This window comes from Camelus bactrianus, chromosome 4, assembly GCF_048773025.1.
Source record: "Camelus bactrianus isolate YW-2024 breed Bactrian camel chromosome 4, ASM4877302v1, whole genome shotgun sequence".
NCBI classification, from domain to species: domain Eukaryota; kingdom Metazoa; phylum Chordata; class Mammalia; order Artiodactyla; family Camelidae; genus Camelus; species Camelus bactrianus.
This window is the reverse complement of record NC_133542.1, coordinates 46,407,114-46,551,292: the sequence shown is the minus strand read 5'-3', so window position 1 is coordinate 46,551,292 and position 144,179 is coordinate 46,407,114. Positions and strand designations below refer to the sequence as shown.

Here is a 144,179-nt window from a genome sequence, read left to right as displayed (position 1 = left end):
ACTTGTTAACTGAATGAATTGATTGATTAAATAAGCATTTACTGAGCATTCCAGGGTTGTGGTGAAGAGCAAGTGAGATCGTACTATACAAATATGAACGGTGATCATCATCAGTATCATCGCTATTTCCACCCGAGATCAACTTGCAGACGACAGCACAGGCCAACCACCATCCAGTCTTGCCAGGCTGGCTATTTCCAGCACAATCTGAACAATAGCAACCATTGAAAAGGTCAAGGTTTCGCCACACTTCGCACAAGGATCATTTACAGTCCAATCATTTGAATTAATCCCTTGACTTAGGTTTGATCTGTTTTTGTCAAGCAAGCAAATATATATTGATATTTGCAAAGAGCTTCCTGCATGTGGTGCCCACTAAAATATGGCTGCATTTTCCATAGTAATTGTCTCTAGAAGCTCATTCCCAGCTGCGCTGGCTCATTTAACTAATCTGCAGTAAGTATGGTATTGATCCGAGCAGCAAGGGAGGAGCACATTAGCCTGGCCCACAGAAGGGTGATTACTTTGGCTGCATGGTCACTTCACAGGCTTGGCTGAAGTCTAAAAGCTACACTGAAATGGTCTGGCAGTCAGCCTTCTGTCCTCATCTCGCCCCTGACCACCTCCACACACATTCACACAGTCAGTGGGATCTGAGTTGGCCATGAGGACAGTGGTGATGTGATGACAGCATCTCAAGGAGACCTTATCATATCACTCCCCTGAAAGGTCTCTTATCATTCATCACTCATTCATAATTGACAACATCTTACAAAAATGATAATATGCAATGCTTGCTAAGATGCATTAAAATTGATATTTTATATGCTGCCTATGGAAATGTAAATGAGCATAATCATTTGAAAAGCCAATTTGGCAGACTACATCAAAGTGTTCATATTCTTTCTAAAAAGAAAATATGTATGTATGTAAATGTGTAACTGAATCACTTTGCTATACATCTGAAACTAATATTGTAAATCAACCATACTTCAATAAAAAATTTTTTTAAAAAACCAGAATGTTCATATTCTTTGAACTTCCAATTCCACTTCTCTGAATTTATTCTTAGTAAATAGTCATGGATGCGCACTACTGCTTCAAATAATTATAAACGACCAAAATTAAGGGATTGGTTAATTGAATAAGCTATGGTATATCTTTTCAAAGAATACTTACTCTTCAGCCATGGAAAAGTATTTGTGACTTATTAAGTAGGGCACTGGGGGTGAGCAGCTTTCAAACAGTATAGACAATTTGTACACCATCATCTCAAAGAATTCAAAACTCAATTTGTATACACACAGAGAAAAACTACTGGATTAATAAAAGAAGGGGTGGATGCCCAGGGGACGGTGCATTATTCTCTAGGCTGGCTGTGTTTGAAACATTTCACAATAAAAAATAATAATAAAAGAAAAAAATTCAAAAGATATACACCAAAATATTAATAGGAGAGAGAGGATTTTAGGCTCTTTTTTAGTTTCTTCTGAGAGATTGTCTATATTTTCCAAGGCTTTTTTTTAATTGGGGAAGGGGTTTTTTTGTTCCTTTTGGGAGGGGTTGGGGGGAGAGATAATTAGGTTTATTTATTTTATTTATATGAAGGTACTGGGGATTGAACCCACGACCTTGTGCATGCTAAGCATACCACTGAGCTATACCCTCCCCCGTATGTTTTCCAAGTTTTCTTAAGTGAACTTGAATTCCTTTTAGAATACAAAAAGGAAAAGAAGAAAACTTCCTTAACAAAGTAACTTTCACACACAGCGCCAATCGGTGCGTACCTGCCACTCATGGAGCCTGGGCTGTGATGAAGAGAGAGCCAGATGGGAAGGGAGGACAGGCATTCCAAGCAGGGAGAGAAGCTTGGACAAAGGCTTGGAGGTGGGGAAACACGTATGGAAAAGGTGGTGAATCCTTCTGTTTGGCTGATGAGGACTCATAAAAGGTATGGTGGGAGATCAGAGTAGAAGGATCAAGAGAAAACAGATTCAGACTCTCAGAAGACTGAACTTAGGACCCCTCTTAGGAGCCATAAGAAAGGGCTGGGGAGGGACATACAGGGAGTGGTGTGCAGGAAAGCCTCTGCATTGGAATGGTCCCTGCAGGCTGAGTGGAGGGTGGGTAGAAGGACCATACCACAGGCATGGCATCAGTGGAGAGGCTGGAATGTGGCCAGTGAGAGATAAGTGGGCCCAGCCCAGGGCAGTAGCTGTGGGGCCACAAGGAAACATCCACCAAGGCCCAGCACAGGCTGCCTGGGGTGGTGGTTAAGAGCTCCAGCTGAGGCGCCAGGTTGCCTGGGTCTGATCCTGGCTTCACCACTCACTAGCTGTGTGGCTACTGGCCAGTTACATAACCTCTCTGTGCCTCAGTATTTGCATCTGGATAGTGGGGATAACAATAATACCGTGTCATAGAGCTGTTGGGAGGATGTCTGGAGGTGAAGCACTTGGCCTAGGGCCTTGTACAGAATAACAGTTCAGATTAGTAGGCATTACTTATTCCGACCTAAAATCCACCGACAGTGCCCTGACTAGGGCATGTTGCCTACAGGACCCCCTGTATCAGCAAGGGGCACAATCCCAGGCAGAGGGTGGGCTCTGTCTCTCCAATCCTTCCTCAAAAAGTTGTCAGAGTTAAAGTAAGTCAAGATAAAGGAGAGATTAGAAGAATGTTGTAGGAAATGTCAGTGACCCAGCCTCTGGTCTCAGCTTTGGCATTAATGCCAGACTGGAAATCGGGGTGAAAGTCATTGTCCTGGGAAAATTCCTAGGTGCCCAGCTGATGACAGAGCACATGGGCATGGCCTCCTCTCCTGGGCCCAGGACCCATGTGTTCTGACACCACCTCTGGCCTGTGGCCAGGAGGTTAATAGGTGCAGCTTATTTCATCTAAATTGACCTTTAACAGCACCTGTCCTGGGGCCATGGTGCAACCACTCATGAGGAAATAAAGAAAAACTCCAGTTACCCACCACACACACCTTGCACCCACCTGTCCCCAGTATAAATTGTAAGTAGCTTCTTTACAAATCCAGAGTTGCTTTTGGTCTGAGTGGGCCAGAGAGGTTGGTGAGAGGAGCCCTGTTTCCAGCATCCCCACCTCCTCTCCTACCTCCAGAACCACAGAAGTGATAAACAGGCTCATTGCAAGGCCAAGGAAATGCACAATCAATCCATGCCTTTCAGGCTGGGCTACAATTTAAGGAGAGGAGAAAAGAAGATAAATAAAAAGGCCTATTTTCTAGATAGCCATTTAAGCCCAGAGAGAGGCTGTAATAATGTGTGCACCAGCTCTGCTTAAATTCGTGCCCGGCTCTCTCAAAATTGCCCTTAGATAATCAAAAGGAAGTGAAGAGGAACAACACAGACTCCAGTTCAGAAGAGGACGTGGTAATTAGCACCCGAAGCCTGGCCCCGCTGTCAGGCAGCATGGCTGGTCACCAGGGGGCCTCCTGCTGTCTTCCAGCAGCAGAGGAAGACACTTCGGCTCTTCCTGACTCACCTCCAAGCTGGAAAGCACAAAACTGACACGTCCATGACTGTACTTCTAAAATCATCTCTCAAAGAGATAAATGACTTCCTCCAGCCAGTGTTGTCTGACCCAGGTCTGGGAATAGATAAATTTATTTACTCGTGAGCTAAATCTCCATTTTTCTCCTGGCACCATCTATAATCCCATCTCTTTCAACGTTGGAGACCCTCGGTGTGATGGATGTGCCCCAGTCGCGGGGCCAGAGGTGAAACCCTCCCTGGGAGGATCAAGCAGCCAATCTTCAGGCCGAGCCCATGTGACAACCTGCTCTAGAGGCACCTGGGTTCAAGACGCCACCACACAGGTTTGGTCTCTGGAAGGAGCTATACTCATTTCCCAGTAGAAATGCTTTCTTCTCCACACCAGGCCTGTCTGCCTGGGCCCAGACAAGCTGCAGGCTGCCTCCCAGAATGGCAGGGCCCTTCCAGGTCCTTGCAAGAGGAGAAAAGGGCTGACTGGGATCTGAGGAAGGTAAGACAGCAGCCTGTCTCCCACCAGACAGTCCAATCCCTCAGCTCCTGCAAGAGCCAAACAGATCTAGACAAAATTCGCTATTGCTGGTAATTTCTTCTGGGGACTTTAACAAAGTAAGACCACAAGGTTACCCTCTTCTGTCTCCTCACTGCCCTTTCAGGAACATGGGTCAGGGTCAAACCCACAAGCTTCAGTTTCCTCATCCATACAAAGGGGATCTTAATTCCTATCCTGTAAGGATTCTGAGAAGCCAAGTATAGACACTGGTGAGATGTAAAGGCCATTATTACTCCATCCTAACCAATCAGATCACAGCAAGCCATCATCACTTGGTCCAGTGTCTTAGCCCCTACTACATGTTAGCATCACTGGGCAGCCATAAAATAAATACTAGATAAATCATGATGCCTGACCCCTATCATGGACCAATTGCGTCCCATCTCTGCCAGTGGAGCTGGCGTCAGTATTTCTCAACATGCAGTGAAAGGCTGAGAAGCTCTGGCCCGGTTTGCTCACTCACCCATCACTTTCCTCAGACCCCAGGGTCACTCCTAGGCAGGCTTTAAATGGTGAACACATGGTTGGTTCCGTGGGCTTGGGGGCAGCCCTGTCCTGAGCCTTTCCTAGGAAAGGCAAAGGGAAGAAGACACACTGGTTGCAACACATCAGAAGGTATACAGGCTTGAAGCACGTGAACAAGGATGACAGAGAGGCAGACGTTCTTTGGGTCCGTACTGAGTGCCGGGTGCTGTGCTGTGTGCTTGGCATGGATTGTGAATCTCTTAATCCTCATCACAACCCCTGAGTTGGCACTGTTAGGAAGACGACTTTACTGACAAGGGCACTGAGGCTTAGAGGGGTCAGAGCCATCCAGGGTCACATGTGGCAGAAAAGGACTGCTTCTGGACCTTCAACTGGGGCACAGTCCTCACCTTGCCTCTCTGTGTGTCAGTTCCTCATCTGTGGGTCAGGAGGGGGCCCAAGGAGCCCCAGCCTCAAACATGGTAAACGTTTGGTGAAGTGGCTCTGGTGCAGTGTGAAGAGCGCATGCCTAGCGGACAGCCAGGTGTGCATTTACACCTGTGCTTTTAACCATGCCCGGGCCGTGGCTTTCAGTCAGCGATGACAAGAGTGAGGCAGGCTCACAGAATGGTAACCCAGATGGCAAGGGGCCTGACCCCAGAGACTAAGATCTCAGGCTGAGGTTGGGCTATGGAGGTTCTTCCATATCAGTCCTGCACGCATGCCCACTGAAAGGTTCATGTGAGTGGGTACCCGGGTGTATGTGGGTGAGCTGTCCAAGGGCACTGCCAGTTACTGATAAAGCTCGGGATCTCAGGATGCTGGACTCTAAGTACAGTGCTCATTTTCTTAAAACAGAAGTATTGAGGGGAATGTACATCTCAGTGGTAAAGTACATGCTTAGCATGCATGAGGTCCTGGGTTCAATCCCCTGCTCTGGCACTGACTCTGGGGAAGGCTTGGCACTTCACTGAGTCTCACCCTGCTCATCAGTAAAATGAGGATAATAACCTCACTTTGGATCCCCCCTGTGGTTTTTGGAGAGACAAATGTGATGAGGGGTATAGAAGTCCCTGGTCACCCATAGGACCCAGCTGTCTGGGGTCTTCACTTGAGGGATGCACTGGCGGGGGGGGGACCTCTTTCACATACACACCCGAGGTGGGCAATTTTTTCTCTTGCTTCTTGTTTCCTGTCTCTGATTGGTCCTCCCTTTCCCCTCTGCAGGCCTATGTGGCATCTCCCTGACATCTCCCCCCCATCTTTGTCTTTGTCCTGGGCCAGGGAGAGGGTCAGCCAGACACAGTTGAAGAAGGGCCCCCAGCATCGAATCTCATTCTTGCTCCCCTGGCAGCATCAGAGCCTGAACTCCCTGCGAGCTAGGTTTGGCTGTGACCCTGGGTAGCTGAGGGGCTCACCCTTCTGTTTTGGGCATCTTAACACTGTGCAGCCGCTGCTGCCATCCCACCGCCAGCCCTGTGAGGATTTCCATCCCATTAACTCCTCCATGTCACCATGGCAACACAGGCTCCCAACTCTCCCAAAGATAGGAGATAGGAGTGCCGCCACCGAGGCAGCCCTGCACCGCCCCCCCCCACCCCCTACCCAGATATGCAGGAGGCCAGAGACCTCAACTCATTCCCTGTCAGGACAGCCACACCGCCTGAGCTCCTACTAGTGCCCGATGCCAGCCTCCAGAAACACTCCCCACCTAAGACTGAGCCACCCCCCGACCCAGCCACTGAGGATGTTGCCAGATGGCTTTCAGCTTATTTTAGGTTAATTTTCTTCATGAGTGTGTACCTGCCTTTTCTCCCCCACAGCCATGGAATCCAATCATAGCAGAGCTGGTGCTGGCACAGGAACAGTACGGAGCAGTCGTACACCCCACTTCTCACTGATCCCCCACCAGGGTAAACTCTGAAGTGTACATGATGGCTCCTCCCATTTTATAGAAGAAATTGAAGCTCAGAGAGGTTAAGTAACGTGAGCAAGGTCACACCGCCATTAAGTGGGAGACGATATTTAAATTCAAGGATGTTTTTCACTTAGCATATGGTGAGTACACTTACGTGGTACTTACCACATGCCAGGCACTATCTGGTGCTTTATGCACATTAACTCTTTTAATCCTCGTAACGACCCTATGGGTAGGTACTAACAATAGCTCCACCTTACAGATGAGGATATCAAGGCAAAGAGAGGTTAGGTAACTTGCCCAGAATCACACAGAAAGAGATGGAGCCTGGGTTTGAGGCCAGGCAGTCTGGCTCCTGAGTTTGTGTTCATAATCACTCTATAAACAGTCCCCAACTTACGAAGGTTTGAATTAACAGGTTTTTGATTTTACAATGATGCAAAAGCTATACCTATTCAGCAGAAACTGTCCTGCAAATTTTGATTTCTTTTCCCCACCCTGGCTAGTGATATGTGTGGTACAATAGTCTCTCATGGTGCAACAGCTCCCAGTCGGCCACTCTCACGCGAGGCCATACACTTACAGCCATTCTGTACCCAAACAACCATTGTTTTTCACTCTCAGTGCAGTAGTCAATACATTACATGAGATAGTCAACAATCTATAATGAAATAGACTTTGTGTTAGATGATTTTACCCAACTGTAGGCTAATGTAAGTGTTCTGAGCATGTTTAAGCTAGGCTAGGTATATTAAATGCATTTTTGACCTAGTGATATATTCAACCTACAATGAGTTTGTCAGATCATAACCCCATCATGGATCGAGGAAGATCTGTAGTATGTTTGATTATAATTCTAGGGCTCCTCTCTCCCAAGCTGCACCCCACCCCACCCTGAAGTCAAGAAATTGAGCACCTGACCACCCCCGGTAGCTATGCCTGGCTTCTCTCGTTGAACTGGCCTCTCAAATCGAGCAACTGGCTAGTTTGAGGATTTTATCTCCCCAACCTTCCTGCAGCCCTTCTTTTCCAATTTCCCTCACTCTCCAGGTAATCTCATGTTTCCACTCATTGCTCTGGGCTTTAAAAGGCTCCCATTTGGAACAACAGCCGGGAATTGTCTTCCTTTAGAGAGAAGAGCCTTCCAGGGTAAGTCCCCCTGTCCTCCCACACTCAGGCTGTCTCCAAAGACCATTAATGCAATCACTTAACAAGAGGCCAGCTCTAATAGAATGGAAGAAAAAGGAGGAGTGTTGTTAGCAGTTTGAAAGGGAGAAGAAATCATAAAATCCATCAAACCTGTATTTGTCTCATTAAAAGTGTTTCTAATTTATAATGTCCTGGAATGCAGATGTCGCCCAGCTGTGCGGGCCTGGTCGTGCTGCCTGGTGCACCCCCCAGCCCCCCACTCCTGGGCCCCCTCTCCCACCTCGCTGGGACTGCCATCAATTTCTGCTCATCAGCGGCACTTACAGTAAATGGATTCATTTGTGGCAATGGGAGCTGAGAGACAAAGGTGACAATATAATTAAGGTTTTTAATTCTATGCCTGAACAGTTAAGTCCAGAACTCATGATAATTAGCTGGCTGTAATGAAAGATCTTTAATCGTTATTTTCCCTTTGTTTCCTATAATTGTTCATTTTGGTCAACTACATTTGTCCTTTCATTTGAATCTGGCTGCACAGTTTTATGTCACTTCCATTATTCCTATAAACTCCAAAGAAAATACATCGTGGAGCTGGTCATTTACAAAGTCACGGCGAGGTGGCACAGGGAACTAGTCTGCGCACAACCGCTGACGGGGGGCTGGGGCTACTTTCTGGAGAAGAGGAAACCTGGGCTCAGGAAATCCACAGGCCTGGGGATCTGGCTACATAAAACAACACAAAAACAAGCACTGGCAGGAGAAAGAAAAACGATGGGCCCTTCACAGCTGAACTGGCCACAAGTTGGTTTGCAAACTGGTTCATGGAAGAATGACTGTGGTCATACGAGTTCTTGATTCTCAAATGCATGTATTGTTTTTTTTTTTTCCGTATTTTAGCATTCCTGTTATCAGGATGCATCTTACAATGGATGGGCATAATTAATGTCACATCTACCTTTTGTATTTCCCTAAAAGTTTTAAGTAAATTGACAGTGTTTCTCACAGTTGACGGTACCTCAGAGTTGAGAAAACCTGGTAAAAGCATCTTCCATTCACCACGTATTTCCTGAGGACCTGCTACACTCCAGGCAGGGTGCTGAGAACGCAGTGAGGAGTAGAAACTAACCAGTCCCTGCTGTTGTGATCTCCACAACTTGGAAGACCATGACCAACTTAGCCTCCTGTCCAACCACAGCCGGCCAGCTGGACAGGATATTTTTCACTTGCTGTGGACTGTTTGGCCCCTGTTTCAACCATGGGTCCAGGTAGCCAGATTTCTGGTAGGCAAATGCCCCTCAGAAACCAGAGCATCAAAGCAGGAGGCTAGGGGCTTACAGCAAGGGAATGGAGAAACACAGGAATTTGAATTCTGTCCCACAGCTGCTCAGGATTGGCAAAGTACCTAGCTGGGGGAATGGAGTGGAAGGATTGTAATAGGAAAGGAATACCAGCCTCAAACAAGATAGATGGAATGCATTGGGATGTAGGGGGACCAAGGCAGAAGGCCTGTGGACTGGTGATACATTCCATGTCCTTTCTCTCCTCCCTACACTACTGACCAGAGTCTCGAAAGTTGCTTCTCCAAGGCCACAGGTGAGCTTGTTTGTTTCTGGAGAGGATGGGGATACTCTGAGCCTCGTCAGATGCAACTGCCCTTCAGCTCGAGGTTCTCAATGTTGCCTTATCTCAAACTCCCTGTAGTTATCAGTTACCATGAAGAATATTAGGCCACCCAAGTGAAAATCTTCTGGCTTGTCCCCCGATCCATTCGACATGCAAAGTCAGAGTGATCGTTTTGAAAACACGTGGCCCTTCCTTTCCTGTAACTCTTCAGTGGCTTCCCAGTGTCATTTGGAAACAATCTAAACCCCTGAGAAGAGCCAAAGGAGTCCTGCATTGCCTGCCCTCCTCTGCGCTCATCTTGGGCCTTCTCCTGCAGCCTGCTGCTCGGCCCTGGATGCAGCAAGCTCATTTCAGCTCCCGGGCCTTTTCCCATACTGTTCGCACCGCCTCGGGGACATCTCCAACCTCCACCGCCCTTTGCGTGTAGAATGGCTTTCTCTAGAAGTCACTGTGGACTGCCTCGGGCACAAAGTACCAAGAAGCCCAAGAGAAGGGCTGCCTATCTCACCAGGCAGAAGGATCTGAAAGGCAAGCGTTGGCTACAGGTCTCAAATGCACCCTGTCAGCTTCCTCGACAGAGCTCACGACAGAAATACTTAGAAATACTTTAGGCTCACAGAATGCGCCTAAAGCTGGCACAGGTAGGGGCTGGGGAGGGACAAACATGTTTATAAGTCAAGTGAGGCCCCAGTCGACCCCCTACTGTCCCTCAACACAGCCACTGCCCGGATTCCCACTGCCACCCTCTCTCTCCTTGCTGGCCTCCCGATCGCCTCTCTCTAGACCCGGCTCCCTAAAACCTCACTGGATCAGGACCTTTAATTAGAGAAAATCTAGGATCCTGCACTGGCACTCGAGGCCCTAACCCTCTCCCACCCATCCCCTGCCACCCCCTGCCCTGAACTTTCTCCCCTAGCAACTTCAACTCATGTGGCTCCCACTCACCCCGTTGTTTCCTGCCTGCAGGCCTTTGCTGACGCTGTTCCCTCCACATGCCTGTCCCCTCTCCACTGTCATCTTGACACTGCCCTGCCCCAGCCTGGGTCAGACGGCCCTCTCCAGGCACCCCCGTGCTCCCATCCCTTTACCCTCCACCCTGCTTCATCTCAAACTGCCCATCACGCTCCCCTGACCTCCACAGAAACAGACTGGCTCATCCACCACCGCATCCCCAGTGCTAGGACGGGCCCCCACCCGGATCAGGAAACACCACGAAAGGAACAAATGAATGGAGATAGTGAGAAGCTGGCCAGTCCAAAGGCAGCAGGACCCCACCAGGCTGGGCTTTCCTGCCTTTCAACAAACGGTGAACCCCTTCTCCGTGCCAGGCCCTGGGCTCGGCGCTGAAACACTGAGTCAAGTAAGAGAACAACCCAGCCTCAAGTTGCTCACAGGATTCCAATGAGCTCACAGGTACAATGGTCAAAAACACAGGTTCAAATCCCATCCCTACCACTTACCAGCTGTGTGACCTTGCATCAGTTTCCTTCCCTTTCTGTGCCTCAGTTTCTTTATCTACAAAATGAGGACAATAACAGCAGCTACCTCAGAGAGTGATTTGAAGAATACAAGGAAGTAATGTGAGAAATTGGTTAGAATAGTGCCTGGCCCATTACAAAGGCAAAAACCCTGTTACTTCTCCCAGCTTGTTCCTGGTCTCTGCCCTTGGAGCAGCCTCCCTCCAGTGGACACCCACACTCTCGTGCTCCTTGTCCCTCAGGGAGCCAGTGAGGCAGAGCCAAGGCAGCCCAGACTAAGGAGTCACCCGGATGGGAACGCAAGACCTGGCTCCCCCACCTAGCTGTGCAATTTTGAGAGAGATACATGTGAAATGGACCATTTCCCCTAGAACCCAGCCAAGCATCCGTTTTCCCTTAGGACAAGTAGAGAGGGGAGGAATAATGGCTCTGCCTGCTTCACAGAGCCTTGTGAGGATAGACCAAGAGAATGAGTGTAAAAGTCCTTTGTGGGCTGCAGAGAGATTATCCTAATCAGAGCACTGCATCCAGGGGGTCAGCTGGGCGGGCTGGACAAGACTCTTGTGTGCATGAGAGCATACACACTACACCGGAATCCTCAGACAGGAAGCCCCTGGCAGAAGGAAGGATGAGCAGGGGGTGATGGACTCCTAACACCTTTACAAGCAGGGCCTCAGGAGCTCTGGGGGCGCATGCACCCTGGGGTGGCCCCATCCTCTGATTCCTGATGTTAACTTCTGGGGCCCTTCCCTCATGGGCCTGCCAAGCTCACCACGACAGTAAGTGCCACTCCTGAGGACTCACCCTGGCCGCCAGGCTGTTCCTGTGCCCTTGAATCTATTAAATGGAGCAAAGTGATTAATTATTTTACTGTCTTTATGGCATCAACTTTAACTTGCTTCACATCCAGATTTCCAATTACATAAGCCCGAGTCTTAAACTCAGGAGGACATGTATTATTGAACTATTTATAATCAGAGTTTTTCAGAGCAGAAAAAGGTCTGCCAGGCAAGAGCTACACAACCAAAATTAATGATTCAGAGACCAGAGGACAATCTTTCCATAATCAGAGGGGTGGGGGATGCAGGCAGAAAGAGAACAGAGCGGTTGACTCTGAATCAAAGATGGCAAACCATTTTCCAATGAAGGGCACAGACACCCAAGGGGAAGACAAATCAAACAGGGGGTGGGAGTCACAGGGACACGCCCATGCAAAATGCAGTCAAATTTAATTGAGGGAGTTAGTCTTTTTTTTTGTTTAAAATACTTACGAATTTTTAAATTGAGATATAATTGACATAAAACATTGTATTAGTTTCAGGTATACAACAATGATTTGATAATTGTATACTTTGTGAAATGATCACATTAAGTCTAGTTCACATCCATCAAATTTTTTTCTTGTGATGAGAACTTTTAAGATCTACTCTCCTGGCAACCTACAAATATACCATATACAGTGTTATCAACTACACTTACTGCACTGTACATTACATCCCAGGACTTATTTATTTCACAACTGGAAGTTTATACCTTTTGAACCCTTCTTTCACCCATTTCATTCACACCCACCTATGGCAACCACAAATCTGTTCTCTGTATCTGCAAGTTCATTTTCTGTTCTGTTTTGTTTTGAGATTCCACATATAAGTGAGATCATACACTACTTGTCTTTCTCTGCCTGATTTATTTCCCTAAGCATAATACCCTCAAGATCCATGTTGTCACAAATACCAAGATTTCCTTTTTTTTAGTTGAATAATATTCCATTGTGTACATATATATATACCACATTTTCAGGGTATTTTTAAAAATTTTATCCTTTTAAAATAAATTTTTTGTTGGGGGGAGGTATTGGGTATATTTATTTACTTATTATTACTTTTTTAATGGAGGTACTGGGGATTGATCCCAGGACCTTGTACATGCTAGGCATGCACTCTACCACTGAGCTATACCCTCTCTCCACTGGAGGGTATTTTGAAGAGAAATGACGTAACCTGGGTTACCTCAGTCTCACCAACTCTGGGTTTAAAAGCGAGGTGATATCACTACCAATTAACCATTGTGCCCATTCCACCTGATAACTCCAAATATCTAGCTGCTTCTAGCACTTTCTTAATTAGTTCTGGAAAACATGTATTTTTACCAGAAAGTCCTATCCACTACCGCTACATCTCCTCCTTCAGCTCCTGCCAAGTCATGGGACAACACCCACCACAGTCTCAGGGCCACCTTTAAGCCACCTTCCACTGGGGAGCGCCATCTCCACCATGGATGTGCCGGAACATCCTAGGTGGTCCACAACCTGTCCGTGTCCCCGTGGGGACTGCTTCTCCCCTACTTTAGTGTTGCAAGGAGGCTTGTGTTTCAACAATTTGCAGAGGTTTTATTAGAACAGACCTTTCCATGTTTACCCACTGCAACTCCCTCCTCACAGGCCCCAGACATGAGTCCATGGTGGACTCAGACCAGGAGAAAGTTTCTCTGACAGATATTCCTCCTTGCTGATGACTCTAGGCCTGTTGCCATGCTGAGTTTGTCAGCTCGGCTTCCTCAGTACACAGGCAGATTCCTGGCAGACCCTTCAATCAATCACCCAGACAGGCTCAGCTTAGGATCAAGCCAGATCCCTGCTTCAGGAACATAGAGGGACAGGAGTAGGGAGGTCACTCCTGTTTGCTGAGCTCCAGTTCCATGCCAAGCGTCGGACCAGGCTGTGTCCTCACAGAAACCCACTAGGCTAATGCCTTCAGCCCCATTTCACAGGTAATGAAACTGCAGCTCAAAGAGGTTAAGTAACTTTCTCAAGATTCCACAGCTAGTAGGTGGTACCAGGTTCTACCAGGACCCATTCCAGGTCTTGGATGCCAAGATTCAGTTATCACTCTCCCTCCTACTGCTTGTTTAAAAACATATAACTTGACAATCCATTACCAGGACTTTGTCTAGAAAAAACTGTTCCAACACAGAAGACATAAATGTTGTGTTTGTTTTCCGCAAGGGGCGCAAAGGAAAAGACTATCATCAACAAACCCAGGCGCGAGTTTGTTCCCTCCCGGCAACAAGCAGCCTGTTTGCTGAAGTAAAGCTGCAGTCTTAACCAGATGACCCTAGAAAAGGCACCACGTCGTTTTCTAAAGTCTTTTTTTTTTTCTTAATACTAGAGACTGGCCAGCTGTTCATGAAACCTCTTTCCATGAAGAGCATGAAGCTGGACTACATTTCCCAGTCTTCCTTGCGGTTGTGTGTGGCCACATCCATGGTTCTAGCCAATGGAATGAGAGCAGAGCCCTGTTCTCTAGTTACAGCTCTGGTCCATGAGAACCTCCCCACATGACTCTCCATGCTCTTTCCCTTCTCATCAGTTTGATGAGAATAAGTGTCAAGACCTTGGAAACCTCACATTGAGGGTGGTGAAGGCTGAGTCCCTGAACTAGCTTGGAAGGAGACGACAACTTACCTATCTAGAATTGCCAGAATTAGCAAAAACAAAACCGAGAACACCCAGTTAAATGTGAATTTCAAATAAACAATGAATAATGTTTAGTATAATATGTTGGGGACAAACTGAGGAGAGAGGCAACCCCAGTCATCTTTCTGTATCAGCTCTGAGCCCTTAGGATCACTGGGTAGAGAGTTATCATTTGGGACCCATTTAGACTAAAAATTATTCGTTGTTTATCTGAAACTCAAATTTAACTAACTGTCTTATATTTTATCTGGTAACCCTACACTTGTCAAAACACCTGTCTGGCATGGAGTGAGACACAAATGTCTGTTGTGTTTGAGCCATTACATATTTGGGCTAGGCTGGGAATGCAATCACTACTTCCAGCCTTGTTGCTCCAGACCTGAGACTCACTCCTTCAGAAAAGACCCCCTTGGGAACCTCACACTCCAGGGATGGCAGGTGAGGCCTGAGCTCAGCGCTCAGATGCTCATTTCCAGCATGCCCATCACTCACCTGCTCCTGGAAATGCTCCTGTTAGGCTCCTCTGGAGCCATTACCGTTCGTCATGTTTATCTGTGTTTAGGTGCGGTGGGGATTCACATACCTCGATCTGTCTTTGCTCATGAAGCAATGGCCCAAAAAATGGTAATGACGCCTCTGACGCTGCTGCGTTACTGCATTCTTTACATGTAAGGTTGCTAGATTTGGCAAGTAAAAGAACAGGAAGCACAGCTAAGTCTGAATTACAGAGAAACAACAAATAATTGTTAAAGTGGGGGCTTATTATTTGGGACATGCCTATACTAAAAAAAAGTTTTTCATTTTTATCTGAAATTTAAGTTTAACAGGGCTTCCTGTATTTTAACTCACAACTCCTGGTGCATTGGGTCACACCCAGCTAGAGACTTTTCACAGATAGGCAGGAACTGGGGGTTGGGAGCCTCTCTCTCCTTAGCCAGATTCCAACCTCTCTTTCTCTGACTTCTGCACCCACATTCCCTTCCACAAAGCTCCTTGCTTTTCCCTAAACACACACTTTCCCATCTCCAGGCCTTTGGCTGCAGCGTTTCCTCTGCCTGGATTATCTGTTCCTCTGTCTACCTTCCCGTTCCTTCAAAGCCATGGCCACCTTCTCCAAAACATGCCATGCTTCCCAGCCAATGGATTCCTCCCCTCCATCCTTCAACAGCCCATGTCTGCCACTCTCTTAGGACCATGAACACTTCCACTGGAGCAGATGCTGGGTGCCAAGCTCTGCGTGGGGCACAGTCTCGGGACCGCGTGTGGCTCTGCACATGTGTGACTATGCGTGTACCTGTGGAAATGTGCACATGAGCTTGGGTGGGGATGAAGTGGGAATATTCTTCAATGTTTCTATTAAAATCAGCCTCCTCATGTACTCTGAGGAAATAGCGATCTGCACAAGATTATGTACAAGGAAACTCATCCTGGCATTTTTTTATGAGAGTGGAAAAAAAAAAAAGAAAGAAAGAAAACAACCTGAACATCCAACAATAGGGAAATGGTTCCATTAGGAAACTCATATACAATGAAATGTGGTGCGGTCATTAAAAATGATGAAGGAATATATACTGACAGTGGTAAATATGCATGATGTCTAAAAGAAGTTAATAAAACAGATATGCTAGTGCTCTAAATTTAATAGCCCTGGGAATTTGAAATATTAATTGGTTTGTTCTTATTGTCCCTCCTGAACCCCTGTTACCCCATGACCTTCACCCCACAGAGAGAGCATGTCATGCCCCAGCCCACTTCCATCATTACCCCAGAGGATAGTTGTCAGAATAGGAAAAAATAATAGAAGTCCCAGGTTCTCAGGTTTTAAGTTCAGGAGCCATGACCCAGGTGTAGGTTAGACAAGTTAAGAGGAGGGCCTGCTCTGCCAGGTACCCCCTGCCCACTCAGACTAGAGAAAAGGCACTCAGGCCTGGGGCGGGGAGAGGGAGTTTGCAGGTAAGGCTAGGGATCAGGTGCTAGTGTTGGGAGAGCCCTGAGCCCTGCCACCTACCCGCTTTGGGCCAAATCTCACAGGAGGGGAGGAGATGCGGGGAGCCCCAGATTAAGTGTGGAGACCCCAGAGCAGAGAACCTCAGTGCCTACACAGAGTTGTCGAGGAGGCGGCTGCTGAAGATCACATGGAGATGTGGTGCATTGCGACAGGAGAGGCCAGTACTGCCCCCAACTGACATGTGATTTTCTGCAGCCCCAAACTGCCTAGTAGGGCATTCAGAAAATTCTCTCGGCTCCCAAGTGGGGCACTCAGGTTGACTGGAAGGGTGTGGGTCAGCCAGAGTGTCATGGCCAGGATGGACCTCAGGGGTGAGTGCACCACATTCAGTGGGTTTCAGCCCAACAGGGCTCACCCAGCCAGGCTGGAAGGAGCAAGGGGCATCTGGAGCAGGGAGATCAAGGCAGAGTAACTGTGGCTTCCCCACCTTTTAGAATCAACCCAGAAGGTTAGAAAGAAAACCCTAATGGGGAAGCAATCCTGAGCTCTAAAATCTGAAGTCACTGAGAAATCCCTGAGTAATAATGACTTCAGGGAGAAATCATTAAACTGACTTTTCTGCATCAGGCAGAACAAGGGCACAAGAAAAAAGAAAAGCCCACTTACAGGACAAATAAAGGTACATCTGGGAGCATCTACCTTGAGCTATGAAATTCCTTCCCACAGAGCGCACACACACTCTCGTCAGGCTAGAAGACCCAGCCTCAAATGGTAACGTCACTTAACAACACCCAGGGATGGCGTGATCCCTAACTGTCTTGAGGTTCTTCTGTGGGCTTTTTCTGAATTACTAGGACCCCCTCAGTAGTGTCCCTGGAATTCTTCTGGTATGACATCAGGACAGACCACCCTGACTGTCCAATCCCAGCCCCCAGGAGCAGGTGTGGTCACCCCTGAGGCCAATTCCCAGGAGTGAGTTTTCCAGAAGAGTTGTCTCTCTGAACATCTCATCTTTCCCACTCATCACCCTAACAACCTACATCCTCCTAATAAGCAATGGGAGGTATTAGCAAGAGAAGCTGGAGGAATAAATCTAAAAATGTGACCTTCATCCCCAATTCAGAAAAGTTTGCTTTCCAGGATCTTGGCCACTGACCTTGTGTGACCACATATCACCTCATTCCATCATGGTCAGAGGGCTTCAGAGCCATCAGGATCATTCCTAAAGCCTAGTCTTAGGAGAGAAGTCAAATACCAACATTGTGTAGAATTATGCACGTGGGGAAGGTGACAAATCTCAGCTCAGACCATTTCATTCTCCCTCAGTCTCAAAAAAAGGACACAAAGTGTCCTGAAATGAAGAGAATGCACGATAATAAGAGTAAAACTCTTCTATTGAAACAGGGACTCTCAGCTCTGGCTAGTTACTCCATGCATTTTATCATTTCATCCCTACAATGACCCATGAATGGGTACTCTTCTTACCACTAAGTGCCTGTCCATCCTGGTCTTCCAGAACAGTCCTGGTTTATGCCTGTTGTCCCCACGTCATGTCCCAGTCTGAATGACCAAAATAGCCACTCTAATTATTATGCCCCTTTTATAGATGAGGCCATGGAGGCTCAGAGAAGTGAAGAAACTTCCTCCAGGTCACACAGCTAGAATGTGGGGTGGAGGGTTTAGAGCTGGGACGGGTCTGTCTGACTCGTGAGGGTGCAGGTTGTTGATGAGCAACAGAGAAGTACACGGTCAGGAGAAACAGGTAGACAGGGGAAACACGAGAAATCACCCTCCTTTCAGCTTCATTTTCCCAATATTTCAAATGTTTATTCATTTTACACATCTCCCCATAAAAATAAAAAACAATACGGCTTTGATGGAGAAGCTCCTGCAGACAAGGAAAGTGCTTATTAGAGGGGCAGTGCCTCCCTCATTCTGCTCAGGGAGTGTCTGGTCAGGTGCCTCAGAGCCCTGGGCATCTGGGCAGCCCCTTCTGCACTTGCTGTTGGTGGGGTGGGCAGAGATGCAGCCAAAAGGGCTTCTGTTACCTCCACGCTCCCTCTCTGAGCCACATCTCCTCATCTGTGAAATGAGCATGATAATCCAGGTCCTACCTGCCTCCCAGAGTTTCACCAAGGGAACCTGAGGGGACAAGCTAGATTCAGTGATATTTTCTAGAAGCTCAGGGCACGGAGGCCAACCAAGCTGTCAGCATCCCACTACCCAATGGACATTGCTCAACTCCTGTGAGGTGGTCATGGGGCCCCATGCCCAGAGCAGGCCCAGCTCACAGCTGTGGGCTTTGGTTGCTATAGATGTCCCTACTCCATCCTCTATTTTTCATCCCCTCATAGGACCATCAAGTAAATTAAAATGTCATCATTGCCTGAGAGAAAAAGAAAACTATAGTGCTCAGCTCAGGGTGTATTGATCACGTTCCAGGCCAGAGACCCCAGACCCAGTGGGGAAAGTGGAAATGGAGCTGAAAGGAAGCACTGACAAGGGACCCTGTGGTGCAGGAATGGAGGTGTTTCCACCTGCAGACCCTCCACGGACCCTGGCCCAGCCAAGCTGAGGCAGTGCCTGCACCAGCACCCAAGTCTCCTCGGGAAGACAGAACCTTTCTCAAGGGGTGCCTTCTCCCCTTCTTTTTGTCCCTAAAGAAGAAGATTGAAAACCTCCTGAGGATTCCTTGTTCTGAAATGATGGATGAACAGAGGGAGCCTGTGGGCCTCTGCAGGAGGAGGACCCCCATGAGACTGTTTGTCCCATAACTTCTATAAACGGCAGGCCAGGCTGAGCTGAGCAGTGGATGGAGCACTGGCTTATCCAGAGATCCAGCTCTGGAACATAGAATCTGCATGACCTCTGAGCCTCAGTTTCCTCATCCATGAAATGGGAATGTTAAAAACAAGCTTTGCCTACATCGCAGAATGACAAAGCCTCTCGAGTCCACTAACAGGTAGGGAAACCAAGGCCCAGAGGAAGGAGTTGAGTGACTCACCTACTCACTAGCCCAGCGCCTTCTCCTTTTTCTCTTCTCCTGTTCTCATACTCTTAAAAGAGATACTGTTACCCTATCCCCAGAACACTGTTCCTGTCATATCTGGCACTTGATTCAAATTAATTCACACAGAAAGTCTTTGGAGCCATTTTTGTCCACCAAAGAGGGGTGCCCAGTTTCTGCTCTCTCCACTCACAGATCCCTCACAGATCCCTCACAGACATTCAAACACCAGTTCACCCTGATCTCCCTTTCTCATCTGTGGGTGACCTGAGGTCAGACTTTGCAGATTCCAGGGCCACTGCAAGGGGGTGGCTCAGAAGCAGCCCAGTGCTCTTCCTAACCCAGCTTCTCAAAGGTGCATCTCTCTCCCCCTAAAGAAGCCAGGAGAACAAGGGGACGCCATTTACAGACAACCCTTACCAGCGACAAGAGCAGGGAAATGACCTTCACAGGAATCCCTGGTAGTAACATTTCAGCCCTGGCCTGCGACAGGCTCCACTGACTCCTGGACATAAATTACTTGTTCATTATCAGGCCCCGACATGAGGAAGGATGTCGGCAGCTTGATTGTGCCTGTGTCCTGTAGCAGGCGGCCACAGGCTGGGCTGCCACTGTCCATGGTGCTGTTTTACACGGGCTGGGGCTGCTGCCTTCGTTGCCAGGCCGGCTCAGGCCTCATTCCATCCACCAGCTTTGTGCCTCATGCAGGCAACCTTAGATTTTGGGTTGAGTGGCAGGAAGATGCACAAGTCCTCATGACAAGGTGGCCAGAGCTAAATGGAGATGGAAATTCAGCACCGATGTCAAGCCGCACAGAGCCTGACTTGAGTTAATTCTGAGAGCTACTACTTATTAAGCCCCTGCTATAAGCCATGTAGTGTGCTGTGCTAAATATATTTATATGAGTTGGAATCCTTTGGTTACAAGTGGCAGAAACCCAGCTCCAACCAGCTTAATCCAAAAGGGAAATGTTATGAGCATTCACTCAAATAGCAAAACCACAAGAAAGACAGGGATGGCACTGGACTAAGAGATTATTGGAGCCAGGGATTCAAGCATAATCAGGGCTCTCTCTCTCCACTTCTCTGCTTCTCTCCAAGCTGGTTTTTTCTGATGAGTCAGCTGTCTCCCCAAGGCCAGAACCATGCCTGCAGGCAACTTCAAGCTTACATCTATGTCTTTACAACAGAGAGGAAAGAGGCCTTCTTTCCCAGGTAGAGTACAAAATCCCAATGACAGGCTCTGATTAGCTTCACTTGGTCACATGCTCTGGCCAGAGAGGTGCAGACCTGTGACCTGCAGCCCTGAAAACAAGAAGGAGCACTTCTCGAGAAAGGAGGATGCTCACCTGAGCAGAAACACTATAAAGGTTCATCAGACATTACCTACATTATCTCATTATTCCTCACAAGCACCTGGGAAACAGGCATTATTATAATCCCCACTTTGCAGCTGAGGAAACTGAGGCCAGAAAGATCAAATGATTTGCCCAGTGTCACCCAGCTAGAAAGTGGCAGAGCCAGGGATCGAATCCAGGGCAGCTGGACCCCAAAGCCCCTGCTCTTCACCTCCACCCATGAAACATGACCCTAGCAAAGTGAAAGAGATGCCATAAAACCTTCTCAGAAGGATTTGAAGTGGTTTGACTCATGGCCTAGGAGACATGGTGGGGATGGGATGGACATGGCGGCAGGAGAGTGTACCAGAGCCCTTTCAGTCCGCAGGCCTGTTCTGCAGCATCTGGACTGGATCTGTTCGTTTGCCCTGGAGGGACTGTTGGGGTGGGAAGAGGCTGATGAGATTCAGGTCCTGCCCTCCAGGCCTGCAAACTGGCAGAGTGAGGGTGCAGCACCAGGCACTGAATACCACACATGAGCTAATAAGGAGGCTCAGCGAGGCTCTGGGTTAACTGAGGAGGGCCCACTCCAGCAGGGAGATCAGTGAAGGCTTCGGAGAAGGGCTTGTTCTCTAGATTAAGAGGGATGCTCCCAGAGAAAGCTGAGGAGGTGCCGCACTCAAGTAGGCAAAGCCCCCTGGACAAGCCCCCTCTCCTGGGCCTCAGTGTCCCAGTGACAGGGCTGCCTCAGGGGACATGAAGGCCCTCCTGGACCAGACACTGGCAGATTCAGGTCGTCACTTTCCCCTTAGAGTCAACACCCAGGGCAGCAGGCTATATCCTCCTCAGTAACTGCAGCTCTTACTTGGGACCTCCCCCGACCCTGGGACGTAAGCCACAGTTCTTCCCTCTTGCTTTATAAGATGCTCAGCACTATTGTGCCCACCCAGAGATTGGATAAAGACTTTCATGTGTTTTAATAACTTATTGTCATTTTGACTGGCCCAGAGATTTTCATGATGATAATGAGAATATTAAAATCACTCACTAGCTGTGTGTCTTTGGGAAAGTCACACCCTCTCAGGGCCTTAATTTGCTCCTCAGTAAAATAGGGGTGTCAGCCCTGTCTGGCCCCCACACTGGAACTGTGTAAAGTGCTAAGTCCAGGGGGCAGCTGACAGAGGAGGACACCTGGCACAGGAGTGGCGGTGGGGAGAGATGAAACTAGTGGCCAGAGTGCCAGACAGGATCTGGTCTGCTCTTTCGGCTTCTTGCTGGCTGGAGACAGCTGTGATAGTCTGGAACACCTTGTGAGTGGTGGTGGGGAGAGGGGTTACAACATTTCCCTCCCTGGTCCATGTGGTCAGATACAGACAGGGCTGGTTTCCATCTCAGCCCACCACGCAGGAGGCCCTCTTATTCCATGCGTGAAGCCTTTAGCAGGCAAAGGGAGCCCCACAGGGAGAGGTACTGCTCATCGTAGACCAAGCCCCATTGAGCTCAGAAGAGTCCACAGAATCAAGGCCATATGTTTTTGCCTCCTTTTCTTCTCGTGCCTGACCTCTGTTCTTACTGAATAAGAACTGGAGGAATTGAAGCACCTCTGAGCTGAGCTGCCCACACTGGGGGTTCCCTTCAGCTCTAGGAAGGTGACCCTCTAAAGTGAGGAACCCCTGAATCCTGGCTTCAGAGCAAAGCTGATGCAGAGAAGCCCACTGATGCCTGGGAGGCACGGTGTCCAGGAGCACTGTGGCCAGGGCTGTCTGGGCCATTATTCTGCAAGGTGGACACCTCCACCCAGCAACCACCAAGGGGTGATGAGGCCAGGGGACCGCATGATACAACCACGGATAAAGCTGCAAGCCCCTCATCTCCAGGACCACATCTAATTCCTGGGTCCAAGCCCAGTGTCTGGCACTCAGGAAGTGCTCCACCAGGTTTGCTGAGTGAATAAGGAAATGCACCAAAGGACAACAGAATTGATGAGAGGGAAAAAGCAGCATCACTTGAACACCTGGGACAAGCTGGGTGCTCCTCGTAGGTGACCTCACTTTACTCCCAACCAACAAGCCCAGAACAAGATGATCCAACTGAAGCTCAAAGAAAAGCTTCATAGCCAGTGACAGATGGGGCTGTCTGGTTCCAGGCCTCCCTCTACCCAGATTCCACATGAAGAGTGTCATGAGGCAGGGTGCGAATCTCTAGCCTGGCTCAAGGGAGGTGCACAGCTGGCTTGTGAGGTGTCCCCTGTGGGCTGGAGCCACATTGGTGTCCCCTGGTCAGCAGCTGAGGTAGACTGAAGCAGGCAAGTCCCAGGTGGAGTTCAGGGCCAGGAACCCTCAGAGGCGGAGCCCCTCCCCACAGGCAGCTCCCACCTCCCCACGCTGACTGTCCTAGGAGAGATGCCCACCCTGCGTTGCTGGCAGAGGGCTTCAACAGAGTCCCTGGGCCAAGCAAACCCCGAGGTCCCCAAACTTTCCACTTCCATAAAGTGCTCTGATCTTGTCAAATTGCTACCAGAGGAGTCATAGCTGAGTGAACACTTGCCAGGTTCCTGCGGCTCTCCCGAGAGCTGTCACCGTCCTCATCCATCATAATTGAAGCAGTCCACCTGCTCCGAGCCCATCTTTCAACTGCAATGATGGCTAAGATGCGATAGATGTGTCTTGTCATCACCTTGACTTTTTTTTTGGAGAACGCAAAGGTCAGAGGGGCTCCTAGGGAGGGTGAAGCCTTGATCTTGGGGTGGAGGGCTGACCACCTTTCCCACTGAGCAGCAGTCCTCACCATTGTTATCTGCTATGGCCCTCCAGCTGCCTCCTTCCATCAGGTCCAGAGGAGAGTCAGAGACTCTCATCACCCCAAGACCCCAAGTTCCTGCATCTACCTGCCATCTCTGGTTCTGCAGAGACAGACTTCAGGGGGCCAACAGGATTTGGCACTGACTTCCAAGACCCCCAGACTTAACATGATCCTAAGATACAAACTTTTGCATGTGCCTCCACTCAGTCCATCCCTGTGACCACTGGACTGGCCTTGGATCTGTTTGTCTAGTAAGAGAAATGGTTATCACTGGTTATCTGTACTCAAGTCTATTAATGATCAGGGGGTCATAATAGGTGCAGAGAGACAGACAGGTTGTCCTGCCTCCAGGACTCCAGCCCTAGCCCAGCCAGAGTGGACTTTCTGAGCAGAGCTGCCTGTTCACGGCCCCCCTGCTCAGAGGCCACCAGGGCTCCCTCTGCCTGCAGAACAAAGACTATACCCCAAGACTTGGCACTAAAAGCACCAAAGAAGCAGGCAGTTAAGGGCCCCTAAAAGAATCAGTGCCTACTTAGTTTAAGAAAGAATTCATTTTTCACAGTTAGAGATGTTCTAAGATACAAAGGAAGGTCAAGGGAAGAATGAGTTCCCTGCCTCCAGAGGCACTCAAGTGCTGCAGAATATTTCCTGGAAGGCTGCTGCTGGGGCTCTAGAACAGGTTCAGATGGGGAGGGGACTAGAATGATGTGGCTCTTCATGTGCCTCCAACTTGAGTTCTCTCACATCCGCTCTTCAGCCTCATCTCCCCTTGTGATTCCTCCAGGCCCTCATGAAGGTTCTTCCGTGTGGAGCACCGTTCTCCTCTGCTACCTGCGGGACCCCTTCTCAGCTATTCTGTGATTCAACATTTCATTTGCTGTTCTGGGGATACGGGGATTACTGAAATATTGTCCCTGTTTCCAGAACCTCAATCAGCTATCTCCTTCCTCCCATCCGTTAAGAACAACTGGCCCCTGTCCTGCCATCCCTCAGGCCGTGAGCAGCCACAAGGCTTGTGTCTGCCCCTCTTGCCCAGAGCCCCCTGGATGGGGTGAGGAGAGGGAGGGGGAGGCCAGGCAGCAGATCACATGGGCTCTGCACAGGGAACCAAGGAGCCCCCCACAGTCACAGGTTTGTACTGAGCCCCTCCAGACCTCAGAATATTCAAGAGTCAGGTCCCTGGTATCAGTCAATGGTTTAGGGACTCAGGCAAATCCATTTATTCTCCCCAGATCTGGGTCACAGCCCCTTGCCTTATCTGGAGAGGTCAAGCCCTAACAGACAGAAGAATCGGGACCTCGTGCCTCGTAACACCCCATCTCCATTGTGCATGTGACTCTAGCCTTGAAGCCATAATCATCTTGGAAATTTGTGGCATTTCTCCCAACAATGGGATTTCAGAGCAAATGTATTCTCCTCATTGGTGTCACATCCTATCTACCCCAGCCCACCCAAAAAGGGTTCTGGAGTCCCAAGGAGGTGCCCACAGGCTGGGCAGAGGGAGGCTCAGAGTGGGAGAGGCTGGACGAGTGATGCCTCACACAGTGCCTGACTCACAGAGGTACTTAATACATTTTGGTCATTATTACTACCCCATTTGAAAAATAAGGACACTGAACTTATATCCTTTGTCTGGAGCTCCACAGCTGGAAAGTGGAAGAGCCAGAACTTGAGCCAGATAGGACTCCAAGCCCACCCTCTGGGATCTACTGACAAGTCTCAGAGTTCTTTCTGGGGTCAGTCCCTGAGATGGCAGTATCATGGGAGAGGATTGAGACCCTTGTTTTATGAAAAGTCCTCTTTCCAGGTGCACAGGCATTTGTGAATATTCATCTTGGCACCAGAGTAGCACACTTGGCCTCTGAATAGATAGAGAGGCCTCCCTGAAAACAGATGTTAGCTGTTTGGATTACAGTGCAGACCAGGGTTTCCTCACCTTGGTTCCATGGGGTTCTCCCAACCCTCTCTGCCATCCTCACAGCTGCCTCTGCTCCCTCTTCCCTCTGCCTCCGCCCAGGGGGTCAGAAGTAGGTCCCACAGCTCCCAGGTCCTCAGGCCTCACCACCTCTCATCTGGACATTGCAGTAGCTTCTTCCCTGCCTCCTGCCTCCCCTCCAGGCCATGCTCCACACACAGCCTGCCACCTTCCCAAAGTTTCAGAATGCACCCAACCTTGTCACTTCCCTGCTGAGAACCCTTCCGTGTGGGCTGCGTTCATTGGCCACAGGGCCCTGCATATCAGGCTCCCATCTGCTTTCCTGCCTCCTCTTCCCCCATCTCTACCACTCAGCCACCTCCTGTCCATGGGCTGTTCCCTTTGCTATTCCCTCTGGATGTCACCACATTTGTCTCCCGCATCGTCAGCCTGTGAACACACTGAGAGCAGCCTGAGGCTTGGCCATCTCTACTTCCCCAGCACCTGGCACCGAGGGCAGTCAATATTTTAGAAACAATTTCATGATAGTCATTCTGCCTTAATTTTGTGTAGTACTATACTTATAAAAGCATGTTTCTATCAATTACTTCATTTTAGCCTGAAATTTCTCCTCCCATGATGGTAGACCAAATATTATTCCCATTTGATGGATGAGAAACTGAAGTTCAGCAAGGTTAAGCGCCCCTCCCTGCAACAAGAGCACATGACCAATCAGTATCAGGGCCTGACCCTGCCTCAGGGGCTCTGAATCCCATTCCTCTGGCATGTTCCATCACACCAAGATTTTCTAGGTATGGCTAGAAATCTTTGAAAAACACCAAGGCATAGGGATGTTGACTGTGGCCTGAAAAATGCTATTCCGGTTTTTTGAAAGAGAAATAAGAAGGATGGCCCAAACCAGAGAACAGTGACCTGGACATTGACCCAGGCAAGACTGGCGGTTGTGAGCAGCCAGAAAAGGCAGACATCAGTAGGAGGTAGCAGGGCTTGGGTGAGACCTCAGCATCCACATTTACCAAAGTGAATGTTCATAGACAATTATAATCAACCACAAAAATCTGTGATTCCACCAGAAAGCGGAATTTGATGTATTTCCTGGTCAGTTACCTTCGGACTCTACAAGTTCCCTGGGTTCTTACCCTCCCTGTCTCCTAAGTGTTCAGTGATTGTCTTAGCTGACTTCTTTTAGTCCCGTGTGTGTGTGTGTGTGTGTGTGTGTGTGTGTGTGTGTGTGTAAAATCCTCTAAATTACCCAGTACCAGCCGCCCCATCCAGGGACTCAGGTCCTCTTTCTTAATGATGATTGATGGCTCTGAAGATGCAGCAGATCAATAAGGTCTGAATTCCTAAACTCTTGACAAGAGCTGGAGAGAACACACATCTCAATGCCTGCCACACAAAGCAGAAGGGGGCCCTGTCCCTCACCCTCCACTTCCTTCTATGGTCAGATCAACCAGAAACGGGGCCTCGAGGGGTCACTGAGAGATGGCACATCATACGTGGTCTGCAGTGTGGCAACAATTCCTTCATTCACTCAATAAATATTTAGCCCTATTATCTGTAAAAGATTGTACTGAGCTCTGCTATGTGCCAGGAATTATACTCAGCTCTTGAATGCATCCTCTCATTCAGTCCTCACGCAACCCAATGAGGAACCATTATTATCATCCCTGTTTGACATATGGAAAGGGGAAGCCCAGGTGGGGTCTTTTGGCCAAGGTCACAGAGCTAGGAAGTGTTGGAGGCAGGATCTGGGGCAAGAGTCCTCACCCTGTCACAGATAAAACTTCACAGGAAGGAGAGATGACCTGGCCGTGGAGAGAGAAGGGATGTAATTAGGGAAGATGAGGCTGGTGAGCCAGATTGCCAAGGACAAATTGAATTGGGGTGGGGGGGACAAGTATTCTTGCCAGATCCCATAACCGGAGCAAGGGCAGGAAAGACAGGCTGGAACCCAGTTTCAGGAAATGGGGAGAGTAGGTGGGTTCTCAGAGAGCACAGGTCCCAAGGAGAGGGACCATAGCCGGATGATGTTGGGAAAGTAGTTCAGGGCCAAGTGAGGCAAGACCTAGGAGCAGTGTTTTCCCGAGTGGGGAATAGGGAGCCACAGAAGGCAAGGTCCCCACACAAGAGAGGGTCACTGCCAGGGCTCTGAATCCATAAGAGCAACCTAGAGGTGGCCTCAACAGCAAGACAGAATGAGAGAGATAGAGCCAGAGATGGGGAGAATGGCACGTTTGTCGCCTGGCCCCAGCCGCGGGGCCTGGGCTGTACTGGGTGGGTTGTGCCAGGCTGCAGCGCCCGGCCGGCTCTGGGGCGGGCAGGTAGCCAGGGCCCCGCGGGCGGCTGGGGAGGCCGCTGCGGGGCGGCAGGCGGGAGGCTCCCCCTCGACAGGTAAGTGATTGGATTAAGAGGCCTGTCTGACAGGATGTCCGTTCAGCCGGGGAGGCTAATCAACTTCCCCATCCTGTCTGCTAATAAATCCTGCTCCGGGGACCACTCTGCCTGATGATCTCTCCTCAGGGACCGCCGCAGACTTCTCCCGGAGAACACTCCCGCAGTCTATTAAGGAGCCGCCTCGCGCCTGTCAGGCCCGCCGTCCTGGGGAGTCTCGGGAGGTGCCCATCACCCAGGTGCGCCCGCTCCGAGGCAGCCCGCTGGGGCCGCGGGGCTCACGACGACACGAGCCATTGTTCTGCTGCCGCGGGGCTGACAGCGCGCCCAGGTCCCCGCTCCGCCAGGGGCTGCGCCCGGCGCGGGGGCCTCTGCTTCCTCCTCCGGGCAGCGGCCCAGCCCGCGCTCGGCCTCCTGGAGGGCTCCGCGTGCATAAATTAGGAGGCGGCAATTGTTGGACCTATAATATCTACAGAGAAGATGTATAAATAAATTAAAGCTTTAATTATTTTCTTGGATTCGTTGCAGCTCAAGAGAGCTGGCGGAAAGCTGTCGGGGAAGGCCTGACTCTCCAGAAGCTGCTCTAGTTTGCTTAGTTGCAGTAATTTCTTTTTTCCTTTCTTTCCCCCACCAGCCAAAAGGCACCAGGGGGGCTGAGAAACAATCTCCTTTGTTGCTCAAGATAAAAAGTCCAAGCCTTTTGACTTGTAGACCCAGCTGCTTCCAAAATAGGATGCATCCCCACCCCCAACACACACACACACACACACACACACCCACACACACACCCCTCTACCACCAGCTTTCTTTTTTGTGAACAGTGTCTATGGGCAGAGTTCAATCCCACATTTTCATCAGATCAGGAAGAACCTCCAAGGGCATTATTAAATATGTGAAATATGCCAGAAATATTCAAGCAACCCCCATCTGGCCCTGAGAGGAAAGAAAAAAGGACTGGGAAAGTAATAAAGTGTGTTTATTTTTTAATCTAGATGACATGTTTTACATCATTAAAAAGGACAATTACTTTTAAAATTCAGCCTGCATGCTTCAGTGGTTCGGGAGTTCTGCCACCATGGAATCCATCAGAACCTCCCTCCACAGCCAGGCCTGGGTCCATCCTCAGGGCCAAGTCACATTCTTAAACATTCAAAACCACAGGAGCAATTGTGAGTCATCTCTGAGTCACCTATCCCAGGAGAAAGGGATTTCTGATCTCACAACTCAAAGGACCCTAAGCTCAGGCAAATGAATTTCAATGGGTGATGGAGGTTAGACAGGGTTCACAATGCCCAAACCTTGGCCAAATCACCAATATCTTTGAAACAAAGCACCAGTTGTCCCATTATGAAAACCCTGCTGATGGCTCTCCAAAGTAAATCTCACCTCTGTTGTCACTGGTCCAGGCTCACATTCTAGTGAGGGAAGAAGCTGGGACTTCCACCTCATCATCTGAGACCAAACCCAGGCTTCTCTCCAGGACACCCAAGAGCCAGCTCCTGAAACTATTCCTCTCCCCCATCCCTTGGCTTCTTGGTCTGCTCTGAACACAGGCCAGAAGCTGGTATAGTTAAGTGTAGATCTGCTTAAAAGCACGCATCCATTTTGACTCAGCAAATGGATTTCTAGGAATGCCTAGAAATACAAGCAAGTCACCGAAAAAATTATGTGAATATCAGCCTTAGTGATGTTCACCATGGCATTATTTATGTTAGGTTAAACCACATGAAACTGCCATTTCTTAGGTCAGGAATAGCCCAATGTCAGAAATTTCATATGGCTGAGTTTAATAATATAAAAGAATTAGAAATACCTAAACACCCATTAATTGGGATAGTTGGCTGGATTTCAGTGACTGCTGGAAGACTACTTAGCTGCTGGAAATGATGTCACAGAAGTATACTTAGTAGGATGTAAAGATTTCTGAATTATTTTCAATAAAAAAATAATGTATACCACCTGATCCCTCTTCTGTAAAAATGAAAAATAAATACACAGAGTTAAGGATAGACCCAGAATGTTAGGAGGGTTTTCCCTTGATATTTGGATTCTATATGATTTTTATTTTCTTCTTTTTGTTTATCTGTATTTTCTGACTTTTATAACAAATGTGCATTGTTTTATAATAATAAAAGTAAGCAGTATAGTGTTTCACACACACGCACACACACAATAATAAAGTGTGTGTCCCAGAGCTCAATCTGAGGTGCTGACCAAAGCTGAAGAGAGGAGACTGCCCAGCCTGAACCCAGACCTGAACACACGCTTCACCTCTACTCCGTTGCCTGCTGGAGGCAGGCAGAGGAGGTGGGACAGGAACTCGGAGAAGGGGCAGTGGCCTAGGGTGGTGCTGAATAGCCCTCTTGGGTCAAGTGATCTGGGCACCTGTCAGCACCGTGGGAGCTCCCTGGCTGCCTCGGTCAGGGCTGGCCTTAGGGCAGAAGCAAGAGGAGTAAGAAGCACACATACAAAGGTGGGCTCCCCTGGAAGAGAAGCTGGATTTCTAGCACCTGAGTGTGACTCCAAGAAAGGCAGAGTGGATGAAGCAAGGTCAGTCACAGACCCACCCTGGACTCACCAAGTGCTCTGTCTCAATGTGGCCAGATAACATTCCAGCTATTCACTGGGATGCTTGCTTCCACATTTCCTTATAACTTTTGCTCTTGCCTGACTCACACTGCACAATAGGCGATAAGGTTATTTCAGCAGAAGCAGAGAGCAATTAAAGAGAACCAGGGGAAAAGGTTTAAGACAAAAGGATTGTCTTTTGTCAGAGTCATTTTTTTTTCTACCCCAAAGGACATTAAAAATTCCCTGAGCTGTGAGAGAGAAGAGGGTCAGAGGTTAGATGCTGCCTTCTCCCTGCTGAACCTGGGATTACAGGGCTAACAGAAATCTCAGGTGGGTTTGAAGACATCTGAAAGTCGACAAGACCTGGGCCTCTTCCCCGGGGGAGGCCAGGGAGGCACAAGGCTGGGAGATTCCCCATGTGTGAGTGTGGGCAGGAGGGACAGAGTAGCGATGGCTGTGGGTGGTGTGCCTGAGCAGAGAAGGCCTTGGGGAGACTTGAGCTTCCCGCCACAGGAGCGAGCAGCTGGATTTTCCGTGTCTCTTAGGGGCCTCTAATGTAGCTGAGATTACACATCTAGAGAAGTCTGTCTTGGGTGGGAGGGATGGTGGAGGGCACCATCCCTGAGAACTGTGTATCTCACGGGCTGACAGCCAGGGTGGGGGTCTCCTGGAACACAGACAGCAAGCCCCCAGCTCATTTTGCAGAGGCCGTAAGTGAGCTCCCACCCAAAATTGAGACACAGTCTGACTGATGAAGACTAGGGAGAGAAACTCCAAAGTAATGAGATCACTCCCAATTCACTGAGACTAGACATGCAGCTGAACGACAGCACAAAAGAGAAAGAAAGCCCCATGGGGAAAGATAAAGTCTTCTTTCTTATAACCTGAGTGTGTGGCCTGAGATTGGATGAAAGGACGATAAGGTCCCACTGAGCACCATGTTCTGTGAGTCTGCACCTTCTCGGGCATTCAGGCAGCCAAGAGGCAGAAAAGGCCAGGCATGGACAGGGATGAATAGATGGAGAGGGCAGGCCAACCTAGACTCAGAAGAGCCCTTGGAGGTGATTTGGTCTGACACCTTGGCTGGACAAGTGGCAGAGAGAACAAGGAGATGCTTAGGGTACCAGATAAGCTCATGGCAGAGCCAGGTTTGGAACCCATCTCTTTCTAACCCCAGGTTTTGCAAGTGGCCACAAGACCAACAGAGTGGGGTGGATGGATGGGCACTGCAGAGCCATCCCTGAGGTGTGTGGCTGGATAGGTGGACAGTTCCCCAGTCCAGGCAGCTCTCAGAGTGCAGCCTTGACTTGGGGTCTCCGGGAGCTCATATGCATGCTGAGCCAGCTGTCTCCAGCCATGGTGTCCTGCTAATAACCGCGCTAACCGTCCCCACACATGTCAGCACTAATATCCCACACAGCCTTCCAGGACCTGATTTATCAGAATGGAGGGCACGCTCTTAAAGGGTCACAGCCCACCGCGGATCTCCACTCCTTTAGCGGTAAGTGGCGGAACATATTTTCTCTGCTAACACTACTGTATGTTACAGGATAGATTATTTTAAGAATCAAGTCTAAATTGAAACAAGGCAGGCTTGATTTTTTTTTCCCCTAGAACCATAGGAGAGGGTCATCTATCAGCGTGACGCAGTGGGCACAGTACTAGAGAGTGACTGCAAAGCCCAGGGCGAAGTTCTCATTTCCAGCACTGATTTGCCCAAGTGACCTTGGGCAAGTCACTTACCCCCCTTGAACCTCAGCCTCCTCATCATTAAAGTGGGGCCACTATCTCCTGTCTTGGTACACCAGATGGTCTTACAAATATATCAGGGAAACACAGACTGAACATTTTACCATGAAGGACACGCACACGAACACACCACTGGTAAACAGAAAAAAAATGTTCAAAATCTCTAATCATTTTAGAAATACAGATTAAACCAGCTAGAGGACATTTTCTCAGTTATCAAACTGACAAAGATTGAAAGGTGAGAAAAGCCAGCATTGGTGACTGTGGAGAGATGCAGGCACTTTCAAACACTGTGGCTGAGAATATAAATCAGAACGACCTTTGTGGGGGGCAGACTTGACTGTTAAAATGAGCTTACTCTCTGATACTGCAAATCCAAACCCAGGAATTTGTCCCAAGAAAATAATTAACTGCGTGAAAAAGATATAAGAACTTTAGGAATTTTATTCCAGAATTAGCTTATAATGGGGGAGCAGAGAGGAATAATCCAAATATTTGATCATTAGGGATTGGTTAAAGGTTGTTACAATCATCTGATGGCATATTATGGCAATTTAGCTGCCAAAACCATTAGTGACACAATATTATTCCTTGTTAAGTTTTTAAAGAAGCAGGCTACAAGACAGTATCCAGAGTGAAATCTACTGGGAAAAAAATACTAGAACAAAATACACTAAAATATGGACAATGGGGAGTCATTGGGCAATGGCTCATAAGTGACTTTTATTTTCCTCTTCTTGTTTATTTGCATCTTCTACAGTTCTACAGTTTTAAAACAATAAAAGTTATTTATGGTACTAAAAACTATCCTCACTCTTTCTCCTCATGGTGGGAATGAGGATCAAACTGGAGACACTAAGGAAACTGGACCACATAGAGGACTGTGGTTCCACTGTCCTCCCCGAGGCCTCTGCCCTTGGTCAGAGTTGATCACTCCCTATTCAGTGCCTCCATTAACCTGTTTGTGTTGTTCTCCTGGTACTGACCATACGCTGCCTTCTCTTAGGTTATTTACATACCCATCTCTCCTTGTGGCCTGAGACTTTACTGGTGCAGAAAACCACCATGTCTTGCCATCATCACCTGGTCAGGGCTTATCCTAGAATCACTTTCCAGTGAATTCCTGATGAATTAAACTAAATGGCCGTCAGCTAGAGCTAGATCACCTTGGAGCCTCACTACTCAAATCCAATGCTCTAACCCTGTACGCAGGGTAGCAGAAACCCAGACCCAAATGGATACTCTGAAGTCTTCACACAGTGACAGATTTCGATTCCAGGACTACCCTTCCCTAGCTGTGTAGCCTTGGACAAAGCCCTTCCCCTCTCAGAGCCTCAGTTTTCTCATCTGTAAAGTGTTCCTAATAATCTCTGTCTCAGAAGGCTGTTGAGGGGATTACATCAGAGGGGGAAGCTCCTCGCACAGGATCTAGCTCAGTGTATCATCTTGCTGGTCAGATTAAGGGCTGCCTCCAGACATGGCTGCCGGGTGGGCCTTCTGCTGGGCTTCTCATGAGAATGGCCTTACTGTCCGTGTGCCCTGAGATCAACAGGTGCTGCCTAGGAGGCTGATGGCAGACAATGCCTCCTTCTCCACGTTCTGTCAGTCTCCTCCTCTCTTAGTCTCATTGCACCCCTCCACCTCTGCCCCGTAAAGAAGCTATAGAAGGAATTTTGTCTGAAGACACCAAGTTTGTGGTTAATTTGTTACAGTGATCACAAGAAATGAATACAGTTAGCCTCTCTGAGCCCATAGGAAAGTTCTGTGATCCCGTGCTTGTAAACCCTCAGGCCAAACAAAGCTTCCAGTTGAATAATGAAGAAAGTGACTCACTTCTGGGTTGTGGCCCTCAATCATTTGATGTCAAATATCACCCTTTTCAATGCTAGAGGCCAGTGCAGGATTGAACAGAACCTTATGCTCTAGAGATGAATCAGGAATTCTCAGAAGTGCTCTATCCAGCCGTAAGAGTCTGAGACCAGCACAGCTTATCTGTATTCTTTTATATAAAGGACAGTATGGTTACTTTGAGAAAAAGAGTTCTGCTTATAAGGAAAATGTTCATGATTTAAAAACTAGGGAAATAATACCTATAGTATGTTCCTAATATTGCAAAATTATATAGATGTATAGACAGAGAGAGAGAGAGAGATAAATCTCCTTACACCTGGGCAAAGGTGGTCCCTAGTCTTGGGTCACAATTTAGGGCATTCTACATTTCATGAACACACCACACATAGTTATTACAGAAGACATGGGCACTTCCGTGACTTGGGATCTGGTGCTTGGTGCTGCATAGCAGAACCTTAAACATCAACTTTCAACTAATATCATTTAAGCCCCAACAACTATGTCTCCATCTCTTGCCGCCCGTCTTTGAAATAAAGGGGGCCTGAATCCGAGCGCCACAACACTGTGTGGGCTGTGATGCTGCTGACATCAGAGATGGACACTGCTTCAGAGTGCAGGCAAGATGTGAGCAGTGGACGTGCTTAAGTAAGAGAAAAGACAAATTAATTTGTCAAACACTTCCTCTCAGATAGCATGAAATGAAATCTTTTCTTGCATAACAAAATATCACCTCCCAGAAGTGCCAAGTATCCATTTCCTTGCTTTTCTTCGTGTTCTAATTCGTGGTTCCAGAGGTACACACTAATTAGCACGATATTTGTAACAGCTGCACATAACAGCTGAGGAATATTTTGCAATAGCAAATAATTCATTTTACTCTTAAATTTGTATGCATGTAGGTCTAGACATAATATTCATAAAGCACGATGCCAATTCTTTACATTGACAACTAGATGGATCTTGGCCATTAAAGTAGCATAGACTTTTACTATTTTGAATATTTAGTTTAATCTATTCAAACATTTGAAAATTAAATTAAAATTTTCAGCTTTATTAGAATAATTTTAATCTAAATTTTTAATATTTACTAATTATAATTTGAAGTTTGCCTTCTCAATAATTTTGAATGTTTTAGAAGAAAAACAACTTTTTTTAGGAAAATGATTTAAACATGTGGAATATGGAACTCCAATAGTACTCTTGCCCTGGACCCCTCAAATGTACAGGTTAGTCCTGCGTTTAGAAAAAGATCCTGAGAAAAAATACATTAGAATTTTAAAGAAGGTTGAATCTAGATCACAAGGTTGCCATGATTTTTATCTTATTTTATTCTTTTATTTTTATTTGTATTTTTCAAGATTTTCTACAATAAAAAGATATTACTTATCTAGCCAGAAACAAACACAGTAAGCATATTTTCAAGTGATGTATATTTACCAGGTCAGCTCTCCAACCCCACCTCAACATGGAACTTTCTAACCTCAACCAGGATCCTCTTAGCTCCCACAACGACCCCAGACTTCCAGCAGGAGGGACCCGGAGGGTGGCTCCTCCCACAGCCCACAGTGAGCATTTCCCCCCCGTAGCTGACATCAGTGTCAGGTAATGAGATACATAAAGGAGCCCCCAAGTGCCCCATGGGCCACACCCCTGGCAAACAGCATTCTCAGCCCGGGGTTTTTCCCAAGCATTTAACTCAGTCCTACTTCTGGGCACTAGAAACCAGCGCCCTCCCTGGAGTTTGCACTGAACAAATCTTTCCCACTACAGGGCTAAACCGCCCCACCACCTGACCTTCCTCCTCAGATAATCAAGCACACTGGGGATGAAGGGAAGATGCTGTCATGGTTCTATGCTCAGTTCGCTGGCAGATGGAATTTCCCCATATAGGGAACTGACAGTAACGAGGAAAATGCATATTTTTTCAGAGAAAACAACAGTGGGAACAGGGAGGTGGAGAAGGTACGATATTCTTACTGGTTCCCACCCAATCCCAGTCTGACACCTGCAGCTTCCCCTGATCCCACCCCAAGCACCTTCACCACCAGCCCCTCCACCACCAGCCCCTCCACTGACCCCATCAGGCAGTGAGTGAGGCTGTTCTGAGAATTTGGAGCAGAAGACTTTGCCACCTTGTAACCTACAGGGTCCCCGAGGAGCAAAGCCAGGAAGGCCTCAGAGATAAATCATGTGTAAATCTTTTTACACATGAGTCTCAGAGCTCCACCAACCACTGGCCCTAGGTCACAAAGCAATCATGTCCCAGTGGGAACCCAAGAAGTTTCTCTTCTGGCACACTGCAAACCCTGAAACTTTCCCTCACATCGTGACATTTAAAATTGAACACAGGATATCTGCCACATTATTCAGGACACATGCTTACACTTCAGGGTTTGGGGGTTTTGTTTTTTGTTTTTATTTTGTTTTTTTAGAGGGAAAAAAAGCATCCACCAAGATGCTTGCCCTGAGCTGCAAACTGAGCAAAGGCAGAGACTGCAACACCAAACTCCCTACTGTAGCCTCAGCGGTTCCCAGCATGCTGCCTGGTTCTCTGATTCTAAGGTGGGCATTTTCCCATATTTTCACGTCTCTGAAAGTGGGCTACAACTTGCAATCAACCACAGATCAAAGTTTAGTTGGCAGCATTTTTTTTCCCTTAATAGATCAATCATTGTGCATTATACAATTGATGCATCTTAGAGTCAATGAAATGTGGTGAAATACGGCAATAGTGACCAAATCTTATCTGCAACTGAAATAAACTCCTCCGCTGGTTCTTCCCAAAGTTATGAACCACAGCTGAAGACAGTTTCAGAAAATCTTGTGGCCCCTGCCTCATGTCACCTCACCCCAGACCCTCCTGCAGCTGGGGCCCCATGCAAGTGGGTCCAGACTCAGTGTCCCAACCATGGGGACCCTTGACCCTAGCCCCTTCCTTCTGAGCCTGTCACTGTGGTCCCACTGTTGAACAGGAGGCATTAAACAGCTCTGTTCCCCGCCAGGGGGTGAGAGCTGCAGGCCCTGGGAAGCCTGCAGTCACAGTTCAAGTACTGTTGGGAGCAGTTACCCAGAGCTGAATGCTACTTTATCATGTGCAGGTGTCTTTGGTGCCCTCTCCTGCCAGCTTCACTGGGAGCTAGACTCCCCATCCTCTCTACCCCAGCCACACTTGCCACTGCCTACTGCACTCTCCCCTCTCCTCCTGCTAGCCACCCAGGGCTCCCCAAAGCACACTGCAGACTCCCTTGTAGTATTGGTAAATTTAACATGAGTAATGAATATATTGATCTACGTCAACCCACCCTAACCACAGCTCCATGAAGACAGGAATAGGGTCTGGGGTTTGCCCTCTACTAGATCCTCAGTTCTCAGTACAGAGCTCGGCACATTGTTGAAACTAATAAATAATTGAATAAATAAACAAATGAATGAATCCCACATGATTCTATGAAGCAAGAACTACTATTATCCCCCACTTTCATAGCTAAGGAACTGAGGCAGAGATGAAGGAATTTACTGACCAGCTACTAACTGAACAGAGTTGGAACCCACTCTTTGGGCCCCAGACCCCCAAGTTCTACCTCCAAACCTGAGAACATTCACAGCAGACAGACCTGGGGCTACTTTGGCAACTGGTATGCTGTCTGTCCTGAGACCAGGCAATGTTTTCATGTGCAAATTTTCTCCCCTCTTCTTGCTCCTAGATTTCCATTTCTGTTTCCCTTTCTTTCTCCCTCTTCTCTCTCTCTTCTCAGACCTCCCCTGTCCACTGTGTCCACAGCCTGAGAGAGTCACAAAGACCCAGCAAGCTCTTAATGGGGAACTTCTCAAAATAAAGGCAGGGTCATGTTGGAGATAGAAAAATCCTAGCATTAGGCTCACGTGATTCATTAGCCCCAGTGAGCTGGGGAAACAGAGGTAAGTAAATATCGAAAAGAATTAGTGCTTTTTTCATTTAAAGTCTGTCTTCAACAGGAAAGAAAAATAGATTTTTTTAAAAGCTCCTGAAGATGAAGAAAAAGAATATTTGGAAAACTTGGAGAAACAGATATAATAATGATAATTGGAAACTGGCTTCCACCCTTTAAAACGAATCCTGATGAGATGCATCCTGAAGTGTAAACAGATTTGAACAATAAACTTATTGAACCATATACAATTATTTCTGGAGAGAAATGGATGAGCAGTTGGTTAGACAAATGGAAGAGGTGTGAATGATTCTTAACACTCTGATCTGGCAAAATGGTCCTTGGAAATTAATGGAACAAAAAATTATACTGAGGAAGAGAAGCATCATCAGGAGAAAGCACTAAACATAGTAACCATGAAATGAAAACGCATTCTTATGAATAAGAGAATTAATGAAATGAATTTAAGAAAAGGTCAAGTTGGGGAGACTACCAGATGGGCTGCAGTTCCACAGAGCCCCTAAATTTACTGTGGCATTTGAAGTACAGAACTTTGGAAGCACAAATTCCCTGAGAATTCATCCATTCCATGCTCTTTTTCTATAGATCAGGAGTCTCATGTCCAGAGAGGGTGAGTGACTTGTTCAAGGCCACACAGCAAGGTATGTACCAGTCCTTATGCTGTGTTAATGCCACATGTGGATCAAGGAGAGTCATGCTTTCATTTACTCTGAGCTGCATTTAGTGACAGAAAGGACACTTTAGAAGGTGCTGACAGGCAGGGGGCAGGCCTAGAGGAGCTGACTCAAGAGTCTCCAGGCAGAGAACATGTTCTCTTAAGTCAGGGAGCCATGGATTCAAATCCTGCCTCTACCACCTCCCAGCTATGACCTTGCAAGTCACTCCACCTTTCTGAGCCTCAGTCTCTTCGTTAGTAAAATGGGGCCAACATTGCCTATTTCTCCAAATGAAATGAAATACCCCTGAAAAAACACCTAGTACATGGTAAGAACTCAGTAAGTGGTGCTGCTGTTATAGGTATGACCAGAATTCATTGTCTGAAAAGTCTCAAGTTCACAAAAAGGAAAAAAAAAAAACTTTAATGGCAATAGAAGGAAAACAAAGCATCATGACAGAATGAGAAGTCTGACAAAGAAATTAGGAATGGAGTGTTCTCCAAAAGCTTGCTAGCTTTCCTCAGAGAAGTCAAATGGCCCAGGATTGCAGAAAAAATATACTCAGAGAGTGGGCGCTGCCTGGGGGAAATGCTAGCCTCTCTTTACAGCTTGGTTCTTGAGATGCTCTTGAGGATTAGGACTGCCCTTCCCCAGCTCATCTCACGAGGGCCCCTCTATGGAATACTGCCCCCATAACTGGTGGTGCCCACTCTGCAGGAGAGCGGGGTTCTTTGTCAGGCCCTCCAACCCCATCGCTGGCTGTGGTTCAAGGAAAAAGGGCAAGAAGAGCCCTGATGAAGAGGCTCCACTTACCACTCCAGGAGGACACCAGGGCTACACTATCCTCCCAGGGCTTCTCAGAAGCAGTCCTGTAGCAGCTGTCTGGCTAGGGCATAGAATTTTGCAGAGGTCAAGTTTGGAAATATCCACAGGGCTCCTGAGGTCTGCAGAGCCCAGAGCTGACTCCACTCAGCAGGGCCCCTGAACAGCCTACTTGTAAGAGAAGTGAGGAGAGTGGCCTGGTTAAGCCCTGACTCCTGTTCTATTCCTATGAAAAACCAAGGTGTATTTAGCTGCAATTATTTTCACAAAAGGATGCTATAATGAGCTTAAATAGCTTACTGCCCAATAAGTTATTATGCTTGAGCCCTGCTCACACATGACCTGGCAACTCCCAATCAGCAGAACAGACAGACTCAGGCACTCCAGGGCTAGGAATGTGGCCATAGCGCACTAGATCCTTCAGATTAAGCTGCTTGCTTTGACTGGATGAACAAAACAGCAGTAATATCCCAGTTCAAATTCTACCAAGTTCATAAAGCCTTCCAGATCCCCCTATCAGAATCGGTTCCTTCCTCTAGATCCTGTGACTCCATGTAAACCACTGTCGTTCTGAAATTTAAGATTAGACTGCATGTCAAGTGACAGCAACTGAGGTCAGGGACCACCTTTTCCTTCATCCTCAATGACTTCAGCACATCTAGCTGGGTCAGGGCTAAGAAGCATTCTTGGAATTAAATTAAATTAACTAATTGTGGAAAATGTAGGGTTAGGCCAAATTTTCCAACAGTGACTTTACTGCTTTTATATCCCTTATTCTTTGTAGGGAAATCCCAGGTAGTTTACACCAAGGGATTTATAGTAAAAGGTAATGGACTCTGTTCAGTCATGGGTTGGCCTTGGCTGGAGAGCCGGCATCCCAGCTCAGCGAGCTGCCCAAGGGAAGAGAAAGAGGCTGTTCTTTGGTATGGTTGGACCCAGGGTCAAACTCTAGCTCTACTGCTTACTAGCTTGGGCTTCATTTTCTTCATCTGTAACAAAAAGATAATAGTATTTAACTTTTAGAATAATAGTGAGATTTATATGTGATCATGTGCAAAGCACCTGGCTCACCATAGGCCCATAAGTATAATAGTTCTATTCTCCTTTCATGTTTTAAAGAGACATCATGGGTTGGAAAAAAGTTCAGGCTTCAGAGTTTTGCTGACCTAGACTAGGTTTGAAAACTCCCTTCTCCACATGCATTTGTGTAACTTTGAGCAACTTATTTAACATATGCAAGCCTCTGCTTTCTTATCTGTAGAATGAGAATAATAGTACCTATTTTATTGGATTTGAGGGAAGACTAAATGAGATGACTAAAATGCTGAGAACAGTGCTTGGAACATATTCAATTCTAAACAGGTGGGCACTATTATGTTCTTCCCTAGGCTGGTAGGAGACCATCTACCAGGCCACAGTCAGGGCTGGGCTTTGAGGAGGGCTCTGTGGATTGGGGGTCCTGGTCGAGAGAGCCTGTAAGACCAAAGAGCAGAGGATCTGGATAATGGCAAAAAGCCTCTGATCTGGTCAGCACCATGAACAGCTCCACAGGCACCTTTGGCTGGAGTGTGGCTTTTGCCCCAGAAGTTCACGGCTCCTGAGGGTATATAGACTTTCCAGGGGATACCCAGTACAGATAACTTTAAGAGAATCAATTTCCTGGTTCTCAACTATGAATTTTTTCCTAAAATTGATCTGTCTGTGGTGGAAACATCATGCCAGTTTTCCAGTCCCATCTTCCTTTCTATAATACCCCTTCTTCTACTGTACAGACTCATCTATCTTTTCACCCTGAATCTTATTATGGCGCATTGCCCTGTTGAGTCAAAACTTCTGGGACTTCAAATAAAGGGAGAACTCAACAAATGGTGTTATCAATGTCACCTTTAATCAAGGTGACCACATTTAATCAATAACCACCACTTCCCAAATCTGGGGCCACCACATTCAGTTATGTAGGTTGTTCACTGCATAATTCCAGGGGTTGCCTTCTACATCCCAGTCAATGGGAATGGCTCTCCCTGGAGATTTGTAGTGCACAGACTGCGTGGCTATATGAGGTGGTCTTCCCTCATCCATATCATTAAGAGAAACATTTCTAATAAAATTTAACTATTTAATTATTATTTGTCAAAATTTGCAGTACATTCATGTTATTTTTATCATGTTTGTATTACTAATAGTTGAAGTAATAAGTCAATCCAGAAGAATTTTTTTTAATTCTTAAAGGCTTATGGTCACAGGAAATAAAAAAATTTCAATTTATATACATCTTTTTGTTGCAGAGAAGTATGATAGAAAAATCAATAAAAGACTTTCAAGCATAAAAATACATTACATTAGAATAAAATTCTGTGGGGGAAGTGGATTGGAAATACAATTTCCTACTGTTAAATAAGAGCTCATTCGTGTATTTTTAAAAGCATGGTGGTGAGTATCAAATTGCTAGGATATTTGTATTTTATTGGACACATTTAAAACAGCAGTGTGAGAGTTTTATAATGTCTATAGTATATCAGATATTACACCCTTTGTAATTATTTTAAATTGTTTATCTAAAATTATTTAAAATTGCTTAAGATATTCTAGATGTCAACTTTTAAATGCTCAAGAAAGGGATATACATTTTTCCAAATTATTTTAGGGAGCATTGAGAAAAAATAGTTAACCCCACTGATGTCAACCCCATTTTAGACACCAGCCTGTCCCAGCAAGTGGATGCATCCCCTCTACAGTAGAACACATATCTCACTATGGGAGTATTAGTTCTTTGCTTTTCTTTAGCCCTAGGTCAGGCTCAGGGGCAGGGATAGTCCTATGTGGAAAGGATGGTCTTTGGCTACCAGACTAGGTGTGCCCGGCTGTCTGCTGTCATTCCTCTCCTTCCTACAGAACTTGGGTTTTCTTCTGTGTGATTTTTGACAAGTGTTCACCTCCCTTTGGGCCCCAGCAATCTGGCTGTCAGGAAGATGAAGGACTCAACAGACCCCACCAGGACTCAAATGGTGGTTTGGGACTCTGGCTTCTCCTCCACCAAGGCTCCCTCACTCTGAGTGCCTGACACCATGCCTGGCACATAGTAGGCCTACAGTTAATATGTCTACCCATGTGACAACCTCAAATATGGAGAGGTCTGCCTTCTCCCAATAGAAAGTTCTAAAACAGAATTTTTGTACAATCTGCATATATAAATTTTTAGGACTATAGATGCCATAGTCAAAGGTCTACTTATAAATAAATTTTAAAATTTAGTTTCACATATATTTAAATTAACTTATATAAAACATATTAATATAGCATTATAGTAATTAAAATCAATATGTTAATTGAAATTAACATATTAATATAAAATCTTATATGAATTACAAATATATTTAGAAATACTGCTTTTTTTTCCACATTCACATTTAATTTGTGAAACAATTATATTCATTCTCTTCACATACATCTTTGACATTGGTATTTTTGTCACCACTAGAGCCGCTTCCCAAGCCATCTAACTCAGCCTTCTAGAGAGCATCATCTTCACTTCCATCTGAGTCATTTAAGATACAGGACATTTTGCATTTTAGGATGATGCTGTCACTGGAAATTATACTCCTAGCCCCAAGTACCCATTCTCTATTCATGAGCTCTGCAAAGTAACCACTTAGTGTATTGTTTTTTAAAGGGATCTTTAAAAGGCTTGTTTACAACATCGAACACTTGCAATTATGAGGAAAAATGACTAAATCTGTGCTTAGTGTTTTTGTCTCCATTTTTGCCTCAGTAAGTGACCTTTATGAGTGTTTGAAGCATAGCCTTGACTGAAGTTATTGGGGGCTAATATGTCATCCCAAAATAGTGCTTTGTGGGTTAAAATTAAGTGTTTCTGACAGTGAGCCCTGCAACATAAGAGACTTAGTAAGGGCTTGAACAGAAGGTAATCTCTCTTTTCTGAAAGATAATGGGTTAGTGGCAGGGTGAACGAACAGTTGGGTATTGCAGTCTTTGGCTAAATTCAACACCCTCCCTCCCAGGTTAGGGCTTCAAGGGGGCTGCCCTGCAGGTCCCAAGAGTCCTTCATTAGAATCTCCCCCAAGACCGACCCACCAGTATGGTTGGTTCCGGTTTGAGCAGACAGAGGCCGATGGCAGGGCTATCATCCCCACCCAGACCCAAGCCAAAGAGAGGAAGCCAAGTTCACCACGTGCTTCCTCTGTACAAACACCCTGGCACCTTCTCCTCTGCTACCTGCTAAGTCTCCCCAAAAGGCTGTGAGATGGCAGTTTAGCTGTGAGAACACTGAAGCTTTAGGCATTTTTCAAGTGCATTTATAGAGACATGAAAACTCGACCAATAATTAATCTCCCAAGTGATTACAAACTTATGCCCATTGGTTCAGAGCTAGCTTTCGGAGTTAGACATCCCAGGTTTAAATCCTGTTTAAACCACTTAGGAGACGTATGACCAGTAGTGAGTCATTTAATCTTTCAAGGCTTTACTTTTCTGACCCATAAAATGGGGGTAATAATGTCTGCCTCATAGGGCTGTCATGAGGATTAAAATAATGGTACCTTCCCTAGAACTCAGTACATCTGTAAGACCAGACCCTGGATGTGCCCAACTCAAGCTCTGAGGGCAGAGAACATAATATAAAAAGAGAACCAGTTGCCCCTTGGGACAACGCAAGTCTTCCCTGGGCAACAAGTGGCCACACTGTTTGTCTTTGCACATATGAAATACAAAAAAGAAGATAGCAAACTGGCCACCCACCCAGAACACAGTGATTCTAGCAGGGGGCTTGGTGTACGACAAGAATCTTAAAAATATGTTTGCAGCTTATTTCTCTTATTACAAAAATGATACAGTTCATTATACAGAGGAGCAAAAAGAAAATTACAATCAACTGTAAATCTCAGGGATAACATCAGTTATTACTTTGGTATACATCCTTCCAATCCTTTTTTTGTTTGTTGGTTATTTTTTGTTTGCTTGTTTTGCTTTTCCTCTGTTGATTGCAAACATAGCATCATACCCTCCATATTATTTTGTAACTTGCTTTTCTCACCCTGTGAACATCTTTCTATACCATTAACTATTATTTCACATCATTTTAATGATTACATAATGCTCCACTGATTGTGCCATGCTTTTTTTAAAAAAACAAATTTCCTTTTTTGGAGACTTTTGAGTTGCTTCTCATTTTTTTCATTACAAACAAGGCCTGTTAGAGTTTTACAGTGTATAAAGCACTTGCTCCCATCACTTTGGATCTTCTCATTAACTTGAAAACAGGACAATGTGATCATCATTTTCCCCACTTGACAGGTGAGAAAACTGAGGCTCACAGAGAAAAAAAAAGTGGCCTGACTGAGGTCACTCAACAGCTGATAGAGCAGCACCCAACCTGGGTCTTTGGGACCTCCAGCCTGACCAACTTCCGGACCCTCCTTGTTTTTCCCCCTCACAGAGTAATGAATCCCCCAAAGGATGTTGTGCCTCTTCTACCTCCTCCCCAGGAGCATCTAGGCTTAGAGGGACCACTCAACCCAAACCCGAAACCCTGACCTCCTAATCCAAAGAAGCTCCTCAAAAACTCCCTACCCTGTCACCCGGTTTTGTTTTGACCATTGTAGTTACCACTACTTACTATTTTCTTGTTTATTTACTTGTCTTTATATAGTTCAGTGATTCTCAGTGGGGCAGAACCAACCCCCAGTGATTGCAAGGCAAGGCGTGCATTGTCTCACACCCTTACAACATCTGAATTTTAACCAGACATCCATGCGGGTCAAACCCATTTATAATTATCTAAATCTAGACTCCAGCTTCATCTTACACACAAAGGATCATATGCTTGGTTTAATTTATACCACCTTTTCCAGGAATGCAACCACCATGGAAAGTGAGAGATTAGTTTCTTCAACTTGGAGTTTTCTTGTTTCAGAAAATGACATCCTCAGTGACAACACCACTCGTGGTATTTGAGTCACTGTTACTACCCTTGTATCAGTCTGCATCTATAGCATCTCATTCAGAACAATTTTATTTACTGGTATCTTTTTTTAGCCCTTATTTCAAATTGCCAAAGATAAAGAGAAAATATCATCAACATTCAGCGAGACATGATCTCTTTTTTCTTAAATTCAAACATTAATTTTAAGTAAGTAAATATGAGAATGCTTCATGATGCTTTCTGGTGTACTTAGGACCAAACCTTTGTATATTGAAATACGTATTATTTTATTAAAATTTCTTTCCCCATTATATTACAGTGAAAATGTTACATTGATTTTAAAATTATGTGACTAAGTAGAATGTGTTATTGTGAATTTAATTTCAGGATAATAAAGGAGCCATTCAAAAGATTTGAGTTACAAAGGGGCCTTTGGGTCTGATTGTGTTGAGGACCCCTGGTGTGGTCTGTCTCCCCCACTAGAAGCTCAGCTCCATGAAGGCAGGATCTGATCTGACGTAGTGCCCACTCTGGCCCCCAGCACCCAGAAGCGTACTCAATTAAAACCAGTTGAATGAAGGAATCATGGAGGCATTCCAAGCATTGTAAAAAGCTGGGTGGGGAAGATATTTACGGGCAGAGTTCAGTCTTTGACAAGTTGATTAGGTAACATTTCTGAAATTCTTTTTCTCCAAGTACCAATGGGGGTAGGAACCCTGATCTGCCTGGATGCTGAGAAGATTCAAGGAGATAACAGATTTGAAGACTCCTGGCACCAGGCCTGGCACAGGGGAAGGTAACTGATTGCTGGTGTTGTTTTTGTTGTTAGATTCCCTAAACAGTAAACCATTAACTCTCCATCTCAGCTACCCGGCCCCCTTCTCTGCTCAAAATCTGGTCTTTGTTACTAATACATTTTCCTAAGAACCTCCTATTCTCACTTATTTCCTCCCTCCTCCCCCATCCCAGACCTGGGCTCTCTTCAATAATCTCACTCTAATCGGAAATTGGGGCTGTCAGGATGACCTTCCTCTCCCCTCCCCAGTTCTCACCTTGGTCCAGTCTCTGACAGATGCAAAGATCCCTACGGCTCCAAGCAGAAGCCACAGACCTGAGGCCAGGAGGGCCAGACTCCCCGTGGGTGCCGCGGCATGGCAGACCCAGGGCTCCAGACTTCAGCTGCCACGCGGGGTGGACCTGGCTCCTCTGCCGATTCTCGGCGATGAAATGCCGCCGCCCCCGGGGAGCCGTCTCCAGCCTTCCACGGTGGCTCGGCGGCAGGTTTATCACACTCGCTGAGAGAAGACATAATCAATTCCCCAGCTGGCACTTTGCGCTGAATACCCACTTTTTCAGCTTGATAGCAGGACTAAATTAGTTATTTAGCAACTAGGCCCTAATTTAGAGCAAGCGAGAGCCTTGACAAGGATCATTGTTCAAGGCCATCCCCCCTTTGCCTTCAGATAGGAGGCCCACAAATCCCCAGAAGGTGATAAATAGACAATTAGAAAATAGATATATTTGGTTAGATCTACAAGGCTCCCCGGCGCTGTCAGGCTCACAGTGAAGGGGGTTGGGGTAAATTGGTGGCCAATGAACGCCAGCTGCACGGCCATCCGTCCTGCAGACACTCAGCCATATGTGGCCATTTACAGGCCGTCCTGAAGAATAGATCGGACCAATAAGACCAGAGGGAATGAAAAATACTTGACAAAGTTGGCTGCTCTTCATTTAACAAGAATAAAATATCTAATGGGGTGTAATGGAGGCCATCAATCACCTGCTGCCAGACCCGGTTGTAATACCATACTTTTAACTATTAATGCAACTTTTTTCTTCTCTAATAAGTGGGACAGGCACATCTGCTTTGTATACAGGGTGGATGTTTGGGGAGTGGAAATGAATGGGAGATGCTGGAGAGCTGTGGCAGAGGATGAATTTCAGCTTAAAAATAGAAAGAATGGTGGGATGGGAAAGTGGGGCAGCCACTGTGGAAAACAGCATGGCGGTTCCTCCAAAAGTTAAACATAGAACCACCACATGATCCAGCAATTCCACTCCTAGGTATAAACCCAAAAGAACTGAAAGCAGGGACTCTAAGATACCTGTACACCGATGCTCACAGTAGCATTACTTATAATAGCCAAAAGGTGGAAGCAACCAAGGGTCCATCAATGATTGAATGGATAAACAAAATGTGATGTATACATACAATGGAATATTATTCAGCCTCTAAAAGGATGGAAATACTAACACATGCTACAACATGTATAACCCTTGAAAATATTATGCTAAGTGAAATAAACCAGACACAAAAGGACAAATATTGTATGATTCCTCTTATATCAAGTACCTAGAATAAGCAAATTCATAGAGACAGAAAGTAGATTGGTAGTTGCCAGGGGCTGGAGAGAAGGGGGATTGTGGGGTTATTATTTAATGTACAGAGTTTCTGTGTGGGATGATGAAAGAGCTCCAGAATTAGCTAGAGGTGATAGCTGTACAACATTGAATGTATAGAATGCCACTGAATTTTATACTTAAAAATGATTAAAATGGTAAATTTTATGTTATGTATATTTTATCACAATTTTTTCTAATTATAAATAGGAAAGGCAGAACAGGCAAAACATTCCAATTTGCCTTAAGAACAGAAAAATCTTGTGAATTCAATTAACCTAGTATTTTTTAAGTCACCGCAGAAGACTGATCTTCTCTTGGCAAGTCGTGTTGGGATATCAGCTTCCTTGTCAACAGATGATAGATAACAACCTTTGACCCCTCTATCTCCCAGAGCTATTGTGAGGACCAAATGAGATGAATGGGACATGAGATGAGCATCCTTTGTAAACTTTTAAGCACACTTGTCTAATGTGTCAGTCCACACCTGCTTCCCGTACAGCTAATAAACACTTCAGGAAACCTACTAAAGTTACTTCATCCATATGGACTGAGACATCAATCTGAAAGATCCCTTGGATGGGAAAGTCAGGCCCCCACAGATGGAGACCAGACCCTGTCCTCAACCCACCACCCACTTCGGGAGGCTCTCCCTTGGCCACTGCTGGTTTCATGCATTATTCAGTCACCAGAGTCACCCTACAAATGGCCCTGATGGTGTCCTTCACACAGTCTGCGAGTGTTTCCAGGTAGGGCAGACAAGGAACAAGAAGCAGAATGACTTTGAACACACCTGCAGAGCGCAGATGAGCCAGGTGCTATGGCAGCGTGGGGCTGAGTGTTCTTCACAGGGAAGGTAGGAGAGGTCTGGGCACTGGAGGGGATGATGACGGCTGCAGAACAATGGCCATCAGGTTTCATGATGATGCCTGTGGTTTGGGCTTTTGTTGTCTTTTTATAACACCCCCCACCCCGCCACCAGAATGCATGTTTTGGGTTTATTAAAAAGACTCCTTCTTTTAAAAGCTGAAATGTTTTTAAAGCACATTTATGCCTTTTAACTCATTTGATCATCAAAACCACCTCATGCATAAATAGACTGAACGTTTCCTTCTCCTGAATCTGGCATGCTCTGCTTGTGTCCTAGTTCACCAAGCCTGAATTCAACTCAGTCCCTGTGCTCACTGTTTAATATACACCCATGAACCCAGATGCCTTTTCTTTTTCCATCTGACGCATGCTCAATAATTAATTCATTTAGCAAATTATACTAGTTAGAATTCACAAGAAGCAGAAAATCAACTCAAAGGAGCTTAAGCAAGAAAGAGGAAGTTAGTGTAAGGATTATAGAGACTCTCATGAAACCCAAGAACAGGAATGTGGCTGGGTCCCAGGGGCAAAACCCAGAAACTCAGTCTTGGTCAGTACACTTTTCATCTCCCTTCTCTGGCTAGGTATATGACTTCTTCTCTCTCAGTCTTCCTCTCTTTCTCCCCGTAACAGTCTTCTCCAATTCTCTGGTTCAAAGAGAAGGAAATATGGTCACCAACAGTTCCAGAGCTTCATCTCTTATGTTTTTAACCACTAGGAAGAAAGAAAGCTAGCCTTTCTTCTATCCGAAATCTAAAAGCACCAGGAGGGGGCTTACTGGCCAGGTACCCATTCCTGGGCCAATCGTCAATGGGAACCATCATATGAATAGAATGGGAGATATGGAGCAATCCTAGAAGAGGTTGGGGGATTAGTGCTGAGAAACAAAACACAAGGTTTCCATTACACAAACACCTCTACAGCGCACCATGTGTGAGGCATTCATTAATTCAAAAATATGAACTAAGCACCTACTATGTGCTAGCTACTGTGGCAGGCACTAGAGACAAAACAGTTAACAAGAAACTAACCCTGCTCTCAGAGACCTTATGGTCTATTTGGCAAGAGAGATCACACATAATTATACTTGATAATTTACTGCAAATGGGGGGTTTAAAGGAGGATAGGATATATTTATACAGGATATATATCAAAAAAAGATAAGGAAATACATATATACACAATATTTTATATATCTATATCTACATATACCTTCCACCCTAGTGTGAATGGATGAGATGCCTTCCCTGAGGAAGTGCGATTGAAGCTATGACTGAAGGATGAGTGGCAGTTACCTGGAAACTACTAGGCACTCTGGGAAATTTAAGGATAAAGACTCTATCTTCAAGAAACTTCAGTCTAACAGGGCAGTGTTTCCTGAAGAGTTCCATAGAACACTGGATGCACTGCATATTAATAAGTTTCTGGTTTATAAAAAAGGTTCTCTAGTCAAATACAGTTCGGAAACGCTGAGTTGGACAGTTAAACTATTGTCTTTACTGTAGAACTTAGAGATTTTTATATGCCAAATTGCCCTGAGAATCTCCAAAGAGATTCTCTTTTCCAATTAAGACAAACCTTTATAAGTTACATCTTCAAATGCAAGCAAAAGTGCTCTACTAAACACCCTATCAATTTATGGAGGGTAAGAGACCTGCCCAAGGACACACAGCTCATTAATGATAGAATCTGGACTCTATTGATCTTCCCGCTGGTCCTGCCTCTCTCCTATCTTCCTTGCATGATAGAGGTTGTAAATGCAAGATAACCACTTCCCCAGCCTCCTTTATAGCTATGAATGGTCATGTAACCCATTTCTGCTAATGAAATGTTAGGAGAATTCTGCTTGAAGGCATGTGAAAAAGATTTTGCTCCTGATGTAAAGGAAGATTTAATAGGATGAGTTCTCTCACTGGCCTCCCTTCCTACTTTTGTACTCTACTGACAGAAGACATGGCGCTCTGGGCTGCTGCAGCCATTTTGTGACCATGAGGGGAGACATCACCAACACTGTGACTGTAGTAAAGTATAAAGCAGGTGAGCATAGCCAGAGCCCTTGATTCCATTACGTCTGTGATCATCCATCTCTGGATATACCCACTGTAATGAGGGAGAGTATTATGTTACTTGCCACCAAAAAAAAAATAAAATCTTATTAAATCAATTCTCAATCCTGTTCATCCAACTTAGACTTTTAAAACACAGAATGTCTCCTGTATAACATTATCCCAGTATTATGACACTTAGAATAGGAATACCCAAATTTCATAGAACATATATGTTTTTCAATATGATATTTAATCAAACATTCATAAAGGAAAAAATTTTAGTTAAAAAATTTATCACAAAACTCATTATGACATTATTAACAAAACAATCCATGAGAAAAGTCTCAAGTTTTTTCCAACTGTAATTGGTAGGTCATCAGAATCTCATACAAAATTTTGAAAGCACACTGGGAGACTGAAAAAGGAGGTGTGTCTCAGATGCAGCTGGCCCTAAACAGAGCCTTGTCACTGTGCACAACTGTTAACAGCCCTATTTATCATATAATGACAGGAAGAGATGTTGTAAGCCTTTTTACATCCTAATATGACCATTTGTAACTTAAATTTAAATGGGCATTTGATTGTGTTTTAGTTATGTTTTAGTAAAATTTGGTTGAAAAGTTTGGGTTGCATGTAATACATTGAATTTTTTGCCCCATTTAAAATATTGGAAAATTGGATCCCAGTTAGTGTTTGTGTGCAAAATGTCTGGTTTTCAGGAATGGATTACTGTAAGTACAGATGTAGTAGGAAAACTGAATTCAAATTGCTTTATAAATGCCTTCACTGAACTACAAATCAATACCCCTCTCGTATTAAGAATCAATATGATAATTGGTTGTACTAAGAGTTTCTGCATCCTCTGCAGAACAGTGATTACTCATTTGTTCTCCATAAGGTTTCTACTCCACTGAGCCACAGGCCTGGCCGTGACTTAAACCTACTTGAGGAGCTTTTAAAAAATATAGATGCACATGTCTCACCCTAGACAGATTAAACAGAATCTCTAGAGGTAGGGTTCATGCATCAGTATTTTTTAAACTCCCCAGACAATTATTAAATACACTCAAGTTTGAGAACCACTGCTCTAGACAACAAATCCCTCCAAGAACTTAGGAACATTGACATTGACAACAAGATTTATGAAACCCACTAGGTTCCTTTTTATCTTGGCTATCAGGAAGCTCAGTCAAACTAAGTTATAATAACTCTCTTATCACTGGTTCTTACCTCAATTAACTCTCTCATGAGATGTTCAGATGCTGATTCTTTTATCTTAATTCACTTGTATTACACTAAAATCACAAATCTTCTGTGTTCTATCACCAGAATCCCATCCACTTTGACTAAGCATTGTAGCAAACATAACCACACATGAACACACACACACACACACATACACACATGCGTGCCAGGGTTTAGCCTACACCAGGAAGCCACACCTCGTGCTTTTGACTTAATCTTCCCCCTCTAGAAGTTTGATTGCCTTAAACATGTTCTACAGTGGTTAAAACCTTGACTAATCCAATTTTCTATGAATCAGGGCTATCAAATATTAATATCAACCTACTTTCTGTGGCTTAAAAAATATTTTACTTTGGGAACAAAATATATGGCCTCATTTATGCCTGAGTTCATCAACCAGTTAAAATTTTTTTGTGTTGTTCTTTTCATCAGCTCTGACAAAGTGATATGGAATTAGACACCCTGTGAACTGTTTCTTTGCTCTAATGTGTGAGCTGCGCTTCACTAGAGGGAATAAAATAATCCACTGTCATTTCTGTTTTTATCCTATTCATTTTTGGCAGAGAATTTATTCACTCTTCACTATATAGTTATTTATGTGCTACAATCTTGCATTTTTGCATTCCCCAGAGAACGCACCATTAAAACTCTTAATGTGACACCTCATATTTTTAGTAGACTAGAAAATAGTTACAATTTTAATTTAAATTGAAATGACTATGTAATAGCTGGACAAATCAGTTTGAGATCCCCAGAGCTCTTAATTGTAATTCTCCATTGTTTTCTATGCATAAATTTCTTTTCCAAAGTGCTCATTCTGAAATACTCACTCATTTTTTTTTCAGCTGTTCCATGTTCATTCCAAACTCACTTATTTAATAATTTTCTATGGTTAACAACTTCATGATTAAACTTTAATGTTAAATATAAATGGTTGAAATAATAAGCTTATTAGAGTGTTTAGAAAAGAAAGAGGATTGGACATTTAAGGAATCATAAATTTAAGTATCAAGTGTAAGAATAGGAAAGATATTCAGTCTAGCCAAGAACAAAGCAGAGACATAGATTTTGATACTTAATATACATGTACTATATATATTATATATAATAGAGAGACATATGGTAGTATGAATGTCTGAGTCTGCTCCAAGCAATGGACAGAGGAGACTTAAACATGATGGAATTCAGGGCTAGACGCAGCTATGAGAGTATCTTGCCTAACCTACTCATTTTACAAATGAAGAACACAAAATTCGGAAAAGGGAATGATTTTTTCCCCCAAAATCAAGTGATGTCTTAGCCGAGACCAGGCTAAGAGAAGAATCAGAAGTGAACTGAAAGAAGCGGTAAAGGATTCTACTAAAAGTAGCCAGATAGCCTCCTCCAGAATCACCGCACTCATCAATGCAAGAGTCAAACAGAGCAATAAAGGATACTACAGCTTCCCATTTGCTGTGCTAAGGATGTGTTGCACAGCATCTGATTCTTAGTTTAAAAACAAAAACAAAAACAAAAACCGACACCTGCACTCCAGTCACATCAAATTTTATTTTCACTTGGCCTGGTGATGTTGAAAAGGTGCAAATGTCTCCAATAGAAAAACAGGTGTAATGCCTCTCAGATAAGCCTTGAAGGGTCTGCTCAGCTCCTTTGAACGTTGTTAGAAGCAAGAATATCTATTTTTCCCCCTCCATGCCACACTCCAAACTCCCAGAACACACACACACATACACACACAGATAGGACCTAATGAAAGTTGACTGCTGAGCTGTCCTTCTACATAATAAAGGAGATTTAAACCACCTAGAAAAGAGCCTTAAATAAGTTCTGACAGATCTATGGTCCAATACTGACCCTGACACTAACTGGCCATGTGACTTTGGTCAAGTCCATTGACCACACGGGTCCTAAATTTCCTTATCTACAAAATGAGAAGGCACACCAAAAGTCCTCCCCTTCCAGCTCTAATATTCTGTGGCTCCAATTCTATCCTTTAACTCCATCTTCATGGCCTTTACTTGACATTTACTGAGATGTTCTATAGGCCAGACTCTGTGCTTGGCACTGGGAATATCAGAGTGATTAAGACATTGTCTCTGCTCTCCAGAGTCTCAGTCTACTGCAGTGTGATGAACAATACAGAATGTGGGAGTTAGTCAATAGGGGGTTTAAAAGGATAAGTATGAAGTTTCTGGTGTGTGTATTTAAGTGAGTGGTCATGCCACTGTCCAAAATGGATAAAGGGACCTTATAATGTGTTATACAAACCAGGACATCTTTGAGAGTGAAAAGAGGGATTATTAATAATTATGCTGGGACAACAGTCTTAAACTGAGACTATCCCAGGCCTACCTCACGTCAAACCAAATCCAGCTTCTTATTATATCCGTGCTTTTGGTCTTTTTTATTCCCAATGGGTCCACCCACAAAAGATCAAATCTCTCTTCCACGTATCTTCAGATGTTTGAAGATGCCTGTCACATCTCTTTCTTAGTCTCATATCCATAAAGCCCAGCCACCTCCATTTTTCCTACATTCCTCCTATCACAGCTTCAAATCCCCTCATGACCCTGACCCACCTATCTGAATGTAACCATTTCCCATAGTGAAGTAAGTGTATGTATGTGTGTGTGTCTGTGTAAGTGAACAAAAGGAATTTTTTCTAGTTTTCCTTTAAGTAGTTCATTTTTGCAAACATCAGGGAACAATTTCCGAGAGGCAGCATGACATATGATGACATAGGAACAAGGTTACCCAGAGCCCAGCACATCAGACAGTCTGGAAAACCCTTAAGTGAAGAATGCTTGTCTCCATGAAACCTTGATAATTTAAAAGGGACAATGACTATCTGAAGCAGTCAAGGTCTCCATTAAATCCAGCAAAGCTAGGCAACTGGAAGGGGGGGGGGCTTCTCATGCAAGGGGACCCTTTGGTCTTTAGCGACATCATTATCTGCGGGTTATTATCATTACTACAAATACTAATACACTTTTATTAAGCACTGGCAATGACCCAGGGCAAGTGAGTTTAAGTTCATATTATATCCATTTTCATTATCAAGAGAAAAGAGGAGAGTGAACAAAGGACTATAATGTGAAATTCTAAAGTAGGAAAAATGAAAAAAGGTTAATTAAAAAAAAAAAACCCACAGAGTAAAGAGAAGGGCTCCAACTGTTCGTGGTCAGGAGCCATGATGAATGGTGGATCTTGTCACCCTGGACTTGTCCCTATGATTTCTTTCCATCTCCCTCTCTCTAAAAAAAGATCTTCCTCTCAGCTAAGGACATAGCGGGGACAGGGGCGGGGGTGGGGAGAAGGCAGAAGACTTATCTCAAGGGCCCCTGAAATTCTACAAATCAATATTTCCTAATTCTAATACCTAGACCAAAACCGAATCAAATTTAACATTTAAAATCCATTAAAATATAAAAATAAAATAACAATATTAAATCCTGAGAAAAACCCCCTTCCCCAAAGACTTTTTTTACACCTCTGGCACTAAACTACCAACGTATACTGCTCTCACCTCTGAGTACACACCCTGGCCTTCTGTATGGTTTACATTTCTTAGGACAAATGTAAGAAATTTCCCATTAACCACCAAACTTCTCTGAAAGTCTCCCATGGAATTACATCTTTCTGCTCTATAACTCCATGCTGGTAATTCAAAATATTTTTCTATGCAAATTACTTCTCTCCATCAAGTGAATGCCTGAGGCTTTTTAAGTGTATAAACCCGACCGGGAATTCAGAACACGCAGCAGGTCAGCAGAATGGACATCCAAATATAAAGTGTGTTCTCTAGGCCAGAGTGTCTTTATATTTATGTCACAAGATGAGGTGTTTGTAACTGCTCTGTTGGAGCTACTTATCTTGGCTAAACCTTAATCCATCAATACAGATTACATATCAAACCTCAATATCATATGTGGTGTCAGCTAAGAGGGACCCAGAAAGAGGTTTGTATGCATTTGCACGTATGTGTCATGTATATAGAAATAAACCTGGAGACAGGCAGTGACTTACCCAAGGTCATACAGCAGAATCAGGTCTACTGAGTTCTCCAAGTGCCTGAGTCCCAGCATCCAGTGCTCTTCCTGCTAAAGTGCACAATCTCTCACAGATACTGATACAAAATGCCAGAGCTGGCCTTAAAGAAGTCTTTACAATGCTTCAAAGTAGAAATAAGAGGTCATAGCCAGACCTTTCTCATATGCTATGAGAAATAGGTGCCTCTTGGAACACTGGCTTAGAATGAAGATCAGGTGGAAAGGAAACACCGGAAAACCCCATGTGTGACCTTTTAAGCATCTTGTGTTGCCCAATGTGTTTTCCATTGAGCCCCTTAGCACCCTGATAATACATTTATTCTTTCCCATATCCCACCTAGCACCAAGAATCAAGTTTAAACTCAATAAATGTTGACTGAGTAACTGAACTGAATGAAATTAAAAGTGAGTCAAGAATGAATAAACATTCAGCAAATGGTATGGGGTCAACTGGCTAATCATTTCAGGGCATTAAGTTTGGCAGTGGAAGGACTGGGGATGGGCGTGCAATATCAGATTTGTGTTTTGACAAGACCACTCCACATCCAGTCCAGTGAGGAGGACACTGTGAAGCTTGTCTGCACTTACTTTGGGCAGACACTGTGCTAAGTTGCATGCATGTTCAAACAATTCTTGCAACCACCCTTTGAGGAGGGCATCATTCTTGTTTTGCAGCTGAGACCCTGAAGCTTTCAGAGAATAAGCAACTGCTCAAAGTATTCCTACTAGGACATAACAGGGCTTTAACAGTAACTGCCATTCCAAACATAATAAATGCTTTAACATCTGCCAACAACCCCAACTCTTCCACTTAATGACATACTCCCATCAATGTGGGTGTTACTGTTGTTAGCATTTCCTTACTTTCTGGCACTACTCATCTTGCATATTTCCTGCCCCAGTCCTAGAATCAGCCATTTCTCCATGTAGCCCTGGCTCCTTTTACTAGAGAAGGGTATTAGAAACTAAGATCTGGTCATTAAGTCTGCTCATTGCTACCAGGGTGTCGTTTAGATCTTCTCAGCTAACAGAACAAAGAAATACATATGCAAATATGAACTTGAATACATACACAGAGCTATAAGTATATCTATATGTAACCATCTCTATATTAAGGTAAACACCACATGGATCATTCTGGCTTTCTTCCCTTGTTTATCTGTAAATTTCCATTCCAACAGTGAGAAATCTGGTATCCAACACCCAAAATTCATTTACTTCAGTTCTGGTATATAAGTATCAGGAGTGTTAAATTGACTCCTCTGGGAAACAATTTTATCATCTAGAGTAGAGTGCTTACGTGTGGTTCCTTTTGCATTGAGTCTTACACACTTTGTGAGGTTGTTACATACACTTGTAATACAGTTAGATTTTCTTGTCAGTATACATTTCTTCCTGGGATATCCCAACTTCTGTAATGATTTTTTTTTAAATTCACATTACAGTAATGCTATAGACTGAAGGTTTTTGTCTGTTCCCCCCCCCAATTCATATGTTGAAACCCAATCCTCAGTGTATTGGTATTTGGAGGTGGGTGTTTGGAAGATGATTATGTCATGACTATGGAGCCCTCATGACTAGGATTAGTGCCTTTATAAAAGAGACCCCAGAGGACTCACTTACTCCTTCCATCATGTGAGGTCACAACGAGAAGACAAGCGTCTCCGAACCAGGAAGCAAGCATCTGCCAGTGTCTTGATCTTGGACTTGCCAGCCTTCAGAGCTGTGAGAAATAAATGCTGTTTAAGCCACTTAGTCTATGGTACATTGCTATAGCAGCCTGAACAGATTAAGACAACTAATATTTACTTCCTATGTGGTAAAGTTCTGTAGATTTTGACAAATGCGTATTATGTATACCCCCTGTACGGTATCACACAGAAGAGTTAATGTAATGATTACTGTAATCATACTGTAGATGGTCTCTTCAGACTGATTTCTTTCACTTGGCAATATGCATTTAATGTTTTTCCATGTCTTCTCACAGCTTGATTGCTCAGTTCTTCTTTCTGATGAATAATCTTCCATTGTATGGATGTACCACAGTTTTGTTTACCCAGTCACATACTGAAGGACAATTCTGTGGCTTCCAATTTCTGGCAATTATGAATAAAGCTGTTATAAACATCCACATGCAGGTTTTTGTGTGGACTTAAGTTTTCAGATCAATTGGGTAAAGACTTGGGAGCACAATTACTGGATTATATAGTGAGATTATATTTAGCTTTGCTAGAAACTGTCATTTCCAAAATGGATGTGCCATTTTACATTTCTACCAGCAGTGAATAAGAGTTCCTGTTGCTCCACATCCTTGTTAGTATTTGATATTGTCAGTTTCTTGGATTTTAGTCATTCCAATATACAGTAGTATCTTGTTTTAACTTGAAATTCTCCAATGATAAATGATGTTGAGCACCTTATCATACATTTGTTCGCCATCTGTATATCTTCTTTGATGAAGCATCTATTCAGATTTTTTATTCATTTTTCAGATTGTCTTGTTTTCCTATGGTTGACTTTTAAGAATTTTTTTATATTTTGAATACAAGTCATTTATCAGGTAGGTGTTTAGCAAATATTTTCTGTGGGTTGTGATTTCACTTTTTTGATGGTGTCTTTTGAAGCACAAGTTTTTAATTTTGGTGAAGTTCAAAGTATCTATTTTCCCTCTTGTTGATTGTGATTTTCATATCATATCTAAGTAACCATTGTCTAATCCAAGGTCACATATAATCCCAGATTTTTTTCTAAGAATTTTTATCATTTTAGCTTTTACATTTGGGTCTCTGCCTCATTTTAAGTTATTTTTTTTAATATGGTGTAAGGTAGGAGTGCAACTTCATTTTTGCATGTGGATACCCAGTTATCTAAGCACCATTTGTTGAAAATGCTGTTCTTCCCCATCAAATTGTCCTGGCATCTTTGCCAAAAATCAGTTGATCATTGTAATAGGCAGAAGAATGCCTCCCAAAGACATTGCAACCTAGTTCCTAGAATATATGAATATGACATATAACATGTCAAAGGAGAATTAAGCTTGCAGATGAAATTAAAGTTGCCAAATAGCTGGCCCTAAAACAGGGAAATAATCCTGCATTATCTGGATGGGTCCAATGTAACCATCTTTGTTTGAAGCTGGAGGAAGAGGGCCATGAGCTGAGAAATGCAGGCAGCCTCTAGAAATTGGAAAAAGCAAGGAAGTGGCTCCTACCCTCAAGAAAGGCTTGTAAATATATAATTCTGTAGGCCTGTTATTACCTAATAATCACAGTCATAGAAATAAAGCTCTTTACAATGCATGAAATCACTGTGGAACCCAGAAGCTGACAGTCATTCAATTCTTATTCCCTTAGAAGACTGTATTTTCCTTACTCAGATGAAGACACTTTGAACTTGTTACTTTTGCTAAAACGAATCACATAACATACTCTATTGTAGTCAATTACAACGTAATAAGACCTGAATTAGTGAAGTTTTCCCATATCTTAACAAGTTTGTATAAGATTGCTGCTATAAAAAAGCAATTTTTTAATAAGTATCATATATAATCATGCTTCCCTATATGGTACAATTTCAGGAGAGAGGTATTACCTCTATTTCTAGTACAGGAAAGAACATGGACTTTGGAGCCTGTCATGCCTGGTTCAAAGCCAATGTACTTATAAGTTTTATGACCTAGAGAGTTATTAGTTTGCCTTTCTGAGCCTTAGCCTTCTTCTCTGTAAAACAGGATACCACCTCACTTGCAGATTTAAAACTAAATGAGTTAATGTGTATAATACATACTGTGTTGATTTCAAAACATTTATCTAAATCAGAGGTCAGCAAACTTTTTCTGTAAGTACTTTGTTTTGCAGGTCATACGTTGTCAAAACTACTCAACACTACCACCACAGCATAAAAATAGACAATATGAGCTATTTTATATTGGCTGTGCTCCAATAAAACTTTATCCAAAAAGGCTACAGGGTAGCCCACAACCCATAGTTTGCTGACTTTCGATACAAATCATCCAGTGTAGCATCTGGCATGCAGTAGGTGCTCAAAACCTGATGGCTACTAAGACCATTGCTTTATTTCTCCCTATTACAGCCAACAAACACATCTCCTGCGACTTTCACCATCCTATCATTCCCAATTTCCAAAATATTCAAGACTACCTAAAATGCTGCTGTAAAAGTTTCTGCAGTCATTCTACTCCCAACATTCAAACAACTGATTATCTTCCACAGTGTGACTGGACCTCAGATGCTAAGGTAGACAGGAGCTTCAGGGCTATTGGTTCGGTTCAGTACTTAAATCCCTTCTTTGACCACAAATGGTTGTCAAACAGGTCTGAACACCTCCAATGACAGAAAACCACTGTATTTCTAAGTGTACTTTCTCTTGTCGGGTAGCTTGAAGTTTTTCTGAAAGCTCTTCATTGTGAGCTGAAGTTCAATTATGGCTCAACTTTCTAAGTATATACTGAGTCCCTACTATATTCCAGACACTACTACACACAGGGGACACAAAGACGAACGAGAGAGACTTTATGACAGACCTTCAGGTATCTGAGGAAAATGCCCTAAGTGTTCTCCAGGCTCCAAACTCCCAATTCAACAATTCCTCACAGATTCCTTCATCATTCCTTCATACTGCCTTCCTCTGCACATAAAATTCACACATGCCCTACAAAGAACCCCAGGTATGGCTGGACAGTGGAGAATGCAGCCCATATACCACAATGCAGATTTAGTTTGGTGTCAACAACCCAAACCATATTTGCCTCTTGGAGACTAATCCAATCTCATTTACTTAACTCACACCTCTACCTCTTTTAATTTTCCAAATGGTTCTATAGAATTAGAGCTAAGTGGTAGATTTTGGAAGACATGGCAACCATTAACATTTTATTTTCCTTAAAGTAAAGCAAGATTCAGCCTAAATAGCAGTCAGGGTACCTATTTTTACTTGATCTAGCCTGATGGGCAGTAGAATTAATAACACCATTTCTAGACTGAATTGACCCCAAAAAAGATTTTTTTAATTTTTAAAATTTTAAAGTAAATATACTAAAAACTTCAGTTGAACAATTGCAGTTGTCAGACCAGATGTTTAGAAAAGAAAACAGAATAGAAAATAGTATCACTTACAGTAAGGTTAAGTAGTATTTCATAAATAAGTCAATGCGTTGGAGCCCAAAGTAAAATATGCTTCTTACTATGGTTCATGGTCAAAAGTGTTTGAGAATCACTGCTCCAGGCCATGTCATCTGCCACAGGAATAAAAGAGTAATCTTCTCTTATGTTTTATAAAAACAGATCAAATGGACTTTAGAAAATTTAAAATTTTTGTTCTTCAAAAGACACCATCAAGAAAGTGAAAAGACAACAGACAGAATGAGGGGAAAAAAGAGCAAATCATGTATTTGATAAGGGACTTATAGCTAGAACTACAGAATTCTTACAACTCAACAATAAAAAGACAAACAACCCAATTAAAAATGGGCAAAGGACCTAAATAGATATTTCTCAAAAAAAGATGTGCAAAAGGCCAATAAGCACATGAAAAGATGCTCAACATCATCAGTCGTTAGGGAAAAGTAAATCAAAACCACAATGAGATATCACTTCACACAACTTCACAGGGCTAAAATAAGAGACAGACAATATCAAATGTTAGAAAGTGGGAAAAGTAGAATCCTCACACATTGCTAGTAGGATCATAAAATGGTGAGCAGTTTGTCAGTTTCTCAAAATGTCAGATGACTCAGCAATTCCATTCCTCGACATATACCCAAGAGAACTGAATGCCAGTGTCCACACAAAAATTTGCACACAAATATTCGTAACAGCATAATAGCCAAGAAGTGGGAACAACCCAAATACCCATCAACTGGTAAATGGATAAATAAAATGATATATCCATACAATGGAATATTATTCAGATGCAAAATAGAATGAAGTACTGAAATACGCTGATTGCCAGGGAGGCGGGGGTTAGAGGGTGGAATGGGTACAGGGCGTCTCTTTCAGGTCATGAAAATGTTCTAAAATTAGATTGTGGTGATGGTTGCACAAATGTGAATATACTAAAAACCACTGAATTGTACACTTTAAAGAGGATAATTTTATAGTATGTGAATTATATTTCAGTAAAGCTGTTATAAAACACTTTAAACCCATTGACAGCTCTCCTTTACCAATACAGTTTTGTGGAGCATTCAGGTTCCTTCATGTGCTTTCATCACATATTTCCAGCTAAACTTTCAACCCTCATCTCCTGCTATTTTCCCCTTCACCACTTTCTGCCTCCACCCTAAAGACACAATGCCACTTTATAATTCCATGCCTTCGCACATACTATTCTTGCTGCCAAGAATGTCATACTGTCTTCTCTCTCTATTGAACTCCTATATATCCTTCAAGGTCAAATAATGTTTCTTTCAAGAAATTATCCCTTACTCCTCCAGACAAAGTTATGATGCCCTCTCCGCTATAAATATTGGTTGATGTATCTGCCCTTCTAATAGACTCTGAACTCCTTGAGTTTTCTATACAATATCATCTTCAGCCCTAGGACCTAACACTTACTAAGTGTTTACTGAATAAATGAATGACAAAACATTCCCTTACTATTGACTAGAAATAGTGTTATTTTTTCTCCAACTAGTTTAATTGGTAAAATCCATACAAATATAACTTGAGTGCTTGCCTTTAGAGACCAATAAAATGAAATAAAAATACAAATTTGGGGCCAAAATTGAGACTTAAGGAAAATTATCATAAAGTAACATTTCTTGGGGGTTCATAGTTCAGATACTTATCATTGTTGACCGAACACACTTACTGAAGTCAATACTCTTGTATTCAACATATTAAATGTGTTGTTTAACTCTGGTAACCACAGCTGTGACTTAGTTAACGATCTCAATAAATCCTACTTAAATCAGAGACAGGAAAAAATTATGCAAATGAATCCTTATCTGTTTTTCTGCCCAAGGCATATTTGATAACAGATAAAACATACTCTAAATAGTCTCTACTTAATAGTCAAGAAGCCATTTGAGGTTTTATTTGGATCAAAATCAATTACAAAGAAGAGGAAAAGCCTGCTATATTCACAAATGGTTTTATTTCAGAAAGAAATTACACATTAAAAGGAGACATAGTTAAGAACTTACATTCATGTATGGAAGCGAATCTTAGAAAGTCAACAGTTATTAATATACAAAGCACATGATTAAAAAAGACAGTAAAAGATAATGACAGATGGGCTTGCCTTAGATTCATCCACAAAATAATATCTTTTGTTTAAAAACAAAAAGATATTGATCTTTAAGATAGCTCTTTGGAAACGAGCTGATAGTTCCAGTGGACTTTAAAAATCAAACCAATCACACCAGGCTCCATGTAGGCTGTATCACACCATACTCATCCAGCAGGATGGAAACCACCCATCAATTAAACCTTGCAGCTAGATAGGATGTCTTCCACTAATCTCTTGTAAACCCAGGCATCACCCTTAAGCCGCTGCCTCCTGATACCCACCACATCGGGTTTTTGAAGCTGGCACACTTCTAGTTCAAACTGCATTGTCACTTTGCCAAAATCTGACTGTGTTTGACACTTCAGTGTATAGCTGTGAAAAACAAGATAAGAAGCCGGTTAGTAGAAGAACCATGAATTTTCTGCATAATATGAGAGATTTCTAAGCCTCTAGGAGGCTGGTGGGGAAAATGAACCATTATTTCATATTAAGCAATACAGTACTGCTTACAGTTTCCAAATGACCTAGCTATGCTTTAGTGATAGAGTATGACTGGTGTTTTCCCATAAGCTGAACCAGGATCTTAAAAAAGAATAAAGATGAAAAGGCTTTACCAGAATTCTCCCTTGCTCCAAAGGAAAGCCCTTCTTTCATAGCTATACATGCCATTCATGCTCAAGAAATCTTCTGGCATCCTTTATGCAAGTATTTCAACAGTGTAATCTGTGAACATTAGGTCATTTCCACAATGTTCACAACAAAGGAAAGCACAGGGAAGATAAGAATATTTTATTGTGTGCACTTCATCAGAAACTTCTGTCTTTCATAATAAATAAAGCTGAAGCCACCAACCTGTCAGAAGGACGAGGGTTTTTGAAGTTTTTCTAATAGTAATAAGAGGTTATGATGGTTACAACACTTGAGGGCAGAGCTATAAAAGACAGCCCAACGATATGGTACATTCCCAAGGTTGAAATGTATGGCACATATAATTAGAGCTGCCATGTTAACTACTCTGATGATAGAAAGGCCCAGTCTAAACGAAGCCTTAAACACATCTTAAGAAATAGGTATGTTCCTGCAAAGTTGCATAAATTAAATTCATTTAAATCAACGGTTAACTTGTTTACGTTATATTTTAGTTTTATTTGTCTCACTGATCTTCAATAGACGATAGACACAAACAATAAACAATAGGATTGATTCTAAATTTCAGTTCCCTAAATATTTAGGGGCACTGTTTCACAGAAATGTGGAGAAGTTATTTGTATTTGTTATACATTATGAGGTTTCATAAAATATCATTCTTTTTCTTACTTAGTTATGTCCTTTGGGGCTTGATCTATTAAAAATAAGCAGTCAATATCAGAAATGCTACAAGGTATATACCCTGCAGCTAAGGTTCCTGATGGGAAGATGAAGCATAGAGCAACTGAGTGACAGCAAAGATAAAAAGTGATTCTTCCTCACTGGAGAAAGATGCTAATGGAATATAACTGAGATTAGTGACACCACACCACTGAAACTTGGTTTTTGTTATTCTGTTTGTCACAAAGAAAGAAAAACAGAGATAGTAAAAAGAAAAAAAAGAGGATCAAGGCAGACCTTCCAGTTGATCAGGAAGTTTGAGGAACAAATTATCAGTTTAACAGTCAGTTAGTGACCTGACAGATCATATGTTAAAGGAAAAATAATCAAAAGTGTTCCATTATAGATTTAACTAGAGGTTCGGAAACTGTGGGAAAACACCAAGCATAAAGAACAAGTCAGAGTTAGACGTGTTCTAATGATGCCTAAAGAAGAAAGCAAAGGTTTACGTACTGAGTGGTTGCTAATATTCAGAGTAAGAAGGGAAATTACTTGTGCAAAAGATTGTCCTAAAAATCTTACTCTACACTGACTGTTCTACTTAAATGTTCTTGTTAATCTATTAATGGCTCTTCTTATTAGTGCTTTAATGATGAAACTTTAAAGAAACATAACTAAGTGGAAATGCCTAGAAATACAGACATCTTGGACAACCAGGAGAGGTCTGGCTGTTCAGACCACGAGCTCGTAACCAGGGAGGCTTGATGGCAGTTCACTCAACAGTGGGAAAGAGCTAAGGTGAAATAACTTCTAAAGTACTGAAAACCCACCCTTGTCCCAAAGCACATCATAAAGAGAGTCTATATACATATATACATTCTTGATTTGTTTGAGGTGTCTCATAAATTTAGATTACAATTTAGAAATATTATTGTAAAGCAGAATATTGAAGGAAAAGATGCAAAACAAAACTGGAAGAAGGCCAGATTTTCCTCCTTTGAAAAGTCTAACTTTGAAAGTGGTGACAATGTGGGCACTTAAAAAATTTCTGTAGCTCATATAAAACAAAAGAATAAATTATGAACAGATACTAGCATAAAAGCTTTTTGGAAAATGAAGTGGGAGAAATATATTTTTAAATAAGGGGAGAGGGAGAATCAACCCGCGTTTTCTCAAAGTTCAAGTAATAAATGCAACAGCCTGTAAGTGTGCTTCTTACCCCTTTTGTACAAAGTCAACATGCTTCTTTGGAAGAATAAACATTATTTCATTCAAGAGCTGATCTGGATTCACTAATCTGGTTGTAGTCACATTATAGTGAGGCTAAAAGAGAAAAAGGATGAGAAGTAAATCCTTACATCAGCACAAAGGCCACCCTATCCAAACTCTTCAACATAGTACCATTTCAAATGGAAATATTTCAAGAAAAACACTGTAAGAATTTATAACCAACTCTTGGTAAGTTGGATTAAGACAGCACTGGGAAAGCCTGGAGAAATCATGTTGATTAGTAACTACATCTATATTATCCTTTTCATATTTGTGTCTTCCCCTCCTACCAATTTTTTAAATGAGTAAATAAATGTTAAATAATGTCTATCTGTTTGAGCTCTATTTATTTCTCCCTCTCTACATAAAGACTCTTGAAATGTAAACTGTGAGAAGATGAAACAAATGCCCTAGAAAATTTCACTTGTATATAGTTGGATACATTTCCTTTAATTCTCTCTTGATTATTAGATCCCAGAATCTGACTCTATGACAATTCTATGAAGGAATGAATATAACAAGTGCTCCTTTAAGAAAGTAATATTATTTTTTTCTCATTCACTAACAGTATAATTCTCAGAAACAATTTAATTCCTAATTGGTATCCACCCATCCATTCATTCAACAACTATTTTTTGAGGGCTTACTAGCTGCCAAGCACTGTTTTAACAAGGCCTGGAGACAAAGAAAAATCCCTACCTTTCTAGTAGTTCCTTCACTGTCAAACAAAATTATATTTTCCGTGACTTTCAGATTTCAGTTCTTTTTATAAATAACAAAATGCTGAGGTTGGAAAAGACCCAACCACCTTACTTTTCAGATTAAGACCCTACTACCCAAAGAAGAGATATGTTTCTTAAGACGGGGTTTCCCAAAATGTGGTATAAATTATAACTGAAGTTATACAAGATAAATCTGGGTGCTCATGGATAAATATTTTTATTTTAATATTTATGTATTTGTTCCAATCTGATTTAGAAAAATATAGCAAAAACTAATGATTTATAGCTTTCTTTAAATAAATACAAGTTTTTAAAAAGTTAGTCATCTTGATTGTGGTGATGGTTTCACAGGTACATATATAAATGCCAAAGTATATTAATTATACATTTTTAACATATGCAGATTATTATATGTCAATTATACCTTTATAAATCTATTTTCAAATGAGTCATATAAACAAAATAAGCGTGCAGATGATATGGTGCTATGCCAACATGGAGGTGACTGTGAAATGACTGCAGTTCCCCAACTCCAGCTTCAAAGTTTGAAAGGAGAAAGTAAGTGGCACAGCTATGACAGGACCCTCCGCTCTTGGCTCCCAATTCAGGACTCTTTCACCAAGTTCAAGTGATTCCTTTTGTAAAATAAAGAATTAATCCCACTTTATCTATATAAACTTCAGATTTTTATAGATTGATTCCTAAAAGAGTGCTTGACTACATAGGGTTTGCTATCTTAAAAAACTAAGGTGTTCTTTGTACCATTTTTTTTTAATTTTTCTGTAAGTTTACAACTTTTTAATATAAAAACTAGCTGGAAAAACAAGGCTTATCTCCTAAAGCAAAAAGTCTTTCAGTTCTGCAAAAAACGTAAAGCATTAAAAAGGGTTAAAGATCCAAAGTGAAATAAAGTTCCAGATCTTAGGTGTGTGCTAATGAGGACTGTGGTTCCGCTACTCAACGCTGATAGTAATAATGATACTTGACATTGGAACACCTTATATTAGTAAAGTGTTTTACATGCAATGTGGCATCTCATGCAGTCTTGTTTATATATCCCAGCTCTGTGCAGCTGCCAGAATAGACATCATCTCCAGTTTTTACAAGTAAAGAAATTGAGGAAGTCAGAGACAAAATGACTTATCCAAGCTACACAGTATGAACCCAGGCTTCTCATTCCCAATCTTGTGATTTTTCTCTTACATCCTGGCAATACTGGGGGAATATCTAGAAAGCCAACTAACAACACAGCAGTTCCTATTGGAAAATACATTCAAGTTCCAAACAATTTAGATAGGTGAACATTTTTAGAATATCATCCATTAGTATTTGATAACCACTTAGCTTCTCAACAATGTATATAATTAGACAAGTTTCCTTAATTTTCTTTAATATGTTTCAGAGAAATGGCATTATGGTTTTCTTAATCCCAAAGTCAGGGTTTGGAATACCTCACCTGTCTCCAGAGAGAAATCTCAGAATAATAGGAGAAAATATGCCTAATAAACAGCCATGTGCAACATAAAATTCCTCAGTGCACTAGGTGAATTCAGCAAGGAAACAAACACCCATAGAGAAGTCCTACCTTCTTTCACCCGGAGACAGGACATAAATGGGATCACAGAACACTCTCCCCTAAAGCACCCTTCCGCCCAGCAGCGCAGCATTTCCTTCCTCCAAATCTGCCCAGATTTGCTCAAAATGAGACTCTTGGTGTAGAAACTAAACACAGACCCAGTCCCCAAATCATGGGGAACACTACTGTCTTCTCTTCCCTCTTCTGAGCCCCACATCTCCTGGAACATGTTTTCATTACAACACTGAGCCCAGCGGGTCAGGGCAACAGCCCTGCCTGTTTTCACTGCCACTCGATGAGTTCCTCAAAGCCATGGGCTGTGTCTTATGCATCCCTTACCTCTTACTTCCCCCAGACAAAAATGTCATTCATTAGATGTTTGAGTGAATGCTCAGAGAGAATCCAAGAGAGTAAAAAATACTTTATATCTGCTTGTCACTTCTTTTTCTTTTCCTTTACCCACCAAATATATTGTCCACACCACTGACACATTAGACCTTTGAAAGCATAATAAGTCTATCAAGTAAGGTTCAAACATCTTGGCCAGCCTACCTTCCCAGCCTGTTGTTCACTATTTTCCTCACACAAACCACACTCAAAACTCAAATTAACTTCCCATGTATTCAAATATTTCCTGAGTGCCTACAAAGGTACCCATGTGTCAGGAACTCTTCTATGTGCCAGAGATAGGACAACTGAGCTTAAGTTCCCATCCTTAAGGAATCCTTAAGGCAGTTCCTCATATATGCTCCATGCTTCCCCACCTCTATGTTACCTCTGTGATTAATCCCCCTATCTGAACTTGAACACCTGACTTTTAGTTATTTGCTCCTCCAAAGGAGTAACTGGACCTAATTTATCCCTGCATTCTCAAAGCCCCTTGCACAATAACGTGTATATTTAAGGCACTCAAAATATATGTATTAGCTAAATAAATGAGTAAGTAAATAAAAAGTACTAATAAAAAATGTAATCCAGCTAGCTATCAGCTTCTAAAATCCATATTAAAGAATTCCAGTCCACTTACCTTTAGTCTTCTTGGCCCATCTTTGGCAGAGCCTTTCCTTTTGCTCCTGGTAAGCACAGTGATAACCTTATCCAATCCTCTCTCAAGGCTCCCAAATACTTTGGTTCCTTTTCTTTTTGGAGTATCCTCTACATGTGCTTGGTTGAGATTGAGTTCCACTGAGTGACATCTTTAAAAAAAAACAAAACAAAAACCCATGAGTAAGAGCTGGGCTTCCTGCCTGCTGGGTTCCTCACAGGTGTGCTTTTGTCTGTTAGGTGCGCCTCATTCAGGTATGCCAGGACCAGGCCATCTTCCTCCTCCTCAGGGAGCATGAAAACGGTCACCCACTGAAATGCAGCCATCCCCCTTCCCCCAGCTGACTGCCAAAACTGTTTTTCCCTAAACTTTTTTTAAAATGTCAAATATACAGAAAAAGTAACAAATACATTAAAAATATGTACCTGTTACTGAACCATCTGAAAGAAATGTGTCTCATAGCATCATGACCCTTCACTCTGAAACACTTCAGCATGCATCACCAGTGAATAAGGACATTTTCCTACATAACCACAATATCATTATGATATCAAGAAAATCAGGAATAATGCCATAGTATCATCTAGTTCACATTCGAATTGCCCCAATTGTCCTCAGAACGGAGCCTGCTTAAAAAAATAGCTATGAAAGACAATGAAGGGTCACCTGTGCTGCAGAACTGTTTGTACAAGAGGTACGACTTTCTCTGAAACACCCTTTAGAATCTTTACCATTTGAGTGACTGCTGTCTGTTAATGGATGCCCATACTCTACTGGCAGAAGTGGAGGGAAGGATGGGCTTCAGTGAGGGAACTATGTGGCTAGAGTCAGGGCCACTGTCTTCCCAGCCCTCTGTATTTTAAGCTAAGGTGCCAGTCCTACTAATGAGTTTCACAATTCTACCCCTGAGGAAGGCAGTGGCAACAGCCTCAGTAATGGCCAAAGACCATGTTGATACAGACATTCCTACAGACTCCAACAGAATCTACGTGATAGTTTACCTTAACTGAGTTTATCATATGTGAAAAAGGAAATTTGGTTACATATACTAAGAGTCTAAAAAACTGAACACTTACCGCCTCTCAGGGCTAATGACACCCTTTATTAACTTCTCTGTTTCTGCTGAAGTTACTGGCATTTTAATTGGGGTTTCTTTCAGGCACTGGTTTCTAGCTATTAGAAAAAGAACAAACACAAACCATATGTAGCTGATACGCTATGGTTTCAAACTTTCTATCAGTATGCATACATCACCTCATTCATTGACTGAGAAATACTGTAATTACTTGGCCAGTGATGTTAAGGCTCTAATTCTTTAAATAAATGTTTCTACGTGATTTATAATAAAAACAAAATCATTTTGCTTTACATGTGTGGCTCTTTTTCTTCACTGCAAAACTGAGGCCATGCTTATGATTTTATTATAAATATCATTTGGTAAATCTAATAGATCATATAAATAAGATTTCATGACTACAGATTCTCCTTTCTATAAATAAGTCAATCTGTATTTATACTAGAACCCAATTCATGTCTTTAATTGATATATTATTGAGAGGTGTTAATTCAATTCATAGCCCTTTTCAACTCCTGTTAGGCAAAGAGAACAGTCCCTGTGAAAGCTGACAAAAGTTATTAAAGAGGTGTGAGCTTTGGTTATTTTTATATTCCCTATTCCAGAATTTGGTGTTTTATTCCTAGGGTATTTGTATCCCTAGGACAAACTGGCATTAACAAATATGGTTACTACTGATTAGTTAACTTTTTGTTCATAATCTAAAAGTTGTATACCGTTTAAAGATAACAATATTCATTTTATAAAAATATAAGATACCAAGCTTTTAAAAAGAGATCGGGGGTTTTGTTCTGTTTATGGTTATTCAGCACTACTCTTACTGGTTCCCTAAGAACAAGAAAATAAGATCAATCAACAGTATCATCTTTGTATACTGAGAGTATCTACTACCACACATAGTTACCCTTTGACAAATTGTCACTGACTGGATTGTACAGGATTCAGAAAAATAAAATTAATGCTCATGTCAAAAATGACTCAGAGCAAAAGTAAAATGCAAAGCGCTAATGGAAGCTATCAATCCAGACTTCAGTCACTTGCTCCTGGAGACGGCTCACTTACGTTTAAAGCAAAACGGCCAATAATAGCTTTTGACTAACATAATCTTTCTCACACAGACAAGATATGCAAAGTGATTATATTTTAAGATTATAAATTCTAAACTATCTATATTTCAAAACTTCCAGAATTACATAAAAAGTAAAAAATTTAATTATTAAGACCATATGTATCAAAGTCTTAAAAAAAAAAAAAAAAAAGCCCTGAATGAGTAAAGGTGAGCTAAAGGTCCGTCTTAGGGCCCTACCCAACCCCATGACTCACAAAGGACGTTGTCACTATATTAAGAGAAAGAGATTCCTGCCTCCACCTTGCTGGGAAAAGATGCAATAGCAGGAATTACTGAGGTCCTACTATGTGCAGATATTATCTCACTGAACACTCATAATTAACCACAGGTAGCTACACACGCAAAACACACATCACACCAAATTGGCCTCATTATTTTAGGAAAAGTGTTTGAGTTGATGGACTGGAGAATGCCATCAATAGGACTTCTCAGCAACTATTCTGACCAAGTATTTCATAATATCTTTATGTACAAGAAGTAGGCTCCAGGACTAGCCTTCAGCCCCATCAGCACACTGGAAGCACAATGGCAGGATGGGGGTCAGCAGCAGTTCACAAGGCAATGTTTCACAGTGTGGTTCATTAGGATCTTAACATAACAAGAGAAGGTCACAACTGCTGGAAAGGAAACTAATAAAGTCAACGCATCATTTTTTTAAAGTGATACAGTCTACATTACGGTAAATAAAATCCCTTCAGACTCTCTAATTGAATAAATTCCTTCATTCAACAGAATGGCCCCCACTATATACCAGGCACTGGGCACCTACTAGGTCCACAAATATTTGTTTGTTGGGCCCCAACAATGTACTATGCCATGTTGCAGTAAACATGGCAGACACAGCCTCTACTGCCATGACACTTACTGTCTCATCCTGGTGAGACCCGGTACTAGAAAAGTGGGTTCAATTCTAGGTATTATGTTTTAAATAGAGTGACAAAACCGAATGTGCCCAGATGAGGCCAGCAACCAAAATGCTGAGGTGTCACAAAGGGAACAGTTTAAGTAACTGAAAATGATAAAGCTGAAAAGGAAATCAAGGGAAATGAGAAAGCTGTAATATGGACATGGGCTGCAGATATCTGGAAGAGCATCCCAGATTTACCCTGTCTGCTGGAGTATGGGCAGTAATATGACAGGCAGAGCAGGATCAGACACCAGAACTGGAGATCCAGTTGAGTAAGGGCTCATCAGAGATTTCAGTGCAGTCATTCTAAGTGGGGGCAGAGGGGCAAGTAAAGTCTAAACCTGGATATATGACTGTGGGCAAATCAGTACATTCGTCTGAGTCTCAGTTCCTCAGCTATGAAACAGACAGCTGGATTAAGTCAGCTCTAACTTGCCTTTCAACTTTGTTATTCTATGATGCTATGATTCAACTCTATAAATGTGGAAGAGAGAGAAACTCAGTATCATCTGAGAAAAATTAGAAGTTGATTAATGTGGCTTCATTTCAAGTAATACAAATAATATATGCTTAAAAAAGTAGCTTGACTTCTCCTAGCAATTTCTGGGAGCAATGCTTCTCATTTCTGACCTGCTATATGTTTACTTAGCATAGTAAGGAGGAACTTGAAGGTGTTTTACCACTGTTTAATCCACACAGCAAATACCTTTTAAGGGTGTAGCATAATGATTTGGTGTGGTGAGTATTTCTCTTTTATGTTGGTTCTTATTAACTGGAGTCTTTGGCTCAGGAAATACAAAGCACTCTTCATTCTTTACAGCAGACTTAGGAGTATATACATTCTCTTTGTTCTTTAATTTATTGGCAGATGCTCTGCATAATACTGGAGTTAATGATTTAGATTCCAGACCATTTGATTCTGTCCAATGCTTGGCAAACTGGAAAAAAAAAAAGGTACTGGATAAAGCACATGGAAGAAGAGAAGTCAACTTTTTTACAAAACGCCTTAATCATTTGTAAATTAACTTGCACCATTTTTATTAAAATGAAACACTATCAAAAGGATATTTTGGTAATACCAGAAAATTTGAAAATATATACTCAGTTCTCTTTAGTACATGTAGATCACATTAGTCTGTTCTATTGACAGGTAATTTTCAACATTTTTCAGGCAAGTGTTTAATCAAACATACCCACATTTAGGCAATATTGAGGATGGCCACAAATAAATTCCTAAGAATTGCTTCCTATACCTAGATTGCAATGGTTTGTCTCTAATATGTACCAAGCAATAAAAGTTTAGTCAATAACCAGTGTAGAAAAACCATGTTAAAATACTCCTTTTAAATTTATGTTTGAGCTTGCAAAAAAGAAAGGAAAATTCTCAGAGGCCAAACTAAAAGCAAGAGCATGAATCCAGAGATGTAACCAAGGCTGAAACTATCCGTTGACCTAAGGGCATCTACCTACTCTCTCAGATAATCTATAGCATAAATTTTGATAGCCATGGAAGCCCTAGACCTATGCAAAGTTCTATGTTAGAGCCCTAGCTCCCAAGAGGGCGTATAACTAAAATAAAAGGGTGAATTAAATATAAACCTGCCCTGCAAAGCAGTCAGCAAGAAAACCCGTTTGCCCTGGCCATGGCTCTTGAGGAGAAAAGAGTCTCTTTTAATAATTTTTAAGTAGCCACATAGGTTTGGGGCCCAAATTCATACTACCTGTAAGGTCCCAGAAATCTCAAGTCTAGAACTTGATTTAAAGTAGTCCTAAATTGATTGTGTTCCAAGAACGTGACAGAAGCAAACACAATTTCCATCTGAAAGAAAAGCTTCAATCCAACACAACTCAAGCCCTCAACTCTTAATCCAAGCCTCAAAGCATTCCTAGAGAGTTGCAAGAAAAATGAGCCTATAAAAAAAATCCCCAAAGAAGGGGGAGGACATGGTTCAGTGGCAGAGTGCATGCTTAGCATGCACGAGGTCCTGGGTTCAATCCCCAGTACATCCAACAAACAAACAAACAAACAAACATACCTAACAACCTCCCCCAAAAAAATTTTTTTAAAGTTTTTGTAAGAATCCCAAAAAATACAAACACCATGAGCAAAAAGTCAGCAGAAAACAATAAACAAGAGAATCAAACCCATAAAGATGTCAGATACTAAAATTAACAAGTCCAGAACATAAATATGTTCATGTGTTTAAAATAACAAAGGAAACTGAAAACATGAGAAGAGAAAAAGATGACTACCAAAAATGTTAAAGCAGTTTTGAAAAAGGATAAAAATCTCTAGAAATAAAAAACATAGTGATAAAAATGAAAAATTCAATAGACATGTCAAATAGCAGATCAGATAGAAATGAAAAAAATAAATCCATGAATGAGAAATAAATCTGAAGAAATGATCCAGAATGCAGTCCAGAGAGAAAAAGATACAGGATATACGAAAGAGAGTTTAAAATAAATGAAAAATGAAGTGCAATGGTCTAACATATGTCTATTCTAAGTTCCAGAGATAGATAACAGAAACAATGAAAAAGCAGCAATTATTCAGGGAATTTTCCAAAACTGATTATAAGTCGTCAAATATAGGAAACACAATAAATCACGATTAAGATAAATAATAAGAAATCTGTATCTATATTTACCAGGTTGTAAACTCCATGTGACACTACCCATATGGACAGTAGTCCTAATGGTAAGAATGCAGAACACCAAAAACAAAGACAAAATCCTAAAAAGAGCCAGAGAGAAAAGACAAACTAGAAAGAAATCTGACTGACTGATTTCTCAACAGTAACAACAAAAGTAAGAAAGGAGTGGAATACTATCTTCAAAATACAGAACAAGGGGAAGGTATAGCTCTGTGACAGAGCGCATGCTTAGCATGAACAAGGTCCCAGGTACCTATATACATTACAAACCTAACAACTCCTCCAAACAAACAAACAAACAAACAAAATATATATATATATAGAAAAAATACAGAGCATAAAATAACTGATAAACTAAAAATCAATACACAAGGAAACTACATTCCAAATATTGAAAGACAATTTTAAGACAACAGAAAGAGTGTTTGCCATCAATTGTTACTTCCACTAAAGGAATATTTAAAGGATGTACTTCAGGAAGAAGAAAAATAATTTTTGAATGAAGGTTTGAGAGATAAAAAGGATAAGTAGGCCCCCCAAAATGTGAGTTAATCAAAACAAATACTAATATTACATTCTAAAAATAATATGTATTTATGAAATTAAAAACGTATAGAGCTAAAAAAATTGTATCACAGATATGCAAGATGTAACTACCGAGAAATGAATGAAGGGTCCACAGGACCTCCCTTTACTACTTTTGTAACTTTCTCTGAACCCATAAAGATTTCAAAATGAAAAGCTAAAAAAATAGGCAGCTAAATTACTAGACATATCAATATATGTAATATTATATATATTATAAAATAATAGACACATCAATAGTATGTAATCTAGGAGTGGGTGGTCAGAGATTAGTGTTCTAAGGATTTCATATGTAAAGATCCAGATTAACTTTACATTTGGTTAAGTTAAACACCATGTTAAAAGTTTAGAGTAAATATTAAATATTAAAATGAAATAGAAACAAATGGAATAAAGGGGAAAAATGACACAGAAAGATGAAAAATATATGAAAAATACAGAAAAAGTAGGACAAATAGAAAACAAAATAAAGATGGCAGACATACAATAAATACATTAGTAATCAAAATTAATGTTAAGTTTAGTAAGCTTGCAACTTAAAAGACAAAGATTTTCAGTTTGCATACCAAATCTATGTTGTTTTTAAGAGATATACCTAAAATATACGGGCATTAAAGGCTGAAAATAAAAAGACGAAAAAGTATAACAGACAAATAACAATGAAAAAAATCAATATGGCTACCTTAATATCAGAGAAACAAATAGACTTCAAGGAGAAACACAAAATAATAATAAAGAGGATCATTATAAATGATAAAAGGTTGAATTCAGCAGAATAAAAATTCTGAACTTATATGCTAATTGTATAGCTTCATATATATATATCACACACACACACATTTGAAGCAAAAATAGAAATGTAAGAAGAAAATGACAAACTACTATCCCATTAGAAGATTTTTAACAGATCTCATTCTCAAGTAGGCAAATTTATGGATCAAGCAGACAAAAAATTAGCATGGACACAGAAGATTTAAAAATAGAATTTAATAAGCTTGATCTAATAGACAAATAAGAGCAGAAAATAACAAAATAGAAGCAAAAATATAAGAGAGAGAATCAACAAAGCCAGAAGCTGGTTCTTTGAAAAGACTAATAAAATTGACAAAACTGGTAAGACTGATTCAAAAAATGAAAAAGCTGCAAATAAACAAATACACTTCAATCATGAAAAAGGGGACATAACCACAGATATTGCAGATATTAACAAGATCATAATATCCTCCTATTGAGTTTATCCCAAAACATTTTAAAACTTAGATAAAATGGACACTAGAAAAAGAAAATTCACCAAACTGACCAGAAGAAATTGGAATACTGTACAGTCCTATAAACACAAAAGAAATTGAATCAGTAGTTGACTAGTTTCTCAAAAAAACATTCCAGGCTCAGATAGTTACATAGTAAGTTCTAGCATACATTCAAGGAAAATATAATTAATAGCTCTTAAAAACTATTTCAGAAAATAAAAAAGAAAGAATATGTTCCAATTCATTTTAGAAGACAAGTATAATCTTAATACCAATCAGATACAATAAATGTAAGATGGGATGGGATGGAAGAATGGGGAAGAAAGCCTTTCACTCTTTATTCAACATAGTTCCATACTGTTTGAATTTTTCACAAGATAAACGTATCTATGTAATACTTCTGTAATAATAAAATTCAAATTTTCAAAAGAAAAAAAGTCATCTAAGAAAAAATAGGCAAATCTCATTTAAGACCATAAAAGGAAAAAAATCTAAACAAAATATTAGCAAACTAAACCTAGCAACATATAAAAAAAGACAGTAATACATCATGACCAAACTTGGCTTATGTAAATAATGCAAGATTGGTTTAACATCAAATCTATTAATATAACATGTACTATATAACAAATGGAAAGAAAAAACAGATGATTATCTTAATAGATGAATTCAATATCATCTTTTTTCTGCAATAGAGATTCATAATTTTTAAACAAATCATAGCAAACCAAGACTAGATGAAAAAAGTCTTAATCTGAAAAATATGGAATCAGGTGCACAGGAAGGAGAAAGGGAGAATGACAGGAAGGAGAGGAAGGAGGGGGAGAAGGGAGGGGAGGAAGGGAGGGGAAAGAGAAAGGGGAGGAAAAATGAAAAAACATCATTTTTAATGAGAAAATATTAGAAGCATCTTTCTACAATTGGGAAGAACACAAAAATGTCTACTATTATATTAGGACTACTAAGTATCATAATAAAAGAAAAAGATAATAAAGGCTTAAGAACTGGAAAGGAAGAAACTCTCATCCACAGAAGATATAATTTTCTACATAGAACACTCAAAAGAATATACAAACCATAAGAATTTAAAGAGGGAGGGAGGATATAGCTCAGTGGTAGACTACATGCTTAGCATGCATGAAGTCGTGGGTTCAATTCCTAGTACCTCCATTAAAAAAAAAAAATAGATAGATAGATAAACCTAATTACCTCCCTCTCCACAAAAAAGAATTTAAAAGAGTTTAGGAAAATTGTTGAATACAAGATCAATACACAAAAATCAATTACACATCTATATACCAGTATCAGACAGTTAGAAAATGTGACTTTAAAAAAACCTACCATTCCCAATAGCAATAAATTATAAAAGTACCCAAGAATAAATCTAGTAAAAGATATGTAAGGTCTTTTGGGAGAAATTTTTAAAATTTTATTGAAAGCAATTAACTAAAACCTAATAAATGGAGATGTATACTGTATTTACAGATACGGAGACTTGAGGTCTACACCCTCAGATTGAATCTTAGAGTCAATGTAATTTCAATTTTTGGGTGCATATAAAATTTATCAAAATGATTCTAAAATATATGTGGAAATCCAAAGGAGCAAGAACAGCCAAGACATTCCTATAGAAGAATAAGATGGGAGGAAATTGAATATAAGAAATATTATAAAATTACGGATGGAGGGTATAGCTCAAGTGGTAGAGCGCATGCTTAGCATGCGCAAGGTCCTAAGTTCAGTCCCCAGTACTGCCATTAAAAAATCAATCAATCAATATAATTTACCCCCCCAAAAAGAACAACAAAAAAATTAAAGAAATTAAGATACATGGTATTGGTACAAATAAAACAATAAAATTTAAAAAGAGCCCAGAAGCAGACACATGACAACTTGATTTATGATAGAAATGCCACTGTAGATCAGTGTGGAAAGAATGGACTTTTCAATGGCACTAGCACAACCAATTATATGATGGAAAAACTGGTTCCCTACTTCATACCACACAATTAATATAAGAAATTAATTCCTGATAGATTAAAGACTTAAATGTGAAAGGAAAAGTTCTAAAAGTTTTGGAAGCAATATATGTGAATGCATTTATGTCTTCTAGAAAACGAAGAATTTCATTTAAGACAAAAATTATAAACCATAAAGGAAAATACTGACAAATTCTAATTCATTAAAATTAATGACTTCTGCCATCAAAGTAAAAAGACAAGAGAAAAACTCATACAATATACTTGGAACACATAACTAACAAAGGATTAGAATTAAAATTAAATTAAGAACTCCCTTAATATCACAAGAAAAAAGAAACAATCCAATAGAAAAATAGGCAAAGGACACAAAATAACTATTTCATAAAACAGGAAGAACCACTGGTTGATTAACATATGAAAAGATATGTAAATAATCAGAAAAGTACAAATTAAAACCACAGTGAGATATCGCTTTACACTCACCAGATTAAAAAACATTAAATAACTAAAAATATCAAGCAGTAATAAGCATGTAGAGCAAGAGGGACATTTTTATACTGTTGACTGAAGTGTAATCAATATAACCACTCTGGGGAAAAAACTGGCCTTATCTGGTAAGGCTGAAGATACTTATTCCACTCCTAAGTATATAACCTGAACTCTTGCATCAGGGGACCTGCTATGCACAACTTTCCTAAAAAGTTTCCAATGCTAAGGAATATGAAAATGAATATATGTATGTATATGCATGACTGGGACATTTTGCTGCATACAGAAATTGACACACTGTAACTGACTATACTTCAATTAAAAAAACATTTCCAGTGCTAATAAGTGTGTTTGTATGGCTGGGGCACTGACCCCTGCTGCACCAGGTTGTACAGACTGCATAGTGTGGTTTATGGTGGACACCCATTCCATTCTGGAAGTCTAAAATTTTTATAATTATGACAGATACCACAGGCAAAGAGTCCCTTTGTAACCAGTCCCCAATAAAAACTATGGAGTCTGAGTCTCTAGTGAGCTTCCCCAAGCAGAAACATGCACAGCTGCTGCTGTGTTTCAGTGCTGGAGGAGGGAGTGCAGTCTGTATGGTCCCTTGGCGAGAGTGGGAGAAAAACATTACCTACACATCCAGAAGTTAAACAAATCCAAGTATGATAATATTATCAAAAGGACAGGAAAAACAAAGGGGATGGAGGAGAGAAGAGAGAAAAGGGATAGGAGGAGGAGGGGTGGGAAGGGAAGGGAAGGGAAGGGAAGGGAAGGGAAGAGAAAAAAAAGAGCAGTAAAGCACTCCAAAATGGAATCTTGGCTTTCTTCAACTTCAAAATAACTGGCTTCCCTTTCATTCATATTCCAACAATTTCCCATTAATATTTTCAGTGGCTTAGAAATTCATTAAATTTGCAGGTACAAATTAGATCTCACGTTAAAGCCTAGATATTTTTACAATTGAGACAAAATGTTCTGCTTTAAATAGTAATAAAAATAACCAACCTGTGGTGTTTGTGGAGTAGCCACACCTGTTGATGTAATGTCTTCACACCATTCATAGTCTATTAATCCAGCCACATAACCGTCATCATTGGTGGTCACATCTTCTAGACTCAGATTCTTTGACTATTCAAAAATAGAAGAACTCAGAAACAACACCACCATGATTCAATTTTAAAAGGGTACATAACAGGCACAGGGCAAGGCCCTGGAAACAGAGGCAAATGAGAGTATACTGAAGGAGCTCACCATCCAATACAGAAAACAGGAAGTCAAATTTTTTTTTTGGTGCTTCTGTGCCCCAAGGGCTGTTTTATTGCTGCAAAAAAAAGAGCTTGTAATCACTTTTCCATGAGGTTCTTATAATTTAATATGAAATAAGCTTTTTAAAAGACTACAGTGAGAGGGGGAGGGTACAGTGAGAGGGGGAGGGTACAGCTCAAGTGGTAGAGCGTATGCTTAGCAAGCATGAGGTCCTGGGTTCAATCCCCAGTACCTCCTCCAAAAATAAACAAACCTAATAATCTCCACCCACACCAAAATAAATTAATTAAATAATACAATAATAAATAAACTATTTTTTAAAAAAGACTACAGTGAGAAACAAACCTAAATAGTTTAAATAAATAAACAAGGAAAAAACAGACAAAAAAAAAAAAAAAAACCCAAAACCTAAATAGTCACTCCTCTGCCTTGCCTCAGATGCTTCTAAGGACTCTCATTTTGCTTCATGGCAAGGCCCCTCCATATGGCTCTCCAAACATCTGTCCAGTTCTACAGCTGCATCTCTAAACTTGGGTTCCCTAAGCCCCACTGAACTGGGTGAGTTATTGCCACACTGCTGAGCATATCCCCAAACTTCTTCATTTGGTCAAAAGACCAACTAGAGAGAGAAGGAAGACAAGTTATGTCTGGCAGGGACATAAGACCCACTATACCTGCAGCACATGATTGACAAGTGCCAAAAAGAGGGCTCTAAATGTGTAGTTAAAGGAACTGGGAATGGGGTATGGGGATTCAACAAAAGATCATGAAAGAGATGGCATTTTAACATTTTTTGACAGAGTTTTGAGATCTAAAGAAAAAAAATCACCTCAGCCACATAATCATTTGGGTTATACTGGATTCCATGAAAAGGGCCAACTACTTCTCTCTGAGAACAGCAGAAGTGCAGTTTCCTAGTGCTAAAACCATGCAACCTGAATCAATGGAGGGAAGATTATATTTCGAAGTTTCACATCCATCCAGCAAAGTGTTTGGAAGGCAGAATTTTAAACCATGGAGATACAAAGAATCACACAAAACAGAGGCTAATACCAGCGCTTAGGAATGACAGGGTGCCTCCAAATATGTAAAGCTTCTCTACCATTCTGAATGTTCATGACCAAATTATCCACAAACTTCTTCATTGAAAGGAAAGGAAAATGAGACAAAAACAACAGAAGAGAAAAAAATAATTTGGTTACAACTCATACAAGGAACCTGAGTGGCATGAGCTATAGCTACTGCTGAAAACAACCAACCTAAACTCTTAACATAAATGAGTATCAAAATATTTGCTGAAATACTTCATGTTATATAAAGTATAATATGTTCTATATTCAAAGGTCTTACTGTCAACAATTTGAATGTTATCTAAAATTCAATAATACTGTATCCTTTAAAAGCACTTACATGTACATTAATTATATAAATAAACATACTGAAAAAAAAAGACTGGAAAGACACAGCAAAATATAAATTATATTATCTATAGGTAATAGGTTTATAGGTAAATTCTATTTTCCTTTAGCTTATCTGTGGCTTAAAATCATTCTATGACAATCAGAAATTGCTTTTGTGAAAAAAAGTGGAAAGTAGAATTTTTTTTAATGCCATGTTAACATTAAAAATTAAACAGTTCAGAATTTCCTACTTTCCTCATCAAAAATATTTAAATCATAAAATGTCTTTCCTCTGGCTCCTTGACACTAGCAAAGTTAACCTTCCTAGTCTATGTGCACTCACGAAGAGGGCTGGCACATGGCAAAAGCAGTAGGTGCCCACAAAGTTTCTAACATTCACCTTGATGTCTGTGACCGGAGCAGTGCTGGCTTGTCCACATGAAGAAAGAAGCCTTAAACGAACAGGTTTTCCCCGAGCCTTCTTGGCGCGGAGCAGAAGATAAGTAGCTGTGAGGTGATCATACTGCCACTGGAGAAAAAGAAAATCAAGTTTAGAAGACTAAAGTTGTTTTTTGAAATAATGTTCTATTTAAAATTTTTCTCAATGTAATAGATATTCAGAATTTTTAGGAAAATGTTTAGCTTTATACGGCATATAATGAAAAACAACAATCCCCTATACTACACCCCTCTACACACAATTTCCACTCCCCAGAAGGCACCACTTTGAAATACTTTTAGCTATTTTTTCCATATTTCTAAATTAATTACTTATCTTACTATAGAAAATAAGAACTCAGCTCTACTCCTTCCTTCCCTACACACGTCTCTTCCCTGCATCTTCCTACTATAATTTTATCAGTTTAGTTAAATCAATATTTAATAATTATGATTATATAAATAGTATTCACAACTACGTAAAGGTAATGTTCAATAAATTTAATTAGTACTCTGACACCAACCAATCAGAACAGAGGCCAAGAGCTGAAGAGGGTCCTAGAGGACCCCTGCCACGCCATTATTAACCTTTTAATTGTTGGATATGGGGCAGGACTGGAGGGAGGTAGCAGAGGCCCATGGGAGATAACAGGGCAACAGGGAAGGCACTTGGAGTAGTAGTTATTTACCAATCAGTATATAAATATTCTAATCTTAATAATCTGTATGGCCATACTGACTGGACATCAGCCCTGCAACTAAGCCACACAGGGTGCTATCCTTGCATTTCCTTCTTTTATAGCTTTTTCCTGAAGTTAAAAAAACATTAAAAAGAAGCAGTTAGTCTAACTCCACACTCTCTAACACTCTTCATCTCCTCTCAATATGTACACAGACATCAGCTAATCTGTCTCCTCCTCTGTCTCCCTCTGGTCCTCCTCCTCATCCTCCACTCTGGTCTGGCTTCTTTCTCAGTCTGCAACTCAACAGTCAGTCTAGGGATAGATAGTCCAGTCGCCTCTATCCTACAATGTATCACCAGTTTCCTAGATTCTGAGTATTCCTTTTTCTTGGTTTACTTCCTTGTTTTGGTGGAACATATCCCCCAGTAACTTCCTGAGGGTGGATGGATGGAAGGTAAATTTTCTGAGATCTTTCATGTCTGATAAATTACTGTATTCTATCCACACACTTTATCCTGGTTTGGCTGAGTACAGAATTCTAGGTTGACAATAATCTTCACAGTTTTGAAGACATTGTTCCATGGTCTTCTCAATTCTAGTACAGTTATTGATCTGAAGTCTTTCTGATTCCCAAGCCTTTCTGTATGATCTTTTGTTTTTTGTCTCTAGAAACTTTTTGGATCTCCTCTTTTTTCCCAGTTTTCTGAAATTTCACTAAAACAGGCCTTTGTATGGATCTATTTTCATCCATTTTTCCAAGCCCTAGCTAAGTCCCTTCATTCTTAGAAACTCGTATCTTTCATCTTTCAGTTCTGGAATATTTCTTCTTATACTCTTTCTCTGATGGTTTCTTCCCCTCTTTCTTCTCTGTTTTATTTTCCTGCAACTTCTGTTATGTGTATGTTGGAACTTTCTCACCCCTTCTCTCCTCGCCATGCATCTCTGTCTTTAGGTTCTACTTTTGTAAGATTTAACATTATTTCATTTTTCAAACATTTCTACTGAGCTTTTCATTTCTGTGATCACAGTTTAAATATTCAAGCTATCTATTGAAATGTTCCTTTTTAGTCATCTTATTCCTATTTCAAAAAAGAAATAGCTTCTTTTTAATTAAAAAATTGGGGGGTAATTAGATTTATTATTATTTTTACTTTTATTTAACAGAAGTACTGGGGATTGAACCCATGACCTCGAGCATGCTAAGCATGCACTCTACCACTGAGCTATACCCTCCCCCCTAAGAAATAGCTTCTCTTATCTCTGAGAATATTAATCATCATTTCTTAGCCATTTCTTCCACTTACTACATTATCTGTTTTTTCTGAGTGTCTTTACTTTTTCTTCCCCTTCTCCTCTCACACCATTTATTTTGATCTCTGACTTTCATGTTAGAGGCTATCCTCAAAGTTCTGGTGATTGTTGGCTGTCTGTCTCTATTTGAAAGCAAAGATCATACTACCTAGCTAAATAAGGCTCTGTGTGTAGTTTGGGGCTGCTCATCACCTTGGGGGCTTCTCTCTAAGGTGAACAGACAGGAACATGAACTCAAACCATGGGTACAGTAGGTCTTTTCTCTTGGCTTTTCCCTAAAATGAGTCTCCCAATATTTTCCCCACCCCCCACTGCAATTAGGATAAAATCCTGGTTCCAGTATTCTCTGAGTTGAAGAGGTAAGGGAGCTAGAGGCAGTGGCTCACTGTCCAATAAGAGGCTTGTGTGTGTCCATGCATCTATTTCAGAATGGTTCATCACCCCCACCTAAGCTGTGTCTGGTACAAGAATGCCTCTTGTTCAATGTCTCCAGTCTTCTGCTAGAGTGGGGGAGAGGTGGCTGTCATGCATCACAAGGTAGAGAAAGGGACCTAGCAGTCTAAATGCTCCTAAGATAGACTTTCAACCAGTCTCCTTGGTTTCCACCCTGCTCACTTTCCTGACCTCAGAGTAACTGTGGTTACCTTCCTAGTAACTCTGATTCCTGAGCTTTTCTGGAGCTCTAGGGCTCTAATCAACTTCCTTACTGCTTTTTCCCACTGCAGGTACTTTGCTTTCAGCTTTTTTCCAAAATGTTAGGTCAGCTGTCACTCAGCTATTTTACTCTCTTCATTGTGAATTATTTGCCTTTTAATTCCTTTGTTGTTATTTTAGTGAGGTTTTAGGAGTGTTGGATGTATACATATCTGTTCAATCCACCATATATAACTGAAAGTTTCTAAATAATGTTGCTAAAAGTTTCCAAATAAGACTATGAGACTCTCTGCCCTGCAAAAGTGTTAAATTTTAATACTGAATAATATTTTATGCTATGTATCTCTCACAAAGTACATGATCCAAAGACGTCTACTACCATCTCTGATTTTACTAGTAAGTTTTATCAGTTAACGTTTTAGGTGGCCACAGTCATAGTATATGCTTTGAAATTTACATAATGGATCTATCAATCTAGGGGAGAAGTATAACACTGTGATAAGTTATCATAGAATGTTGCCTTTAATCCAGGTAAGGTTGGGGGGAGGAAGGACAGAAAAGGTTTCATGGAAAAGGTACTTGGGAATTGGGTGAAAACTACATAGTTACAATTACTCTCTACTTTCCAAAAGCTACATTACTGGTTTTTTCTGCACCTCCCACATCTATGGTCTCATGTGTGATAGCTTCCTTTCAGAAAGAGATGCCATAAAATGATTAGAAGCAGTGGCTCAGAAACAGCTGCCACTTGCTTGTCAAACATGGCATAACCTGGGCACTGTAAGCAATACCTGGACAGTGCTAAGAGTTTTAGGTGGAGTCTTCTAAGCATGCCTGGGAGTTTTATAATCATCCTGGAAACTCTCTTTTTCCCTAGGCAAAAAAGCATCCTTTTTATAACTTTTTTTGCAATAGCCACTGCATACTACTTATTATGATAAGATGCACAGGGGAGTTCTGTGTTTTTTCATAAAAGATAAATCAACACATTAGTTATGCTTTTCAGATGATGTCAATCTACAAGTCTAACACAACCAATGTCTTCCTTATCTTTTAGGCAGCTCCTTCTTTTGAAAGTCAAAGGCCTGAAAGTAAAGCAGTAGGTTTACCTGTTACAAAGAACGTTCAATTTCTAGAAAATGAAAAACATTTTAAAATCCCTAGTTATTGTTCAGGCAGGCCAAATGTTTAAAAAGCTGCCCAGGCACCTGGGCTGAGGAGAAGCAACTACTGGAACAGAGGGTTTGAGATATTGAGGAGTGGCCCCCTATCCTTCCCCTGACCTTGCTCCCGAGGCCCTCAATCTTTACATCTCCATCACTGGAATACATGGGTATTTGCACTGCAGGGGTGAGGGTAAAGGACCTGTCTTGGTCTGCAGGCTCGTGTGCACATGTGACCCTCAGTGAAGTTCCCCCACTAGAGGACTGGCTGCTTCACAATCCAGAGCCACTCACAGCTAGCAGAAAGGGGAAAGTAAGGAAAGCAATGGGGTAGAAGCTCTAGCACCACTGCAGGAAATTTCAAGAGGGCCACAATGAGACAGCGGAAAATCATGAGACACGTGAAACTCTCACTTCGGCCCACAAAACACAGTTTAAGAACGTCCATGTATACAATATAAAAGTGGTAGTTCCATGAGTTCAATGTTTGGGAATAATATTGTTTCTTTCTCTTTACAGAGAGATCAGCAGCACCATACCCAGCACGGATCGCATTAAACTGATCTCTCTCTGTCCTGTCTAGCCAGCCCAAAAAGTAAAGGCAGAGCTCCCAAGATACTAGAAAAAAATATGACAGACCATAGTTAACCTCAAACCTGGTTTTCCTGAGGCTCTTTAAACTGGAAAGTACCTAGGACCAATGTGAATTCTCTGAGGCTATCCAGACCAGGATTTTTCTACTTCAGTGCTATGGAGAGTTGACCTGGATACTTCTTTGTGGCCAGGGGCTATTCTGTGCACTGTGGGATATTTAGCAGCATCTCTGGCCTCTACTCACAATGTGTTGATGCCATTAGCATATACACACATCCCAGCTGTGACAACCAAAAATGTCCCCTGAGGGGCAAAATCACTCCCAGTTGAGAACTACTGACTTAGACCAACGCTTCTCAAGCTTTAATGTACGTATGAATCACTCAGAGTACATTAGGACGCAGATTCTGTTTTAGCGGGTCTGAGGTGGGATCAGAGATTGTGTATTTTTAACAAGCATGAAGTGATGCTGTTACTGCTGGTCCTAGATCTCACTTCGAATAGTGAGAATCTAGAGTAGTACTTCTCTACTCCTGGCTACACACTGCAATTGTCGGGGAAGTTATGAAAAAATTCTTACACTTAGGCTATACCCCAGACCGATGAATTTATCACCTCTGGGGTGGGATTTAGGCATTAGGATTAAAGTTCCTAGGAGATTCCAATGTTCAGCTAAGTTGAAAAGATGTACTCTATTCATCTAGAGGACTGGAAGTTAAGTATAAACAGCCATTTAAGAATGAGAGAAGAGTACAAAAGAAGAAAAACTGTAACTTCCCTCACGCATTCTTGATGTTGGTCGTGTCTAGCTTGCAGAATAACTGAGATCTTCAGAAAACAACAAGCTTCATTATTTTGTTTTCTGTATCAGAAGTAAAGAAAACAATTCCTATTCCTATTTCCATTTCACTTTTAAGTTTGAAAACTACACACAGATGACATAAAGGATAACTATTTTAGACTTTTTTTTTAATGATTCTTGAAATTCTGAGCATGTTACTTTTAAGATTCAAATTTTAAAAGTTTGTGGTTCTCATGCCAAATTTTTTCTGGATAAAATGACATGATATATGAGAGTGCTTTGAAATACCCTTGCCTAAAAGGGCAGATGGAGGATGATGTTGGGATATAGATAAAATTGCCAAAATCTTAATATAATTATCGAAACTGGATAATGAGTAATGGAAAAATCAGTTACTCTAATCTCTCAATTTTCATAGATGTTTGAAAATTTCTATAATAAAAATTTTTAAGAAGTTTTTTGAATCTGAAATATAGTTTTTTATTAAAGATTATCCCAAAGAAAAAGTCATGCAATTTTTTCTAACTTGTTTAAGTAGAAACTTCAAATTTTCACTGTAAAAGACTTAAGGACCTGACACATCTTGCAGCAATTCCCAATTCTTGCCATTCCTTTTCATTTCATGAAAAAGTAAATTATCACTCCATTTTCCAGACATATTCCATTTGTCTGGAATTGTCATTCAAAAGACTCATGTCATTCTAAAGAATTCCTTTATATCTCCTCCTCACTGAAAAAAAGTTGTGGCTTAGCAAAGCTTTGGTTAGTTACAACAAAAAACAACAACAAAAAAAAACTGCTTACAGCCTTTACCTTTTAAGTTAGAAAAGAGACAGAAACAAATACAATTCATAGGTGAAGAAAGACCTAGTACTGAGCCAGGAGCAAAGCTGGGTGCGATCCCTGCCCATCACGTTAGATTGTACTCAGAGACAGCTGTGAGTGTCTCTATCTCTAGAAAAAACCGCATGTGTGATCTAGAGATTAAGCAGCTGAAAGAGCTAAAATGATCCAACACCAGAAATCATGATAATAATTTCATGGTATTTGGTTCATAAGCTTGGGGGTGATGTGATGCTAACAGGATGGCTTTTAGGTAAGAAGAAAGCTGCTTTGTGTTTGTTTACCTCATTTCTACAGCAGAATCACAGTTCCATGTTAGAAAATTTAAAGTAGTTAAAACTGGAGCTCTGTCAATTTTCTGGACTCATTTGTTCTGTTTCTTAATATTTTTCCATTATAATTCTCTTTGATCAATCTCATTTTTAAAGAGGCTATCCAGCAGACATCAGAAATGAGTTGAGTGGAAATCATACATAAATATAAAATAAGTACAATATTTTACACCCATGATAAAAATCATAGGTCTGACAAATGCTATACTATTTTTAATATACTAGTAAAATAAAGAACAATGAGGAAACAAAAGATTCTGCTCTCAAATTAATGCTGTATTTCTTACCAATGAAATTAAATCCTCCATTGTTTGCTTGTTGTTTCTGTGATGTACAGAGAGTTCCGTTACACAATCTTCATCTAGGAGAATAAGCTACAAAAAAAATTTTTATCAATTTTATTAACAAAAAAACTACAAAATAGTTATGGCTTTGAAATTTTTAAATTATCATAATTACCTTGTAAAATCAAACACCAACATGTAAGAACAACATGCGTTTGTCAAACTCTTGGGTAAGAATAAAGATTCTCCACAATTTTAAAAGATATAAGCAGGTGACAATAAGCAGTTCAAGAAGACAATGAGCTCTCTTTCCCAGCCCTTCCCAGCCCCTTCCTCATCTGATCCATTGTTACAATTCTGTTGTGCAGCCAAGAGACTATATTCTCCTTCCCTATTGCAAGACCTGGACTGGCATCTGCATCAAAGAACAATCACCTAGGCACCTAAAATCAGTGGCTGAACAACAGACTGGGTAAAAGAGTGGCTCAGACTTGTAGCATATTGTCCCCCAGGTTATATTTGGGTTTAGCCCAATCCAGGGAGCCCTCATGATGGTGCCATAGATGCTGGCACAGTCATCACTATACCAACATTATTAGCAAAGCACAATTTTAAAAAAGAAGAAGTGAGACAGCCTTTACACAAACTTTATTTTGCTTAAGGACACAAATTATTCAAGTATCCTGATCCCTCCGTGATGAGACCTCATCATAGATGGGGCCAGAAATGGGTTCTTAGAACCAAAAAAGGTTCCCCAAGAATGAGAAGGCAGGAAGGGTCTGGCCTGGACCTGGAACAGGAGTTCAGAAAATCACATGGGAAGAGAATCATAAGAAATGTAATTTTAAAGTCATCTTTCCAATGTAAAAATGCACTTTACAACAGCCCCAATAAGTGATGTTTCACTTTCTGCTTAGTCTTCCTCTTCAGAATAGCTGGGATGGTTAGCTTCTTCCTCCTGTCCCCTAAGGTCTGTCTTCCTGTGATCCCTACCCACTATGAATCAGTACAATCTGACAGCTGACAGGCTTTGGAATTAGACCTTGTTTTTCATCATTACATCACAAAATAACCATATTATTTTGACCTTGAGCATGTTACTATACCTCTCTGAGCCTCAGTTTCATCATCTGTAAAACAGAGATGGCACCGGCCTTCCAATGTATGTAACATATGTCGTGTGCCTAGCACATCATCTAAATAGAGTAGGCCCTCAAAAAATGTTAACTATTTTTACCAACAGTCACAATTCTATTTCCTCTTTGGTATAAGAGCCTTCCAGAAATTTGAATAATTCCTATTATCAACAATTTTTGTTCTCCAAGTTTTCTCTTTTCCAGTTGCCTCTACCATTCTGGCCCTTTCTTTAGATGACATAATTCAAGTTGTCACTGACCCTCAAGGTGAGGTGTTCAAAACCAAATGCAAAATGCCAAGAGAGGCTTGCCCAGCACAAACTACAGCAATATCATGACCTTCCCTTATTCTGGACACCACACTTGTAACAGTGGACTCAAGAGGAAGTCAGGCAGCCATCATGAAAATAGAGGAATGGTACAGACAATGACCTGCATGATTGGCTGGTACAAGCTCAACCTCACAGTCTATGGAGAATGTGGAGACACAAAGGTTCATACGAATGGTTCTATGAATGTCCAAAATGCTACTAGTAGGTTTTCATTGTGTTGCTTTGACCTTGGCAGCTCCCAAAACTATAGATTCCCACTTTAGGAAGGGCTCAATCTCAAAAGTCCAGACAGTTTACCACCCAGTTGGGCATCTTCTTGTTGGTATCGCTGCTCAAGCAAGAAGGAAATGATTTCCAGGGTTCCCACATGACCTTAAGTTATTCTCTTAAAAATAAAAACCTTCTTTTCCTCATGGCCTCTTGTTCTGTACCTTTACCACAAGGTGCATGGGGGAAAGGAAGGAAGGGTAGGAAGGAGACACTATCTTCTTTGCTGGGCTCCTGAACTGGAAAGAATGGAAAGAGTGGGACAAGACACCAAAGTCTGAAAAATATGGTTTATCTCAGGTTGAGTTTTCCAAAGAGGCTCAATCCTTTAAGTACCTCTAAATTCTCAGCCATACATGCTGTAGTCAAATTAAGTACAAAAATGCATGCCAAAAGCTAGCCAATTATTTTGGATTATCCGTGCCTACTACATTTCCTGTTCAGTAGGGCAGAAAATAGAACTGAATGTAGCTTTCATTTGATGCAATACTTGGGTACTAGAGCTCTGTGTGTGAAAATGATAGAAGATCATGCACAGAGTTACAGAATAGCATCTATACCTTAAATATCCAAGTAAATCTGAATTATTTTTCGTAGTTCACTCTTGATGAAACACAATACTGAGGCAAAAAAGCAAGTACTTCGAAAAGCAATAAGCCCTTACAGCTGTCCTGTATATAACTCATTCGATCCCAGCAACAGCTCCGTAAGGCAGGCATGACAGATGAATGAAGTAACATTTAAAGGCACTCTATAAGTGGCAAAACATAATCCAAACATACAGAAGAGACTGACATTAGAATACCCATATTAGAGGTGCGAAAATGAAGACTCAGAAAAATGTACGCGATCTGCCCGAGACGGACATCGTTAATCCCAAGCCCAGGGTTTTCCTCCCACACCACAATGCCTCCTCTCCACAATCTGCTCCAGGAGCTATTCCAGCAGAGGCCAGACAAGCAATGCCCATCACAAAGGCTACAGCCACACCAAATACAGGCCCTGAGTCTGAATTAGCTGACTTGTCAGATCCATTATTTTCTGGAGCCTTTCTGCCTGGGTTAAAATCCTGGTTCTATACTTACTAGTTGTTTGACCTTGGGCAAGTAATTTCATGACTCTGTGTCCAGTTGCTTTGTCTGCAAATGAGGACAATAATAGTATCTATTTCAGGGGGGTGGTATGAGGATTAAATGAGTTAAAAGAGTTAAAAACATAAAGTCCCTAACGGTACTATCCTAAGGGCTCTGTCTATATTATACTATAGTACTATAATAGCACACTTCCCTATTATAGTCAGTATTCGATAATTATTAGCAATTAATATACTAAAATGTAAAGAAAACCGTATTTTTTGGAACACTCAAAACTAAGTATCTTACTTTATACTATGCCCCAATTTAAAATAATCTTTGTGTTGTTGAAATCAGAGACTTTCTTCATCTTGCCATCTGTTCTGCAAACAGGAGCATATCATATCCTATTAAGGATCATGGCTGAGAAGACATGCAAGGCCCTCCCACACATGGAGAAATGATGACCCCCAATGGTTAAACAGGCATCTGCAGCACCTGCGTTCACCTCACAAGGGGCCGTCACAGCTGCAGGGGCACTCTTGCTGCACTGCTCGGACCCCCACCTACTCTGCCGTCCCTAGGCTCTCAGTGTTCAAAGTTGTTAGAATTAAGTTGTAGCTCTAATTGTATTTGATCAACTTCAGAGACTGAAGACGTCACGGAGGGTCAAAGGATATGTGGAGAAAAGAAATTTTAGGGGTTGACAGTCACAGGAGAATCAGGAGGAATTTCAGATCAAGCTACATGGTCATAACAGTGGGCAGACTAGGGAGAAGGGGTTAAAAACATGATAGCTTATTTTCCCAAGTATTCATATTTATTGGTGTGATTCTTCCAGAAAGCAAGTATCTCACAGCTGTACCAAGTCTACATTGTGGCATGTCTCCAAGCTATTCTGTTGATCCATGCATATACCCTACTCCGTTGTAGAAGTTTTAGTAGATTGTAAGAAAACATCCCCAACTATCTGAAAAGGCTATTAAAATACTTCTCCATTAAAGCATTAAAATGCTCTTCTGAGTACATATCTGTGTATGGCTACATTTTCTTCACATGCTATAATCAAAACGACATATCAAAATAGACTGAATGCAGAAGCAGATGAGTACCCAAGTGTCTCCTACTAAGCTAGACTTCAAAGAAATTTGCAAAGATGTAAAGCAATGCCACTCTTCTCATTTTATTTCTTGAATCGTTATTTTTAATTTCTTGATGTCCTTATTTATGAAAAGGGGATAAGAACTGTATGAAGTTTGATGGGTAAACCTTCCATACTGGCTCTGGGCTTTGCCACGTGGCTTGCTTTGGCCAGACGTAAGTAAGCACAATGCAAGCAGAGGCTTGAAAACTGCTTGAGTATTAGGGCTTGCCCATCTTCTTGCTTTTTCTGGAGTCCAGCAGCCGTATGAAGAATCCTAGACTAGCCTGCTGGACACAATGTGGCCAACAAACAGGCAGCACAAACTAGTCTTTGAGTGAGGCTTAGTCCATCTGGCCACAGTCGAGTCACCAATTGACTGCAGCCACATGAGCGACCCCAGGTAAGACTCACACAAGAACTGCCCCACTGAGCCAGCCCAAATTGCTGATCCACAGAATTGTAAATATTACTGCTTTAAGTAGCTAAATTCTACCGTGGTTTTTTAAGCACAACAGTTCACTAATATACAAAGTATACATACCCCTTACATAAAATAGATAAGCTACAAGAATTTACTGTGTAACACAGGGAACTATATTCAATATCTTATAATAACCGATAATAGAAAATAATCTGAAAAAATGTATATATACAACTGAATCACTTTGCTGCACACCTAAAACTAACACAATATTGTAATTCAGCTATACTTCAATTTAAAAAAATTATACATACCAGCTAGTAATGCTCACATTTTTTTACCAAGTTCAAACTGCCACTTGTTAAAATTTTTTTTAAAACATTAATGAAAGAATATTTATTAGTATAATCGCTTAAATTTGTATAGCACTTGTGTTATTTAAAGTTCTTTCATATATATATATTAGACTAGTTCCCCAGGTGTGGTCTGCAGACCCCTGAGGATCTCCAAGGTCAAAACTACTTTCATAATAATACTGCTTTTCATTTTTTACGGTGTTAACATTTGCACTGACTGTACAAAAGCAATGATGAATAAAACTACTGATCAGTACAAGTCAATGCAGTGGCACCAAACTGTACTGACATTGTGTTCTTTGCCATGCACTGACACTTCAAACTAAAAAAAAAAAAAAAAAGCCAGTTTCAATTAAGAATATTGTTAATGAACCAGTAAAAAGTATTAAAGATTTTATTAAATCTTGGCCATTGAGTACACCTGCTTTTAATACTCTGTGACAAAATGGGAAGTATGCATAAAGCCCTTCTGCATGCCAAAGTATGATGCTGTCTGGAGGAAAAGCACCTGTGTGACTGAATTGTGAGCCGAATTAGCCAATTTCTTCATGGAACACCACTTTTACTTAGCGAACACTGACAAACTATGGTTACTTAGACTTGGATATCTGGCACACATTTTCTCAAAAATGAACAAAGTGAACTTATCACTTCAAGGAAAACAACTGACTATATTTGTTGCCAATAATGTCATTTGGGCCTTCAAGCAGAAATTAGAATTTCTGGAAAACTTGTAACTGCCACCGTGAGTTTGACAGCTTTCCAATACTTTACTGATGAGATCAATAGTGATTTTAAGAGATGTGATTTTTTTATTTTGTATATAAATATGAAGATGTTAACATTTGGAAATTTTGCACAACTCAGTGAATCAATATTTTCCAAATGACCAATACATAATGTTACCTGGAGAAAAGATCCAAGGAACTTTAATGTAATAGAGTATAAAAAGTTCACTGATGTGGTTTCAGATTCCACATGCAACTAACCTTTAAGAAACTACCACTATCAAGGTTTAATGGAATATCAGAGAATATACCCAATTATCTGAAAAAGCTATTAAAATACATCCTATGTAGCTTTGTGAGGTTGCATTGTCTCCATATGCTTCAATCCAAACAGCAAAACAGACAATGCAAAAGCAGGTGAAATCCAAGCGTCTTGTATTAAGTTAGACTTTAAAGGAATGTTCAAAGATGTAAAACAACGCTACTCTTCCCACTAAATTTCTGTTTTAAATATTTTTCATAAAAATATTCATTTGCAATAAACTGTAATAGGTTTAGTGCTGTTACTTTTAAATAAATCAATCAATTTTTAAATAAATAATATAAAGAGCATAAAAGGGGCCTCAGACTTAAAAGTTTGAGACCTGCTTTAACTTTGTAACTACTCTGGGAAGTATAGAGAACAGGTTTAACCTACTTTTTACAGATGAATAAATAGGTTTGGAAAAGTTAAGTAACTTGCCCAAGATTCCCAGAGCACGATTCACAATCCTGACTACACATGAGAAACGCTTGGGAGCTTTTTAAAATATCCATTAATTATTCTGGGATGGAGTGCAGGCACTTTTTTTAAGGTCCTCGTGATTCTCATGTGAGGCCTGGTTAGGAACCACTGTCCTAGAGATTAACAGGCAAATATATAATTCAGTTACAGTCTCCCAAACACCAATCTGACAAATAAGTTTACAAAAGGTATTTTCTTTTATATTTAGACTACATCATTGTAGGTCCTGAATTCACAAAAAGATCAAAGTTTTTGTTTTTTTTAATTCTACTAGATTTCATTTTACTTACAGGAGTCTTGCTTTGCCACTCAACAGGACAGTTGTAATCCTGCATGATCCAGGGATGGTTCAATATATTTTTCACAGAAATCCGTTTCTTTGGGTCCACCTAGTGGCCATTGAGAAGTAGCTAGAGATTAACATTTCAAATAGAAAACACAGAACACCCTCCTGAGAATTCAAAATTCATCAGAACAGATGTAAACTTTATCATCACAAAAATGCTGTCAAAGACCTTAAAATGGCCTTGGAATAAGTTCTTTTAAAAAGGGAATAGAAGCAAGAAAACTATAGCAACCAACGCGGGCTTAGAAGATAAATGTTTAACAAACATGAACTTCATTGGTATGGACATTATTCATGAAGTTCAGTCAATCTATTGTATGATGTAATAGTCTTTTGCTAGAAAACCTATTCACAGGAAATATTCACCAATTTAATATTCAAGCAGCCACAATGCAGGGCATTCACACTGAATATGCAATCTCTACCTCCGATGAGCTTACAATCACACAGAACAAGTTGAAAAGCACACCTTTCTTTTCCATTTGTAATTTTCAAATGTGAGGAGAGTAAAATTAATCAACAAAGATTAAGTTTTTTGGAGTTTAGAAGAAAGGGTGAGGTGTTTTCAATCTCATTTATGGAGATTTGGTGGTCTGGCCCCACTTAATCAAGGTGGGTGAGCTTGAGGTAAATTTTGAATAAAAAGTAGAGATGGTTTAATAGATGGAAAAACTGGAAGATATTTTGAATACCTAACAATGAAAAAATATTGCACTAATAAGGTACTCATATTTTTAAAGTGTTTCCTATTAACTTCATTTTATCCACATAACACTGTATAGCAGTGAGGCCAAGCTCAGAATCCCCATTTTCTAGGTCAGAACCAGATCAGGTGGCATGACTATTGATTGGTAGGGTAGTTACCTCAACTTCAGCACTCCTGTCCTTCATCCTCAGAGGTCATTAACTAAATTAGTGGTTTTCAACATGTGGTCACCAGACCAGCGGTATCAGCGTCATCTGGGAGCTTGTTAGAAATGCAGATTCTTCATCCTGCCCCAGATCTACTGAATCAGACACTCTTGGGGTGGTACCCAGCAATCTGTTTTAATAAGACCATTTGGCAATTCTGCTACATGCTAAAGTTTGAGAATCACTGCACTAGATTGCAGGGCCCACTCAATTGTATTATCAGCTCATTCAAGCATTTATTCCACATCTACTATATATCTAATGTACAAAGAATGGGAGCAAGAAAACAGAAAACAGAAAACAGTAGAGTAAGAGCTGGTTAGAGAAAAGACACAATGCTCAAGAAAAAGGAAAACCAAATCAGCAAAGACATACGGTGGCAGTCTTTAAAAAAAAAAAGTACCTGCAAAGAAAGCACTTAGTAGAGAATAAATTGCCCAGTAGATACAATGAATGGAATTTTTTAAGCTAATAAATAAATGTAGTAGCACCATAGATATCTTAAAATCAAACAATTGCAATAGACTTCTATTATTTAAAAATAAAAAGCAAAGATTACCTGTAGCATTTGCTGAAGAAGCAGAACGCTACCGGGAGAGAGCCACTTAGGAACCTCGTATTTCCCTCTCTACAAAAAATAAAGTATTAAAGAGATTTAGGTTCAGTCGGTCTTGACACAAATTTCTAAGGTTAACAACATGCTGGAGGTTTACTTCCAAGCTTAAAGACTTTACCCAACTTTAAGATTTGGTAAACGTTATTAATAACAAAAGAAATTCATTTCTTGCCTTAAAGAAGAAGGTCCAGTAAGTTAAATACTATTGTCACCTCTAAATTACCCACATATCAAAGAAAGTCTAGAGCACAGAGAATGTAAGAGTATGTTACAGGCCTTTGGAATCTGTAGCATGATTAAATGGACAGCAAGTATACACTGTAGTCAATGTTTGTATTGCTGAAGCAAATTTTAGTTTACAATCCCAGAGGAATTATCAGTTGACAAGATGAGATCGCATAAAAGCGTATTAGGTGGCAGGACACAGGCTGTGGTTAAAAACAGGTCACTTATCATCCATAAGGTAGAATTCACAACCATTGAGGGGAACTGATGAAAGCCACCTTCTAAAGCAAGTACTTCTTTTTGGAATGGAAGAGACTTAAGAGACAAATGTTTATAACCTGGTATGCCCAGAAATTACACCAAGCCATCAACCAAAAACAAGACCAATGACTTGCTAAACACTAATATGTGACAAGAGTAACTCTTTACACAACCTGTCACACACCCTTTTTTCCCAATTTGGAGGAAATGATAGAATCATTTTTCTTAGCAGAGAACAAACTGTTTAAGAATACTAGGGTAATAATTATATATAAAAAAGTTAAGACTGAACTACAACTCACAGTCTACACCAAAATTAATCCCACCCAGATTAAAGAGTTAAAATACAAAACCATGAGAGTACTTAAAGGAAGCATCAGTGATTATTTCTAGACATGACAGCAAAACCAAAAACTACAGAGAGTGACAGATGACAAAATTAAAAGTTGACACTTCTGTACAGCAAAACACCACTAACAAAGTTAACTAACAACCCACTGAGGGAAAAAAAACCTTTCCACCTAAATGACAAAAGATTAATACACTTCATCACATAAAAAGCTCTCACAAATCTCCACCAATCCTGTTCTTCCCAATTTTCCCCCTTCTCCGCAAATGGCAACTGCATTATCAGCCCCTGAGGTCAGAAAACTTGGAGTCATCTTCAGCTCCTCTTTCTCTCACATTTCACTTCCAATCCATCAGCAAAATCTATTGGCTCTGTGTTATACACCAAGAATCAATCACCTGTCACTACTTCCACCACACCTCTAGGGTCTCTCATCTGATACACTGCAAGAGGCTCCTATCTGGTCTTCCCCATTCCGCCACTGTCCCCTCACAGTCTAGTCTCCACTTACCAACACCAATGTTCTTTCAAAACATTGGGTCAGGTCATATCACTTCACTAGTCAAGACTCTCTAATGGCTCCTCAGCTAACTCAGAATGAAATCTAAATTCCTTACCCTGGCTCCAGAGCCCTGCCTGGTGTGTAACCCCAGGCACCCCATTCCTTGCTACTTCTCAACTCACCTAATTCTCTCCCTCACTCACCAAACTATGGTCATGTCCCATGTCAAGCACAATCCTGCCTTAGGACCTTTGTACTCTTTGTTCCCGCCACCTATAATACTTTCCCCAATGTCAGCAGAGCTTGTGCCTTCATCTTCTTCAGGTCTCCACTTAAATACCAGTAGTGTCAGCGAGGCCTCCCCTGACCACCTTTATAAACAGCCTCCCCACCCACCATCATTCTCTACCTCCCTTTCATGGAACTTTCTTTACGGTCCTTATCCCCATTTGTCATACTACGTATTTACTTATTTTCTGCCTCACTACATTAGAATATAAAGCTTTTTAGTCACAGGGGTTTTGTCTGTGCTGTTCACTTGAACAGTGTCTGGCCCTAACATATAAAAGGTGCTGAATTAATGTTTGTTTAATAAGTAAAGAAATGGGATAAAAGCATACATTCTAAAAGAAAACAGGCAAAGAATGTTTATAGGTAATTCCTAAAATAAAAACTTTCAAATGCTCAATAAACATGAAAATATGTTCAACTAATCTAGCAATAAAAATAATTAATTTAAACAAAAATATGATACCATCTATTATCTACCAAAACGATAAACTTCAAAAAAAGTTATCCAGTGTTAGACTTCAGGGACAAGAGCACTTATATATACAATCAGAGAGCATAAACTTTTCCCAAGCGTAATCTGGAAATATGTATAAAAAGCATTCAAGATCACATATCCTTAACCCAGCAATTTCACTTATAGCAATTTATTCTAAGCAAATAATGTGGCATAAAAAATTCATGAACAGTAACATTCAATTGTTTATGATAACTCTGGGAACTAAGAAACACAGTCTGATGGAACTCAGAGGGTCTCCAAAACTAGTCAAAGACAAAATTACCTGAGTAAAGACCCAGGATTAGAAACACAGGTCCAGAGAGATAACGGCAAGCACGCATGTGCACGTGCACACACACACACACACACACCCAACAATAACCCAACTAGGCTAGAACGGTGGAGGCAAGGAGGTGGGGAAGCCATCAACTAGCACCAGCCTTGGGGTTCTCTGATCTTGTGAACTGTCTAGGACATAATTCTCACAGAAATCAGTCTAGCTTAAAGGTGAAGGGAGAAACAGAAAGGTGTAAGTCACTCATAAGACTACATGACATGCTAGATTTTTATTATGTTAAAGAAACAAAGTTCTAAAGAAGTGTTGTCAAACAATTAATTTAAAAAGAAAACGTGCTGAGGTCAAAACAACACAACCTCTGACTAAGCCTCTCTGATGAGAGAACACAGGCTGACCTACAAGGTGTTTCCTAGGAAGGGCAAAAGCTTCCATTTTACAAATGACATTTAACGTTATTAAACTTTTCATTCTCCTTTATCTAAAGCACCCACTACTATCCAGAGAGCCTATTTACTTACACCTCGCCAGGGTACCTTAACACTTGCCAATGTCAGATGCTGACAGTTTGTTTCTGAATTATAATTATGATGCCTCAAATTCATATCTCCTTACTGTCTCTCATCCACCAAGCACTGAAGGCTGGGTGCTGCCTGGGCCCCAGTCCTATTCCTGGGAAGGGGAGATTTTTAGATGCTTCAGCCACTCGCTGGGACTCGGCAGCAAGTCACAGTTGCCATGTGACTGACCCTGACCTACTTGGCCCCATTCTTCTGCCTGAGCTTTTCCTTATTCCTGAGACCAAGGCCTCTCATGGTTCAAATCCTGGGTACCTGTCATGTTCTTTCTTGGCAAACTGACCATTTGCCTGGTACCTCAAATACTGTAGCCTGCTCTTGCCAGGGCCCCAAAGAAAGTAAAGCCTGGGGTAAGGACCTGCTTACACTGATCAAACGGTCATGACCTACCTGCATCCAAGGAACGCCAGGGATTGCAGGCAAACACCAGAAGCTAGAAAGAGGCAAAGAACTCTCCCCTAGAGCCTTCAGAGAGAGCAGGGCCCTGCCTACACCTTGATTTTCGCCTTCTAGCCACCAGAACTGTGAGAGAATAAATATCTGTCATTTTAAGCCACTAGTTTGTAGTACTTTGTGACAACCCTAGGAAACTAATATACCATCCATAAGGATTTAACTTCCTTGAATTACCTCTCTCCTATCAGCACCTGCCCACCCCAAGGATAAATCTGGTTCCAGTTCTAGCCCTTACTAGTCTGCCCCAACACACAGATAACAGGTCCATAACCAGATCTATGATAATAAAATAAATTTACACCTTTAAATCCAAAGGCTACCATCCAAAACAAAAGTACTTACTAAAAGTAGCAGAATTCAATTAGAAACCAGATGTAAAAATGAATTTTCAGACCAAAGTCCCGAATAACAAGAGCTCCAGTGGGCTGATTCCAAGTTCCTCTTTGCCTCTTTTTATCACTCCTTTTATCATCCCATCTTGAAATCATGAAGTATCTTTTAATAGATCCCCTGTGCTGTGCTGTAAGTTGGCAGCACAGAAGTAACCCTATCCAGGGAGAGGCAGAGAGAAGAAGTGAATGAAAAGTGTGGTGCTTGGCGCACTGGAAACAGGCAGAGATTGGAATCTACATTATGTGTGATCCCAGTTTGCCTCTTATTAGCTCCTTGAACCAGTACAAGTTATTTCATCTTTCTGACCCTATTTCCTAAGAGTAGGTTCTGGAGACAAATTGCCTAGATTCAAATCCAGGGTCTACCACTTACTAGCTATGTGGATGAGCCATTTAACCTTGCTTTGCCTCAGTTTCCTCCTCTGTAAAAAGAAGTATAATAATAGTACCTACTCTATAAATTGTTGCTAATGCCACTTTCAGGGCTATAACAAAAATAAAAGAGAATGCATGTGATAGCACTCAGCACAATGCCTTGCACATAAGAGACAGTAAATATTTGTTCAATCTGAGAGAAATTGGAGGGGGAGATAGGGCAACTCAAAAAAGCAGTGGACCAGAGATGGCAAGTTGGCCAAAAGCCATGCATGCCAGGGTGCTAAATACTCAGGACTGGAAGAAAGGCTGAAGTCATTCTGAGGAATGCCACGTCCTCTCAAAAGGACTTTGCCTTATTCATGTACGACTGAAAAATTGTGCTGTACACCAGAAATTGACACAACATTGTAAACTGACTATAATTCAATAAAATATTTTTTAAAAAAGGGACTTTGCCCCACTGCAGCTGCCTCAGGATTTCAGGATTGCCTGCCTGGCAAGGAACACATCAACAAGCCAAGTCCTGCTCACATCACCTCCTGAAATGTACCCATCCACTTTCTCTACTTGGACAGAACAGCTCTACTCAGTACCGTCCACAAACAAAGCAGGAGGCCTGTGTCCCATCACCACGACCTGACATTCCCAGCTTCAGTCTCTGCACTGACATACCAGCAGAAATAAAGTCCAGAGCTAAGTTCTGCTGCCAGGCTTACCCCAACCTCCTATTTGCACAGTATTTAAAAATACACAGAACATTTTTTAATCCAGTATGCAGGGATTATTAACCGCATTACACATACGAGGAAACTATGTCTCAGCCAGGGAAATCAAATACTTGTTCAATGTTATAAGGCATTTGTTCTCAACCGGGGGTGATTTTGTCCCCCAGGGGACATCTGGTAGCATCTGGAGACATTTCTGATTGTCATGACTTGGAGGCCACTACTAGCATCTAATAGGTAAAGGCCAGGGATGCTGCTAAACATCCTACAATGCACAGGACAACCCCCCACAACAAAGGACTATCCAGCCCCAAATCTCAATGGTACCAAAGTTGATAAACATTATTATAAAGCAATAAAGGGGTACAGACATGAGTAGAAGAGACATACAATACTTTTTCTGTTGTACTTTGCTGGAAAGTCTAAGGATACCTAGAAGTAGACAGGGAGAAAGGCTCCTTATTTAAATATTGAAAGTAGATATCTAAGGATCAAATGGAAAAAGCCTTGAGAGGAACAGTTCTGCTAGGGAAGAGCATCTCCACAAAAGGCCCTGTGTCAACCAGGCCTGTGCCCCTTAACCCTGGTTTCTGCTCTGCCTTTGGAGAATTCTTGTTTATTTAAGAGATGATTACCTTGCAAATGAGAGCAAGAAACAGGTAATAGAGGAAGAAGTCAAGTGAGAGGGGAAAAAAGATCTGTGTGCTAATAAGCAAGAGAATCCTGGGAATGCTGGTGGGCTTGCAATGATTCGTTTTTCATACAGTACTAAGAAAGGCAGGCAATCTCTCCAACACATAATCATGGTGCTGCAGTCAATTCTATAATTGTGAAATACAATCTCAAATAGATAATTTGCTCTTTTTCTTTAAAATAAATTGTACATGCCATCTTTGGTCTGCTACTTTTTTGAGTAGCCCTATCTCCCCCTCCTATTTCCCTCAGATGGAACAAACATTTATTGTCTCTTATGTGCAAGGCATTGTGCTGAGTGCTTTACATGCATTCTCTTCTATTCTTTTTATAGCCCTGAAAGTGGCATTACTGTACTTGTTTCACAGATAGTAACAGTAGTAGTAGTAGTAGTAGCAGCAGCAGCAGCAGAGGTAGCAGCACTAGTAGAAACTAACAGATACTGAGTATCCTACTGTTCTTACTGTGTACTGTGCCTGGCATTGTGCCAAGTGCTTATTATGTACAATTTAAATAAATTGTAATCATAAATTGCTCTTGTTAGAAAGCAATTTTACTTTCAAACTACTCAATTTTCATTTACTAAATTAGTTATATTTCCTTAATATTGTGTACCCAGAACTGGAGTACAGTCATGCTTGTCTTTGAATGCAGTGATGGCAAATGAATATAGGTGACATTAATAAGATTAATACTCAACCTATTAGTAACCATGCTGGAAACTGCAGTTAAGCATTTTGCTTAAAATAGGCAACAAATACAAAAGATAAACAAAGTATGCCTCTTAAACAAGAGTTATATACAGTGTGTCAAATATTGCTGGGTTTTTCAATCAAACCAAGAACAGAGGGAAGTATTATTCCCAAGTGAGGAATTTTAGAACATTCTAAGCAAAGATACATACTGCATGCAAGTGATATGACACCTTAATTAGATTCAACCAGCAGACTGTATTACACTGTGACTCGGAACAATAGTTCTGAGCCAAGATTACAATAAATTTCAAAATCTATAATGTGTGAAATTAAATTCCACAATAATGCATAAAAGTCCTAATTTGAATCAATTTTCAACTTGCAAATACATGAAAAACTAAAAAACGAAATTCAGAGTAGGAGAAACAAAGAATATACAGTATTAGTAAATAATATTAATTAGGAAAGCTAAATCTCTCCTGAACAAGAATTAGACATTTTCTACCATACTCATTCCACTGCAATAAATATTTGATTTACCAAAAATATCAAAACTTGGATCCAACATCCACTATTACAACCAATACTTTTATATTATCTTTAAGTAGTTCCCCTCCCCCAAAGGATTGATGCAGAATCCACTAGTGCACTCAAATAAATAAAATTAGAGAACAATGAAATTTGTACATTGGTACATTCACCTTGTATTGATGAAACAATACGTCAATAACTAGGAGCATTAATCTCCATGGCTGCCATATGAATGTGAACTTACAGTAATAGCAAATGAAGGCAAATAAATAGCATAGGAGTGTGGGTCTGGGTAGGTTAAAAAAAAAAATCAAGCTTAGAATTAACTCAATAAATGAGGAACATCATGGATATAGTGTAGTTTAATTTCAGGAAAGTACTAACAGTCACTTATTTTATCTTTGTGGATAAGACCACAAAATCTTGGTTAAGTGGATCTGACGCAGACTAAAAACCAACACACGGAAGACTAGCAGTGGTCCAGTTCTATTCAGTTTTTTAATCAACAACTTGGCTTAGAGATGGTCAAGAAATGTACAAAATGTCACAGTGCTGACAAGGACAGCTAATATTATATGAGATCAGAATGAAGATTCAATATATTAACAGAGGAGAATACTAGGCTGAAACAAATAAGGGAAACTAAATGTGAATAAACAGAAATCAGAGAACTTATAGCTACTCAGAGCTGGAACGGACCTTGGAAATTACTGATTACTGCAGTGCTCTAACACTACTGATAAAGAAAATAAGGATCAGTAAGTTGGACTACCAGGGGTGACACCTAAAGTGAGTAGAAAAGCTGAGGTACAATACCTAATACGAATTAGGAGAACTGGTAAACATAGTTAGTCCTGCTAAATATGAAAAGTTGGAATGTCTAGGAACATTCCCAAGTGAATGGGCACAAAGAAGCTAGGGATGGGGATCACTTTCCCCTCTAGAGTCTATGACTCTCTTGAGACTAGCAACTACAGGGTTAAGAAACAATATCTCATGGTGGCTATGAAAATGGGTTCTGAAGCTTGACTAGCTGGGTTCAAATCCCAGCTCTGCTACTTACTAGCTTTAAAACCCTGAATAATTATTTAAGGTCTCTGCCCCTTAGTTTCATCATCTATAAGAGGAGAACAATAATAGCAACTACTTCACTCAGAGCAGTGTCTGGCAAATAAGAAAAACTCAGGAATGTGAAGCATTGCTTTTGTAACAGAGTAAGAATAAGCATGCCAGGAAATATTTTATTTTTTCTGAGCAACCATGTGCAAGGGTCACAAAAATATAAAACATACATACCTCAGAATGCTATCTCCTTGGAGGAAACAAAAAATGGGAGTGGGGAAAAAGCAAAAAAGTTCAACAAAAAAAGACTGATGCAGATGCTCTAGGCAGAGGAGACTTCAGCACAACTCAAATTAGCATATAACTCTAATTCTTTAAACCTACAGAGACTCAGACCCAGCTTTCAGAAGGCACCTCCCCCACTTTCCACATCAGTTTTTGCAGTTCAAAACTTTTTTTAAACATTTTATTTATTTTTTTAATATTACTAGCAAACCAAATTCAACAGCATATTAAAAGAAGTATACAACATGACCAAGTAGGATTTATTCCTGGAATGCAAGGATGGCTCAACATACACAAACCAATATATGTGATACACCGTATTAACAGAATGAAGGAGAAAACCACATGATCACATTAATCAATGCAGAAAAAAAAATCTGAAAAAATTTAACACCCTTTCATGATAAAAAACATTCAACAAAACTAGGAATAGGAGAAAACTACCTCAACATAATAAAAGCCACATATGAAAAATCCACAGCTAATGTCACATTCAATGGTAGAAGACAAAGCCTTTCCTCTAAGATCAAGAAAAGACAAGACTGCCCACTTTTACCACTTCTATTCAACATAGTATTGGAAGTCCTAGCCTGAGCAATTAGGCAAGAAGTAAAACCTTTACATGATTCAAAACGTAAGAGGTACAAAGGAGCACAGAATGAAAATTCTCCCTTCCTTTCCTCTCCCAAGTTTCCTCCCCAGAAGGAGAAGCAACTGGCAGCTTCTTATATCTTCCTTCACATGTGAGCAAATAATATAAACATATCTCTCTTCTTTATTTTTACAAAAATGACAGTATACTGTTCTACACCTTGCTTTTCCCTTTAACAATATATCTTAGATAGCATTCCATATCAGTATTTAAAGAGCCTCCTCATTCATTTTTATGATTGGAGAATATTCTGTTATAAAGATGTACTATAAGTTAACAAAAATGTTTTCCAAAAGAAAAAGAAAGCACTATTAAGACTCACAAACACACAAAGAGTTAAGAAATAAAAAGGTGGTCAAGTCGTAAACCAAACTGTGTTTCTATGCTATGAGGATACAGAGTCCTTGAAGGGATCGTAATTTCATTTTTTTTAAAGGGGGGAGGTAATTAGGTTTATCTATTTATTTCTTTTGGTGGAGGTACCAGGGTATGAACCCAGACCTCATGCATGCTAGGCATGCACTCTACCACTGAGCTATACCCTCCCCCTAAATTTTTTCTTTTCTTTCTTTTTTTTTTCAGGGTTGGGGGACTGAAATTTCATACAACACAAAAGAACACCTAAGGCCAGGTCTCCAATTCTGGCTCATTCATTCACCATTATTAATATTACAGATATATTACCAAATCATTCCTTTTTAAAATAAAATAAACTTTATCCCATCAAATTATGGACCCATTAGCTTTCTAAGCATATCATTTAAAAAGTACATGAAGGAAAAATAATCACAGAAAAAGAGCCAGGAAAATTCTAGGGGAAAAAAAGAGTAAGAGGGAGCTAATTCTACTAGATATTAAATAAATGGTATTATAAAAACCCAGTAATTAAAATAATTACATGTAAGACAAGCATAGACAAAAAATAAATAAATACAATGAAATAAACAGCCACAAAGAAGAAATATGTAAATGTAGGAATCTAATATATAATAAAATCATCATTTCAAATCAATGGGAAAATGATAGATTATTGAATAAACAGTTCTAGGACAATAAATAACTGTTGTTTTTTTTTTTTAAAACTGGATCCCTAGGAACTATCACAGATATTATATTTAGTTGTCATATCAACTAATAATAGAGAGGACTGGGTAAAGGATAAATGGGAACTCTTTATACCATCTTTGCAACTTCTCTGTAAATCTAAAACTAGTTTAAAGTAAAAATTGTATTTAAAAAGAAGCTGGCACTTCTTATACCAATATTAATTTCTGGTAGATCAAAGAACTAGTATTTTAAAAACATAAAAAGTACTAGGAAAAAAAACAGAGAAAAATGCAAATACACAGATTATAATACACAGGACAAAGTGTTCATTTCTTTGGGATGCTCTATAGCATAGTAGTTAAAACTAACTAACTTCTTGCCTTTTTAGCACTCTGGAAAGGAGTAAGTTAAGCTGCAACACAGACTCTTAGCTATTCACACATCCATAGAATTGTACATTATGCTACTTACTCAAGAGTCAGGTTAGTAGGAATGATTTCTTGACAGATCAACTATTACTTTCCAGTAGGATAAAACAAAGATCTGTCCTGTCCCTAACCCCCCCGCCCACTTACTCTTCTGTTTAATTTGCCCCTAATGCCTGGGTATGACTTGGAAGAGCTGAATGCGTGCACTCCTGCCAAGTATTCTTCTTGCATGTGAATTACATCATTTTAACATCACAAATCAAGGATTATAGCTCTGTATAAGCATTGCTGTAAAGAAGAGATATAATTATTCTAAAGTCAAAGTTTATAGTTAGTAAATCCAAACAATACCACATTTTGCTTTAATAGGTGTATATCTGTGGGGCATATGGAAGGTAGACTGCTCAATCTCAGATACCTTTATTAAGACTTTACGTGGTCAAGGCGATTACTCGAAATTCTTCTTGGATAAAATCATTAACAGTCATCCTTTACAGCATAATGTCTTACTGCAATTCCCAAATACTCATCACCGAGAAGTCAAGTATCCTTTGAAGGCTCAATGTTCACAGAAGGATGTCAATTCCAGCACCAGTTATACTGACAGCTGCTTTTGTTCTTATTCAGCACAGCCATAACTTCAGGAAATTTCTAAGGAGAACAATCCCTAATATACTGGTACTCAATAACTCGGCTGAGAAGGATTACATTGAGAGAATACTTAAAGAATATGCCGAGTTCACTATTCATACTTCTTGATTGGCTATCTTCAAAGGTGGGACATGTGCATCCCAGCGGGTATATAAGAAGATACACTAGGGTGTGGAAAGAATACATTAGGACTTCCATTTATATTTTTTCTATCTAAAAAATAAGATGGAAATTAAGCATTATTAATATTTAGTATGTGGACTGGCACTGGGACCTTCATTAGTCTCTATGTAAACTACAGTATGAGGTAGCATGAGGTAATTCTTCCCCGACTGTGACAGTGACACATGACAGACAACTGTGGCTCCAACTTGTACCACCCTCTGTATATTGTGAAGGCTTTACCTGAGCCCAGATAAATGGATTTACAAATTATACTATCTGGCTTAACTAAACTAAATCCTTACAAAATAGCCAGGTGGTTTTAAAAGATTCTTGCAAAGAAGCCACAGATTAAAGGTAAAACAATAAATACAAGCACAAGCAAACAACAGAGCTGACGCCTCTACTCTTAGTGTGAGCCCATTAGCCAAAATACTATGTTAAAAAAAGACCTAATCAGACTAACAAGTGGTCTCAAAACTTGAAATTATGAAGTTGATTTGAAATACATTTACATACATTATTCTTAACAATGAAACTCAAATCTAAGTACATATGGCTAAGTTGCCATCACAATTACAAGATTTTTAAAAACAAGAATCTAGAATATGAAAACAAATCTCTACAACTTTTTACTGATGTTTAAAGGCAAGAAACCACTCAAAAGCAAATTTCAGGTGAATCAAGTATTTAAACATTTTTAAAAAATGAAAACATAAGAATACTAGAAGAAAAAATGGGCATTTAAAAAATAATCTACTTAGGAAAGTCTTTCCAAATACAACAATGAAAGACTGATAAATTTGACTAAATAAAAATTAAAAATTCCTGCGTAACAAAAAAATCTTAACATAATAACATAAATATCAAGAAAGGTGATATACTGTATTGATGTGATTATGGAAAAACAGCTATTTTCATCCTATTGCTGACAGTTGTGTAAACTGATAGAACTTTGCTAGGAAGCAATTTGGTAATATCTAATAAAATTACTAATTCACATACCCTTTGATCCAATAACTCTTCTAGGAACTTTCTTACAGATATATTCACAATGTACAAAATGACCACTTGGAAATTACTTAAATGTCCATTAACAGGACTGGTTAAATCGATTAAGGTACATGTATCCACAGCAATACTGGGCACTGAATTCTATGAAAAGGTTCTGAGCCAGTACAAAATGGTTTGATTTCCAAGACATACTGTCGAGAGAAGAAGATAAGATGCAGAAGAGGGTTCATGGTATGCTACCATCTGTGTGAAAAAACTGAGAAGGGGATAGCATAAAAAGATAAAATACAAGGTTCCTTATGTAGAGAGAGACTAATCTGAAAAATATAACATAAAAATCTGGTATACACATTGTCACTGGGTAAACAAACAACTTAATGCCAAGAAATTTGAAAAATTAGACAAAATAGACACATTCTTTATGCTCAAAATCAGACTCCTTATCATCCCTGCTCTACCAGGAATCTTACCCAGCTCAGCTGTCGGCAGCTCCAGCTTCCCAGTTGCTCAGGTTACTCCCTTCATCCCAACCATCAGCATACTATGTTAGCTATACCTTCAAAAGACAACGGATTAGTCCAAACATACATCCTGACTATGCTGGTGGTGGCTATGTCAATCTATATGTGTGTTAAAATTTGGAGACCTGTACACATAAAAGAATTTATTTTACTCTATGCTAATTTAAAAATAATTAAAAAAAAAAAAAGATACCCGGAATCTAAGCACTTCTCACTACCTCAGTGGCAATCATCTCTTCTCTGAAAATTACTACAGTATCCTCCCCATCAGTCTCCCTGGTTCTCCTCTTTGCTCCCTGTAGCCTATCTCCACACAGTAGCCACTATGGTCCTGAGAAAACCTAAACCAGACCATGTCTCTCTTCTGCTCAAAACTCTCAAGTGGCTCCCCATTTCACTTAGAGAAAAAGCCAAAATCCTTATCACAGCCTACGGAGCCCGAGGCAGTTGGAGCTCTGTTGCCTGAGACTTTGTTTCCTACAACTCTGCTCATCTGCTCCATTCTAGTGGCACCAGCCCCCTGCCCTCCCTTGCCTATACCAGGCATGCTTCTAACTACTGGCCTTTGCTCTGTCTCCTCTGCCTGAAATACTCTCTGCGTTCATAGCCACTTGACTAACAGTCTCACCTCCTTCAAGTCTTGCTCAAATCTCACCTCTGTGAAGTTTACTCTGACCACCATATTTAATATTTAGTAATGCAACCAGCCCTCCTATTCCCTTCACATCCCCTCAGTCTGTTCTCCTGATTCCTCTTTACCCTGCTCAATTTTTTTCTTTTTTCTAAATCAAGTATCATCTTTTAATATAATTTACTTATTTATTACGTTTATTATCTTTTTGTGCTACTACCACTGTTTTTTACCCTGCCACTAAAAAATAAACTCCATGAGGGCAGGGATTGTCCACCTGTTTTATTCACTGATATATCCCAAGCATCTAGAACGTAGCAAAGAATAGGTGCTCAATAAATATTTAACTGCTTCCCAATTGAAAGAACACTGAATGAATGACTAAATGAACAAATGATCAAACTAACAAAGGAACAAACAAATGAACTGCTGCCTTTCTATTTACAGAACATCTAAATAGAGATCTAAAGAAAAGGAGAGGACAAAGCATATACCTGGCAAAAAAACACTTCAGATGAAAGAGCAGGCACAAATGTCTTGGGGCAGATGCATGCTTGGCATGTTCAAGAAAGGAAGGGTAGGGGACACAACAAGGAGTACAAGAGAATGGAGCAAGTGAGGAGGGGGAGTAGTCAGGGACAGGGCATCGAGACAATGGGAGCCAGCTCACCTGGGATAAAGCACACAGCCCACAGGGCGAACTCTGTCTTGTTGTACTGGAGCGAGATGGGAAAGAAGCCAGTGGAGAGATTCCAATAAAGTGATATGATCTGACTTATGCAGTATTTTAAAACCTTCCCATAAAGAAGCCACTGGTGGAGATGGACTTTCAAGCATATTCCATAACTCCAAGGAACTAAAAATTCCAATGTTAAACTGCCCTTCCCCCAAAAAGTAAAAGGAAGAATACTCCCCAACTAACTTTATGTGGCTAGTAAAATATTGAAACCAAAACCAAACAAATAAAATAGCTCCAGAAAGGGAAACTACATATTAATCTCTGAACAAATTTTAAGTCCTGGACAAAATATTGGCAAACCAAATTTAGAAATGTATCTCAGTAAGAGCTAGCGTTTATTGAGCACTACACTAAATGCTTTCTATGGACTAACTCATTTAATCCTAAGAATCCTAAATTGTGAATATCATCACCCATTTTACAGACGAGGAAGCTGACACACAGAGAGGCTAAGTCCACAGATAGAAAGTGGAGATCCTGGATTTTTAAAATACCAATGAGATTCTCATTTAATTGCTCTGGAGTTTTTTTAAAGCACCTCAAGCGATGCTAATATGCTGCCAGTTTTGTAAACCACTGCTCTAAGTCCATTAGCTAAGACTTTCCCCACCCTGAGAGAGATTACTTGGATAAAGCCAAGGCAATAGATATTTTAGTGAAAATTTAAACATGAAACAAGCAGAGATAAGAAAACATGATTTGTAAGACCCTCTCCAACAGTAGAATTCTGACTGTGTGCCCCACATTGTCTTTCTAGAATTCTGAAAGTTATAAAATTTCACACTATAACACCTAGTAGATCCAATTCTAGTTCGTCTTTGGAGAAGTTTGTCTGTCAGTTTATTTCTTTGGCATCAAGTTCCCCTTGCTCCCCTAAAAAAGAGTATATGGTAAAACATAACAGTAGCTTATAATAATAAAGTTATTTTCAGGACAAAGAACAGAGCTCTACTTTACAGAAAGAGTAGCAAAAAGAGGGAATAACTCAAAAAGCCAACCCAGTATTTTTTGAAAGTATAATTGGAAAATTGTTACTGAGCTGCCCAACGACCAAGCCTCCTTCCCATTCCACATCTGTTCACTAAAGCTGAAGCTACAAAGCAATCCTAACACTACTCTCCCTGTATCGTGCTGTTGACACAGTGGGGTGTGGCTCTTTGAGGTCAAGAACTGCTGTCACAGGCAGCAAGCAGAGCCAAGGCAACAACTACTACTCTCAAAGTTAAGGGAAGCTTCGGGAGCAGGAGTGGGAGGAAATACAGACTGTCTTGGCTACCCCAGCAGGCTCCAGGAGGCCAGCCTCCAGGCCACTACCCCATCCATCTCCCCTCCCCAAGGAGAAGAACATGCGTTCACAGTTCCCCAAAGCAATGGCAACAGCTACTGCTACCATGACTTCTCTTTGATTCTGCAGAATAGAGCTCTTTGGCCTTCAAAGAATTAGAACTATTACCATTCCATCACTTACCAAAACTACTCTTGTAGTTTTGGCATTGCTTTTAAAAGTTTTTCCAGGGTGGGATATAGGAAAAACTATTAAGTCAAATAGATAAAACAAGTGAAGGTTGAACTCACTGCCCTTAGACTTGGTTGTTTTATAGAGCAGGCAACAAGCCAACTGGTTTCACCACTTTCAACTCTGTATGCTACTTCCCAGAAATGAGAGTTGATTTAGGTGGTCTCCCTACCTAAAGGGTGTTAGAGACTTCAAAGTACAGCCACATAAAACTTCTAACCATTTCTCCCATCTTATGTCTTTGCTGATACTGTCTACCAGATATCCTCTCTCTCACCTCCCTTTCTGAAGCACTTCTAACCTTCTTTAAAGTCCAGCTCAAACCTTACTTCCTCTAAGATGTCCTCCCAAATCCCACACCCACTCCTATATTAACTTCATTTATACCTCTCTTATAATTTGGCACCCCTCACCCTTTCCTCTTTTCAGATAGCCTTGTATCTGTCTCCAACAAGGAACCTGGCCCTGGTGGACAGTGATCAAGTTTCACAGATCTTTGTTCATGTCTTTCAACAGCTCATACAAAGACCTTCAGGAAATATTTGTTAAACAGAACTGAATCTAAGCTGCATTCAGAGAAGTTGCTCTGCAGATCTGACCCTGATTTGCTATGGACACAATATGGTGCTCTTTCTTCTTCACATATCTTATTTTGCTAGCTTGCTCTGAGTATTAACTCTTTGAAAAGAATTTTACTATTTTCCTTGCTATACATGATTTTTGGGCTTTTTAATTCAATATAGCTCCTATAACATAGAATTCACACTTTGAAACCGTACAATTCAGTGGTCTTTAGTATATTTACGAAGTTGTACAACCATCACCACTGTGTAATTCCAGAATGTCTTCATCAACCCAGAAAGAAACCCCATATTCATTAGCAGTCACTCCCCACTGCCACTCCACCCTCGACCCCCGACCCCACACCCACACATCTACTTTCTGTCTCTAACATACATGATTTTAACAAAGCTTATAGTACTCTTAACTGTGCTTTTATTATACCTTAAAGCCAAATTTTATCATCAAAAAGAAAGTTTCTCTTATTTTAACATAACTCAACAGAAAAATGTGATTTAACACAACAACTTACTAAGGTATCATTTCAGGATACAAAACAAAAACTATACCAGGAAAATCAGCTTACATGTTTACTTATCCATTTGTTTTGTTTTGTTAAGCTTTCTATTAAAGATGTATAATGTATAGAAAAGTACACATATCATAAAGGTGTATCTTGATAAGTTTTCAAAAATTGAATACACAAGTATTATCAGCACCCAGATCAAAAACCAAACAGAAGCCCCCTCATGTCCCTTTTCCAGTGGCACCTCCAAAGAGTAACCACAGTCCTGACTTCTAACAGCATACATTACTTCTACCTGTTCTGTACTTTTATAAACAGAAGCATATAGCTTGCAGTGAAAGAAAACTTTTACAATGAAATCACATGCCTTATAAAACTCACCATAATCTTCTTGTACAAAGCCATGACATTATCATCATCAAATGGTAGAAAGCCACACATAAGTACATATAAGAGTATGCCCATGCTCCAAACATCTGCCTGAGAGGAAGAAAAAAATAATTCAAAAAAATTCAGAATGCATTTCAAAATGGCAGTACACATAATAGATCACAGAATCCTCACAGAGCGGGAAAAGAGCTCAAGGGTCATCTAATTAAACCTGCTCATTCTACAGTCTAAAGCCCAGAAAGGAAAGCTTGTCCAAAGTCACCCAGTCAATGGCAGGCCACCCAGGTAGGTCTCTTGACTTCCAGTTCAGTGCACTTTCCTCTAATGCTGGACTCTAATGCTTAATAGAAAATAATTTCCAGGAGGGAGGGGATAGTTCAGTGGTGGAGCACAAGCTTAGCATTCATGAGGTCCTGAGTAAATAAAATTGAAAAAAAGTTTCCAGTTGGCAGGCCTAGATTGAGCATGCTAAGGAAGAAGATGAGGCTGGGTCTCTGATTCTGAAAGACAAATCTACAGCACTACTGAGGGTTTATTACATATAAGGATTATGTAAACATGCATGAGGCTGTCAAAACAAGTCTTAAAATTTACTACTGATAATCTGAAAATGTGACTGAGCTGCACTTTAAAGTTCTCTCTATGTAGAGAAACCTTAATAAAGTTCAACGATTGACTTTTCAAGGATCAAGGCTAGAAATTAGCCTGCCAGCACAAATAGTCCTACAAATCTCAAAATCCCAGAAAGGAGCTTAACCTTTATATAAGATATCCATGTGCCCCATGAGTCCTAAGCACTAACTACTTATTCAAGCAGTGTTTGGCCTTAGTCAATAATGATGCCACCAATGGCTGAGAAATCACAGTTCCCACCTTCATTTGAGCCTTAGGAAAATTTTAAGAAGTAAAAAGGGCAGCATCTTAAAAAAAAAAAAAAAAAAAAAAAACGAGAGGAGGGAGCAAGAGGGGAGAAACAGAGTTAAAATAACTCCAGCATCATCATACAACTAGGTAGTATGTATACTAAATAACACAAATCTCACACCTAGTCCTGCCTACCAAATCACATCAAATTAGGACTCAACTAGGATGCCCCAAATGAACTTACTTTCAAGCAAACATCTGATTTTCTTTCAACTTGCAGGAAGTCAGAAATTAGATATTTATGCCTGAAAGATGTCAAATACATCTATAAATTGAATCTTGATGGCATGGCACTGCTGACCAGGGTTCTATTCAAAGAGGCTACACAGGAAAAAGTGGGCTAATACGGCCTCATCAAACACCTTAAGAAGAGGTCAACAGAGAAATTATGTCTGAGGTTAAAGGAAAAGATGAAGAAAATAATAGTAACATCCCAATAGAAATCTACCAAAGCTACTAGAGAGAGAAAAGCTGAAAAAGCATTCTTCAGTTAACGCATCAAAGCATTTTCACTTCACTGTTTGAAATGGATATGAGAATAAATTAATCAACTGAAATCATAAACCAAAGCAAATGCAAGTAAATCTATAACTACCAATTGCCAAATGAGGGAAAATTAATTGGGGAGGAAGGGGAGGCTTGAAATCACTTCCTCTGAGAAATTACAAAAGGAATTAGAGATGTTTACCATGGAACATTCCTTAAAGCATGATCTGGGGGGAGTGGGTATAGCTCAGTGGTAGAGCATTGCTAGCAAGGTCCTAGTATCTCCATTAAAGAGAAAAAAAAAAAGTTCCAAAACAAGCATGATCTGAACTACGAGCAAGAGAATAATCTAAAGTACTTATTTTAGAATGAAGATTCCTAAAAGCCCTACCTTAGAAAACAAAACCAAAATATCTAAACATACAGCCCCGAACTCTGCATATTTAACAAGGGCCTCAGACAACTCCTTGGTATGTTGTCCTTAAGAAACTGTTCTAGAGCGACAGCGACGCAAGATGGCAGCTACCACGGGCTCAGACAGATCATGTATTCAAACCAGCAGGGCCTCATCATCAGAACTCTAAGAACCTTGTGAGCATTAGGCGTATGATTACCACTCCTTCTAGAAGACTGGCTGAAACAGAGGAAAGAGTTCAGGTGTGTGGTAAAGCCTCACTGAGTTCAAATCTTGACCCATAGTTCCCAGCTGTGACCCTGCAAAGGCATTTAATTTCTGAGTCTCAATTTCATTTTCTTTATCTTATGAAATAGAGTAACAGTATTCATTCCAAAGGAATTTTGTGGGGCTTAAGTGAAAATTATAAAAACCCTTGTGCACTGCTGCAGAAATGTAAAATGTTGCTGCCACTATAGAAAACAGTATGGCAGTTCCTCAAAAAATTAAAATAGAATTACCATAAGATTCAGCAATTTCACAGTGGTGTACATATCCAAAAGAACTGAAAGCAAGGTCTCAAAGAGGTATTTGGCCCCATCAGCATTATTCATAGTAACCAAAAGGTGGAAGTAATTGAGTGTCTATCCTTGGATGAATGGATAAACAAAATGTGGTACATACATACACTGGTATATTATTCAGGCTTCAAAAGGAAGGAAATTCTGATACATGCTACAACATGGATGAAGCTTGGAGATACTACACTAAGTGAAATAAGTCAGTCACCAAAAAAAAAAAGTATAATTCCACTATACAAGGTACCTAGAATAGCCAAACTCAAAGAGACAGAAAGAAGAATAGTTGCTAGGGGTCCATGGAGCGGGGCATGGAGAGTTACTGTTCAATGGATACAGAATTTCAGTTTTGCAAGATTAAAAGAGCTCTGGAGATTGGTTGCCCAACAACACGAATGTACATAGCACTACTGAACTGCACATTTAAAAATGGTTCAGATCGGAACTATACACATAAAAAAGGTTAAGATGGTGAATTTTATGTTACGTGTATTTTACCACAATTGAAAGGGAAAAGAAAGGATCTAGCATGAGTCTAGGATTATGATAAACACTCAGTAAAAGTTTGTTCCCTTTCCTATGATGCACTAAAGAGGCCACAATATTACCTCTGTGGTATTTCTGCCAAAAATGCATAACCTGAAACTAACCACAAGAAGCATCGGATAAACTCAAATTGAGGGACAATGTACAAAATAACTGGCTTCCTCAAAAACTTCAGGGTCTTGAAGATAAAATGAGCCCAAGGAACTCTTCCAGATTAAAGACTAAAGAAACACGACAATGCAGTGCATGATCCTAATGGAATCCTGGACTGGAGGCAAAACATAGCTATAAAGGACATTATTGGTACAATTAATACCATCAGAATATGAATTGTGGATTAAATAATATCAATGTTAAATTCTCTTGATTTTGATAACTAAAATTCGGTTATAAAAGAGAGAGTCTTTGTTTTTAGGAAATATAGACACAGTATTTAATGATAAAGGGTATGATGTCTCCAACTTACTCTCAATCGATTAAGAAAGCAATACATATATATAAACATAGAGAATGAGAAAGCAAATAGGTAAAAAAGCAAACAACTGTGAATTTAGCTAAATATATACAGAAGTTCCTTGTTCCATATCTCCGACTATTCTCTAAGTTTGAGATTATATCCAAATAAAAGGTCACCAAAAACCCATGTTTTGGTGCTAACCCATGTTAGCACCCATGTTTTCATGTTATAAATGAAGTAAACCAGCATATCTCAAAAGTTTTTCCCACATAGCACTAGTCCCAAAAGATGCTCCACATAAAGAATGGATTCCGTAGGTGTGTAAAATCTAGACCAGCTGCTACCTGTGATATTCTCCACCCAAAGGACCACAGGAACATGCTAAGATTTGGAGACGTCCTGAACTAAAGAAAACTGTTCAACCCAGCATTTCCATAGCTTTTGACAACCAAACCTTTTTTATTATTTTTTTTCAAACCTTTTTTATTTTATGATACTAATGTCAGCAAAAATAGTACTCCAGAGATTGGAAGGGGCAGACTAGCTTGTGAGAGCTAGCAGTAAAGCAGGCACTGGGCCTGCGAACACCGGACTGCTGGCCTCAGAGAGTTAGCTGTGGACGAAGTAAAGGTTTTCTCTGTGCTAACCAGCATCTCTGAAAACTGAGGCTTTAATCCTGGCCTCACACTCCACCTGGCTAGACTAACCAGTCTAAACTATGGCATTGTTAAACACAAAATCAAGCACAACAAGGACACCAGAAATACATCCCTGTTTCATAAGTATACTATGTATTATTATATTTATTGCAAGTTGTTCATTTCACTTTTTACTTTACAAATCTCACTTTCTGAATAGACAACTCTTTGATTAACAAGTTTATTTCTGACCTCATTATATCCTCAATGCACAGTGCCTGATTCACTACAGGTCACCAATAAATGTGTATTGATTATATATTGAATTAACCAATGAATAATTACCTCTGATCCCAGATATGATTTGCCTTGTATTAATTCAGGTGCTGCATAAGCAAGACTCCCACAGCATGTTTGAAGATGGTAATCCTTGTTACCCTGCCAATAAGATACAAATGAAACACTATTAATTACAGCCCTTAAGAGAATTAAACCCTTGATAAAAGTCTTTCGGCACAAGCAAAGAGACACTAGAAGAAGAACCACCCCAAATAATAAGGGACTTTTTTGCGAACTCAATCCTCTGTCTATGTGCATGCATGCACGTGTGGCCTCCTCTCCCCTGGATTTACAATGCCACTACAATCTGGCCCGAACAAAATCCTTTTCCCTTTAGCTCAGTCAAGTCAGGTTCATACTTCCCTAGGCATCCATTTGCATAATAATCAGCTTAGCATACAACCAAGCACCCATGTCTTCCCACTCCCAAGTACTCAAGGAAAAGATTATTTATCTATTGGACTCTACCTCCAATATCAAATCTTTACACATAGAGAAGTTTCTTTCTCCCTAGAGGAAAGAGCAATGTGCTACACAGACCAGTGCCTCGGGAGTCTGTTTTCTAGACTCAGTTATGAAACAAATCATGACCTAAGCTTCCAGATCTGTTCAAATGAAGAATCTGGGGGGAGGGTATATCTCAAGTGGTAGAGCATATGCTTAGCATGCATGAGGTCCTGGATTCAATTCCTGGTACAGTACCTCCTCTAAAAATAAATAAATAAATATACCTAATTACCTTCCCCGACAAAAAAATAAATAACTAAAAAAAAGAATCTGCTCAACCTCCTCCGGTCTCATGAAGACATAATGAAAAATGATACCACTGCCTTACATACAATTGGCAAATGACTTGTGAAATTGTGAGATTTCATTTACAGCTGCAACATGCCCAACAGTGAGCTCCTCAGCAGAAAGCTCAGGCCATCCTCTCCCAGCCAATCCCTGCTTTTTGAGATGATGCCTGTGTGGGTCGAATCTGCAGCAGCCACAAATAAAGGCTAACAGAGTCTGTCATGAACACTCTCTACTGCCTACTCTGATGAACATGACTTAAACCAGTTTATCTGCTCAAAGTATGCTTTATCTTTATATTTCTGTCAATCAAAAAAATGCCTTCTAGAATTTGGCTCCCAGACACAAGACTCTACTGACAATCTCTGAAGAGCCAAGGGAAGGAGAGGAAAATTAGACAGAATCACTCAGCCAAAGGGGCAAAGTCTGCTCTCCTCTGCACCCAGCTAATTCTGATTGGGGCAGGAAATAACCACGGGACTCCAAAGGGCTGAGACAGGTCTATTTCAACATTCTTAATGAGTGTAGACAGCTCATTAGAGATTTTCAGTACCATCATTAGAAAACCCAGGAGGAAGCCTCCAACAGGTAGCCACACAGGAAAGTTCAAAGTCACCTCAAAGAGAAGATATGCTGGACACCACCAGTAGTTAATTATGGAGTGCAAATGAGGAACTATATCATAGTATAAATTTTAAAGTGCATATCAATTTTTTTCCTTCTTCTTTTATGATGGGATTGTCTCTGAAAATGTAATCAATTGTTAGTTATAAAACCATTTGGATAATAAAGAATAGATTTCCACTAAATTCCCAACACTCATGTCTAAATGAATGAAGGCCCCATCTAGTGACAACACACTCAAACTGCAAACACATGGTCTATTCAGCATTCATGGTGTGATGGCCTCATGTCACCTTGGCACTGCAAACTCTCTCACAGCATATCCATGGTGTCTTCAGCAGGACCAACCCTGGATCTAGAGCAGTGGTTCTCAATCTTGGCTACATATTAGAATTAGAGAACTTATAAAAAGCATGAAATTAAACATTCTTCTCAATGGATGCAACCAGGCTCAATAAAGTAGACGTCAGTGCAAGAGTAACACACTAAGAGTTGCACTGACAAAGGAAATAAATGCATTTTTATTTCTGTACTTACCTTGGGTTTTGCACAGAGACCAAAGTCAATCAGCTTTAACTGATGATATTCATCAAACAACAAATTTTCCTGGAAAAACAAAGATATTTACATAAATATACACTGTCTTCCTTATGTCACAATCCCCCTCTACCTATTTCTAAAATCACCTTAAGTTTTTTTTATATTAAACAGCCTGGTTACAAGAGTGAAACTCATTAAAAAAAAAAATTAAATGACAAGAAGTATAGAAGGGAAGAGAAGAGGAATGTTGGTAACTATCCCACTCCCCCACTAGGCACATTAGCATAAACCATTTTCTCCTTGGTGCTCTGAGGTTCAACTACAAGCAAACACAATGTGTGCCAAAGGCAAGTTTGAACCAGAAGAGTGACTCAAACCAAAGGGTTGGGTATATCTTATTAGATCAATTCTAGGTCCCTAACCCTGGTACCAAATAACTTAAAATCCACATTCACCATCATGCATATTAGTCAGAGCCTACAGACTTAAGAGTATCAAATTTTTATTGTCCTTCTATTCTGTCCATTTCATTGAACTGGTCCTTTCTGAAGCATAATGGAATTAAAATAAAGGAAGATGGGGTTAGGAAAAGAGTATTGAAAGTAAAATACTCAATGGCAATATTCTCAAAGAAAATACTCAAAATTCTTCTTTTCTAGAAATAAACCGCTGAGGTTTATATTCTGCAGCTGATTACTAAGATATTTGTAATGTCACACACAATTGACAGAGAAATAGAATGCCAATAATAAGTCCATCCAGAAGAGCCTACCAGGAGTCAAAAGTAAAGGAGGAAAAAGAAGTGATACATTGTGAGTGGAACAACAACAAAAAAGCAAATCCAAGATAGATTCTAGAGAGAAAGAACATCTGAAAACTTAGTAATGACAGGTAAATGATGTCAAACTATTTTAGGTGACCATCTGAGACACAGTCACTTACTGGTTTGAGGTCCCTGTGAGCATAGCCCTGGCTGTGCACATAAGCAACTGCAGATAGTATCTGACGGAAGACAATTCGAGTCTCCTTCTCCGACAGACGATCCTGGGAAATTATGTAGTCAAACAGCTCTCCTCCAGGGCAATACTTCAAGAGCAACAGAGTCACACAGATATTGTTACTTCTTACAAAAATCACTTCAGAGGAATTTGAAGTAAAAAAATTATACTTAACTCAGAGATATTTTATAAGCAAGGGAATTAAGTAAGGCATATTCAAAAATACACTCTCAGGATCAAACAAGTCAACAGTATTCCAAGAAAGAGAATAGCTCTTGCTTTCAAATAGTTTTATTACCAATAAGCAAAAGTAGAACCATCACTGTGATTTTTAAGTTCATTCAGGGTTTTTATATTTTTTATAGCAAAGTATTAAAACCCATTCTCCTCTTAGTGCACTCACACTTAGTGTAATTACCTGAAACAAACAAACAAACAAAAAACAGCAGCAATTATTGCTTCCCCATCCCAAAGATCAGTGATTTTAAGTCTGTACTAGAAGGACCTCAACTCTACAGAGTTCCCTAGAGGTTACAAGAGAACGGGTACTAGAGCACAAAGCTCTAGGCTTTCTATCCCTTCTTCTCCAGAGCAGCTCCATTATTCTATAAACTGGCATTTTCATTTAAAATTTCATTTCATAGTAGTATCAATTAAAATTATAGATGTAGATAGCTTTTGACCTCATAGGCTCACACTTAGGAACTGTTCCTATAGCTACAGTCTTACTCATCATCAAAAATTATGCACATTCAAGATCAGTCAGTGCAGAAGCACTGCTTGTAACAGCAAAACCCTGGAAACAATCCAAACGTGCTCACACTACATAAATCATTGCACAGGTACAAAATGGCCTTCTATGCAGCCATTCTAAAAAAAAAGAGGAAGCTCTTTATGAACTGATATGAAACAATCTCCAATAAGAGTACACACTTTATGATTCCATTTATATCAAATTCTAGAATAGATAAAACTAACCTATGGTGATAAAAATCAGATCAGCGATTGTTGAGAAGAGCAATGGGAGGTGGGGTTACAGGGATTAACTTTCAAGGGCCAGGGAAAACCTTCTGGTGTAATGGAAATGTTTGTACGTTGAATAGAGTGGGAAGTACATGGGTACATATCTCTTTCAAAAACTATATAATTAATGTATTTATTTTATCATATATAAATTATACCTAAATGGTCAATTTTTTAGATGCTAGCCAATAAATTTTACATAAAGAGCAGACTACTTTATATTTTCAAGTAAAGAAATACAAAATAAAATGAAACAAAAACATTGGAAATCTCTATGAATGTACATAGATGGTCTCTAAGCTAAAATACTAAATGAGGGAGAAAAACAGGTACAGAATAATATTACAGTATGTGACCATTTGTGTGCAGAAGCCAATAAGCTACACATACACAGCGATAAATGTAAAAAACACATAGATATATATAAAATATACATAGGTATTTCTAAGCATGTGGAGCCCTCGTGAATGGAATTAATACTCTTATAAGAGGCTCTAAAGAGACCCCTTGTCCCTCCTACTATGTAAGGACACAGCAATACGGTACCAGCTATGAACAAGGAAGAGGGCCCTCACCCAACCATGCTGGTGCCTTGATTTTGGAATTGTCAGCTTCCAGGACTGTGAGAAATAAATTTGTTGTTCATTAGCTACCCAGTCTGTGATATTTGTTAGAGCAGCCCAAACAGACTGACAGTGACCAAATACCTTTAGGTCTCTGGAGCATACTACTGACCTCGAGAACCATGAATATTTTGTTGGCTGTCTCTAGCACATGGTAGAGTTGACATATATGCTGATGTCTTAGGTTCTTCAAGGCATCAATTTCAGTTTTGATCCGGGGCAAATCACTCTGTGACAAAACATTGTATTAAATGAGCAAGAAACCTATTTGGGAATTGTTCCAAGCATCAGTATCAACAACTTTAATACTGAGTAGCAAAAGCAACAAAACAATTTGTTCAACAATATAGAAATATATAACCAAACTTATTTGTGTGTACATTTAAAAAAAGGCCTTGAGGGTCTTACAAAAGATAAGGTCTATGGGGTGCAATAGTACAACACCCAGAACAATTAACATAATTTCTGACTCCCTTTAGAAGGTTAGCACTCCAAACAAGGAAAATGACAGAAACACTGCTTAGTGTGCATGCCTGGGCTACCGCTTCGGTCTCAGAAACATCCATGAAGGAGCATGCTGAACCAAAAATTGGTGAACATAGGTAAAAGGTACACAGCTTATTCACTGTCTCTGTTTTCCAACTTTTCAAGGAGTTTTCAAATTTTGAAATTTTCCAAAATAAGAAGTTGATTGGGAAGGGGAAGGGTATAGCTCAGTGGTAGATGTGTGCTTAGTATGCACGAGGTCCTGGGTTCAATCCCCAGTACCTCCATTAAAATAAATAAATGAATAAATGAACAAATGAATAAATAAATCTAATTACCTCTGCCCTGCCCCTAAAAAAGAAGTTAGTTGGAGAGGAGAACAAACCAAGCTGAAAAAATTTTTAAATCCATATTAAAGATAGAAATCCAGATATTCATAATGTAAACAAGTAAAACTTTATTATAAAATGAGACTCGATCTAATTAATGATTAGTGGCTTAAGATCCAATTATCTAGGGCCATGCAACCAGATATTAGTTCTTGACCAAGTATCAATTGTAACTTTCACTATTCTGATATGATCATCTTTTTTTCTTTTTTGAGGGGAGTGGGAGTCTAATGACTAAAACCCTGGGAGTAATCAAAATATTTTTGAACTCCTAGGAAATAACTAAAATAAGCACAACAACAATAGAAACTATAAAAGTAAGTTTTAAAATAATGAATTAATGTCATCATATTGATGCTTCAGAGTAAGTTTTGAGTATTGGTGTGATGATACGTTTTGTAGCAACAGTTCACATTTTATTTGTTATTTTAGTGTTTGTGTGTCCAATTAATACTAATGTGTCCAACTAATACTGTGTCCAAGTCATACTAAAGGTGTAACTAAAGTTTAAATTAAGGGAATTAATCAGATTTGTAATCAGTGTTTAAATGCTCAAGAAAAGTGGTTTTTAGTGCCTTTTTACTAGTTTAATAAATACAGTATTGAGCACTAAAAAACAAAAATATTAAAATAGAGCCTGAATTGTCAGTTGATAGATTATTAGAAATTATTTCTGATAGATCACTGTGTAATTTTGGCATATATTTCAGAAGAAGTTTAAAGAATTGAGTGACATTATTATAATAAAACTTATATTCTCTTTAACTTATTTATGTATGGTTTGTTTTGTTTTGGGGAGAGGTAATTTTATTGATTGGTCGATTGATTGATTGTACTGGGGACTGAGCCCAGGACCTCGTGCATGCTAAGTGTGCACTCTACCACTGAGCTATACCCTCACCCTATTTATGTATGTTAATCAGCACAAAATAAGGTAACAGTGGATGTTAAACTCTGTCTCATTCCAGAAACAAGGGAGACTACCCCCCCCAAAAAAAAGTCCAACATAAAAGTCCAATATGAAAATGCATTTTCAGTAAATGGTTATTTTTTAATGTTTGATAATTGTCAGCATTTATAAAATGTTTGTGTTGTTTTACTCAACTGTATACTAATAATAATTATGATGCTAACTCAACCATGAAGAATAAAAAATGTTTTTTTTAACATTCAGAGATTTTTGGTCAAAGGAAAAAAAGACATTTTTTAATTTTTAAAATTTATCTCCAAAAAAAGAAACAGTCACAATATATACTAAAAGACTAGTGAATTTTCAGTGTAGAGACCAGAACAAAGTACAGAAGCCAAACCATACAAGGGATGGCAGAAAGAATTAGGAAAAAAGACCACTCAGGATGACTTCGAACACTGGAAAGAGTATATAATGCCAAAAAGACCATAACAGAGACAGATCGCCCCTTAATAGAAAAACAGAAAACTTTATGTATGTTATAGCCAACATAACAAACTGAATGGGCTGCTTTAGGAGGTAATGAGCATCTCAATCCTGGAAGCATTCATGTAGAGGAAAAAGAGACTGATTAGGAAAAGGATTTCATTAGATAACTTCTAAGGTCACTTTGAATAAAATTCTGGGACGGAGGATCTATCTAAACTATAAAATAGATCAACATTTAGTAAGGGTACCATGAGAAGATAAAGGGGGATATCAATACCTAGAAACACCCACAAGACTACAAAACAACTGCAAAAAAATGGATCCTTCAGATTTCAAATATATGCCATCACCTGGCATTAAAATTAAGGAAAAAGTAACCCCTTCCCCAGATTACTTCTTAAAACCATAGATTTACACATAACTGGCTATGGAAATGTTATTCTAATAAAAGAGCAGTAACTAGAACATTAGAGCAAATTCAGGTTTCAATTTACAAAGCTGATCTATAAATATTTTTAAAATAATGTTAAACTTACCCCTAGTGCATTTTTATCCATGATTTTTATAGCTACCATTTCTCCAGTGAGGATATGGCAGCCAAGTTTGACCTTTGCAAAGCCACCTAAGTATGAGAAAACGTATTATGAAGAAATAAGCAAACTAACTTAAATACCACCATCAGAGCAAACTGAGGCCTCAGGCACAAACATCTTTCCATTTACTTTTATAAGGCTCTACTGATCTATATTTTCCTGAAGTTTGTGGCTCTTTCTTCCTGTTGCTTCCAAAGTGTCAGCCATGACCCTAACCTCTCCTCATCCAATGTCTAGCTAAAGACTCTTTTTTTCCATAATAGAATAGCTTTCATTTTGCAGTGAAGAAGTAGGAAAAGAGAATAAAACTCTTCAGAAATTTGTTTTATAATTAACATTGCTAGAACACAATATAAAGTTGCAGAAACAAAAGACAATATGAAATTTCGATTCAGTTTTAAAACTGTAAAAATAAGCAATTATGTCTCAAACTGGATCAAAAGCTAGGTAATTGTCTACATTAAGGTATCTAAAAGAAGCACTTCTAAAAAGAAGCTCCTGGTAGTCCCTCCCATGGTCTTCCCCATCTCAGTAAGTGGCAACTCCATTTTCCTAGATGCTTAGGCCAAACATCCAGGAGCCACCCTCAGCTCTTCTCTTTTGTCTCACCTCACATCTAACTCATCAACAAATCCCACTGGCTCTGTCTTCAAAATATATCAGTGTTTACTTTGGGGGAAAGGAGTCAGGCACTGACTGGAAATGTTCTATGTCCTGATATAAGCAGGGAACATATGGGTGTATATGTATCTAAAACTCATCAAAATTAGTACACTTTGCATATTTTATTGTGTTATGCCTCAATAAATTAAAACACACACACAAATACATGTATGTACATGTGTTTATGTGTCTATACAGAATCCCACCCCTTTCTATACAAAGAATCCCACTACCTTCAATTCTATCACCAACCAAATAACCATCATCTCCAGCATCACTTACCTAAATAATTGCAATAACCTTTTAACATCTCTCTGCTTCTGCCCTTGCCCTCTCTCAGCCAATCTTTTCACAACCAAGCAGCCAGAGTGACCCTTAAAAACAAAGGTCAGATCACTCCTTGGCTCAAAACTCTTTAATGACTTTTATTCTATATAAAATGACCTATAAGGCCTCTCCTACAACTCTCTTCTCTTGCTCCATTTTTTCTTACTAAAGTAGGTTGAAGAATTTTAAAACTACATAGGTTAGGCTAAAAAGCTCCTGGCTGCCCATACACTATACTCTCAAATAGATGATCTATCCTCTCCAAGAAAAAAATAATTACCTGTCCCAATAGTTTCATATAATTCATAGTATTTAAGAAGTTCATCATAATCTTTCATAGTCCTCCTGGAAGTTTTGCTCAAAATTAAAAAAGAACCTGTAAGACAATAATGGTACATGATCAAAAAAGGAACTATTAAGAGATTATCTCCTTCACTCTTGTAACTACAAATATAAGTAAGCCCTAGGCATATAAATGATACTGGAAAAACTGATTAGCTATATGAAAAATCAGTTCCAGATCAAGTAAAGACTTAAATAAGAAAGGTAAACCTTTAAAACTTTTAATAGGACATTGTCATCATTTCAGGATGGAAGAGGATCTCTTAAATAGATACAGAAAGTGCTAATAAAAAATATAATAACACATTGAACATTAAAATTAAGAACTTCTGCATATTCAAAGACATCATTTAAAAAAAAACCCATAATTTGCAGCAACATGGATGCTCCTGGAGAATGTCATTCTAAGTGAAGTAAGCCAGAAAGAGAAAGGAAAATACCATATGAGATCACTCATATGTGGAATCTGAAAAAAAAAACAAACAAAGCATAAACACAAAACAGAAATAGACTCACAGACATAGAATACAAACTTGTGGTTACCAAGGGGGCGGAGGGTGGGAAGAGATAGACTGGGATTTCACAATTGTAGAATAGAGAAACAAGATTATACTGTATAGCACAGCGAAATATATACAAGATCTTATGGTAGCTCACAGAGAAAAAAAAGTGACAATGAATATATATGTGTTCATGTATAACTGAAAAATTGTGCTCTACACTGGAATTTGACACAACACTGTAAAATGATTATAAATCAATAAAAAAAAAAGTTAAACAAATAAATAAAAATAAAAAAACATAAATGTGAGAAAATATTTGTGACACTTATAATAATGGATTTTTATCCAGAATATATATACATTACCTTCTCTGATGCAGTAAGCTAAGTACACCTAATGTTCCTTTAACTACAGATGTGTTCCTAATGGTCTGTGGTCAGTAGGCCTTAACAAGAGCTGTTAGCACAAAAAGAATGAGAGGAAGAGCATTCCAGAAAGAGGGAATTTAGGTGCAAAGATCCCAGAGGAAGAAAAGGTTGACCATGTACTGAACTGAAACTGCTTTCAGAGGTACCAGCAAAAGGAAATGCAGATTTGGAGCTGGAACAAATGGTTAGGCATATTGGAAAGAAGAACACTGGATCTCTACCTCACACCACACACAAAATCAATTATAATAAAGACTTAAAAGTGAAAGACAAATCTTTAAAAAAATATACAGACATACCTATAGTTAGCGGTGGCAAGAGGAAGACTATGGAGACAACAACTAGGAAGGTTAAGAATTAGAAGAATACAGTTTCAGGGAAGCCAAGAAGGAAGAAAAAGCAAAACTAGTAAAAGAAAGTTTCTAGGAAGTTGATTTCTAAAAATAGAAGTGTTCATATATAGGTCAAGTCCTAGCATCTGAGTTTAGGTGCTGCAAAGTGGAGTTTTCTTTATACGGAGACATGGAATGAAGCTCTGAACCTATATAAGTACAGTTTCTCTTAGGAGCTCTTCTTCCCAGAGGCTAATATGAAAGGACAGGACTTGAGATTTCAACCTTGGGAAGAGATGCTCCCACACCCCTTAGAAAGCTGAGTAGGAATCAGAGGGGCCCAGGAAGTGGAGGTCAGTGAGTCAAGAACAAAGAATCTCCCATATAATCCAGCACAGCAGACCAAGGGCTCTGGAGTTTATAAAGGGCCTTGAGGCTAGTGATGAATTCCTCCCTTGCCTGGCCTGATTCCTGTGCACAAATCTCCCTCAGTGACCCAGCAGTGGACTAGTTATGGCAGGCACAGGGTTCAGGATCCCAGGACCTCACTGTTTCTAACACTTAGATTTGGTAAGTACACACATAGCCAATTGGGACTTGAGCAAAGTTCCACCTGGAAAGTGCAAAACTCATACATTTTAATTACTGCCTCTCAGTAGTGGAAAGCTGGTGCTACTGCTCCTTTCTTGAGCCAGAGAGTCTCCCTTCACCAACAGGCAGAGATTTAGGAAGTCTGCTGAAGGCTGTTGGGTTAAGCGGCCCGCACCATGTTCACTGCCTTCAAGTTCCCTGTCCTTCATCCTGGCTTATCCAGAGCTGAGTGACCAGCATGTTATTAAGCGTTAATAATGGTCATGACTTTGGAAAACCAAGAATATGAATTCAACCTCAGGAGTGTGGTGAGTTTATAAAGGAAAAGACAAGAGCAATAGGGAAGATCCTTACTACAATGAGGATGAGCCATCTTCTTAAACTGAGGTGAAGAAAAAAACTGAATGAAATTATCAAAAGCCCAAGAGCTACAGAATATTTTTTTCAAATATCCCTTTAAATATCCTTTTAAAATGCCTAAAGCACTCTAATTCCATGAATCATTTTATTTGGAGATAAAAGGTATGTTATCATCAGCAAGTAAAAAGCCTGCAAAAATTTGGCCAGTGAACTGAACACTGGAGCAAAAAGTTTTGGAAGAAAAAATATCAAAATCTAAGGAAAAAAAATCAGCTTTGAAAAAATAAAAAACATTTTCAGTCTCAATTATCAAAGCTGAAATAGCAAGAAAGATAAAGATCATGGCAAAAGACATTCTGATCCAAGAAATAATGAGTCATTTCCTAGGAAGAGATGGCATTGGACCAACTTAATAAGCAGGTTGAACTTTTAATCTAGCTAAACCTGCATGAATGGAGTAGGCAAACAAAAGAAGCCAAATCAGGTCCTGATACTAATGGAAAGTTGGTGATATAAAATGAAATATTCCTGCTTCCACTGGAGTGGCAAAAGTTGTCCCAGGCAAGCAGACATCACAGAGGAAATATTTATTCTCCCTGGGCACCTGAGACACAGGATTAGAAATATTCTTAACAACAATACTAACTCAGAAATCTTTTAAAGGGCATTTGTCATTGGAACAAATGTAGGAATTAAATAGAACCACACCACAAAAAGACAGGAATCACAGGACTAAGAATTTTTAAGACAGGCAAAAACAGAGGTCAACACGAGGCTAAGAAATCTTTGAGATCCTGATGAGGGAGAAGAGAAGGAATAGAAGATTAGAAATGTCAGGCTATAAATCTTGTCTAGAAAGTTGTCTGCTATAAAAGCAGGCTATAAGGTTCCTTAAAGAGCAAAGCCCCAACTAATGCAGTATTGGGATATTCAGAACACAGGTGCTAAAGAGGTAACACAAAGAGACGTTTCAAAGTTTAAAAACCACGAGACGGAAATGGACAAAAGGAAAGATGTAGGCCTTAGGAAATATAAGAATCCCAATTACCACCAGTGCACAGGCCTAAATTCCATAAAAAGGACTGGGCTATTTCAAACTACCATACTCAGAAAGAGAAAGCAACTGGTATGATGTTGGAATTCACTTCCCAGATGAGGGATATATGAGTGTCATAACCACTTCTTGATAGATTTTTCCCAAATGAGTTTGCAAGTTCCAGGTTATGGCCTCTGGTCAACTAGCAAAGATCAACTTGCACCAATATAAGACTGAATCACACATCTCCTCTTCTTCTGTCTTCCATTTTCTTATCTACCCCCTTCCCTCAAATCACACCATGTCTTTAGGTGAATAATACCAATGTGGGCCTAAATTGTATCTACTGAATCCAGGGAACATCATTTTTGCTACTGTATAAGAAAACGTGTTTATTTTGCAAACTGCTGTAATACACAACATTGTAAAATGACTATAACTCAATTTAAAAAAAAACTGCTATAATGATAGCAGATTTTACTTGGTTTTTAAATTTTCTGGATGTGGACCTGGTTCTAAAGTGCTCTGTTTACCCTCTAGAGTTTGGAAATACAGAATACAGGAAAGACTTGTGACTGGAGTAACCCAACTACTGCTAAAGGAAGTATACAATCAATGTAGAAGGCAGTCTCTCAACTATAGATAATGAAGAAGGAAACTAGACCCCAATGAAACACATGAATGTCCTTCTGAATGTGATTAAATAGAAGAATTGGAGGTATATACAATTGGGGTTTGGACCTCAGGGAAACAAGGAATTGCCTACTTAGCGGGAGGAAGTTTATCAGTACATTTTATAAGAGAGCAACAAATTGGGGGCACATTCTTATTAATATAGTATTATTTGGACTATGCTATTACCTGTTGTGTAATACATCTACCTCATCTAGTGAGCCTCGTAAGACATTGAGGCTGAGGATATTTCAAATGAGAAGTAGAATACAAATGGCTTATAATGCGGCCTTGTAATATATTTAATTAACATCCGGTCCTGCTCCCTTGCAAAGGTTTCTGGGAGCACCAACAAAGAGGCATTCATTCCTAAAGGTAATAAGGGACCAATCTGGCCATCTCCTTGGTTCACGGTAGACACACAGAAAGGACAGATCCACTGGTGAGACAAGCCCATGAAGATGCAGTAAGGGCGTTTCTGAGTTGTCACATAACACAGAAACAGAAACCAAAATATGTACAAAAAAGCTAGGAATACTGGCCTCTAGGCAAAACTCCAGGCAACTCTGAACCCCCTATTCCTTCCCCCTTCTACTACCAAAGAGAAATACCAAAGGTGAATCTCAGGAACAATTACTCATCCTAGGTGCTAGAGGCCTGATCGCTCTCCTGGGACGCCCTCCTTTGGAAGTCTCTTCACCCATTGGTTTCTGGGTGGGAGCCACTCCTTTACAGCTAATACCATTTTGTGTACACTCTCAGTGTGAGCCTCTTAAGCCACTACTTTAAGAAGGCAAAGGGAGAGGAAGGGTTTGGACTCTGAAAAGGAGGTGATAAGAAATAACACATTTCCTTTTTTACGGGACTGCCCCAGTAAGCTGAGTTGTATGAACAGAAATAACTCGAAACCCTTCTTGAACTTCTTTCCCGGAGACCGTCAGGATCATGGAAACGGGAATTCACATCAATCACAGACTCCTAGGTGGCCAATGGTTTGCCTGCACACTTCGTAGATAAGCCGGAGGCGGGTACGTTCACTATCCCCACTTAACAGAGGAGAAAACCGGGGTTCGGAGAGGTTACCGCATAGAGGGGGCCGCGCTTCTAAGGCGGGGCTGTGGTGAAGTTCCTCAGTCTCCCGTGAGCCGGAAGCACACTGGGCTCGCGCCGCCGCCCCCACGCCGCGCACAGCCGGGACCTCGGCCCTCACCCAAGGCGGGACACTGACCTGAAGGCAGAGAGCCAGGCGGGACCGCGCTGGGCAGGACTAAGGCCGGCGGTCCGGAGCAAATCTGCGAGTGCAGAGCCCCTGGGAAGACTTTGAACGGTCGGGTTCTGGCCGCTTCCGCCCGCCAAGGGACTCAAACCTCCCGCGCCGGAAGGGGCGGGGCGCGGCGGGGGCGTGGTCGCCCTCGGACCCGGAGCTGGGCTGGCTGGCCCGGGAGCTGGGTGGCCGAGTGGCCTACTGGGCGGCTGAGGCGTAACTTGGTTTTCAAACTGGAGTACTCTTCCCCCGTAGGGCCCTTGAAGATTTTCCTGGTGGCGTGGACGTACAAAATTTAAGCATAATTCAACTTTCTTAAGTTGTTTCCTAAATGGATCTGCAGACAAGACGCAGATCTCATTTTCGTCCTCCCCTTGCCCAGTGGCACTTCTCCCATCCAACAAAAAACAAGTATACCGCTTCCTCTCCAAATCTTACTAAAATGTGTTGCCACGAGGAATAAAACCCCCAGGGGCCAAATTGTCCATTAGATAACTCAAGGTACCAGAAAACACTAACCTAGCATCACAGTAGAAGTCCTAATATGTTTTACTGTTCGGTCATTATTTATGTGACTTTCATCAGCTTTATGAATTACAGTTGTTAGAAGTCGAGCGACAAGGAAAAAATTAAAAATCGTAGCCAAAGGAAAGAAAAAATATTAAGTATAAATTTATACATGTATTTTTTAATGGACTTTTTTTTTTAAAGCAGTTTAGGTTCACAGCAAATTTAAGAAGGTACAGGGATTCCTCCTAAACTCTGCCCCCACCACAGGCATAGCCTCCCTTATTATCAATAATATCCCCCACCAGAATGGTACATCTGTTACACATGATGAACTTACATTACTACCCAGACCGTAACTTAATATGAGGGTTCCCTCTTGGTGTTGTACATTTTATGGGTTTAGACAAATACATAATCAGGTGTCTCTACCATTATAGTATCATACAGAGTATTTCACTGCCCTAAAAATTTTCTGCTCTGCCTACCCATGAAGTGGAATAGTGTTATATATGTGTTTTTATCACAATAAAGTACAATACAGCACGGGACAAAAGATTTTCAAGCAAAAAAAAAAATTACACTAAGATAACATTCTTTGGAACAGAAATATAAGTAAGGAGAAAAAAGAAGGAAAACGAGCAAGTTAAAAAAGATACCGTGTATTTTGCTCGTATATTTTTTAATTGAGTGATAGTGGGTATCAAATCATTCCAGTATTTCCAATCCACTGGCTATCTTTAAAGCAGTTATAGCTTTACTTTCAGAGGTTTACAATAATCAGGTTTAAAATATATATCTACAATAAGGGGGGAAGATATAACTCAGTGGTAGAGTGCATGCGCAGCATGCATGCGGTCCTGAGTTCAATATTCAGTACCTACATTTAAACAAACAAACAGACAAACAAACAAACAAACCGAATTACCTCCCGCCCCAAAGTTTACAATAATTCAAAACTTACAACCTTTGTAACTATTCAAAATTATGATCGATGTTTATAACCCAACTTCAAACAGTTGAAAAGGGCTGGCTTTTGAAGATGGCACGGCTCTAAAAAGTTTGGAAGCGGTGCCAAGGAAACTTCGTGCAACTTTGGTCAGGAATCAGGATTATTAAGACCTCAGCGATTCACCGCTGCTAAAATGGCGTGGCCCAGCCAGGGCCCCCCATTAGGAGCTAGAGTAGCCGTCTCTATGGTCGAGCAGACTTAGAGCGGTTCCCTTCTTCTCCACGCAGTGGGGCTGCGCATGAGCTGTAGTCTCAGCGTTGGAAAGATGGCGGAGGGACAGCAAGAGAAAGCCTCCCTTTGGTTCCAGAAAACTTCCTGAAGGAGAGGAAGGTTTATCAGACCCTCGGAGTCTCCCAGGCAAAGCAGGAGCTTTTTGCAAAAGAAGGAGCAGAGGAAAGGAAAAGCTCAAGTTTGAGCGACTAGAATGGGTCTTACATGATTCCTGGCGGCAACTACGGGACAGGGTGTGCCTCAGACGACTGCTAGTGAAACCTCGCGGCTTGGAAGTGCTAGATAAACATTCCCTGGCCTTTGTTGTATGCATCCAGAGGATTAATGGGGTGAGTTTACTGGTGCAGAGGACTGTTACAAGACTCGCTTGAATGAGATTTTTGGTGGTGTCTATTGTAAGACAACGGGGTGGCCGGTTGGTGAGCCAGTGACATGCGGGTTGGTAAAAGAATACCAGAGATTAAGTATAAGAATAGAAAGGAGTTTATTAGGGTACACTGTTGTAGGCAATAGTGGGACACACAGGCGAGGGGTGCCTGTGTGAGCTCCTAGGGCTGGTTATTGGGGCCTTTTATAAGGTCGGGTCACAAGGTGCCTGGTGCACAAGTCTCTGACTGGGTGTAGCTGAGGTCAGCTGTTTAGGGCAGTGGGGTTTGACTCTTATAAAGTGGGCTGAAACAAGCCAGCCTGAGCTATTGTGAGATTAAGCATTACCTAGGGCTGTTAGTTTGTTAAGGGAAACACGCCCAGTAAAGAATGTCAGCCATCTGAGAGCCTAGGAATGGGGGTAGTTGGACTTTGAAGGACATCAGTTGGCCGAACAGTGTCTTTGGGAAAGTAACTCTTCAAACCATAAAAAATGCTTCCTACGGTGGAAACTTCTGTGACCTGGGAATTTCCAAATCTGAAGTCTGTTGGAGAAGTCATCTTGAAACATGGACAAGCCAAGGTCAAGAATAAAATCATCCCTCTAACAGGCAACACAGTGATTGAGCAGCACCCGGGGAAGTTTGGTGTCATTTGCTTGGAAGACCACATTCATGAAATTTCCTTCCCGGCCAAGAATTTTCAGGTGATCTCAGGGTTCTTGTGCCCTTTCCAACACTCCTTGGCCTGTCACACTGTCAACAATAGAGTGGGCTTCCTCGGGGAAGTGGCTTCATCTGGCTATCAAGGTGAACGCGTCACACAGCTCACTCACCAGCTGAACTAAACCCAGAATATATGAAATCACAGTGCATTGGATGCATGTGTTTTTTTGTTTTTGGAATTGTTACCCAGTATCTTCAAAGTAGTTTATTTTCTGCTGTATCTTCAAACTGGAAGGCAAGTTTCATGGAAAAGATGGTTCATGGCAGGCACCTTTCATCCCACCCCAGTTCCAAGGATGAGTTCCTGTGTGTTTTCCACATTGGCCCCATCCACCTCTGAAACCAGCAAAGGACTTGTGCCAGGGAGAAGGGAGTCCTGCTTTGTCACATCTTCTATCCTCGGGTTTAATGTTGGTGAATGAATACCCAAGCATGAATACAAGACAGCAGTGGACCAACCCCAGGGGCATACTTGAACCTGGGAGTTCCGAGGGCCTTGTTTGGGAAAGAATTTGAAATACAATAAGAAAGAAGAGCACAAAAAGCAATACTCAGATGTCTCTGCTGTGAGTCTGTGTTCTAACTTCAGTGACAGCTTTGTGAGTTCTCAGACTTGGCTGACTCTGGGTGTATCTGGTGGTTTCCTTATCCTTGCCTGCAACTGACTTAGTACTTTTCTCTAGCTAAGGATTTTAACCTTTTCTTGGATCTATGAGAAGGGAAGGCCCCTTTCCCCAGGGAAACATGAAGAAACTCCAGTTTTTTTCTTGGAAGTTTAGGGTGTTTGTAGACCCTACCCAGAGACCCTTTTGTGAAGAAGTTCTTCACTATCAGGATTGGTCACCCAGGCCCTGACCTTGGTCTGGTTCCATCTCCTGGGGAAGTCTAAAAGTTGCCAAGGTAGTTTTTTCCCTTAAGCCAAATGGGTGTTTCCTATTAAGAACACAGCAGTAGATTGCTTAGTCCCTCTGCCATCAGGGAAATGCCTGCCATTTATTTCTGCTGAGCTTCGAGATGGAATTTTCTGGTTTCCCTGATGATCAGTTCTCTTCCTAAAACCCAAATCAGGAAAGAATGAACCATTTTCTTGACTTGGCATAAATGAAATTAGTGCTATTTGGTCTTTTAGGCCCCAGGCAAGCAGGTTAATTGGACCCTTTCCTTCTATATTCTAGACTCCGGAAGTATTGCCTCCTACCCTGCAGGTTATGATGTGGACCAGCAGTAGGGCTTAGATCTAAAAAGTGGAGGTCTGATCTTGCTTCTGTTTGTCACCAGTGTCCACCCCTAAATGGGCTTCCCTCTGCTCCTGTCACTTACTTAGTGGCCTCAACATGCCATCTGAGCAGTTGATGAGGGTGTGCCAGGCCCAGCCTAAGAACTGAAAACATGCTTAAATATTGCGTCCCCTGATCCTTTAAGATCAGCTCTGCTGTAGTTTGCGTTCACGGGCCACTCAAACATAGCTGTGAGACTGAGTTGGAGGTATTAATGCCTTAAAATGTGCCAGATTATAAGGTAATTAAGTTAGTTGGTTCAAGAGTTAACCTGCCAGAATTAGATGTTACAGATGTTACTCTTACACTGTAAAGCATTGTGAAATCAGATTACTTCAAAATGATGTATCAAAAAGTCATGAGTGGGGGAGGGTATAGCTTAGTGGTAGGAGTGCTTGCCTAGCTTGGATGAGATTCTGGGTTCAATCCCCAGTATCTCGAGTGAAAAAACAAATAAATATATCTAATTACCTTCTCCCCACCAAAAAAAAAAGTCATGAGAAAAGAGAAGTTGTGAGTGTGGAAGCCTAGGGTTTATATCCCAGATCTGTCTTAAACTAAATATGAGATTGTTTACACTCTTGCCTGTAAAATGGGGCTAATATAATCTATCCTGTCTGCCTCACATGGTTAAGAATACTAAGCAAAATAACATTTTTTAATTTAGAATTCTATATAAATAAGAGGTTGTACTTTTTTAAATTATGACAGAATTTAGATATCTACTTAAAATTTTTCAAAATTATGTTGAGTGTACATATTCAAAAGAGTTTGAATATTACTGAATTAAGGAGAGTAATTATGCTGCAAGACAAAACTGTCCGATACAAGGAGGCAGGGCTCTGAGCTGTGAGGACTGACCTGAAAGAAGTGCCTGACCCTCTGTGGACCTATTTCCTCAAATGGACAATAAGGAGATTGGATATGATTCTGCTGCTCCCTGTTTCTTGAGTCATTACCTGGGTGGGTCAAGCCATTTGAGATGTAACATCTCTACCAATAATAGCAGCATTAGCAACAATGATAAAAACTGACTACAGGTTTTTTGAACAATTAATGTGCACTTACATGCATCATCTCATGTCTGCCCCTCTCACACAGGGTAATTTGTGCTGTTCATTTTCTCATCAGTTACTGGTGTCTACACTATGGCTCACCCCATTCAGGGCAATGCCAGAGAAAGGAAGAGAAGAGATGTGGCTTCTGGCCAAGGAAGCTCAAAGACACAAGAGCCAGATCCACAGACAACCAAGTCTGATAGAGGACCAAATGGAAGCACTAAACAAAGTGCACTCAGCCATGCAGGTTGGAGCTCAGAGAGGGGAACAATTATTTCTGACCGGGGGATTGAAGTATTTTGTACTGGAGTTAGGCCTTGAAAAAAAAGGGAAAATTTGACAAGGGAAGAGCATTCCCCAGACAGGGGAAGCTCTGTGCAGAAGCACAGAGACAAGAAAACACAAGTCTCCTGGGAGAAAGGTATGTTGGGTGGAGCACAGGAGACAAGGTGTGGTAGGAAGGAAGAGCCAGTAAGCAGGGAGCCCTTTGTGAAGGGCCTTGTGTGCTGGGCTGGGGTTGGGAGGGGTGCTGACCAGGAAAGGGAGATGAGGAGATGCGTTTCAGAGAAAGTTCAAGCAGCCACTCTGCCAGCATAGCAGTATCCGGGCCTGGCAAGGCAGGGTGAGAGATGTGCTTCTCTGGTGGTGGAATGAATGCCTGAGTGTCTGTCAGTGCTGTGTGAGGCTGAGTCATCATGGGGACAGGAAGCAGTCTTCAGTTCATTCATAGCGATGCTATTTCCTTTCCGAGGCCGTCCAGATTAGCACACCTCAGGCTGCAAACCATGCCTTGATTCTTATATGCAAGCCAAGATAAAATGGGAAGCCACACAAAATTAAGTTTTTGGCCATAGTCTTGCTAGAAAAGGAGATAGCTCCAAAACACCTGTTAAAAATACTTCAGGGAAAAAAAATACTTCAGAAATTTGAATTTGAAAACGACTTTGGGAGTTTGTTAAATTTTTTAATTTTGATAATTAAATTGTGGTTGCGTAAAAGAATGTCCTTGTTCTTAGGAAAACACGGTGGGGATAGGGAAGATTGACGATGATGATAGGACAAAATGTAGAATAAGTGAATCTGGGTGAAGAGTACATGGGAGTTCCTTGTTCTGCTCTATTCTTGCAAACTTCCAATAAGTTTGAAATTATTTCAGAATTAAAAGTAACCAAAAATGTCAGCAATATGTTTCTTAATTCTGTTTAATCCCTTAGTGCCTACCACAGGATCTTGACATTACTGTAAATAACAATGAATTATCTCTTGAGTGCTATTCTCTCCTAGACACTGTACTATGAGTTGCATACACATTATTTTTAATCCTGAAGAGTAGGTATTCTTACTCCCATTTTACAGATGAGGAAACTGAGGCTCAAGAAGTTTAGCTATCTGGTAAGAATAAGAGCCAGGAATCCAAAAACCAGGATTTTTCCACTATAGTTCTCGGTTAATGTTAGCTGAATGAAATATAAGGGAAGTTTGAACAATTTAAGGTACCATTCAAATATAAGGGACTTTATGAATTAATGAGAATGATGATGAACACTCTTATCTAAAAAGCACCATCATCAATAGGCAAAGGCTAAATATTATACAGTGGAATACCATGCAACCCATTTTTCAAAAGAATTAGGTAAGTATTCTGCCTTTAGGGTTGACAGATAAAATGGCAACATACTAGGGACATATTTATACTAAAAAAAAATCCATTATTTATCCAAAATTCAAATTTACTGATCACTTTGTATTTTTATTTGCCATATCTGGCAACCCTAAATGCCATGGAAAGATGTTTGTTTTTCAAGTGAACAAAATAAGCTACTGACATAAACAAATAGCAAGCCCCATTTTTGCTTAGAGAAATATGTAAGCATAGGAAAATGTCTAGAAAGGTATACTTTATTATAGTGTCAACATTCCCTCAAGAAAATGGAATTCGGATAAGGCATGGAGAAAAGACTTAGTTATTACTTTCTATACTACTATATTGTGTGTATTTTTAATTGAAATCTTCATTGAGATAATATAGATTCATATGCAGTAGTAAGAAATAATGCAGGTATCTCTTGTATCAGTTTCTCTCTAAACTGGGGGGAAAAAAAAAACTTTTTTCTGTACTACTACTTAGACCAAACACTTCTGACACCAGCTGGGTGTCTGCAGTTCAATTCTGACTCTCTACCTGAAGTTAGCATTAGACCCCACCAGTTAAGGACTCACTCCGACAAAACTGCCCCCACTTCAGATCCCAATCTGGAGTCTAGGCCTCCTGTACTTCTGACCAAATAGCTATAAATCAAAGTTTCCCATGATCTCCTCCTCAAGTTCCATAATCTGATAGAGCAGCTCACACAACTCTGGAACATGGTTTACTTAGTACGTTACTAATTTATTATTAGAGTATACAACACAGGAACAGCCAAACAGAAGAGGTGCATAAGGCAAGATTTATGGGAAGAGGTGCAGAGCTTTCATGCCCTTTCCGGGACCATCGCCCTCCCAGCACCTTGATGTGTTCAGCAACCTCTCCGAATACTTCAGTTAGGGTTTTTCATAGAAGCTTCACTATGTGGGCATGATTGATTAAATTTTTGGCCATTAATGACTAAGTCAACCTCCAACCTCTCTCCTTTCTGGATGTTGGGGGAGTGGGGCTAAAATTTCCAACACCGTAACCACATGGTTGGTTTTCCTAGCAAAAACCAGCCCCTATCCTTAGAGGCTTTCCAGGAGCCTCCAGCCACTAGTCATCTCACTAACATACAAAAATATACTCACTGCTTCAGACATTAAAGGGTTTTTTGGTGGAGGTGGGGAGTAATTAGGTTTAGTTGTTTATTTTTTTTTTTTTATTGAAGTATAATCAGTTTACAACGTGTCAGTTTCTGGTGTACAGCATAATATTTCAGTCATACGTGTACATACGTATATTCGTTTTCATATTCTTTTTCACTGTAGGTTACTTCAAGATATTAAATATAGTTCCCTGTCCTATACAGTATAAACTTGTTGTTTATCTAATTTATATGTAAGAGTTAGTATCTGCAAATCTCAAACTCCCGATTTATCCCTTTCCACCTCCTTCCTCCCAGTAACCATAAGTATATTTTCTATGTCTGTGAGTCTATCTCTGTTTTGTAAATAAGTTCATTTGTCTTTTTTTCAGATTCCACATATAAGCGATATCGTATGGTATTTGGTTTCTTTTTCTGGCTTACTTCACTTAAAATGACAATCTCCAGTTCCATCCATGTTGCTGCAAATGGCATTATTTTATTATTTTTTATGGCTGGGTAGTGTTCCATTTTATAAATATACTGCAACTTCTTTATCCAGTCATCTATCAATGGGCATTTAGGTTGTTTCCATGACTTGGCTATTGTAAATAGTGCTGCTCTGAACATTGAAATGCCTGTACCTTTTTGAATTAAAGTTCCCTCTGGATATATGCCCAGGAGTGGGATTGTAAGTCTTTTTAGTTTTTTAAGAAATCTCTATGTTTTCCACAATGGTTGCACCAAACTACATTCCCACCAACAATGTAGGAGGGTTCCCTTTTCTCCACACCTTCTCCAGCATTTATTGTTTGTGGACTTTTTCATGATGGCCATTCAGACTGGTGTGAGGTGATACCTCAGTGTAGTTTTGATTTGCATTTCTCTGATAATTAGTGATATTGAACATTTTTTCATGTGCCTATTGGCCATTTGTATGTCTTCATCGGAGAAATGTTTGTTTAGGTCTTCTGCCCATTTTTGGATTGGGTGGTTTGTCTTTTGTTATTGAGTTGTATGAGCTGTTCATGTATTCTGGAAATTAAGCCCTTGTCAGTCACATCATTTGCAAATATTTTCTCCCATTCTGTAGGTTGTTCTTTTGTTTTATTTATGGTTTCCTTTGCTGTACAAAAGCTTATAAGTTTACTTATGTTCCATTTGTTTATTTTTGCTTTTGTTTCTATTGCCTGGGTAGACTGCCCTAGAAGAGCATTGCTAAGATTTATGTCATAGAATGTTTTGCCTGTGTTCTCTTCTAGGAGGTTTATCATGTCTTGTCTTATGTTTAAGTCTTTGATCCATTTTGAGTTTATATTTGTGTATGATGTGAAGAAGTGTTCTAACTTCATTGATTTACATGTTGCTGTCCAGCTTTCCCAATACCAGTTGCTGAAGAGACTGTCTTTTCTCCGTTATATATTCTTGTTTTCTTTGTCAAAGATTAATTGACTGTAGCTGTGTGGATTTATTTCTGGGCTCTCTGTTCTGTTCTATTGATTCATATGTCTGTTTTTGTGCCAATACCATGCTGTTTTCATTACTCTAGTTCTGTAGTATTGTCTGAAGTCTGGGAGGGTTATTCCTCCAGTCCCGTTCATTCTTTTTCTTCAGTATTGCTTTGGTAATTCTGGGTACTTTGTGATTCCATGTAAATTTTAGGATTATTTGTTCTAGTTCTATGAAAAATGTTGTGGGTAATTTGATACGGATTGCCTTAAATCCATAGATTGTTTTGGGTAATATGGCCATTTTGACAATATTAATTATTCCAATCCAAGAGCATGGGATATCTTCCCATTTCTTTAAATCATCTTTAATTTCCTTAATCAATGTTATATTGTTCACAGAATGAGTTTGGGAGTATTCTGTCCTCTTCAGTCTTTTGGAAGAGTTTGAGAAGGATCAGTATAAGTTCTTTGTATGTTTGGTGGAATTCCTCAGTGAAGCCATCTGGTCCTGGAGATTACAGAGGTTTTAAGAGCTGTGTGCCAGGAAAGGGGGAGTGGGGAGGGCAGACACCAAATATATATTTCTTATTATATCATCACCCCAATGGTAACATTTTGCAAAACAAATTCATCCAAGTTGTTGCATGTATCAATAGTGCATTCCTTTTTATTGCTGAATATCATTCCATGGTTGGATTTACCACAGTTTATTTAACTATTCACCTGTTGAATGACATCTGGGATGATCACAGTTTGGGACTATTACAAATAAAGCTGCTATAAACATTGTGTGCAGGTTATTGCATGTATATTTAAGCTGTTTTTTAGATCTAAAAATAATAGGCTATATAAAAATGTTCATTTCAGACTGTGACACTTGCTAAAAAAACTAAGCAGGGATCGGGATAGAAAGTGTTGTGGAGAGATAGTTGCTATTTTGATTTATTTATTCACTTTTATTGAGGTATAGTTGATTTACAATATTAGTTTCAGGTGTCCAACATAGTGATTCAGTATTTTTACAGATGTACTCCATTAAATGTTATTATAAGGTAAAGGCCATAATTCCTTGTGCTATACAATATATCCTTGTTGTTTATCTATTTTATACATAGTATTTTGTATCTCTTAATCCTGTATCCCTATCTTGCCCCTCCCCCTTCCCTCTCCTGACTGATAATCACTAGTTTGTTTTCTGTATCTGTGAGTTTATTTCCATTTTGCTGTATATAGCAGCACTATTTATAGTAGCCAAGTTATGGAAGCAACCCAAGTGTCTATCAACAGATAAATGGATAAAGAAGATATGGTACACATATTTACAATGGAAAATTAGGAAATAGTCAGCATTAGGAAATAGTGAGCTATTTAAAAAAAATGAAATTCTGCCATTTGCAGCAACATGGATGGACCTAGAGAATATTATGCTTAGTGAAAGAAGTCAGACAAAGACCAGTATTGTATGATATCACTTTTATGTGGAATGGAAGCAGTGAAACAAATAAATGTATATAGCAAAACAGAGAGCTGCTGTTTTTGATAAGGCCATCTAGAAAGGCCCCTCTGAGGAGGTGACAGGAGAGCAGAGGTGTGAGGGGTGAGAAATAGAGAGCTATGTGAAGATAGGAAAGGGCATTCCAGAACAACGGAGACAGGCTCTGAGCAGGACAAGGCTTGGCATATTCAAAGAAGGCCTGTGTTGCAGGGACGGTATAGCTCAGTGGTAGAGTGCATGCTTAGCATGCACGAGGTCCTGGGTTCGATCCCCAGTATCTCCATTTAAAAAAAAAAAGGTCCGTGTGGCTGGAGCAAAAGGAGCAAAGGAGAGGGGCTGGCAGTAAGGTGGAGAGGGGGATCCAGCAGATTGCATAAGGCCTTGCAGCCCAAAGAAGCACTTCAGACTTCATTCCAAGTGTGATATAAAGTCACACTTGGGGAGTGACAAGATCTGGTTTACATTTTTTAAAGATCAGAAGGCAGATGTGTAGGGAATCAACTGGAAGAGGGAAGAATTTAAGCAGTAAGTCAGGAAATCTACTGCTGTCCAAGTGGTTGGTGGTGGCTTGGCTTTGGGTGACAGTAGTGGATGGTGAAAAGTTGTTGGAATATTGAATATATTTTGAAGGAAGAACCTTCTCGGGGAGTGAGAAGAGAAGAGTCAAGGATAACTCCAGGGTTTTTGAGCTGGGCAACTGGTGAATCATGATGCCATCAATTGAGATGGTTATATATAGAAGAAGAGGTGGGAGGAGGTCTGGGATCAAGCATTCTATCTGAGGCTTGTTAATTTTGGAATGGCGAGTAGGCAGCTAGATATGTGATTCTCGAACTCTGGAGATAGGCTGAGACTACAAACAGACTGGGGAGTCATTTGTGTAGAGGTGGTGTTCAGGCTCCAGGACTAGATGAGGTGAGTAGGAAGAGATGGAGAAGAGGTTTTTGAATTGAACACTGGGACATGCCACCACGATGTGGCCAGGAAGAGAAGAAGTGGCTGAGAAGGTATAAGG

At 40.5% G+C, this 144,179-nt stretch overlaps 1 protein-coding gene and 1 pseudogene across 1 annotated transcript; one reads left to right on the top strand and one right to left on the bottom strand.

Annotated features, from left to right (window-relative positions):
* Nucleotides 1-62,827: 62,827 nt before the first annotated feature.
* MELK (maternal embryonic leucine zipper kinase) lies at nt 62,828-132,376 on the bottom strand. The gene is made up of 18 exons (XM_010952877.3): nt 132,233-132,376; nt 127,021-127,116; nt 125,694-125,779; nt 122,996-123,112; nt 121,182-121,325; nt 120,237-120,305; nt 118,287-118,379; nt 113,910-114,008; nt 96,810-96,878; nt 95,283-95,381; nt 88,755-88,841; nt 82,048-82,176; nt 79,987-80,109; nt 72,719-72,950; nt 69,978-70,074; nt 68,884-69,052; nt 65,509-65,612; nt 62,828-63,353 (listed from the first exon to the last, which is right to left on the bottom strand). Exons 2-18 carry the CDS (start codon nt 127,076-127,078, stop codon nt 63,176-63,178), a joined length of 1,953 nt encoding a protein of 650 aa, XP_010951179.1. The 5' UTR covers nt 127,079-127,116; nt 132,233-132,376; the 3' UTR covers nt 62,828-63,175.
* Nucleotides 132,377-134,052: 1,676 nt separating this feature from the next.
* LOC105067547 (large ribosomal subunit protein uL30-like) lies at nt 134,053-135,593 on the top strand (annotated as a pseudogene).
* Nucleotides 135,594-144,179: the final 8,586 nt, after the last annotated feature.

What these genes read in the sequence shown, in the direction of transcription:
- MELK (XM_010952877.3), bottom strand. Translation starts at nt 127,078, where the DNA reads ATGAAAGATTATGATGAACTTCTTAAATACTATGAATTATATGAAACT. An exon ending in AAATATTCATGGTTCTCGAG is followed by an intron (nt 121,326 to 122,995) that starts GTCAGTAGTATG and finishes TTGCTCTTGAAG; the next exon opens with TATTGCCCTGGAGGAGAGCT. An exon ending in CTTTGTACAAGAAGATTATG is followed by an intron (nt 96,879 to 113,909) that starts GTGAGTTTTATA and finishes TATTTTTTGTAG; the next exon opens with AGAGGGAAATACGAGGTTCC.